This window comes from Pleurodeles waltl, chromosome 2_1 (genome assembly GCF_031143425.1).
Source record: "Pleurodeles waltl isolate 20211129_DDA chromosome 2_1, aPleWal1.hap1.20221129, whole genome shotgun sequence".
In the NCBI taxonomy this organism is placed as follows: Eukaryota; Metazoa; Chordata; class Amphibia; order Caudata; family Salamandridae; genus Pleurodeles; species Pleurodeles waltl.
The window spans coordinates 95,420,275-95,564,453 of NC_090438.1; the positions used below are offsets into that span (position 1 = coordinate 95,420,275).

The window sequence follows — 144,179 nt, forward strand, 5'->3', positions numbered from 1 at the left end:
AACGAAATATCCTGCCCCCCACTGGAGAAGCATGATCCTAGATGGATAGAAAACTAGGGCTGATGTTCCTGGGCGGCTCCACGTGTGCTAACCCTCCCCGCCTCTAAAACATCTGTAGAGAGGGTTAGCAGGTTGTTGAGTATTGGACTGTGGCCTTCCACAAAAAGGGGATCCACGGCCAAATCCCCTAAATCTCCAAAAGGATCTAAAGGGTGTGGATGCTGAAGCCTGTAGCCCCAAGGATCTTGCAGAAGCCCTGCTGTCACTAAAACGTTCCAAAGCAGAGTCAGCCTTGGACCCAAACAACTTTTCGCCATCAAACGGAAGGTCCAACAAAGTTGTTTGAACGTCCGTGGAAAAGCCAGAAGACCTAAGCCACGTATGCCCCCTGGTCGCCATCGAAGTGCCCATTGCCCTGGCCACTGAATCCACGGTATCCAGACCTGACTGGATAATCTGTTTGGCCGCCACTCGAATGTCCAAAAGGAGCTCATCAAACTGCCCCTGCACATCATGAGGCAAGCTCAGCACCACAGCTCTTGCCCTGTCCATCAGGGCATGAACATACCTCCCCAGCACACAGGTAGCATTGACCTATTTCAGGGCCACACTACACGAGGAGAAACTTTTCTTGGATGCTTGCTCCATTCTCTTAGACTCCCTGTCCGATGGAGTACCAGGAAATGAACCAGGTGCATATCGGGCAGAACAAGAATCTTGAACCGCCAAGCTCTCAGGAGTCGGATGTTGAGATAAAAATTGAGGATCCCTAGGAGCAACCCTGTACCTCCTAGCCACAGCCCTGTAAACCGCTGGAGTTGTGACAGGTTTTCTCCAAATGTCTAAAATGGGCATCATTAAAAGGGAGTAGGGGATCCGCAGAAGTAGAGGAAGGATGCAGCACCTCTGTCAAGATGTTAGTCTTCACTTCCGATGCTGATAATGGAAGGTCCAAGAATTCAGCAGCCTTCCTTATAACAATGTGATAGGATGCTGCCTCCTCTGAGAATTCACAAAGGGATGAAAGATCCCACTCAGGGGAGGTATCCAGTCTACTTGCAGAGTCCAGACCCTGAAACTCCCGCATAGGCTCAGGAATCTCTCCTTCCTCCAACAGCTGTTGCTGATATTCCTGCTCCTCCAAGAGCCTCAAGGCTCTCTTCCTTGATCTCAATCTGGCCTCCAATCTCTGCGTCGACAGAGAGTTAGCTGACGTCAACGATGCCAGTTTCAAGGCAGATGGACGTGGTGGAGGAGATGGTGTAGATACACTGCGTCCCAACCAGGATCCATCTGGCACCGGCATCAACTCCATCGGCACCGACAGTAACATCATCTGAGGCGATGACGTCATTGGCGCCAAACCAGCACTCTCAGCCGGATAGAAGGGTACAAACAGAGTCTGTTTGTATGGCGCTGGCGAACCCAAAGAGAACACTAATGGACTCGTGCACCAGCAGGGGCCATGCCGTGATGAAAATGCTAAACATAGCATTAAGGAAAGCCGCTGGGTCCACTCCCGGAGACAGGAAGGCAGGAAACCTCTGCCCATCTTGAGGCGCTTGCATCAGATCTGAAACTTGCGCCACCGGCTCCTGCACCAACACAGGTAAAAAGTGAGTCGGATGACTCACCGGGCACTCAACGACCTCAATCAGTGACAGCACCGGAGAAGCCTGTGGACTCTGAGGCTGGGGAGTGATCGTTGGACTGACCTCCTGCGTCGTACAGAGGTGGCTCAGAGGGGACCGAGACCGATCTCTGGAAGAACGGCATCGAGAATCGTGCCACAACCACTTCTTATGAGATCTCAAGGACTTGTGAGGAGAAGAGTCCCTCCCCTTAGATATTGATGACCCTTGTGTCCCCTCTTAGCTTTTGCTAAGAAGAGCTTAGCCTCTCTTTCTTTTAAGGCCTTCGGGTTCCTCCTCTGGCAGGACACGCACCCCTTCACATCGTGGTCCGAACTTAGGCACCACAGGCAGTCTGCATGAGGATCTGTGAGTGGCATTCGAGCCCCGCACTCATGACAAGGCTTAAAACCGGATTTCTTTGGCGGAGACATTGTAACTAGTACAACAAGACACCTTTGAAACGGTATCTGTTCAACAGCCAGGAAAAACTACTAGCGTCGAAGGCGCGGAAAAAAGGGAACTGACATCGGCACGCCCGCGAGGACTTCTTATTGCCATGATGACGGCAGATGGAGTTGCTTTCGGAGCCATGCAATTGCGACGTCCTCATCGACATGAAGATCTGGGAAGAAAATTTCAGTTGAATGCTGGCGCATTGGGAGAATTCATAAGGTGAGTAATCCACAGGTAGTTGTATCCATCAGAAATGTATTTTCAATGCATACCAATTGTGTTTAGCTTTTAGTCATTGAAGTGACAACAGTCCCACCCCAGTGTTATACAGGATGACTTCAGTAAAGTGCCCACTTTATATTGAATAAATCAAAATCATGTATTTTCGCACCTGTACGGAAAAATGATTGGGTGGACATCTACTGGAACTCCCACTTCAGCACTATTCGTTCAAGTACTTGGGTATCAATATATACAAACACCAGAATTTTGCATTTGCAGTTAATTTGAGCAAATAACTAACTTTTCCTAGGGTGAGGTTTTGGATGAGGCTACCCCTGACAGTGATGGGCAGAGTGTCACCTACTAAAATGGTTCTCATGCAGCGACTGCTATAACTCTTTCCTAACAAACCGATGATGTGAGTGAGAGAGGCAATTTTTTCCTGTTTGAACATCATCTTTGTCAAATTGCTATGAGGTTCAGTCAGATGAAGGGCTGCCCCGGAGAAACTCTAACTGCCGATCAGAGAGTACGGCCTTGTGGTGCCCAAGTGCTACTATCTAGGAACCCAACTCCAGTGGGTAGCAGTTTGTTTGGGTGAACCAGATGGGTGGCTCAGAACTTACCTACATACAGACAGAATTGGGAAATACCCATGTAACGAAATATTAACGTAGACAGAAAATTCCACATAAATCTGTTCAAATAATTTTGAAAGTAACCAATCATATCATCAGAGAATGGAACGATGATAGGATACTCCCCAGAGTTACCTATATGGTGCATCCACAAACTGAATTGAATAAGACACGCATATAACTGGCAGGCTTGGTCCAGAGTCGGAATAAGTCTTGTGGTCCAACTGTATAATTTGGGACCCTCAGTGCATTCACTGAACTCAGGTAGCAGTCTGTGATTCCTATTGGGCAGTTCCTGATGCACAGCACCATGTGTAAGATGGCTGAAAGGATTCAGGGCACATCAACTGAAAAGCCTGAGCCATATCAAGTACTGCAGCTAACCCTGGCATAGAGTTGACACCACCACTGCATAGTGGACTACACTGCAGTGCCCACTGAGGTGCTCTCACCCGAAACAGATATAGACTTTTGGCTTAACCCTGATGGGTATAATTAACTCTCCTATGCAGCCATAGTATATGATGCAAGTACTATACCCAAGACAAGAAAAGTTGAACATTACTTTTGGACTGCAACTCGTATTGTACCCTCCACTACTATGCCAAAGGGAACACTGTTTCAGGTTTACCATTGTAACCTGCCTACTTCATTTTAAACCTAAAGCATGAACTGTCAAAATAACTCTTATGACAGAGTAAAAAGCTTCCTTTGAAATTAACAAGTCAGCCCTATGTCATCCTGATAGCCCATATGGTAGGGTGCATGGTATTTAAAGATAAGACGTTGAAAAACTTTATATTGCCATGTCCACATAGTGACAAGCCCCCAACACAATTTTCACTGTAGAAGGCTCTGGCTACCCTATGGGGAAACTAGAGTACAGATACAAAACTTTACTCTGGTTTGGAAACAGCTAGAAAATTGATGCAACCAGTATTTTTAATATTTAGTTAAAGCCAGAGTCAATGGTGATGCTGGATTTTTAATAAATATTATAAAAAGTACCTTTAAGAAAGTTACATTTTCCCTTCCTGAAACTCCAGTAGGCTAATTTACATTAATTCTCCAGAACCAACCCAGCCAGTGCTTGACTTAAGCAAGATCTGAAACTGCTCATAAAGCATAGAAGATGTCCTGGGTGTGGGGAGGTATTTCCCTTCCCCTTGCAGGAGGTATAGTTAGGATGGACCCAGGAACTTAATTAATTTGGAAAGGTCTTGGCCTTTTGCAAGTAAATGTAAGGTGAGACCTGAAGAAGGCAAAGTTTTGTTCCAAAGCCAGGCTGCCTCCAAACCCAGTTTTGAGCGTCCATAGAGGAGGAAGACAGCTCTTTTCCCTGGCCACACCTCAGGGTGGGCATATAGGTGATGGAGCACCATTCAAAAACACAAACTAGGTTTTTCCTGGTCAAATATTTCACCTTCTGACTGTCACATAATTCCCACCTTTTCAGGGTTTTTGGTGCAGTTCCTCTGGTCACTGCTTTGGATCCCAGGACCTTAACTGCAACCCTTATATGGACCAGTACTCCTTCCAGCAGAGGCTACCAGCATGGTCCAATAGCTACTGGTCACCGGGGCACTCCAGGAAAAGGCCTCTTGCAGCTTACTGTTGCTCTGTCATCACACAAGAGATCAACAAACTGACATTATGAGTCCATTTCTTTTTTTCTGGGCACAACAGGGAGCAGGCCCAATCTTTCAGGGCTCCTCTCAGGTCACAGACAGCAGTTCCAGTCCTCTTCTGATTTTCTGCAGATCCAAAATGTGTTCTGAAATGGGTGCCTCGAGTTGCCACATTTATGCCTGGCACCAGCTACTGGGTGGGGGTGACTCGTGGGCGCTCCATAACCAATGTGGTTAAAGTGCTCTGGCCAACCATATGCACTTTTCGTTAGTTTCTGTTTGCCTTCCTGCAAATAGATCCAAAATAACATATGTCAGGAAAATTTCAAGATGACAAACGTCCATGGCCACACTAAACGTGGGCTCTGAGGGCCAAGGGTGTGGGTGAGAGCATCATGGGAAAAATTGTCTTCCCACATCTAACACTACAATCCAGTTTGCAGCAGGTACTGTACCTGCAACAAATGGAGTGACAGAAGTCTGATAGGAATAAAGTAGTGTCCTTTAGCAACCATGCAGGGGATACACAAGAATTGTCTTGGCATCATGCTATCTCCCTTTCAAGTGCACAACACGTGTTACATCTGGCTCAACAGACTGTTTCATTTGGAGGAGTCAACTCTGCCTACTCAGGTCAGCTTTTTGTTTGCTCCTGGGGGCATTTCACATCTCTTTCACATCTATTCTCAAGCTAAGTACAGGTCAGGAGTTGCAGAAGAGTTAATGTAAATTAACCCCTAGGAACTTCAGACAGGAAAAACATAGCTTTCTAAAATGTACTTTTCCTTAATATTTATTAAAATGTAACTCCATCATTGAATTGGATTTTTAACAACTTTGGTTCTATAAATTCAAAAACGAGTTGAGAGGTACACTAAGCAGCACTGTGTTGAGCGCTATAGTTGATTCCAATAACACCAAGGCACATGATTATATGACTCTAGCTTTAACAACATTCCAAGCCGAGCTGCTCTGCCCCCTATTTCTCACTCAAGACGCTTTCAACAGAGCCATCAATTCAGCAGCCAAGATGTTTTCCTCCCTTACTGATATAGTATTACTGTCAAAAAGATCGCATGCATGGATTACAATAGGCTCATATGACCTCCTCACAATACAGCCATAGTTAGGTGCACTGATTGGATTATGAACAAAGCTCAAGCTGCCAAACTATTGGGTGGGCTGCTTTACCACATTATGCAACTCCCCTGCTTGGCTGTGACAAACCACGTTGACCACATGCCACCTATGCCAATATGCAAACAAAGACATCTGCCACATTGGCTGTATTTGCCCAGCATTGAAGGCAGAGTGAAAGAGAATTCAGAAACATCACTTCCTGCAGAATGGAATCTGCACGCGCCAATTGGAAGTAATAGCCTTCTTACACTGAGAGGATCTGGAGCTCTGTAGGAAATTCTTAAAATGTATGTCACTGCAGGAAGAAGACTGGCTTAAGCAAGTCCTACAGTGACAGGATTAAACCTATTTTTGCTAAGACGCGGATTGCACTTTGCTTATCTGTGTCCATTTATCTTGTAACCTGTAAAAACAATTAGCACTTTACTGTATTGTTAATGCACTGACTGCACTTTGCTCTACTGACAGGGCATACATTTTTTTCGCTAATGCCCTGACTGCACTTCGCTCATCTTCACCCATCTACCATGCAGTCTGCAAAAGTAATCGGCCTACTTTTGCATCCTTTATCCCTAAACGTACTCATACCATTTTGTTCAACTTTAACTATTTATTGAGGCATCTGCAATTGCAATCAGCACTTTACCTAGTTCGCCTCTGATATTACGAGTGCAGTAATTTACTGTTAGTTGTTTGCACCCTGTCCATACTTACGCTCTTACCGTTGCGGTATCACACACCGGGCACTCTCATGCAACAAAAGTAAGAACAGTCGAAGATAAACGTTGTTGACAGGGACAAGGGCTCGACAACTTTACAGTTAGCTGTTGTTCCCCATCCTAATTTCATCCTCTTACTGTAGCTCGACACGCACTAGACACTTTCATGGAACAAAAGTAAGGACATCCGCTGGTGGGGGCATGGCAAGTTGCTTTTTTACTGTGGCTTTTTTTAACAACGTGATGAGTGTACGTTTTTTTAACATGTTTTAATTGAAGGTTTTAATTAACTGAACAATAAAGATATTCTTATATTAAAATAGCGGTTTAATTATGTTTTTAGCTCCTCCTTTTCCGGATCTAGAAGTACTGATAGGTTAATCTGCACTCTGGTTTTCTACATAGGACAGGTAGGCCTGCCACAGAGAAAATAGCTCTTTGGTCCTTGTCTCTGTATGGAGAGGGTAATAATAGTTTTCTATGTGCTCCATTGTATAATACAATTCGCTACCTAATTGGCTACAGGGCTTACAAAGGCGCCACTTACTAATACTTAAAAGGGAGATTTTCACCTGTCAAATATGGGTTGTTTTAATAAGCACTGCAGATCTTACACTTCGGTAGTCAAGCTACAAAGGCTAGGCCTCTAGCCTTGTTTCCACTGCCACTGGAATGGATGGCATAATAAGCGCTGTAGTTTACATGTGGTATTGTACTCCCAGGTCTTGGATGCACTTTCTATAGTATATATTAGAGGATTACAGACAAGTTAAATGTGCCAATTAGGAATAAGGCAACTTAATTATGTTTAAAAGGGTGAGCTAGGCTAGAAATGGTAAAATGCACAGAGTCCTAAGACTAGCACCAATATGGCCCAGAAGAAGGGGAAAAAGTGAGTGAGCATGCAGAAAAGGCAGATTTCTTACACCACCAAAACCAACAGCTTCAGCTGACCCTTGCCTCAGATACAGCCTGCAACTTTGCCCTGGTAGAGGATTTCAATTTTCATTTCTGAGATTAAGGGCCTGATTTAAATATTGGCGGGCGAGTTACCCTATCACAAAGTTGAGGAATATCCCATCTGCTGAAATCTAAATCCCATTATATTTTATAGCATTTAGATTTTGGGGGAAGGGATAACCATCACCATTGTGACAAAGTAACTTGTCTGCCAATATCTAAAACAGGCCCTAAGTCCCAAGGTAAAACCTCCAACAGGGATGAACCTACTTGTTTGAGCCAACCTGCATTCCATCGTGGTCAACCTGAAATCATATCTTCTTGCGAGTCTACCATTTTGATACAATATCATTGGCACTTAGTGGGTTTTGATGCGATTTTCACTTACTCTTTAAAAATGGATATATATAGAGTTCCCAATATTAGAGTTTTGCTGTCATTTTATTTATTACGTTTTACTTTATGTTTCTAAATTGGAGTGGGATTTTTATTGTGTTGTGTTATTGACTTTTTAACTGTTTTGGTGCTTCTAAATGCTTTGCACATTTTCTTTAAGTTAAACTTGTCTGCTCTGTGCCATAACTACCAGGGGTTGAGGATAGGTTTAAATTACTGAAACTGTCCGAACCTAACAGGTTAGTGGCTCTATTACTTGTGGTGGACTTTTCATCCATCCCAATTAATAATTCACTTTCTTACAGGGACCCACAGCTTGACGTCCTGGGGGGGAGGAGGGCTGAGAGTTAAGCGTGAATGCAACATTGGTGCAGATCTTATAATAAGAAAGAGACTGGAGGTACTGCAAAATCTCAAGAAATACAACATTTAAGTTCCAATTCTGTTATGTATATCACAGAAAGCAGTGTTTTCAGTGAAAGCACGTTTGAAAAAAATAACAATATAACTACAAATATATCACAAATACCTGACCCAAACCATAGTTAAACAGCATATTCTCCCAAACACAGCATGCATGTCCCAGGTGCAGTGAAGCAGACACCTTCTTTTGCCACATGACATGGCCCTGTCTGGTGTTACAAATATACTGGGTGTCGTCCCCAACCCGATTATCAAATGGACCGAGAAAAGGAACTTGCATAACCCTAACCACCTACCTACAGGGGCTTATGTCCATACCCTAGGCATGTAAATATAATGGTAAATGTGTTAGCCTGCCATAGCTACTTGCCAAAAAGGCAATATCACTTAATAGGAAAGCCCACAGTCTCTGGACATAGTCCATGGGGCGAAGATCGAGTTGGGTCGGGAAAAATTTGGTTATCTCAGACACCATGCTGTTAGAATTTCACTTCAAATCAGACAGTAAATCATCATAGACAAGTTGCACCCTTGAGCTCACTCCACAACCCAGCTGAACATAAGTGTACAACAGAACTGCTTGAAGTGGAGGGGACGCTCATTCTCCATGCATGTTGCTTCTGTGCTTAGCCAAACCAAAGTCCAATAATAAGTTTTACACTTGCTGTTTCGGCATAATGGCCCTCATTACAACCCTGGCGGTCGGTGGTAAAGTGGCGGTAACACCGCCAACAGGCCGGCGGTAAAAAAAATGGGATCACGACCACAGCGGAAACTGCCAACATAGACAGCCACTTTAAGACTCCGACCGCCAGGGCGGTAGCAACAAACACCGCGGTGGTCACCGCTAAACAGACAGGCGGAAGACAATGTACCACCCACTGTAATATGACAGGCCAATCTGCCACCTTTTCCGGGGCAGTACCAACTACATCAAAAGCACGGCGGAAACAGTACACTGAAGGAGAACTACTCACCTTTCGACACACAACGAAGAACCAGGACACCATGGTGCCCGAGCTGCAGGTCCTCCCCATGTTGGTGTATCTACTAATATATCAGGAAATAGAAAGAAGGCGACAACGGAGTACCGCACCTACCGCACAGGGGAGGGGGGAGGAAAAAGAGAGTGACACAAACATGCAACACCCCCACCCCCACCCTCACCCACACCACCATACACACTAACACATCCAACAACATTACAGATACACCCCGTTACCCCCTGAAAGAACGCAAGGACAAAAGGAATTGATTTCAATCAGTGATATTTTGGAACATGCAGATATAGCAAATGAATTCAAAGAAATCAGTATATACAAATAATTACATTATGTACAGAAGGGTGTACACTGTCCCTTGTAAATGTCCGTGGACCAGTGGGCCAAATCATCATGGGCCAAGCCCACACTTGACTCCTGCCTCAAAACGGAAAGAACACTGCAGGGGCATCAGGTCGAAAACACACAGGCACCTCAGGGTGAAGGGGAGGCGGGGCACCTCAGCCGGAAGATGGTACTACGCCACTGCTCCTCGAGGGAGCAACATGCCCACTGCTTGGTCCTGGGGAGTGTAAAGCCACAGTCTCTCAAGAGGGTGGTTTGCCCACTGCCTGGTCCTGGGGAATGCAAAGCCACAGTCTCTCAAGTGGGTGGTTTGCCCACTGCTTGGTCCTGGGGAGTGCAAAGCCACAGTCTTTCAAGTGGATGGCTTCTCCACTGGTTCTGGAGGTGGCTTTGTGCCCAGTGTGCTTCATCCTGCCAAGGAGTGGGTGAGTGGATGCAGTTCTCCACTGGTTCTGGAGGGGGCTTTGTGCCCAGTGTGTTTCATCCTGTCAAGAGGTGGGTGAGTGGATGCATCTCTCCACTGGCTCAGGAGAAGGGTTTGTGCCCAGTGTGCTTCATCCTGCCAAGGAGTGGGTGAGAGGATGCATCCCTCCACTGGTTCTGTAGGGGGCCTTGTGCCCAGAGATGTTGCACCTGGGGTGGGGCAGTTCCCATTCCCTCACCTGGCTGTCTGAGGCACAGGATGTGCAGGGAACAGGTAGCATGATACTCCATGGAGGCAGAGACACACTCCATCCTGCGGCGACTTAGGCTGCAAACTGCTGGTAGTGCTGGTGGTGGTGCCTCATGTGGTGTGTGCAGGGTCCAGGACATCTCCTGCAGCCTCGGACGGCTGCCCACTGGCGTTTCTACTGATGTCTGATGTAGTGGCACTGGCTGGGCACGTGGCAGTTCATATGGTGGTGCAGGTGGCGGTGGCTGTGGCGGCAGACAGGTTGCCGGTGCTGCCCGTGGTGCAGGCGTCTGCAGTAGTGGAGGGAGACACCAGGCCGTCTCCAGCAGCCTCGGACGGCTGAACACTGGGGAGGATGTTGGCGACTGTTGTTGTGGCAGTGGCAGTGCAGGGAGTGGTGCAGGTGACGGTGCAGATGGCGGTCGTTGTAGCGGTGCATACCGAGGTACAGGTCGCTGGCCTGTCAGGAGAAATGGTGGTCACCAGTCCCTCAACAGAAGGCTCCGTGCCCTGAGGTGACTTTCCCTTGTTTTTGTGTCCCTTCCCCACCTTGGTAGTCGCTGCTGGGACCTTGGCACTGTCCTCTTTGGTTCTGGATGAGGCCTTGCTGGGTGGGTGGTGCGTCTTTTCCCTGCTGCATGCCAGGCGAAATTGGGTGGTCCTTAGCATCGGTAGGTGGCACACTGGCAGCCTTGACGGGTGCCCCCTTCGATCCTCTCGGACTTGCAGTGCCCACAGCGGATGCAGTTTTTGTGGCTGAGTTGCTGGCCTGGGATCTAGGCATCCTGGCCCTAGGGGAAGGATGGCGGGGGGAGGTGTAGGGAAGAGGTCAACGTTAGCCAGGAAAGTTTTTTTGACACACTGGGATGGGAAGATGGAGGGGGTGTGGGAGTGGAGGAAGAGGTAGTGGTTGTAGGAGGTGTACGTCTGCTGAGTTTGGGTGAAGGTGCATGGGCTGAAGGCTGTTGTGATGTGGATGGCTGTTGAGTGGGTGTGTGCCTGCGTTTGTGTACTTTCACAGACACACTGGGAGAGGATACAGGGGACGTTTGCATGGTTGTGGGGGTAATGATTGCTCGTGAGGAGTGTGTTGTTATGGGCGTGCTGGTGATGGAGGCAGTGGCTGATGATGTAGTGCATGCAGGTGTGAGTGGAGATGCTACTGGGAGGGAGGTGGACGAAGAGAAGGAGGGGAACACGGTGGAGGAAGTGGATGTTGGTATGTGTGCATGGGTATGGTGCTTGTGTGAGTGCCTGTGTGACGATGTGTGGTGCTTATGTTTTCCTGAGCCACTTTTGTGTGTTGATGTGTGTGCATGTTGGTCTGAAGGTGTGCTTGGGATAGGCTGAGGTAGAGGGGATCGGGTCTGGGTAGTGGAAGTTGGAGGGGGGAGGCTGGACACAGGGACAATGGCTGCCATCAGTGCTGAGGCCAGAGCCTAAAATCTTCTCTGGTGGGCATCCACGCCAGAGTGAATGCCCTCCAGGTATGCATATGTTTGTTGCAAATGCCTCTCGACTCCCTGGATGGCCTTCTGAATGGCTGACTGCCCAACAGTGAGGGATCTCAGGAGGTCAATAGCCTCCTCACTGAGGGCAGCAGGGCTGTCCGGGGCAGGGCCTGAGGTGCCTGGGGTGAAGGAGATGCCCACCCTCCTGGGTGAGCGGGCATGGGAAACACGCTGAGGGGCTGCTGGGAGGGCGGTGCTGGTAGGGGGGGTGTCAGCTGTACCTGTTGTTGGGGTGGGCACAGAGGTGTCCGCCACCGCCAGGGAGCTTCTATTGGAGGAGGAGTCGCTGTCTGTAGTGTCCCCGTCATGGAGCTCCCCTCGCCCACCATCTCACTGGTGCCTTCACCCTCAGTGGATTCACCCTCATGGGCCATGTGGGATGCAGCTCCCTCCGTCACTGGTGCTCTGCTCCTCTGCCAGATGATGCTAATGCACACAAGGACAGGGTGACAAAACAAGAAGGGGGGGATAGACAGAGGATACACATGGACAATGCCAGAAACACCACTACTGTTGGCGTACACAACACACACTGAGCTGCCCAATGCACTAGGCCATGCCCAACCAGTCATTAAGGTAGTCACAAGCCCATGGGGTACAATGCCGAACACCAGCACCTGCATACCTGACACCCACAGGACCCTACCCAGTAGTAGTTGGCCACTCGTACCATTGGGGTAGGGGTGCTTCAGAGCCTGCAAACAAGGGACCTACCCTGGCATGATCGCCCTGGGCTAGGGTCACCCACAGTCCACATCCCCCACCCAACTAGTTCCTAAAGCGCGCAAAGTCAGGATTCAGAATCTGTACTCACCCCCTTGTGGCTGCTGTGATGCCCTCAAGCGCCCATCCAACTCTGGATATGCCACCGCCAGGATGCGGAACATCAGCGGGGGTCATGGTGCGACGGGCACCCCTTCCAAATTGGGAGGCCAGACCCAGCTGGGCCTCTGCTGTCTGCTTGGTCCAGCAGCGCAGGTCCTCCCATCTCTTGCAGCAGTGGGTGCTCTGCCTGTAATAGACCCCCAGGGTCTGCACCTCCCTGACGATAGCACGCCAAATACCCTTCTTCTGGTGGGCGCTGACCTAGAGGGATAAGACAGCGGAAAATGTAATTACTCACCCGTCCGGACCGTCATACTCATTGCCCACCAGTTCCCTCCCATACCCTGACGCACAGGAACTGACCACCTCTCACACAGCATGCAGGCCAGGATGCCTTAGCACCCCCCAACATGTGGCTTACATCCACACCACTCCAAACAGGCATTGCCCACGCATCATGCTCACCTTGTACTCACCTGTTTGTCTGGAGGACTGTAGAGTAACGTGTACTGGGGGAGGACCCCATCCAACAGTTTCTCCAACTCCTCCACAGTGAAGGCAGGGGCCGTTTCCCCTGACACTCTAGCCATTGTCGCTTCCAGACTCAGGTCACAGCAGCACTTGCCGAGTAGGTCCTCTCCTGCTGATGGTCAGGTAGCAAGTGAGTGAATAGGTAGAAAATGGCGGTGACGTCTGCGGCGGTGCGTACCGTCACCACCGGCGTACATCGCCATTGGCTCCTGGAACCCATAGGACCCAATGATAACCAATGCGGAGTTGCGCTCTAAACGCCTACCGCGATGCTGCCCAACGCCATCGCAGTTACCTAATTTCCCCTTGTCCCCCCTCACAGGTCATGCAGATGCCAATTCAGGGGGGCACATGGCATGGCACCTAACTGCGCCACAGTACATATTGGCACATATACTGACTCTAGATTACACACACACTGCTTCTGTGACATTAATGCAAACACAGTTGTGCTATCTATGTGGTAAATGAGCTTCTGCTCACCGTTGTACTTCATAGGCTACGACTGCTCAGGCAGCATGTGGGATGGCGGCATCCTCTGGTATACAGACCCCTGGTGGATCTGTCAACAATGGAGGACAGACACATTATAATCACATACAGATTTGATTGTGCCACAATCCAAGAACTGTGTTCCCAATTGGAGCCCGACCTGATGTCAACTATCCGCCAGCCCACAGGAATCCCCCCTCTAGTGCAGGCCCTGTCAGTGCTACATTTCCCTGCAAGTGGCTCCTTTCAAAGTACAGTGGCCATGGCATCAGGGATGTCTCAGCCAATGTTCTCTAACGTGTTGACCAGAGTGTTGTCTGCCCTGCTGAAACACACGCGCAGCTACATCATGTTCCCCCAGGTGGAGGATTTGGCCACAGTGAAAGCTGACTTCTATGCCTTGAGACAGAACCCCAACATCATTAGTGCCATTGATGGTACACATGTGGCATTTGTCCACCCCCGCAGAAATGAACAGGTGTACAGGAATAGAAAAAGCTATCATTTGATGAATGTGCAGATGGTGCGTTTGGCAGACCAGTACATCTCCCATGTGAATGTCAAATATCCTGGCTCTGAGCATGACACCTATATCTTGAGGAATAGCAGCATCCCTTATGTGATGGGCCAAATCCAGAGGCACTGGGTGTGGCTAATAGGTGAGCCCAAGGTCCCCACACAGTATATGTAGGTGTCTGGGTATGGGGTTGTCCCTAAGGCTTAGTGTGTGTCTCACAATTGTCCCTCGATATTTACAGGTGACTCTGGTTACCCCAACCTGTCATGGCTACTGACCCCAGGGAGGAATCCCAGGACAAGAGCAGAGGAACGTTACAATGAGGCACATGGGCGAACAAGGAGGATTATTGAAAGGACCTTCAGTCTCCCGAAGGCCAGGTTCTGGTGCCTCCATCTGACAGGTGGATCCCTGTACTACTCACCCAAGAAGGTGTGCCAGATCATCGTGGCATGCTGTATATTGCACAATTTGGCATTGAGATGCCAGGTGCCTTTCCCGCTGGAGGATGAGCCTGGAGATGGTCTTGTGGCAGCGGTGGCGCCTGTGGACAGTGAGGAAGAGGAGGCAGATGAAGATGTGGACAACAGAACAAACATTATACAGCAGTACTTCCAGTGACACACAGGTAAGAGACTGTAACTCCTCTTCACATTTCAGTATACTTTAGGACATTGTACATGGCAGACTCTTACCCTTTGTGTATGGCCACTGACTGTTCCCTTTGGGTTTCCTTTTCTCAGATCTGTGTACCCCATTCTGGCTTCTGCTATGTGTACTGCTGCCCACCAACTGTCATACATTGCTATTATTCAATGAACATGGACATTGCAATGCTTTGAGAATGTTGTAAGAATACATCTTTCGAATCATTACACTGACTCCAGTATGGTTTATATTTCAATGGTGTTTATTTTTGGTGCTAAATAGTATGGGGGTACGTGCAAGGGGCCAGGGTGATGGTAGAGGAAGGTCCATGGTAGAGTCCAGTCTCTTGGTATCACAGGTGCATTGTCCAATGGGGCATAGGAAGGGGAGTAACAGCAGTTGAAGGTGGACAGGATGACATAGTGGGACAGAAGGGTGACAATCAGGAGAGTCCTATTTCCTGGCGGGGTCTTGGCAATGTTCTATGGCTTCTGCCTGGACCGTTTGCGGGGTGGTACTCCTTCTGCAGGTGGTGGAGTGCTGGTGGCCTGTTGGTCCTGTAGCGGGGCCTCCTGTCCACTAGCGCCCATCGGTTTGGCTAGTGTCAGGGGCCTTTTGTTGTGCCACTGATTCCCTCATGGTCTTGCCCATGTCTGCCAGCACCCCTGCTATGGTGACCAGGATGGTGTAGATTTTTGTGAGGTCCTCACTGACCTCCACGTACTGTCACTCCTGCAGCCGCTGGGTCTCCTGCAACTTGGCCAGTACTGTGCCCATGGTCTCCTGGGAATGGTGGTATGCTCCCATGATGTTTGAAAGTGCATCGTGGAGGGTCGGTTCCCTTGGCCTGTCCTCCCCCTGTCGCACAGCAGTCCTCCCAGTTTCCCTGTTGTCCTGTGCTTCTGTCCCTTGAACCGTGTGCCCACTGCCACTGACCCTAGGTCCCTGATCGTCCTGTGTTTGTGAGGTTGCCTGGAGTCCCTGTAGTGGTGGACACACTGCTGATTGACGTGTCCTGGGGACAGTGGCATGGGCCCGCTGGGTGGGTGCTGTGCTGGTGTTTTCTGATGGGGGCGGCTCTGTGGTGGGTTGGGACTGTGGCAGGGTAACCAACTGTCCAGATGTCCCTGATGGGCCAGGTTGGTCATCGTGATCCAGACGTGCAGAGCTGCTGTCATCACTGTGGGCCTCTTCTGTGGGGGGACTGGATGTAGCTGGCACCTCCTCTCCGGTGACATTGGGTAGGGGTCCTGTTGGGATGCAAATGCCATCTTGTGCAATGGGTGTGTTTCCCTTATATAATAGTGGTTTCCCTGTCGCATTGGCCTTGTGTGATTGCTGATTGTGTGGGCTGGGTGAGTCTCTCTACTGGGCATGCTGTGGTGATGGGTGTCCATGCATTGTTGTTGCATGCAGGGCTTGGTATTGGGATGTGTGGGTTGTGATGGTGGGGTAGATGTGAGGTGATGGAGTGATGGGAGTGAGGGTACGGGTGGAGAAATGTGATGGCATGCAGGTAGGGTGGGGGATATAGTAGTAAAGATTTGACTTACCAGAGTCCTCCTGCTACTCCTGCGAGACCCTCAGGATGCATGATCGCCAAGACTTGCTCCTCCCATGTTGTTAGTTGTGGGGGAGGAGGTGGGGGTCCACCGCCAGTCCTCTGTACAGCAATCTGGTGTCTTGAAACCACAGAATGCACCTTCCCCCGTAGGTCGTTCCACCTCTTCCTGATTTCATCCCTGGTTCTTGGATGCTGTCCCATGGCATTGATCCAGTCCACAATTCTCCGCCATAGCTCCATCTCCCTTGCAATGGATGTCTGCTGCACCTGTGATCCGAATAACTGTGGCTCTACCCGGATGATTTCCTCCACCATGACCCTTAGCTCCTCCTCAGAAAACCTGGGGTGCCTTTGAGGTGCCATGGATGTGCTGTGAGTGATATGAGTGAGGTGATGTGTGTGGTGATGTGTTGGGTTGTATACTGTAATGTGCGTGGATGGTGTATGAGTGACGGTATTCTGTGCCTCTGTTGGGTGTGTACTGTTTGCTTATCTCTCTGTGCTTGGGCTTTTTTTTTCATTGAAAGGGTTGTGGGTAATGTTGGTGTGTGTTTTATATTGTTGTGATTATGTGGGTGTGGTGTGTGTATGTGTGTCAGGTGGGTGTAGTTTGAATTGTCCACTGTGATGTACTGTTGTAAGTGTGTGTGTATTTTGAGCGCGGCGGTGTGTACCGCCAATGGTTTACTGCGGTTGAAAGACCGCCGAGTTCATTCGTGGGTCGTGATGCTGTGGGTGTATTCCTGTTGGCGCGACGGTGTGGGTTTTGCTATCGCCAGTTTATCACTGACCTTTGGTGTGGCGGACTTGTGTGGGTGTCTGTATAGTGGCGGTATTCTCTGTGTGGGTCCTCTTACCCGTGGCGGATTACCACCGCGGCCACGGTATCTTGGCGGCCGCCAGCACGGCGGTAAACGGGATTTACCGCCAGTGTTGTAATGAGGGCCAATGTCTCCTTTAGTTTTCTGTTTTCTATTAATTTGTTCCTGATTTAACCCGCAACATCAGAAGAATATTAATTCAAGTAGGTCACCACTGCAAATACAGTGATTTGCTAAACATTTCATAAAGATATTTTTAAAAAGCAGCTGATTAGTGTTGTTAACTTTTCTTCATTCTTTGTCGAGCGTGGATTTTATGAACACGTGTGGTTTCTGTCACTTCTTTAGGTAGTACAAACAACATAGCAAATATATTTTTTCAATTTGAGTTAAAATATGGAGTTAGTTAAATACTTTTTAAATACGGTATGTTTTTTAAGATGGTGCCAAATTGCTCATTTGTAGTGGAAATTACAATCCTTATTGGCTGTTTCTCATTAACAAGATTGTCCTATAATATTCATTTTGCTAGTGTGAGTTCCTCTGGGGTAACATTTTTGATGCTGGGCTACTTATACTTTCACTTCTTTTTCTGAATATTCTTCTTTACAATTTTGAACAGGTGGTAATTGAGCTATAGAGCAGGCCTTGTTCCCCCGCAGGTGCCCAGCCTTTTTTGGCTATTTGGGGCAGTTTGCGCTTAGGCCCTCATAACGTTTTGTCTACATAAGCTACCCACGCCAAATTTGCGTCCCCTTTTTCCAACATCCTAGAGATTCTAAAGGTACACAGAGTTTGTGGGTTCCCCTTGAGGAGACCACGAAATTAGCCAAAATACAGCAAAAATTTTGTTTTTTAAAATCACATGTGGGAAAAGGGCTGCAGAAGAAAGCTTGTGGTTTTTCCCCTGAAAATGGCATCAACAAAGGGTTTGCGGTGCTAAAATCACCATCTTTCCAGCTTTCAGGAACAGGCAGACTTGAATCAGAAAACCACATTTTTGGCATTTTTCTGGGACATACCCCATTTGTACTATTTTTGTGCTTTTAGCCTCCTTCCAGTTAGTGACAGAAATGGGTGTAAAACAATTGCTGGATCCTAGACAGCTAAACATTTCAGAAAAGTAGACAAAATTCTGAATTCAGCAAGGGGTCATTTGTGAAGATCCTACAAGGTTTTCCTACAGAAAATAACAGCATAAATAAAACAAATATTGAAATTGAGGTAAAAAAACAGCCATTTCTCTCCACCTTTTATTCTGTAACTTTTTCCTGCGAAAACAGATTTACCGTTACGTCTGCTGGACTCTTCTGGTTGTGGGGATATATAGGCCTTGCAGGTTCTTCAAGACCCCTAGGTACCCAGAGCCAATAAAGGAGCTGCACCCTGCAATGGGTTTTCATTGTATACTGGGTATAGAGTAATTCATTTGGTGAAATATAAAGAGTGAAAAATAGGTATCAAGGAAACCGTTGTATTTCCAAAATGGGCACAAGATAAGGTGTTGAGAAGCAGTGGTTATTTGCACATCTCGGAATTTCGGGGTCTCCATACTAGCATGTGAATTACAGGGCATTTCTCAAATAGTCGTCTTTTTTTACACACTGTCTTATATTTGGAAGGGAAAAATGTAGAGAAGACAAGGGGCAATAACACTTGTTCTTCTAATCTGTATTCCCCCAAGTCTCCCGATAAAAATGGTACCTCACTTGCGTGGGTAGGCCTAATGCCTGCGTCAGGAAACGCAACGTGGACACATCACATTTTTACATTGAAATCTGACGTGTTTTTTTGGAAAGTGCCTAGCTGTGGATTTTGGCCTCTAGCTCAGCCAGCACCTAGGGAAACCTACCAAACCTGTGCATTTTTAAAAACTAGACACCTAGGGAAATCCAGGATGGGGTGACTTGTGGGGCGCTCACCAGGTTCTGTTACCCAGAATCCTTTGCAAACCTCACAGTTTGGCAAAAAAAACACTTTTTCCTCACATTTCGGTGACACAAAAGTTCTGGAATCTGAGAGGAGCCACATATTTCCTTCCACCCAGCATTCCCCCAAGTCTCCCAATAAAAATGGTACCTCGCTTTTGTGTGTAGGCTTAGTGCCCACGACAGGAAATGCCCCAAAACACAACGTGGACACATCACATTTTCCCAAAGAAAACAGAGCTGTTTTTTGCAAAGTGCCTAGCTGTGGATTTCGGCCTCTAGCTCAGCCGGCACCTAGGGAAACCTACCAAACCTGTGCATTTTTGAAAACTAGACAACTAGGGGAATCCAAGATGGGGTGACTTGTGGGGCTCTCACCAGGTTCTGTTACCCAGAATCCTTTGCAAACCTAAAACTTTGGCAAACCTAAAACTTTGGCTAAAATAACACTTTTTCCTCACATTTCGGGGACATTAGGTCCCGGAATCTAGAGGAGCCACAAATTTCCTTCCACCCAGCGTTCCCCCAAGTCTCCCAATAAAAATGGTACCTCACTTTTGTGGGTAGGCCTAGTGCCCGTGACAGGAAATGGCCCAAAACACTATGTGGACACATCAAAATTATCAAATACAAAACTGTTTTTGCGGGGGGCACCTGCGTTTTTGGTCTTGGGCTCAGCAGCCATATAGGGAAACCTACCAAAACCAAACTTTTCTGAAAACTAGACACCCGAGGGAGTCCAGGGAGGTGTGACTTACGTGGATCCCCCAGTGTTTTCTTACCCAGAATCCTTTGCAAACCTCCAAATTTGGCTAAAAAAACACTTTTTCTTCACATTTCGATGACAGAAAGTTCTGGAATCTGAGAGGAGCCACAAATTTCCTTCCACCCAGCGTTCCCCCAAGTCTCCCGATAAAACTGATACCTCACTTGTGTGGGTGGCCCAGGTGCATGCAACAGAAAAATGCCAATAACCTGCAGAGATTGAGGGGTTAGCACAGCGAGTTGATAAGCACATATTTTTCTTTTATACATCTTTTAGGCTGACTCTGCTTTGGGGACCCACACAAGTGAGGTATCATTTTACTTGGGAGACTGAGGGGGAATGCTGGGTGGTAAAAAGATTTGTGCCGGAGCGGTGACCCTACAAAGAAAATTGAGGAAAATATGCTTTTTTAAGCAAATTTTGAGGTTTGTAGAGGAGTCTGGGCAAGAAAATGTTGGGTGATCTAGGCAAGCCACACCTCCCTGGACTCCTTGGGGTATCTAGTTTTAAAACATGTCTAGGTTTGGTAGGTTTCCCTAGATGAAGGCCGCACCCGGGACCAAAAACATAGGTGCCCACCCCCCAAACACAGGTAGTTTTGCAATAGATCATTTTGATGTGTCCACGTACTTATGTGATGTTCCAAACACTCAAATTGTGAAAAGAAACGCACTTAGGTTATGTTAAAAAGATCCCTCACCCACCAACCAAGTTGGTGGCATGCTTCATCATCGGGGTCCCACCAGAGACACCTAGCGTGTCATGGGTGTGCTGCGACGCCTGATTACAGCGGAGCAGGTTTTGTTATTTTTACCACACATACTGCTTGGATTTGGCACGAGGGTGAATGATGGTTCAGTAGATCAAATTTTATTAACAAAAGATTTCACAAAAATTAAATGCACTTTTAATAACTGAAAGGCCAAAAAACGGAACCAATGACTCTCAGCTCGTGAGCTGTAAAGCCACAACAAGGCACCAACCGCTTTACAGTCCATTTACACACCTTTCATACATGACATACACAAGACCATTCATGCTGCCAGCCACGGGCCCAGCACATTACAACACTCGCATCGACAGACAGCGCCACTCAAGGGCTCATCACTTACATACGCCCTCATGCCTGATACAGCAATCACACCAGCTGATGGGACTGTGTGGACTGGAGTTTGCCTGGCAGTGTGTTGCAGTAGCCAACAGCAAGTCAATATTTACACTGCCAGCCAAGCGCCACCCCACGCACACTGTCAGCCAAGTGCCACCCCACTCACAGCGCCAGCCAAGCGCCACCCCACTCACACCGCCAGCCAAGAGCCATCCCACTTACACCCCCAGCCAAGCACCACCCCACGCACACCGCCAGCCAAGCGCCACCCTATGCACACCGCCAGCCAAGCGCCACCCCACTCACACTGCCAGCCAAGCACCACCTTATGCATACTGCCAGCCAAGCGCCACCCACGCACACCTCCAGCCAAGCGCCACCCCACACACACTGCAAGACAAGCGCCACCCTACACACACCGCCATCACTTTTTTAAATTGTTTTTAAACAACAAAGAAACCACTCCACAAGGCGGTGCACTGCGAACTGTACAAAAAACAGTATACAAAAGGACAAACCAGTGTATCGATGTAAAAAGACAATGGCGGTCATTCTGACCGCGGCGGGCGGCAGTAGCCGCCCGCCATGCGGTCACCGCCATTTGGCCGCTCCGCGGTCAAAAGACAGCGGAGGTCATTCTGGCTTTCCCGCTGGGCCGGCGGGCGCCCGCCAAAGGAGCACCCGCCGGCCCAGCGGGAAAGGCCCTGCAACATAAAAGCTGGCTCCGAATGGAGCCGGCGGTGTTGCAGGGGTGCGACGGGTGCAGTTGCACCCGTCGCGATTTTCACTGTCTGCTAAGCAGACAGTGAAAATCATGCTGGGGCCCTGTTAGGGGGCCCCTGCACTGCCCATGCCAGTGGCATGGGCAGTGCAGGGGCCCCCTTGGGCCCCACGACAGCCGTTCCCGCCATCCTGTTCCTGGCGGTAAAAACCGCCAGAAACAGGGTGGCGGGAAGGGGGTCGGAATCTCCATGGCGGCGCTGCTTGCAGCGCCGCCATGGAGATTCAGCCCAGACAGGGTTTCCCGCCGGATCCCCTTTTCTGACCGTGGCTTTACCGCCGCAGTCAGAATGGGCAGGGAAGCACCGCCAGCCTGTTGGCGGTGCTTCCGTGGTCATCCACCCTGGCGGTCGATGACCGCCAGGGTTGGAATGACCCCCAATGTTTCCTATTTAATATTTTGTTAACAGTCCAAAATTTTGATTTTACACAACCCTATGGGCAGTGTAAGTTGTGGCCACAAATAGTACAGAACAAAAAGCCTTATATCCTTGCAATCGTTGCAAATTCATAGACAAGTGATATATTCACGATGAATGGCCAACGCGTTTCGCCCAACATAGGGCTTCTTCAGGGCTGTAACATAACCAGAAACAACATATATATTCTATGCTATAATACAAGGAGTGTAAATAGATGTGTAAGTACAAAGGTGCCACAAACAAAAATAAAGATGAAGATAAGTGTAAAAGGAAAACATCCAATTGTGTACCAACACATTGGTAGTAGTGGCGAACCCGTGCGCAACATGTTCTTGATCATGCACTCGCATATTGTACAGCGTGTACCAGTAATAAAGCAGTGAATTAAAATATGTATATAGCAAAAGCAATCCCATTAGTATATGTGTAACAACTGGTAATAGGTGTAATAAGAGGTAAAATCACAGAAGGTGAAAAAGCGACTGAGTATCAGGTTGTGCAAGGGAAACAAAATCCAGAAAAAACGTACCCTGAACGGTATCCAGTCAGTTGTAATAACAAAAAATATATTAGTGTATCAATTACCTAAAAAACAAATTCCAGAATAGATGAGATAAATAAATTAAATGGAATGACCTAAGAGATATGAATCGGTAAAGTCTCATGGTCCAAAGACGTGTAGATAAGAAGAAGGGAAGGAAGCTTACCGCTGTATGGTCATTAAGAAAAGTTACTCCCCCCCCCAAAAAAGCGATCCAAATGATTGTGAAGTCACATGTGGCCAGCCCAATATATATCATGGGAAAAGAAAAAATACACCTAAGGGACAAAAACCAAAACTATAAAAAATACAGTATAGAAACATGTGAAGTAGCCCAAAAATCAGAAAATGAATAAAAAACGTGTAATATCCCAAAGGCTTACCGTCTGTTTAAAACAGCAGTGTGAGGAAGCTCCAAATTAAGTTCAAAACGCGGTCCGAACGACCGCCAGAAAACACGTGTGGCCAGCCAGTTGCAAAATAGCCGGCCGCGACGAGTAAATGCCAGAAGTCTGAATGCCGGTCCCGGAGAGCACCGCATATGTGCCCGGAACCCGGAAATGGGAGTGCCGACCTCCCTGAAGTAAAAATAAAAGTAGGACCAAAAGTGCCGCCATGTTGGGGCTGGTGACTACAGGAAATGAGTAAAAGGAAAATAAAATAAAATAAAAGAAGGACAAAAATAGAACAAGGGCACCCGCCATATTGAAATGAGTGTTTGAAACTGAAAGTAAGGAATAAAAAGGACATAAAGCTAAAGAAAGGCAAAAAACATTTTTTGTGGAAAAGGAAGATAAAGAATGTATTTATATTGGAAAATACAGACAATATTGTTATAACAGAAGAAATAAAGAGATAACTGACTGGTATACCAATGGAAGGCTGCGATGAGCTAGGAAAATTAAAAATATAAATATAAGACGTGATCAGTGACCAGTGAAAATTGACAGTGGGAGAAAATAAACAAAAATCTTAATAATAATAATAAAGAAGTGGATAATAAAGAAAGAAAGAGCGTAAGAGCAAGTGAGGAGTGGAGCGGTAGGAGGAACCCAAAATTGGTAATGTGTGCACACTTAGTCCATTTGGCCCGAAGGAGAACATGTACATTTCAATAATTAAAATATATAGACATTTGTGAAAAACATGATAGAAATAAATACAACCTATTAAAACATCGTATAGACCTAAACATCCACAGTAATACAACGTGAGCCACAATTTTGAAGCAATCAAAGTAAAATGCAACAAGGTAATTAGTGACCAATTCATAAAAAAATGCAGATAAATAACAATGGAAAAATGAAATTCTGAGAAGAGCAAATTTTAGAAAATAATGGAATTCGTGATCCATTTTGTGGCCAGGTCTACCGCTTGTAGGCGACAGATCCAGGTCGCCTCTTTCTGGCGCAGAGTCATTTCTCTATTACCCCCTCTAGGGTGAGCGGGAACATGTTTGATGCCATGAAACCGAATAGTTGGATCATTGGGGTGAACCAATATCATATGTGTAGCAAGTGGGTATGTAAAGTCATGTTTCTTTATAGCTCACAAGTGTTCCTGTATTCTGAGTTTCAAAGGGCGTATAGTACTGCCCACGTAAACCTTATTGCATGCACAACCCAAGATATAAACAACAAATTTGGTGTTACAATTGATGAATTGATGAATAGTGAATCTCCTCATGTTATGATAGCAAAAGTCCTTAATTTTGTCACGACCAAAAATACAGACATTACAAACATGACAAGTATAGAAACCCCTAGGTTTTACTGGAAGCCATGTGGCGGGACTGGAGGAAGCAATGTAGCTGGGACACAAGTAGTCTATAAGAGTTAGCCCTCTACAGTAGGTAATCCTAGGTTTGTTAGGTATCGTTCCTTTCAGGCCCGGGACATCAGTTAGTAAGGGCCAGTGGCGTTTGAGAATTTTAAAAATGCCCTGGCTGTGGGCCGTGTACCGAGTCACGAAGGATAAGAAGTCCTTTCTAGTCTTCCTGGTCCCCTGTGTTTTAGTAACCAACGTATCTTTCCTGGGAGTCTTCATAATGCGACAAACTGACTGTGTTAGGCTATGGGCATCATAGCCCCTGTTAATGAACCGATGTCGTGTGTGCTGAATTTGTGTCCAGAAAATGTCATTCGTACTGCAGTTTTGTCTAACGCGTACCATTTCCCCATAAGGGATGTTGTGGATGACCGAAGCAGGGTGGGCACTGGTAGCATGAAGGAGGCTGTTACATGCGGTAGATTTTCTAAAAAGTGCACTCTGTATGCTGTTATCTTGTATGAAAAATCTGATATCCAAGAAATCTATGGTATTTTTGTGATGCTGTAAACTGAGTTGTACATTATAAGGGTTGTTGATGAGGAAAGTGTGGTACTCATTGAGTTGATCTATAGTACCATTCCAGATAATAATGATATCATCAATGTAACGCCCCCAGAACACGATAGAGTCAGTCCAAGGCGATGCTAGTTTCCCCCAGGCGTGTATTTTTTCGTACCAGCCCATGAATAAACAGGCATATGATGGGGCAAATTTTGAACCCATCGCCGTCCCCTGTATCTGTTGATACCACTCATTATCATGCAAAAAGTAATTCCTTGACAGAATAATGTCAATCATCTGGAGGAGCATCTGATTATGTGCAAAACAGTCAGCGGTCCTGGTGTTAAGAAACATGGTGACTGCTTGGATCCCAAAGGGTTTACGTATACAAGTGTACAGACTGTGCACATCCATAGTTACAAAAATGAGATCTTCAGACCAGGTAAAGTGGTCAAATTTATTAAGGATATCTTTGCTAGCCTGTATGTAAGAAGGCAAATTGATAACAAATTTCTGTAAATAAAAATCGACATATTCAGCTATTTTGTCTGTGGGGGAGTCGATCACAGGATTGTGTGTGAGGTGTTTATAACAAGTAGTGTCAGCTAGTTGTCTATTGATTTCCTCCATATAGTCCCTATAGTTCATACCTACCACGTTACCCCCCTTGTCGGCCTCACGTATAACAATAGATTGATCATTTTTAAGGCTCCGAAGAGCTGCCCTTTCTGTAGTCGACAGGTTATACACATGATGCCAATTATTTATAGGGGTATTTAATGTGTGATATAAATCTGAAGTGACTCTTTTGACAAATAGCTCAATATTACTATGAGTGTTGGCCGGCTTGAATTTGGAACGTGGTTTGAATCTCGTGGTTTTTAAAAAAATTTCAGAGATCCCCAAGTCTGCCCGGATGTCTTCTATCGCCCTACTGTCATCTCCTAAGGACATAAGTAACTGTACATCATGAAGATCAGAGACCAACTGGATCGAAGAATCAGTGTCAGGGATAGAAGTCGCTACATCATCAGTCTCTGGTCGGAGTTTACCTCTGTCTCTGTCTGGCACAGATGAAAAATAATTTCTAAGTTTGAGAAAACTTGTAAATTTGAACAGATCAACAATCAAAATTCGATCAGATAAATTGATAATAGTCAAATCACCCTCAGTTGACTATTATCAATTTATTTGATCGAATTTTGAGTACTACTGAATGCAGGCTTTTGAGCAAGGGTCTAGGCTTTTGCCCTACCCAGACCAATGACCCCGTTGAAGTATTTGTTGATCTGTTCAAATTTACACGTTTTCTCAAACTTAGAAATTATTTTTCGTCTGTGCCAGACAGCTAGCTGACACTACTTGTTATAAACACCTCACACACAATCCCATTGGTGGTCTAATTGAATTTATCAATAATAAGTTGTGGGGTTGGCATGAATCAGGTCTACTCTCTGATGACAAATTTAAATACCTAAGTGTCTCAAACCCTAAATTCCCTTGCATCTACACACTTCCTAAGGTACATAAGGGTGGCAACTTTCCCCCCGGAAGCCCCATTATTTCTGGGATCAACTCCCCCACAGAAAAAATAGCTGAATATTTCGATTTTTATTTACAGAAATTTGTTATCAATTTGCCTTCTTACATACAGGATAGCAAAGATATCCTTAATAAATTTGACGACTTTACCTGGTCTGAAGATCTTATTTTTGTAACTATGGATGTGCACAGTCTGTACACTTGTATACGTAAACCCTTTGGGATTCAAGCAGTCACCATGTTTCTTAACACTAGTACTGCTGACTGTTTTGCACATAATCAGATGCTCCTCCAGATGATTGACATTATTCGGTCAAGGAATTACTTTTTGCATGATAATGAGTGGTATCAACAGATACAGGGGACGGAGATGGGTTCAAAATTTGCCCCATCATATGCCTGTTTATTCATGGGCTGGTATGAAAAAATACACGCCTGGGGGAAACTAGCATCGCCCTGGACTGACTCTATCGTTTTCTGGGGGCGTTACATTGATGATATCATTATTATCTGGAATGGTACTATAGATCAGCTCAATGAGTACCACGCTTTCCTCAACAACAACCCTTATAATGTACAACTCAGTTTACAGCATCACAAAAATACCATAGATTTCTTGGATATCAGATTTTTCATACAAGATAACAGCATACAGAGTGCACTTTTTAGAAAATCTACCGCATGTAACAGCCTCCTTCATGCTACCAGTGCCCACCCTGCTTCGGTCATCCACAACATCCCTTATGGGGAAATGGTACGCGTTAGACAAAACTGCAGTACTAACGACATTTTCTGGACACAAATTCAGCACACACGACATCGGTTCATTAACAGGGGCTATGATGCCCATAGCCTAACACAGTCAGTTCATCGCATTATGAAGACTCCCAGGAAAGATACGTTGGTTACTAAAACACAGGGGACCAGGAAGACTAGAAAGGAATTCTTATCCTTCGTGACTCGATACACGGCCCACAGCCAGGGCATTTTTAAAATTCTCAAATGCCACTGGCCCTTACTAACTGATGTCCCGGGCCTGAAAGGAACGATACCTAACAAACCTAGGATTACCTACCGTAGAGGGCTAACTCTTAGAGACTACTTGTGTCCCAGCTACATTGCTTCCTCCAGTCCCGCCACGTGGCTTCCAGTAAAACCTAGGGGTTTCTATACTTGTCATGTTTGTAATGTCTGTATTTTTGGTCGTGACAAAATTAAGGACTTTTGCTATCATAACATGAGGAGATTCACTATTCATCAATTCATCAATTGTAACACCAAATTTGTTGTTTATATCTTGGGTTGTGCATGCAATAAGGTTTACGTGGGCAGTACTATACGCCCTTTGAAACTCAGAATACAGGAACACTTGCGAGCTATAAAGAAACATGACTTTACATACCCACTTGCTACACATATGATATTGGTTCACCCCAATGATCCAACTATTTGGTTTCATGGCATCGAACATGTTCCCGCTCATCCTAGAGGGGGTAATAGAGTAATGACTCTGCACCAGAAAGAGGCAGCCTGGATCTGTCGCCTACAAGCGGTAGACCTGGGCCACAACACAGATCACGAATTCCATTATTTTCTATAATTTGTTTGCTCTTCTCAGAATTTCATTTTTCCATTGTTATTTATTTGCATTTATTTATGAATTGGTCACTACTTACCTTGTTGCATTTTACTTTGATTGCTTCAAAATTGTGGCTCACGTTGTATTACTGTGGATGTTTAGGTCTATACGATGTTTCAATAGGTTGTATTTAGTTCTATCATGTTTTTCACAAATGTCTATATATTTTATTTATTGAAATGTACATGTTCTCCTCCGGGCCAAATGGACTAAGTGTGCACACATTACCAATTTTGGGTTCCTCCTACCGCTCCACTCCTCACTTGCTCTTACGTTCTTTCTTTCTTTTTTATGCTCTTCTTTATTATTATTATTTTGATTTTTGTTTATTTTCTCCCACTGTCACTTTTCACTGGTCACTGATCACGTCTTATATTTATATTTTTAATTTTCCTGGCTCATCGCAGCCTTCCATTGGTATACCAGTCAGTTATCTCTTTATTTCTTCTGTTACAACAATATTGTCTGTATTTTCCAATATAAATACATTTTTTATCTTCCTTTTCCCCAAAATTTTTTTTTGCCTTTCTTTAGCTTTATGTCCTTTTTATTCCTTACTGTCAGTTTCAAACACTCATTTCAATATGGCGGGTTCCCTTGTTCTATTTTTGTCCTTCTTTTATTTTATTTTCCTTTTAATCATTTCCTGTAGTCACCAGCCCCAACATGGCGGCACTTTTGGTCCTACTTTTATTTTTACTTCAGGGAGGTCGGCACTCCCATTTCCGGGTTCCGGGCACATATGCTGTGCTCTCCGGGACCGGCATTCAGACTTCTGGTGTTTACGAGTCGCGGCCGGCTATTTTGCAACTGGCTGGCCACACGTGTTTTCTGGAGGTCGTTCGGACCGCGTTTTGAACTTAATTTGGAGCTTTCTCACACTGCTGTTTTAAACGGACTGTAAGCCTTTGGGATATTACACGTTTTTTATTCATTTTCCGATTTTCGGGCTACTTCACATGTTTCTATACTGTATTTTTTTATAGTGTTGGTTTTTTCCCTTAGGTGTATTTTTTCTTTTCTCGTGATATATATTGGGCTGGCCACATGTGACTCTTCACGATCATTTGGATCGCTTTTTTTGAGGGGGGGGAGTAACTTTTCTAAATGACCATACAGCGGTAAGCTTCATTCCCTTCACCTTATCTACACGTCTTTGGACCATGAGACTTTACCGATTCATATCTCTTAGGTCATTCCATTTAATTTATTTATCTCATCTATTCTGGAATTTGTTTTTTAGGTAATTGATACACTAATATATTTTTTGTTATTACAACTGACTGGATACCATTCAGGGTACGTTTTTTCTGGATTTTGTTTCCCTTGCACAACCTTTTTCACCTTCTGCGATTGTACCTCTTATTACACCTATTACCAGTTGTTACACATATACTAATGGGATTGCTTTTGCTATATACATATTTAAATTCACTGCTTTATTACTGGTACACGCTGTACAATATGCGAGTGCATGATCAAGAACATGTTGCGCACGGCTTCGCCACTACTACCAATGTGTTGGTACACAATTGGATTTTTTCCTTTTACACTTATCTTCATCTTTATTTTTGTTTGTGGCACCTTTGTACTTACACAGCTATTTACACTCCTTGTATTATAGCATAGAATATATATGTTGTTTCTGGTTATGTTACAGCCCTGAAGAAGCCCTATGTTGGGCGAAACGCGTTGGCCATTCATCGTGAATATATCACTTGTCCATGAATTTGCAACGATTGCAAGGATATAAGGCTTTTTGTTCTGTACTATTTGTGGCCACAACTTACACTGCCCACAGGGTTGTGTAAAATCAACATTTTGGACTGTTAACGAAATCTTAAATAGGAAACATTGTCTTTTTACATCGTTACACTGGTTTGTCCTTTTGTATACTGTTTTTGTACAGTTAGCAGTGCACTGCCTTTTGGAATATTTTTTCAGTGGAGCTGCTTTCAGCCCCGTTGAGTTCTTTATTGCAGTAGGAACTATGGTGTCGTTGCACGCTCTTTGTAACTTAATAATAGCTTTCGTGTTCTTTACTTATACTTGTGTACAAGGGGGTATCAATAGGGATAGTGCGTAGCTGATGAGCTTACTGCATATCTTTTGTATGACAACAAAGAAACCACTAATTATAAATAAGTACAAAATTACAAACACAAAATCTCTAACTGAATACATGACAGTAATGTCAGCTGTGAAACTGAACATATGGAAATATAAAACAGCAGTTTACGCTCACAGTATTTCCCAATAATTCTTCTGTGTGTGGTAGCTCCTGAAACAGCCACCCACACACAGCCCAGGCTTTGAATGACAATCAGGGCAGTACATCCTAGTCTCCTTCCTGATACCTCTTCAAGCACAGACTCTACATCTCTTAGCAGGAAAGTTTTTTTTGGCCGTGGGAAGAATGTGCTCAGCAAAGTGACGATCTTTCAATCTAGCCACATCCTCTACCACTGCTTCTCTAGGAACTCTTGCCTGTTCCAGCACAACAAGGCTCGCTATGATAGACTCCTGAAATTTTACAAATATCATCCTTGACTTTGGAGAACTATCCTTGAACACAACAAAAGCATTAAAAGTTGGCAAGTGGAACAGGTGAACCGCTAATTTCTTATACCAAACATAAGACTTACGAGCAGCAGTATAAGGTTCCAACCTCTGATCTACTCTATCAGCACCACCCATTTGCTTATTGTAGTCTAAAATGCACACAGGTTTGCGCACTTCAGCAACTTGACCCCAAACAGCCACAGGTGAAGTACTCTCATCATGGATGGGAGTTAGCTCGTCATTCCGCAAGGCACTGCACTGTCCCTTCTCAAGTTTTTTTTACAAACAAGCTCTCTTGGATAGCCTTTTCGATTAGAGCGGATTGTGCCACAAGCAACAGTGTCCACTCTGAACAACTCCTTGAACAACTGAACTCCAGTGTAGAAGTTATCTACATATAAATGGTGACTTTTGTTTAACAGTCGTCTACCACGTTCCCACACAATTTTCTCACTAACTCCAAAAGTGGGTGGACAGCCAGGGGAGTCAATAGTGGAATTCCTACCATTGTAGACCCGGAAATTATAAACATATTCTGTACTACTTTCAGACAGCATATACAATTTAATTCCATATCATGCCCTGTTGCTAGGAACGTACTGCCTAAAACCCAAAAGACCCTTGAACAGGACCAAAGACTCATCTACAGATATTTCTTTACCTGGAACATAGATCTCTGAAAACCAATCTACCAAATGATCAAGGACAGGTCTAATCTTAAAAAGACAGTCAGAATCAGGGTGATCTCGTGGCAAGGCTAAAGCATTATCTACAAAATGCAACATCTGAAAAAGAAGCTCACACCGGTTACGACTCATGGTTGCAGGAAATATAGAAGTTGTCATCAAAGGACTAGTAGACCAATATGAAGACAGTGATGGCTTCCTTATCAGCCCTATCAAAAAAGTTAAACCCAAGAACGTTTTAAACTCTTCCATAGTTGTGGGAATCCACCGGCTAGCTCTAGAATGTGGCCTAAATCTGGCAGAGTTGTCCCTCAAATACTGCTCTGCATACAAATGAGTCTGCTCAACAATCTCTTCTAAAAATATATCGTCCATACACAACTCGAAGAAGTTGACAGGCAAAACGTTTTCCGTATTAACTCAACACCTTGGGAAATCAGTAAACGCAGGTAACTGTGGCTGCTCCATGTTAGTTGCAACCCACGTGTCAGGTCTTCCCATGGGAAGCCTTTCAGCCACTGGCTGTTGCACCATTGGCACATCAGTGTCGTCTAAAACAGGCCCTTCATCAGCACTAAGAGTGGCTTCGTCATAAGATGATTCCTCTGTGACAGAAAATTCACTTCCAGAATCTTGCACTTCCTCTTCTGCCTCAGATGCATAGTCAGTCTCATAATCATGGTCAGAAGACGACTCAAAAAGCACCCCAACAACCTGCTGAGCAGTCATCCTACGGCTAGCCATGATCCTTCCTCCAAAAAGTAACTGGACAAATGCACCACCAACAACCAGCACTGTGTAAGATAAGTAATAAACAAAGTATAGCTTTATCACTAAGAGTTATAAACTCAAAAACTATACCGCTCACTTGCCTGAAAAAGCTTGACTCACCAGCAATTACTCTGCACAGCCACAGCGATCACCAATGATATCCCACTAAAAAGAAAAAAGAAAAAAGAAAATCAAATTAGACATAAGACAACACAATAATCACTGTGCATAAATCTAAGGACAATTTCACACGCAATCCTGCATTCAGTACACCACCTACAAACATATCATTCATGCATGGCAACAATACTCCTTTGGAGTAAATTTATTTACTTACCTAAAATATGCAACTACACAAACCGCAGGACAACCACTGTCAAAACTGCAACAAGCCACAGCAAAGGAAGCAAAAGCTTTGAAATAGAACAAAAAGGAGAAATAAAATGTTATCATAAATGCAAATACTTCGCCTGTTGACAAACACCCCAACACCAACCATTTTAAAATTTTCCCTGGTGTCTAGTGTTTTCTGCTTGGGGGCAGATGGGCCTAAAAAAACAAACAGGCCAATCTGCCCCCAAGAGGGGGAGAAATGCCATAGAATATATTGCCCCCTTTGGGGGGCGACCCTTGCCCAAGGGGCCACCACCCCACACAAAGCACACAAATGATCCCTGGCGCTAAGTGGGTTCTGCCCCCCTTTGGAGCAGATGGGCCTAAAAAATCAAATAGGGCGATACCCAAAACGTGATTTTTGCCCCTTGGGGGCGACCCTTGCCCAAGGGGGCACCCCACCAAACACAGAAAAAAACTGAAGAAAGAAAACAAAAAAAATCCCTGACGTCTTTATGATTTCTGCAGAAGGGCCTAAAAACAAAATAGGCCAATCTGGCCCCAAGGGGGGCAGAAATGGCCTAGAATATATTGCCTTCTTTGGGGGGCAACCCTTGCCCAAGGGGCCTCCCCCCCCCCACACAAAGCACACATACACACGATCCCTGGCGCTAAGTGGGGCAGATTGGCCTAAAAAGAAAAAGCCGATCTGCCCCCAAGGGGGGCAGACCTGCCCAATAGTGCTTTTTGCGCCTTGAGGGCGACCCTTGCCCAAGGCGGCACCTCCCCAAACACACAAAAAATACCTGGCGTCTTTATGGTTTCTCCCCCCTCCCCACCCGGGGGGGGGCAGAAGGGCCTAAAAAAATAGACCAATCTGCCCCCAAGGGGGGCAGAAATGGCATAGATTATATTGCCCCCTTTGGGGGGGCGACCCTTGCCCAAGGGGCCACCCCCTCACACAAAGCACACACATGATCCCTGGCGCTAAGTGGATTCTGCCCCCCTTGGGGGCAGATGGGCCTAAAAAAAATAGGCTGATTTGCCTAATAGTGCTTTTTGCCCCAAGGGGCCGCCACCAACACAAACAAATCTGCCACAAAAACAATCCCTGGTTTATAGTGGCTTTCTGCCTCCCTTGGGGGCAGATTGGCCTAAAAATAAAAGGTCGATCTGCCCCCAAAGGGAGCAGAAACGGCAATAAATATAATGCCCCCCAAAAAGGGAGAGACCCTTGCCCAAGGGGTCGCTCCCCCACACTGTACACACAAACACACACACACTAATTCCCTGGTGTCTAGTGGGCATTCCTGCTGCCCAATCACATTGCGATCGGGAAGCAGGAATGCTGAAAGAGACATCGAGGGAAAGGAAAATCCTTTCCTTTCCCCCGATGCCTCTCGGGTGATGCGCTGGAAGCAAATGGCTTCCAATGCGTCTTGCACCCTTTGATGATGTCAGCGCGCGATCGCACGCTGGTGTCATTAGGGGGGTGGCGGAGTCAGAGTTGGAAGGGGAAGTGATTCCCCTTCCAACCCTGACCTTGGGGGTGGGGGGCGGCCCTCGGGGGAGCGCTAGTGCTTCCCCCGAGGCCGCTACCTAGACGTAATGGTTACATCCGTGGCGCCTAAGAGGCTCAGCCATGGACATAACCATTACGTCCATGGCGATTAAGGGGTTAAGGTGTATATATATATATTTATATATATATATATATATATATATATATATATATATATATATATATAAATATATATATATATATATATATATGTTGGTGATTTATATAGTATTCTGTATTTTTTAAGATTTTTATTTATCAATAATTTCTCAATATTTGATTTTTCTTATTTCAGTATGTTTTGATTATTGCAGTAAGGATTTCAGTATTGTGTAGTTCCATACTTTATCTATTGATATTTTCTTAATGTCAATATTTACATATACATTATTACTGTATTCAATATTTGTGTCACCTTCATACTTCAATTCAAAGTTGATATTGTTTTTCTCTAAATGTTTGCTTTCATAATTGTATACCACAATGGGGGTCATTCCGACCACGGGAGCACCGCCAACAGGCTGGCGGTGCTTCCACGAGCATTCTGACCGCGGCGGTTCAGCCGCGGTCAGAAGCGGAAAGTCGGCGGTCCCCCGCCGACTTTCCGCTGCTCGGGGGAATCCTCCATGGCGGCGGAGCGCGGGGATTCTGACACCCCCTACCGCCATCCTGTTCATGGCGGGAAACCCGCTATGAACAGGATGGCGGTAGGGGGTGCCGCGGGGCCCCTGCAGTGCCCATGCCAATGGCATGGGCACTGCAGGGGCCCCCGTAAGAGGGCCCCGCAAAGTATTTCAGTGTCTGCTTTGCAGACACTGAAATACGCGACGGGTGCAACTGCACCCGTCGCACCCCTGCAACTACGCCGGCTCAATTCTGAGCCGGCGTCCTCGTTGCAGGGGCATTTCCTCTGGGCCGGCGGGCGCTCTTTTGGAGAGCGCCCGCCGGCCCAGAGGAAATGTTTGAATGGCCGCCGCGGTCTTCTGACCACGGTGCGGTCATTTGGCGGCGGTACCTTGGCGGACGGCCTCCGCCATCCGCCAAGGTCAGAATCAGGGCCAATATCCTTTTGATCAATATTCAGTAGTACCGTCCATTGTGAATAGGCCTAATGTTGTATTATTACAGGTATGTCTGTAATAAAAGGCTAAAAGATGTAGTTGTGCTAAAATTATAATATTAGTTCATTTATGAGATTTGTGTAACCTGAATTTTCTATGCTAACATATATATGTTTGTAAAAGGTAATTGTAGTGTTCCCTAATTTTAAACTATTTCATTTTATGCATATTGAGAGCTGTATAGCCATTGAAACCCACAATACTCTTTGATAGATCGGTTAACTTTAAAGGTCAAATTTATCATTTGCAAATGCTCTTTAATGTGCTCTTGACGTGTCTCAAGTTTTTCCTACAAGTGTTCTCGCCATTGGTTCAGCACCTTCTCCCTTGCTGTGGATAGTTGGTTTAGTCTTTCTTTTCTCATCTCTGGGGGTCTTTCATTCTTGGGGCTGCTTGAACGTTCAACCTTTTTCTCTAAAAAACGTTTTCACTGCAATCTTTTGTACTTTGAAAGTTTTCACTTTGAGCCAGTGTCACTTGCTTACACCTTTTTCTTCTGTTTTCTCACTTTCACCTTCTTCGGGGTTTATTAACATATTCCCTTTCTCAATCACTACCTCACCCTAGCTTTTTTCTTTTCCAGGTTTCTCATAACTCATGTCCTAAAGATCTTATATGGTATTTTCTCTCACTATGCCACAGGTATTACATGCATCTTTGTTTACATCTTTCTCTGTCGCTAATGAACCTACTTACATGTGATATGATCCTGAACACTGGTCTATATTCTGATTCTCTATTTCGTCCCATCAAACATTGGCAATTTAAACCCACCTGTTGTAAAGGGTGTTTATTAGTGTGGCCAAAGCCACAGTTTATCACAGTCTCAGTTTATGAGACCCCCCACCCAGGTAGTAAGACAATTTCAAGACTGAGTTGGGCTTCACTTTCTCCCCACAAACACAGTTCTTCGTTTTGGTTACCTTGTCTGTTCGCCCAGGAATACCGCCACTTTGCTGCTATAGACTTTTGGACTGGTGGCCCACTCAGACCTTTTCCTCTTGCTACCTGTGCAGTATCTGTGCTTAGGTTTCAATGTTACCGTTCCAATCCTCAACTCAAACTAGAATGGAACATTGTGTGTGCTAACCGCAGCTCAAGCGGTATTTAGAAATATGTTTTCACTGATGACATTGGAACTTTGTTTATCTAGCACCATTATTTGGCTCCCTGTAATGTATTAGTTATTGCATGATTATATATGGTTTCAATGTGTCCATTATTCTTGGTAAATGTAAATATTTTCATGTCTTAAAAAACAACATTGTAACTTATCGGCCTTATGGATTCGAAGTTAGATAATGTAATGCCCGCTTTTTCAATAAATCTCAGTCGCAGATGATCAAAACACATAAGAAGTTATTTAGACCCTGTTGGGTGGCTGCTGCTAGGTCCATGAAGCCTATGACCTACTCTCCTCTGGAAAGACTTCCCTACCCAGAGCAGCAATCTCTTTCCCTGAAGTGACACCACCAATGTGGAAGCTGCTCTGAAGGCATTCAAACTTTTCAAAACAAGCATTATGTTTTATGTGCCACTTGAAAATTGTTATTAATAATGGTCCTAATGTGTTAGAAATAAGCTATTAGTGAGAGGGGATTATTTTCTTTGTTTTCCTGTTTGGGGACTCGATCGTGTCTGTGGGAATTTCCAACATGAAAACTGTGTGTCCGAATGACCACGGTGTATAGGGTGGATCAAAATGTACTTACATGCATTGATCAAAAGCCCTTTCGGTGGATGGGCCAACATTCTGAAGTTTCAGCTGGTGGATTCATCTCAGGCACTGTAGGGGTAAACTTGAAGACCTACCCTAATCTAAACAGAGCAAGAGAAATGCACTTTTGTTGCAGTAGGGCGCTGTCAATTTACGATGGTTCTCACTCAACCAAAGACTAAAGGAAGCCCTTCACTGATATGTACTCAGCCTTCACTTCCTTGAGCTACATTTGGCACCGCCAAAGAGGCACTGAGGTGTTGTGGAGTGACTAAAGCTATCTGAAACATCTTTCATCAGAAGTCTAAGACTCAAGGTGACTGGGAGACACTTGCATCAATGATCACTGCACATATTTGAAGCTTTCCATCTTCTTTACAGCCGCAGCAAGTGGCTTCTATAATAAAATAAGTCAGATGCTTGCAAGGGTGAGTGAAGAGAATAGCATCAATTCTGGCCAGCTCACAGTAGTATCGACCCTGACTGCAGTTCCAGATTTTTTTCACACAAATAAAATGTATTTTATTAACACACCTACCACTGAGCTTATATTCATAACAGTATTGCGCAACCTTTTTTTTCTGTGCTGTTCCTGCAATTGTTGATCGTGCCAGTCCTAGTATGGACCCTGCTTTGCTAGGAAGCTCCCAGGATCTGGGGGTCATTATATTTTAGTTTTTCAGTAACAAATTCCCATTTAGGGAGTTTGTTTTTTGAAATGTTAAGTTTGGTGGATGGCCGTCAAAACCAACAATGGCCATCCAAAAAACATGTTCCTTGATGAGAGCTGCCATGATGGCAGCTTGTTTCAATGTACAGAGATGATCACCGAGCTGGCAGTCTTCTGAAACAGAGCCGACTACTGTCCATCGCAGCGGCGAACGTTAAGTCCCTGCTGGGTAGTAATCCATTCACCAGGGTCTAAATCTGGTCCTTAGTGTCCATGAAGGAAATTCATAAAACTATTGGAAATGTATTAATTTGCTTGAAACTATAACGATATATAAATAAGCAATACCTGTTGATTTGTGGAATGCTGTTCTCTCATTTTGTGGCAGTATGAAAACTTTAAAAGAAGTATGGGTGTAAAAAACATGAATCACATTGAATTATTTGTGCTTTATTCCTGATCTCTGTAATGCAGGCATCGTGAGAGGGGACACCCTAATCGATATCGGCACTGGTCCTACCATTTACCAACTACTTTCGGCTTGTGAGGTTTTCAAGGAGATCATTGTTACAGACTACTGTGAAGACAACCGACAGGAGTTTGGCAAATGGCTAACAAACGAACCAGGACATTTTGACTGGAGTCCAATTGTGAGATTTGTTTGTGAGCTTGAGGGGAAGAGGTAAGTATATTCTAGGAGTTTTGGGGGTACTATAGCAATTGGTGCATGGCATATTAGCATACACTGAATGCATCTAGGACTCAGTACTATTCATCCAGCTCTCACCTGATAAGGCCGACTGTGTAGTCAGTGCCAACAGCATTATCAGTCAGCATTCAACATGTGTTACACTCCTTAGCAAAGCCTCTTCTTAACATAGTCCGATCCTTTCCTTATTTACAATTCTATCTGATTTGTTTAGCATTAAATAAGACCACAATAACTACAAGTATATGAAAATACCACAACCTCTCTGATTTGTGAATTGCTGTGCTATTGACATAGCTCTGGTTCATTACGGGTATGGGTCAGTGGCCCTCCTGCAGAATGTGATGAGGGACCCTGACGTCTCCCAGGTTGCACATATATTCATTGGTCTTGGGCTCAATGGTTGACCCCCCACGCTGCAGGGGCCTGCTTGGGAAAGCAGAGAGGCTTTCCTAAGCATTTAACTATTTCTTATTCCATGCCGTTGCACACGCTTTGCAAGGCATCCAATGGCATGGCTTAGAGGGTTAGGGGGTCCCCTCCAAAACCACGGTAGCTGCAGGGGCCTCCGTTACCCCCCTGTGTGTGAATCATTGTTCTAAATGAATTTGTCCATCTTTTGCACCCTATCTTACCCTATCTGCCTATTGATTCACTTATTAAATATGCCTACTTTGAGGTGTTATTTTATATCTTAAAGTGATGTTGATAAACTTTTATAGCATACACATGTAACAACAGTATGTAAGATGTCAGTGGACGTTTTCCCAAAAGTCAGATCTGATTCTTATTTATAGATTTGCGAACTGTGCATTATTTCCTTTTATATAATTATGCAAAATTTCTGAATAATTATGCATACTTACGCGCAATTATGGCAAATGCATCTCTCCTGTCTTGCATTAGCAAAATGATGGCAAGAATGTATTTTGCACTACAGAATCAACACAAATGGACCCTTTCATTACACAAGCGCATGGCCATTTTGTTTAATACAGCCTACTCATGCCTAGCTATCCTCTTGAGTTTCTTGCACCCTAGGCCCCATGCAACCCAATACACCTTATCCCCCCTTTCACCTTTTGTGAACTCTATTTTCACTTGTTATTACTTTCCGACTCACCTGTGTTCATCGTTTATCCTAGTTAGTCTATTTTTTAACCCATCCCACCCAGATGTAGCAGAGGCAGACAGTGACACCGTCTGAGTCTCCCACTCTCCCTGTGGTCAGGCTGTCTGGGGCCTACAGTTTTTCATTCACATTAGAACCATGGACTGGCAGATCCTGGTATACTTGGTACTGCTGGCATGGGCACTAGGGTGTCAAGTACATTATCCATAAGGCAGGTGCCTAGTTGGCCACTGTGTAGCTGTGAGTAACTCACCAGGATCCATTTTTATTTATTCCTTTTTTAAATTTGTATTTATTAACAAATAGAAAAGGTTCATACTATAGATACAAATATTAATAATACTTCTACAATTCATATTCCCTTGTCATACAAAATATTTCCAATAAACACCACATAGGTAGAGTTGCAGTATTTCATATAGTGCAAAAGTTCAATAACGAGGCGTCCCTGGTTCCTCTACCATGATGATGTATGGTGTTACTCTTAGCAAGAAAACCTAGAATGCAATGAATTTGTTGCATCACAGCTCAGTCAAACCAGTCGTGCCAAATCTTCCCAAATTTTTTGAGGGCACCAACCCTTTGGGCGTATAGCTCTCCATAACGCCTAATCCGCTTTATCTTCACCTGCCATTGATTCACGGTAACTGCTTCGGAAGACCTCCACTTTTGTAGTATCAGTGATTTAGCTATCAACGTAGCAATAAAAATAATTTGTTTCTGCCACACAGTTAGTTAGATTGCCCCCAGAGTGTTGCAGGGAGTCTGCTTTTGCAGAAATGTGCAATGGGACAACAGAACATCAGAATGCAGGGGCTGCGCCACTTCTGCCAAATTAATATTGTCATACCAACATACCTGACTAGCTCCAAGTGCCTAACTTGCCCTCCTAAGCTTACAGAGTCACACATAGTTGTGGCAACCCAAAAGGCACAACACTCTAGCCCCCTCTCTCACAGAACAGTGGAAAACTGGTCAGTCCTTTTGATAAATTATCTCAGTCATACATATCCACAGCAAAAGTAAAAGAAAGGACACAATGAAAGTACACAATTTATTTATTGCAACTAACATAATCTATTATGAAGCACATTAGATGTGATTACAATACTGGCAATAATGATAAAAATCAGACTAGCAGTTAGAAAACTGTATAAGACAAATAGTGCCACCATAATGCAAATCTAGTGCCCTGAGCCTATCCTGTGATTGTATGCGCAGGTAGACTTATTTTTGTTAGTTATGATCTCTGGGAGTGCAGAACCCCATACCTCTGTTTGTGTAGTGAAGTGGTCCTCATAGGGAAGTATAAACCCAGTTTACACAGGCGGGGAGGGCATATGTTCCCCAGATGTGTCAGCTCTGCTGGAATCCTCCCCTCTAAAAATAAACACTACGGGACCTAATTTATAACGTTAGCTTGATAAAGTGAAGAGCTACTGTGTTATGTATATAGAAGCCTGAGAATGATTGATAAATTGACAGAAAATAACACGTGTCACTTGTTGTGCCCACTGAGCAGTCGGAGAATGTTCAGACGGAATCCAAGGAAAGTGTTTGCACAGCAAGTGAAAGTACAGTGTGTTTCATCACAATGTCACAAAAGAAAAAATTTGAATGCAAGGCAAAGACACTGTGATTTCTTAAGTACTAAAAATGGGAACATAGCGAGTTCATGCACAGGCCTCATGACAGGAGCTATGCCATATAGAACCCCATACAAGTCTGGTTCAATCTTAATTTGAAGTTTATCGCTGATGGAGCCATATATCTCTTCCCTGAGCTGCTGAGAGCGGGGCATGTCAAACAAATGTGTGGCCAATTGCCCTTCTCATGACCACATCTAAAGCATGCTGCAGAGATGGAAGGGAACATTTTTTGCAGTCTAGAGGGGGTAAGATAAAGCATTCATTTGGAGTAAAAAGCCATGTTTTTTAATTTCGCACCTCAGAAGGCTTTATGGGTTATTTGGCTATACCAAGCCATGTTCGCTAATTAAATGACAGTCTGTGAGTACCTGAACATTGGTCCAGTAAGCGGGAAACACGATCTAACATAGCTTCTGGGAAAGTAAAAGATACCAATTCCCCATCCCAGTAAGGCCAGTCACGAAACAGGCACAACTGGTATCTTCTGTAAGAGAGTTGTGATGTTGTTGATAACATGTTAGGAGATGGCTTATTTGCAAATAGGAAAATACGAGACAGGGGAATGGTTGCACTGGGATGAGCTGATCCCATGATATCAATGTCTCTAAAACCATAAAGTCATGAAGTCTAGAGAACTCCACCCTTTCCCATTCTCTTATGGCTACTGTTTCCAGTTTTAACCGTAGCCGGGGGCAGTCCCACAAACTAATAAGAGGATGAGTTAAAGGAAGTTGAAATTTGCCTTTAAGCTGTAGACACCACAATAAAGCGCAGCTTGTATCTTGTGCGTTTGGGTAGTCTTGGGATTTTTAAAAATACAAGAAGCCAGGAATCACCCTCACTTAACATCTGATGGTGGTAGAAATAATCTGACAGATTGGTGGTATTTGCCGCTCAAAATGATAGTTTTTCAAATACAGGAGATCCCCCGTCTTCGGACTTCAGCTGTAGAGTTGTCTTACACGCTTTCTTCCTCTGCCATAAAAAATGGCGAAGCATGGAGTCAATTTCACACAAATAAGAATGAGTGATTTTAGTAACAACATTTAAAAAAATAAAAATAAATAGTGGAAGAATTGACATTTTAATCAAGGCTACATTACCTAAAGGGGCAAAGAGTGCCACAGCTGGAGAAAGCCTTGTGCCTCGTTCACAGTGGTGGAGTAATTTAATTGATACAAATCTGCAAACTTTTGTGTAACATAAATACCTAGATATCTAATCGGGCGAGTACTGGAATACTGCAGACCCACAGTGACAGGCAGAACCAAGGATGAACTGTTGAAGAGAAGAGCTTCTGATCTGACACAATTTATTTTATAGCAGCCACGATTGGTAAATGCCTGAATTTTAGCAAGTGTGTTTGTTATATTTTGCTCCTCAGCAGCCAGATACAGAATCATATAATCTACAAATAGTTTTAGCCTAGGTGCTCCCTGCATAGGAGACCGAATCTGCAGGTCTTGCCTCAAAGCCACAGACAAAGGTAAATTTTTGCTTGGACCTTCTGATACAGCTTTTTAAATAGGTCAGCAACTTTAAGGAGAAAACCAAAGCTCAATAGGATAGCAAATTTAAGACTTTCAATTGCACTAAATCGAAAGGGTTTTCGGCGCCAAGCATTATAATCGCCGACTTTATGGAATTTTTAGAATAGTAGTTAATCACCTGCAGTAAAGCATTGGTATTAGATTAAATTAACCTGGCCACCAAGAATCCACTTTGGTGTAAATGAACAGCACTTGACGCTAAGGGTTCTAAACTTGTCTAATTATTTTAGCAAATATTTTATAATCACTATTCAGCAAGCTGAAAGGACGATAAGAGTCGGGGGTGGCTTGTTTTTCTTCAGAAAACTGATGATCACAGCTTCCGTAAATGAACTGGGAAGTTTGCATCCTTCTAGGATTTCGTTGAAGAAGATATATAAGACCGTTACTGCTTGGGCTTCAAACACCTTTTAGATTTTGGGCAATAGGCCGTTGCATCCATAAGCATTTGTATTGGGAGAGCACCTTATTGCATCTTGAACCCCAGCAATGGTGATGGGTACTAAAACGGAGGCTTGAACCTCATTGGACAAGGTTGTGGACAACACCGGCAAACAAATGGAGCGCAGGTATTCCTCAATATACACCAAGGGAGGACTCTCAGAAAGGGCATACCATGTTGTGTAGTGGTTGAGAAACACTCTAAGGATCTGCTCTGATTGGACAACCACTCTGCCTTCTAACTCATCAAAACTTACCTGATTTCTTTGTTCCTCTTTTTCTTGATTGACCATGCCAAAAAGCTACAAGTTCACTTTCTTCGTAAAGATTTTGAAAACGAGTACGCTGGTCAACGATTTCCTTAGACATAAAGAAATCTTTATGATTGTGACACCCTTGATGAAGTTTAATACTCGTGTACGGTGATTGGCCTGTGGAGTGTATAAATGTGGCCTGATCAAGTTCACGCTGCAGGGTCACTGTCTGGTCATCTTTAAGTTTACTAACTTCAGCTCCAAAGGAAATTGCATCACCCCGTGTAAATGTTTTAAAGGCCCCCCACCTTACGAAAGATGAGGGGGTACCTAGGTTTCTCTCCCAAAAATTGTCTATGGCAGAGAACACTTAGCTTCCGTCAGTCAGTCATGATCTATCCATGCTCCAAGGCGGCCTTTGGGGCCTTGGTTCCTTCAGTGACACTTCAATGAATGGAACAGATGCTCTGAGAAGGAAGTAGCACCTACACTCTTGATTGGGCCCTCAGTAGTATGACTGTCAAATAAGTAGTAAAGGGGAGACAAAGAAGGAGCACAAGTTAAGTTCATATGTTCAAGGACCTAGAACATCAACTCCTGGAAGTGCTTGAGAAGCCAAGGGAAAAGAGGTATTAAAGGAAGATTTCTTTGTAGTGTTTGATAAAGGTTTACTATTACCACACATTATTGTGTTTTTTATACATTCAGTTAATATATGCAAGAACGACTTTTTGTTAATTTCTTGTACCAAAATGTAAATCTGTGAATAAAGAAGGCAGACAAATTAATATAAAATGTGCATATGGGAACACTATTTTACTCTACATTAAAATTAGTTAACTCACAAATAGTTGTCTGTAGTATGAAGGAACTCAACCTTCAGCAGCCCTAAATGCATCCTGACAAACGCTGTTCTAGGATGGACCTGGAGGATTTCATTCATCAACCAAACCATCATTCATCGACATTAATGGTATGTCTTTTCTAATGCAAAACTGAACAGCGGGCAATAATTGTACATCTGCCTCTGGTGTATGTAGAAGTACCTCATCCGTTTTATGAATATCTCTAAATCTTCCTTTAAAAATGCCAAACGTTATGTCATTAATTGAGTTCATTTTTGTGCTAAGAACTTATTTTACCCGGCTGGCTATTAGCCAAGATTTGATGGCACTGCCACCGTCACCTTAGAAAATAAAAAATGTATTCCTTATTTATAATTATGTGGCAAATACAAAATAAAAAAAATTGTAAACTAATTTACCCTTGCTACTAGGATACCGTGCAACAATGCCTGTAATGACATTGCGCATTGGAGACAACCTGTATATAAAGGCTATTGTGATGTTTCCTAATTGTGCACGAAAAGTTTGTTGCAAAGGCTGAACAGATAAGTATGTATGTTCCATCTAAATGCCAGTTACATGGAAAAAATGTGCAACTTTGCATAAGTGCAGATTATGGCCAGTAAATCCTAAGAAATGTTTGGAAATGCATAGACTGTTTATTATACTCAACATAGCAAGTGCACTCAGTAGAGTACCACCTGCTGCTTATGCCATAGCTTCTATGCATTCTCTTCATAGCAATGGACCTAGCTTTTGCGTTACAACTAAAATACGGTGACTGCTAACCCTCTTCTTTTCAAAGATTTCTCCTTCTGTTGGGTAGAATAGCATTAGTCTAAGCCTAACTATGTTCTTCTATCTCTTTTTTCTCCTTAGCTGTGCAGCAAAATCCAACCATCCGATATATTATAATCACACAGACACCATGGCAGTTCCCTCGTCGGGGTCAGGCAATGGCGGTTGACCACAGCGGTCCACGGTCAGCAAAGTAACATTGGATGAATTCAGAAACAACACAGCTGACACACATTGGCCAAGTGAACACACCTGCAAAGCACACTATAAAACATCACTTCACAGACCACAATCCTTTTGCATTTCCACTGCAAGACAAGAAGCCCAATCATCTATTTTTTGTAGAACACACAGATGAGCCACCCCTTTTTTCACCATCCCATAGAACACCATGCACTTTTGTCCATTCACACCCTATTGCATCTCCCCTGTTAAGTAAATCCCTCCCACCCTTATTTCTGCTTTTCCACAATGTCATGTTCTAAAAATCCCTGTTTTTCAGAAAATGAGTTAAGAGTCATGGTGGATGAAATCACGAGAGTAGAGCCACAAATGTTTGAAGCACAAGTCCAGCACACTCCTGTCAGTAGGAAAATTGAAACGTGGGACAGGATCGTCGACAGAGTGAATGCTGTAGACACCACTGTGCGCACAAAGAAGTACATTAGAAGAGGTGGAACAACATCAGGATCAAAGTCCGTTTTATGGTCTCCAGGCACATGCTGCAGGCCAAGAAGACTGGTGGTGGCCCTCCCAGTGCCCCATTATAACTCTTTCCCTAGGAGGAGGTCTTAACCATCCTGCTTGACAGGAATACCTGGGGAGTGGAGTCTGGTAAGTTACAACACAAAACATGGCACAAAAATGCAATGTCAGGCATGCTCACAGCTCACCATTACCCACTGCCTTCTTCATGCACCTCACCAACAGTCAATACCCAGAGTATCAGGGTTTAAATACTGTCAACGTTCATCATTGGACCCAACATCACAGTTACTAAGGCCCATCACATGTCATGTTCAAATGGGGACTGGAAACTGCACAATAAGAAAAACATTCCAGGATTCATGGTATGCCCCAAAATGTAAATGTAAGCTCAAACCTAAATACAGCCTTCATACAGATATGAAATAGCAATAATTTGTGAAGTGTTGGGGAGTAGAGAGAGTAGCCTGACTGCAGCTCCGAGCAGGCCCTGTTTTTGTAACTCCAAGCACCACCCCAGTGGTAGCGTGCCCTAATACATCTGTGAGTGAACTCACAAATTACGTTTACTCACCTGGGGAGAAGAAGATTTGTCAAGTGTGTGTAGTAAACAGAGTGACCTCACTGCAACTCCCAGCAGGCCCTGTTTTGTAAATACAAGCACCAGCTCAGTGCTCACTTGCTCAAATGAACAAGTTACTTACCTTTGGTAACGTGTTATCATGTAGAGACTCTATCCAGCTGCAGATTCCTTATCTTTGAATTCCTTGGCGTCAGCTTCGAATCCATCCTTAGAGGGATGCAGTGGAGCAAAAAGGTGGGCAGTGTGATGATCTGACCCAGATGAAACAGAATCACCACCTTGGGGAGGAAAGAGGCACGAGTTCTGAGCACCACCTTGTCGGATAGATAGTGAGATATGGTGGCTTTGATGACAGAGCTTATATCTCACTCACCCTCCTGGCAGATGTTGTTGCCACAAAGAAGGCTGTCTTGATGGTGAGCAGCCGGAGGGGACAGTTGTGCAAAGGCTCGAAGGGAGCACACATTAGAAATGTGACGACCAGATTTGAGCCCCATTGGGGCACAACAAAGCGCGTAGGGAGAAACATATGTACAAGTCCTTTGAGGAATCTAGGTACAATGGGGGATTTAAACAGAGAAGGCTGATCAGGCAGTCAAAGAAATGCTGATAAGGCAGAAAGATAGCCCTTGAGATTCCCCAAGGCAGAACCCTGCTGGGCAAGGAAAAGTATGAAGCGAAGGATATCAGAAAGAGAAGGAGAAAGATGATCAATAGACCTTTCTGTAAAATAATATAAAAAGCGTTTCCAATGGCAGGCGTAAACCGTTTTAGTGGAGGGATGCCTGGCTGCCAAAATAACTTTACAGACTTCAGGAGGAAGGTCAAAAGCATGAAGGCGCAGAGTTGATAGGTTTGGGTGGAGAACCCTCCCTGGCTGCTGCGACAGAAGATTCTCCCGAAGGGGCAGCATGATCGGAGGACTGATGCTCATTTTGAGAAGCTAAGGATACCAGAGTCTCTGTGCCCAATCCAGAGCCATTAGGATGACTTGGGCCCTGTTGTTCTTGATCTTCTTGAGAACTCTGGGCAGAAGTGATATGGGCGGAAAAGCGTACAGGAGACCTGAACTCCACTCGTGACAAAAAGCATAGCCGAGCAATTGCCGCCTTGGAAACTCCAACACACAATACTGCTGACATTGCGCGTTCTCTGTGGAGGCGAACAGATCTAACCAAGGCTCTCCCCACTGCTGAAAGAGTCCTTGCACCACATCTGGATGGAGATACCATTCGTAATCCACTGGGCATCGATGGCTAAGTATGTCCGCCCTGGCGTTCAGCGAACCTGTCAGGTGTTGAACCACCAGGGTTATGTATGCCCTGTTGTTCCAGCCATGTCCATAGACGCAGAGCCTCTTGACAAAGGGTCCACGACCCCACACCGCCCTCCTTGTTGCAGTACCACATTGCAGTGGTGTTGTCCGTGAACACCTGCACTATCTTCCCTTTTAAACAGGAAGAAATGCTTTCAATGCCAGTCGGATCGCCCGGAGCTCCAGCAAGTTGATATGGAGTCCGGATTTCGCCAGAGACCAAAGGCCTCTGATCTCTGCCTCGCCCAGATGGCAGCCCAATCCCAGAAGAAAAACATCTGTCACTACTGTGAGATCTGGCTGGGGAAGGGAGAGGACTCTGCCTCTGACCCAATCGCAGTTCACTAACCACCACTGCAGGTCTTTTGCAGTTCCCTCTGATATCTGAACTGTGTCGGTAAGATCTCCCTGATGCTGTGCCCACTGGAATTTCAGGTCCCACTGCAGAGCGCTCATATGCCATCTGGCATGTTTGAATAACAGGATGCAGGAAGCCATGAGTTCCAACAGCCTCAGAGTCTGTCTCACCGAAATCCAGGATAGAGGCCGAAACATCGGTATCATAACCTGAATATCCTGGACTCGGCTCGGGAGGAACAACCCGGAACTGCACGGGTGTCCAGAACAGCCCCAATGAAAGGGAGCTTCAAGAGGGAGTCGGGTGTGATTTCTGCACGTTTATAGTGAACCTCAGCGAATGAAGGAGGTCCGCCGTAGTCTGAAGGTGGGTGACGAGAGCCTGGGGCATAGGAGCCTTCAACAGCCAGTCGTCGAGGTAGGGGAAGACTGAAATCCCTAACCTGCACAGATAAGCTGCTACCACCGCCATCACCTTGGTGAACACCCGAGGGGCACTGGTGAGTCCCAAGGGAAGCTTGTGGCCCTCACCTTGAACTGCAAGTAACGCCTGTGGATGGGCAGGATGGGGATGTGAAACTACGCATCCTGCAAGTCCAATGCTACCATCCAGTCTCCTTGGTCTGGGGCAGACAAGACCTGAGCATCTTGAATTTCTCCTTTTTGAGAAAGAGCTGGATGTCCCTAAAATCCAAGATAGGGCCAAGACCCTTGCTTTTTTTTGGAATCATAAAGTCGCGGGAATGACAACCACTGCCTACTTCTGACATCAGGACCCTTTCTATGACTCCTTTGGCCAAGAGAGCCGTACCTTCCTCGCGGAGTAAGATTAAATGATCCTCCATCAGCCGTTCTTTCAGTGGAGGGACGGAAAGCCTGGAAGGGGAGGGAATAGCCCTTCTGTATGATCTGCAAGATCCATTTGTCCGATGTTTTGGACCACCAGTGAGGGAGATGAAATCGAATCCTCCCTCCAAATGGATGAACATGGTATTGCAGAACCATACTAGGAGGGCTTGGGCATTGCGGAAGAGGGGGGCTGGGTGGTGGCTGACCTCTGGCTAGACCCTCTGGGTCTGAAGGTACCAAAACCTGGTCCTCGCACTGGATGCTGTGAAGATGGAGGATGGTGGCTGACCTGCGGGTGGCGAGGTACCCTGTCCCTTCTGAAGCCTCAAAAGTGGCGAAAGGCAGACTGCTGGCGAACGGGTGCCGAGAGGCACAAGGATCTGGCCGTAGCTCGAGATTCTTCAACCCGCTCAAGCGCTGCGTCTGCCTTTTCTCCCAAAAAGGCATGAGCCATCGAAGGGCATGTCCATCAGGTTTGCCTGGACATCACCCGAAAAGCCAGTGGTATGAAGCCAGGTGTGGCGACGAAGGGCCACTGTAGAAGAAATCACCCTGCCAAGCAAGTTGGTTGTGTCCAACCCACACTGAATTGTAAACCTGGCTGCATCTCTCCCATCCTTGACAGCCTGAGTGTGAGTGTCCTGTATGCCCTCCGGGACCTGGGGCAGCACCTGTGTCACTGTTTCCCATAAAGTATGGGAAAAATGGCCCAATAGGCATGGGATGTTTATGGACCTTAATGCCAGGCTGGAGAAGGAAAATTTCTTCTTCCCAAGTTGGTCCAGCCTCTTGGATTCCCTATCCGGTGAGCGGAACGGAAGGCACCATGGGAAGTGGAGGCTTGGATCACCAAGCTGTCTGGGGTAGGGTGTTAGGTGAGGCTATTAACAGGAGCCCCTGTGCTGGGTTTGAACCACGTCCCCAGCAGGACATCAGTAAGGGTCTCACTGAAAGGTAATATTGGCTCTGATGTAGAAACCCCGGCTGACACACCTGCCATAGGATGCTCCCTACTCTGTAGCCACAGAAGGAGGTGAGAGCATACCAGTATCCAGTCCACTGGCTTCCCCTAGCTCCTCATACCATTCCTGCTCTTCTAATCAATACTCTAAAGGGTCCTCAAACCCCTCCCATTCATCGCCTGTGCCGGGCTGTTCAAATAAGCCTCAGGCACTGATCTAGGCCGTGTCGGCACCGTCGAAGTCGGAATCGGCATTGTACAACGTCGTTCTGGCCCAGGATCATTTGGAATGAGGATGGGGCTTCCACCACTGGTGGGAGCCGGCGGTGGGGGGGCAGGGGAGCGTTGATGTCGGAATCAGCACTGGAGGAGGCCAACTGTGTGGTACTGTAACTGGTCCAGATCTGATATAGGATACCGGGGTCCTCAATGGCACCGAGGCCGAAGCTGCTGGCGCCAAACCTGATGGGGCCCCTGCCGACCCCGCTGGGTCGGAAGACCCACCCGCAGGGGCAGCCCGCTCAAAAAACAAGGGTCATGGCTTTATAGAAGTCTTTTTTGAGCGGGGGTCGCTCTGGCTCCTGGATAAGGGGGGAAAGACGCAAAATCGTCCCTGGCATTGGCTCCTCGGAACTGTGCTCGGAACGTCAACATTCCTGTGACGCCTCATCAGTTGACGGGCGTGGCAAAGTCAAAGTCCACTTGGATCTTCTCCTCCTTCTGCCTCTTCCCTGAGTGCTTTGAGGACCTCGAGTGCGAAGAAGAGTACTTGGGGCACCTGGAGCGGTCCTGCATCTCCTCGAGTGGGACCGTGACCGCTTAGGAGTCGCGCCAACTGAAGTCGAATGCCGGGCCGCCATGAGCTTCAGAGACCGCTCTCTCAAAGCTTCGAGTCGTGGTCTCTGTCGAGGCACCAGAGACATACCTGGTGTGATGGCAGGCATCACACGGCTTAAACCCCATCTTCCTTGCACAGACCCAAAAAGAATTCTGATAAAACGATGAAAAAGGCCTGCCAAAAAAGGCAGAGGGTAGCTTGATCCCAGACCTGAGCTTAACCGGCGCAGAAGGAAAAGAACTAATGTACACGTGCCGGGGTGGTACCTTTGTAGGTGACCGTGACTTCACAGATGGCACGCAGAGCCGTACCACGCACGTGGATCCGAACAATGCACCCGACGGCGAGCACAGGGTATTGCTCAGCAAAAAGATTCTGGATTCGAAGCTGACGTCAGGGAATTCAAAGGTAAGGAATCTGCAGCTAGAAGTCTCTATTAGATACCCCAGTTTGTCAACTCGCAAATGATGTCTAGTCACCTGGGGGATACTATTTGTCAAGTGTGTGTAGTGAAAAGAGTGACCTGACTGCAACTCCCAGCAGGCCGTTTTTGTAACTCCAAGCACCAGCCCAGTGGTCACATGCCCCAACACATCTGTAAGTGAACTCACAAATGAAGTTTACTCACCTGGGGGGAGAACATTTGTCAAGAGGTTGTAATAAAGAGAATGATCTGAAGCAACTCCTAGCAGGCCCTGTTTTAGTAACTCCAAGCACCAACTCAAAGTTTACTTGTCCAAATACCCCTGTTTGTCAACTCACAAATTATGTTTACTCACCTGGGAGAATACCATTTGTCAAATGTGTGTGTAGTAAAGAAAGTGACCTGACTGCAGCTCCAAGAAGGCCCTGTTTCCGTAACTCCAACCATCATCCCAGTGGTCGCATGCCCCAATACACCTCTAAGTGAAATCACAAATGAAGTTTACTTACCTGGAAGTGATCATGCACAGATCATGCTCAAATCAGAACTGTGTCTGTGTACCTAGCTCCATGTTAACTTGCTATGCCAAGATGAAACTATTAAGGACAGGAGGGACACTTTACCCAGTGCGTACAAAAAGTGTGTACAACAAGTATTCAAAGACCTCAAGATGCATCACCAGACTGGCAGCAGCAGACACACTGACAAAGCACTCTGTATATGATGACTCCGGTCACATATACAAGAAAGTCCTGGGTCTGCCTGAATCCCACTCAACTAGGCCTCAAAATGGTCAAAGCCATACCTTGACTCTCCACTGTGTTGGCTGCACTGGTGGCAAGATATCATTTTCAGGCCATCCTCAAAGTGCAATTGATCTGCATAGCTCAGCAGCTGCTTGAGTCAAATTGGGCTGGTACACTTCAAACGTCATGTCAAATCAGCCAATACCATGGCTACTTGCCACAATGGGATTAACTACAACTTAAATTTGTCCAAGGTCTCTGCTTACTGCATACCTAAACCATTGGAGGCAGCTATCACTATACAACCAGTAACAGTGTATGTTTTACATCAACATGTGGATCTGCCGCTGGGCACACAGAGGCCATGGAACAGACTGTCACTACCCCCCTGGATGAAGCCCTCAGTGATGATGACACTCCTGGATGTGGAGCATGGTTCCGGCCCATCTGTGCAACCTTGTCAGATGGCAACAGTGAGACACACTGTGCCCACAACATCACCTCCCAGCTCTGTTGCCTCAACATCACAGGCAACCAATCGCCCCCTCAAACTGTGTCCCTAGCACAGTGTCCACCATCTTGTGCACCCTCCAGTCCTGGATCCGGAGTCGCAGCGCCACACTTCGGACAAGGAAGGTCCAGGACCCAGTTGGAGAGGGCACCCTGTGGCAAGGGCACAGGCCCGTGGGTGTAGGGTGTGTGAGAGGAATGCTGTGGGCCAGGGGGGTGAACACCTGGGGCTGCTCTTGGCCAGGACACCATAAGTCACACGCTGGGGGTCTAGCAGGAGTCCCAAGATGCAATGGTGTTGCCTGAACTCGGGAAATCAAGCAGCTACAGATGGGCTCCACAGTGACATGTGGGAACAGATGGAGGCCCGCAATACCAACATGGCCTCCCTAACAGGGGTGTTGAGGGACATAAACATCACCTTAAGCAGGGCTTTTCAAAACCAGCCTATCCCTTCCTTTGGCTCAGTAACAGCAGGCCCATCAACACCGGTGCCAGCCACTGGAAGGGTAGTCCTGCCAGAGGAACAACAAGCCATAGACATCCCTGCCTCCTTTGTGTGTTACACAGTCACTCTGGACTGATCCTTAACCACCTACCATTTCCAATGGGAGGAGTACTCTGGACTTGGGTATCTCAGTGGTGTGGTCTCAACTCCAGTGATTTAATTCACCATGACTGACACCTTCACATTTGAAGTTTTTGTTGAGTCATGTCAGATATATATTCTGTAAGCCATATCTGCACAATAAAATCACCTTTCGCTTACTCATTGTCTGCTGATTTTGATTTCATATTTAGCTACGTAGGTATGTCAGACTATGTGAACCATACAATGATGATCCAAGGTACTTGTTCAAGACGAGATTTGTTGCATGTACAGTGTCCAGCTCAGGATTACAACCCTCCCACACTACCAATACATACAATCGTCTGCTCTAACTAAACATTTTATTACAGTGTTCAGCACATAGGCTGTCAATATGTACTATTGGAAATCATGTATGTTTGACTCAAGCACACATATTGACAGGTACAGATCCCCAGACCACGGAAGGAAGGAAGGGATTTGTCAGACATTGTCTTGGAGAAAAGGCAAACACTGATGTGGTTGATGTTATCACCTAGAGCTTTATCACATAACACACCAAAGTAATCCAACATCACATAATCCAAGATACAGATAGATGGCAGGACAACAGTCCCTGATCACAGATCCATTATAATCCAATGTCCATGCATCTGGTGGTATGATACTGCGGCTTACAATGACAAGACACATCTACAGCTACATAGAGGGTATACAAAAACAGTGTTTAGCCAATGTGAAGGGAAAATGACTTGTTCGTAAGCTAGGACTACATATTTTATGACCACATGATGACACAAATGATGCATCAGGCCCACCACATCACACAAAACAAGTCCAATGGGCACTTCTGACCTTCCACCCAAACACTGTGCAAGTTGCCTTGGCACAGGTCTCATACACCCACGCCTTCTGACCTACATTACATGGAACAATCCATGTCCACTTTGTATGTCCGAATAGCATCACATACCTGCCAACGTCACAACTCTGAAATGCCCACATGAAGATGTCATGGAAAAGGTACCTGTACAAAGGACAAAACAAGGAGTATAGACTTGAAACCATACATACAACACAAGTTGCATAGCAAGCATCTGGTAAACAAAGTACATTGCAAGGAAACTGGCACAAAGAAAGCAACATCATCAAGGTGGGGATGTGTCAAAAGCTATCTTAACAAGCAGCCTTTGTCTGATTAGTGCAGAGTATCAGCTCTCTAGCTGTATCCAAAACACTCAACTCCACACATTCTCACAACTACAGTTCATTGTAGTCTCAGTTATGACATCATATGACATACAATCATGAAAAGAAGTTGTGAATGAGATCTTGCAAGTCAGCTCCTGCCTCTTCACCACTGTCATCCTCAGTAGGCATTTCCAGATTCTCACCCATTCCCTGGGATGTACAGAATATTCCTCTGCAGGGAGATGTTGTGAAGCATGCAGCATGCCACAGTGATCTGACACACTTTCCCGGGTGAGTAGAGGAGGGCTTCACCAGTCCTGTCAAGACAGCAAAATCTGGCCTTCAGGAGCCCGAAATCCCGCTCCACTAGCCTCTGTGTACTTCCATGGGCCTCACTGAAATGGATTTTCCCTGGTGTAGTTAGATTCCTCAGTGGCATCAATAACAAACAACGGTTTGGATATGCTGAATCTCCTGTTAAGGAATGGGACGGAAGTGTTACAATGAGTCACTCACTTCATGATTGTAGCACCTGACATTGCTTACACACAATCAGGATAGATGTGACTTACCAACCAGCCAGGCCCTCTTTGGCTGCAGTTGTGACATCAGCTGGGGTATAGTGCTGTTCCGCATTATGAAAGAATCAAGGGGCTGATCCAGGATAACAGGCACACACATGTGAGATGTAGAGATCTGCCAAACACACACCTTGCATGTTAATGGAACGGAAGTTGGTTCTGTTCCAGAAGACTTGCTCAGTAGACTAGACTGCTGTGGCACCAAGCCAACATGTGTGCCAGCAACAGCCCGACATGGGAGGCACGCAAAACCATAAAAGTCCCCCTTCACATTGGCCAAATCCTCACATCGGGGGAACCTGATATAGCTGTCAAAGTGTTTCAACATTGCTTAGAGGAAATCCTTCAATACCAGACTGAACATAGGTTGGAACATACCAGCAGATAGGACCACTGTATTTTGGAAGAACCCTGTGGTTAGGAAGTACAATGGGTGGTATGCAGTATGGCTTACTGTTAGCTGGCATAAGATCTGGCTCCAACTGATGGCATAAGTCCACTACTGTTTGCCTATCTGGGCAGTATAACCGGATTATATGGCATTCCTCCATGGTCTGAAGGTCTGGCAATAGATGGAAGACAGGAGATTGTCGCATCCTCCCTCTCCCTGGGTAGTTATGTGTGACAAGACATGATTTGTAACATAAGTCAGTGTGTCCACAGCAAAATACATGATGCATGCCAACATCTCATGTGACAATGCATTTCTGACTGGACAGACATGACACACAGTACACATCCCAGTTGGCAAGTACATAAGGGTCACATGTGACTCCCATGGTTGTGAACATGTGTGTCCACAACATGGATTTGGGCAAAACCAAATTATCTTCTACACAATCCCACCTCGAAATGTGACTGTATTTTCAAACCGCCAAAAATACCATCCGCGGTGGTGGACCATGCATGGCGGTCATATGTCATCTGTGCCTTGCAACACACTACACTGGTGGTTGTGTAGTAGGACCTACATAACGGGACAGAATAAGAATTTTTGTGATGATCCAACACATATATTGTAGGTGTGACACAGTTTACGAAGCTATACACAGTATTTCAGACAGCCAAAATGGCAGATGCCTGACCTACTCCACTGGACATTAGGGACTGCCCGCAACCACTGGTGGAAGTCATCTGCGCGGTAGGCGGTTACAACCGCAGCAACCACAGCCCTAGGCTAATGCTGTTGCCTGTAGCGGTCACTGCCCAATGGCTGTGCCCATCGGTGGTGATGACCACATCTGAGACAGACATGACCGCCATGTTGTGCAAAATCAATCACTTGACTCCTGACAATGCTGCCAGCAACACCTCCACTACCTGAGCTGCTGTGTGCCGCCTCTGGGAGCAATCATGCCACATCCAGCAGGTAAAAGGGCCCCTGCCTTCTCTGAAGAGGAGCTGGAGATGCTTGTGGATAAAATCCTTCCCTTGTTTGGACCGCTCTATGGCTCACCAGCTGATCAGGTAAGTACCTTCATGTGCATAATTGACTGTTCAACACCATCCTTTCCCTCCTCACAGGCTACAGTGTGTCCCTGTGTGCCAGTAAGACTTCTTGTGCCTGTTGGTGCAGTCTGTGTGGCATCAATGGGATGTGCATGGTGCAGGTATTGGTGGGCAGTACTACAGTGGTCATTACAACGCTGGCGGTCGGTGTTAAAGCGGCGGTAAAACCACCAACAGGCCGGCGGAAAAAAAATTGAATTACGACAGTGGCGGAAACCGCCAACATAGACAGCCACTTTAACACTCCGACCGCCAAGGGGGTAAAAAAAACACTGCGGCGGAAACCGCCAACAGACAGGCGGAGGACAATGTACCGCCCACACTATTACAAGCCACCAATTCGCCACCTTTTCTGGGGCGGATTCACCGCAAACAAAAACACAGCAGAAACAGGACTTGGAAGGGAAAACGCTCACCTCTACACATCCCACGAGAACCAGGACGCCATGGAACCGGAACTTCTGATTCTTCCAGCCCTTATCTTCCTGCTCCTCTACCAGGAGCACGAACGCCAGCAGCGAAGACCACGGTGAGTACTGCACCTACGACACAGGGGAGGGAAAAAGCAGTGACACCCCCACGCAACATGCAACACCCCCACCCCCACCCTCACCCACGACAACACACACACCAATACATCATGATACATCACAGTTACACCCCCCAACCCCCACGGAAGAATGCAAGGACAAAAGGAAATGAGTCGAATGACTGTAATATATACGAAGACAGTAATCAAAAATATAGACGTATATTAAGATATTCACACTATAAACAAATATATCCACCAAGAATACAAGTCCAAGGTATTCTACTATCATAGTTCGTGGACCACAGGGCCCAAAAGGCATGGGCGAGGCCCACACTCAATACCCGAACAAGACGGAGAGAACACTCCTGGGGCATCAGATAGAAATAAAACAGGCACCTCAGGGGGAAGGGAAGTGGGGGCACCTCAGCCGGATGACTGCACGACGCCAGATCCACAAGGGGGCTCCATGCCCATTGATGTATCCTGGGGAGTGCAAAGCCACAGTCTCTCAAGTCTCTCCAGTGGGTGGTTTTCCCACTGCTTTATCTTGGGGAGTGCAAAGCAACAGTCTCTCAAGTCTCTCCAGTGGGTGGTTTGCCCACAGCTATATCCTGGGGAGTGCAAAGCAACAGTCTCTCAAGTCTCTCCAGTGGGTGGTTAGCCCACTGCTATATCCTGGGGAGTGCAAAGCCACAGTCTCTCAAGTCTCTCCAGTGGGTGGGTTGCCCACTGCATATCCTGGGGAGTGCAAAGCCACAGTCTCCAAAGTCTCTCCAGTGGGTGGTTTGCCCACTGCTATATCCTGGGGAGTGCAAAGCCACAGTCTCTCAAGTCTCTCCAGTGGGTGGTTTGCCCACTGCTTTATCCTGGGGAGTACAAAGCCACAGTCTCTCAAGTCTCTCCAGTGGGTGGTTTGCCCACTGCTATATCCTGGGGAGTGCAAAGCCACAGTCTCTCAAGTCTCTCCAGTGGGTGGTTTGCCGACTGCTATATCCTGGGGAGTGCAAAGCCACAGTCTCTCAAGTGGATAACATTCTCCACTGGTTTCTGGAGGGGGCTTTGTGCCCAGAGTGCTTCATCCTGCCAAGGACTGAGGTAGTGGATGTCTTTCTCCACTGGTTCTGGAGGGGGCTTTGTGCCCAGAGTGCTTCATCCTGCCGAGGACTGAGGTAGTGGATGTCTTTCTCCACTGGTTCTGGAGGGGGCTTTGTGCCCAGAGTGCTTCATCCTGCCAAGGACTGAGGTAGTGGATGTGATACTCCACTGGTTCTGGAGGGGGCTTTGTGCCCAGAGTGCTTCATCCTGCCGAGGACTGAGGTAGTGGATGTCTTTCTCCACTGGTTCTGGAGGGGGCTTTGTGCCCAGAGTGCTTCATCCTGCCAAGGACTGAGGTAGTGGATGTCTTTCTCCACTGGTTCTGGAGGGGGCTTTGTGCCCAGAGTGCTTCATCCTGCCAAGGACTGAGGTTTTGGATGTCTTTCTCCACTGGTTCTGGAGGGGGCTTTGTGCCCAGAGTGCTTCATCCTGCCTGTGGCAGCCTCAGTAGCGTCGGAATCACTGGCACTCACTGGCCTGCGGTGCTACTGGCGGCGGTGTCTTGAGCAACGGGGCTGCTGGCGGTGGTGTCCTTGGCAGCGGTGCTGCTGTGTCCTTGGCAGCAGTGCTGCTGGCGGTGGGGTCTTGGGCAGCGGGGCTGGTGGTGGCGGTGTTCTTGGCAGCAGGACTGGTGGCGGCGGTGTCCTGGGCAGCGGGGCTGCTGGCGGCGGTGTCCCTGGCAGCGGTGCTGCTGGCGGTGGTGTCCTTGGCAGCGGAGCTGGTGGCGGCAGTGTCCTTGGCAGCGGTGCTGCTGGCGACGGTGTCTTGGGCAGCGGGGCTGGTGGCGGCAGTGTCCTGGGCAGCAGGGATGGTGGCGGTCTTGTCCGCCGTGCAGATCTTCCCAGACTTGCCGGTTTTACTGTGCCCCTTCCCCACCTTGGATGGTGGCGCAGCTGTCTCCACAACCCCAACTGTACCCCTGGGAGCGGCTTTGGTGGCTGATTTCTTTCCCCTCTCCCGCCGGGCACTGGCCAACTTTTTATGCTTTACAGGTGGGGGACTGTCCGTGCTCTGGCTCCTTGCCACACTGGCTGCCCTGCTGCCTGGCGCACTCCGGAACCCGGTTACTACTGGCACCACTGGTCCCGCAGATGTTGTGGCTGAGGTGCTGGGTTGGGACCTGGAGAGTCGGGCCCTAGGAGACTGAAGGGGTGGGGGAGGTGAGGGGAAGAGGTCAAGGACGGGCAGATGGAGGGGGTTTGGGAGTGAAGGAAGAGGTAGTGGTTGTAAGAGGTGTACGTTTGCTGACTTTGGGTGAAGGTGCATGGGCTGGAGGCTGTTGTGAGGTGGATGGCTGTTGGGTGGGTGTGTGGCTGCGTTTGTGTGCCTTGGGAGGTGGCCTCACAGACACACTGGGAGAGGACACAGGGGACGTGTGAATGGTAGTGGGGGTGGTGACAGCACGTGAGTGGGGTGTGGTGGTGAGTGTGCTGGTGATGGACGTAGTGGCTGAGGATGTAGTGCATGCAGGTGTGAGTGGAGACGAAACTGGGAGGGAGGAGGGAGACGAGGAGGAGGGGGACACGGTGGAGGTCCCCCTCAGTGGAGGTGGATGTTGGTGTGCCTGCATGTGTGTGATGCTTGCGTGAGTGCCTGTGGGATGTGTGGTGCTTATGTTTGCCAGAGGTTCCCTTGTGTCTTGAGGTGTGTGCATGCTGGTCTGATGGTGTGCTTGGGATAGGCTGAGGTACAGGGGTTTGGGTCTGGGTGGAGGAAGTTGGAGGGGGGAGGCTAGACACAGAGACAATGGCTGCCATCAGTGCTGAGGCCAGAGTCTGAAATGCTCTCTGTTGGGCTGCCTGACCAGAGTGAATGCACTCCAGGTATGCATTGGTTTGTTGCAATCGCCTCTCTACACCCTGGATGGCATTCAAAATGGTAGACTGCCCAACAGTGAGGGACCTTAGGAGGTTAATGGCCTCCTCACGGAGGGCAGCAGGGCTGACAGGGGCAGGGGCTGAGGTGCCTGGGGTGAAGGAGATGCCCACCCTCCTGGATGAGCAGGCATGGGGCAAACGCTGAGGGGCTGCTGGGAGGGCGGTGCTGGTAGGGGGGGTGGCGGCTGTACCTGTAGATGCGGGGGGCACAGATGGTCCCACCACCGCAAGGGAGCTCCCATCAGAGGAGGAGTCCGTATCGCTGGTCCTCAGCTCCTGTCCCCGCCGTGGAGCTCCCCTCGCCCTCCGTCCCACTGGTAAATTCCGACTCCGGAGTGTCGCCTTCCGGGGCCATGTGGGATGCAGCTCCCTCCTGCTCCGGTGCCACTGCTCCTCCGCCTGATGATGCTAATGCACACAAGAACAGGGAGACCACAAAAAGGAGGGGGGGACAGAAGAAAAACATGTTGAGTGCATGCAATACCACTACCTTTGGCAGACAATACAGACACAGAAGCCCCCTGCACTACGCCGTGCACTTGGAGTTCCCTATTCAATCCCAGGGACATGGGATACAAGGCTATGCCAGATTGCTGCACACATGGATGTCACAGGAGCCTGACTAGGTGTAGTTGGCACTGTACACAGGTGGGGTGGGGTGCCACAGGGCTTGCCTTAAGAAGGGTCCTTGCCTACTAAACTCGCCCTGGCCTAGGGGAACCCACAGTCCACCTCCCCCATCCAGACACCTACAATGCGCGCTGAATCAGCAGAATGAGAGTGTACTCACCCCCTTGTGGCTGCTGTGATGCCCTCAAGCGCCCATCCAACTCCGGGTACACCACCGCCAGGATCCTGAACATCAGGGGGGGTCATGGTGCGACAGGCACCCCTCCCACATTGGGAGGCCATCCCCAGCTGGGCCTCCGCCGTCTTCTTGATCCAGCGGCGAATGTCCTCCCATCTTTTCTGGCAGTGGGTGCTCCGTCTGTGGTAGACCACCAGGGTCCGGACTTCCTTGGCGATGGCACGCCAAATGTCCTTCTTCTGGTGGGCGCTGACCTACAGGAATAGTACAGGGGAAAAAGATAAGTTCTTACCGTCCGCACCGTCACAGTCATTAGCCTGCATTCTTACCCTTGGCATGACGCACATGCGCACACCGTCGTTTCATGCACACCTCATTTTCACCCCCCCCTCTATCCTTCATCCACACCACTCCACACAGGCATTGCCCATACAGCATGCTCACAGTGTACTTACCTGTTTGTCTGGAGGACCGTAGAGTAGCGTGTACTGGGGGAGGACCCCATCCATGAGTTTCTCCAACTCCTCCGTGCTGAAGGCAGAGGCCCTTTCCCCAGACACACGAGCCATTGTCTCTTCCAGACTGAGGTCACAGCAGCACTTTCAGTAAAGGTCCTCTCCTGTCGAATATCAGGTATCAAGTGATTGAACAGAGAAAAAATGGCGGTCATGTCCGCGGCGGTGCGTACCGTCACCGCCGGCGTACATCGTCATTGGCTCCTGGGACCCATAGGGTCCAATGTTAACCAACGTAGGATTGCGCCGCGGTCTTCGACCGCCTACCGCGACGGTGTACAACGCCAGCGCAGTTACCTCATATCCCATTGTCCCACTTTACAGGTCAGGCAGCCGCCATTTCATGGGCCCACATGGCATTATTTTGGACTGCGTCACACATATCTAGGCCTTGCCTAAACACTCAAACAGGCATATGTCGATTTGCTAATATTTCAGAGTATGCTGTGTTTACGTACCTCATAGTTGGTTGACTCTCTGCTCGCTGTTCTCCTCGATAGGCACCGTCCGCTGGGGCATGTGAGGAGATGGCGCCATCCTCCGGTGTACAAACCGCTGGTGGACCTGTCGACAATGGAGGAGCGACATGTGATCATCACCTACAGACTTGATCGTTCCACAATCTAGGAACTGTGTGCCCAGTTGGAGCCAGACCTGATGTCAGCTATCCACCATCCCACAGGAATCCCCCTCAAGTGCAGGTGCTGTCAGTATCCATTTCCTAGCAAGTGGGTCATTTCAAACAACAGTGGCCATAGCATCAGGGATGTCCCAGCCTATGTTTTCCAACGTGTTGTCCAGAGTGTTGTCTGCCCTGCTGAAACACATGCGGAGCTACATCGTTTTCCCTCAGGTGGAGGATTTGCCTATAGTGAAAGGTGATTTCTATGCCCTGGGACATATCCCCCACATCATAGGTGCCATTGATGGGACACATGTGGCCTTGGTCCTCTCCCCGCAGCAGTGAACAGGTTTACAGAAACCGGAAGAGTTACCATTCAATGAATGTGCAGATGGTGTGTTTGGCTGACCAGTACATCTCCCATGTGAACGCCAAGTTTCCTGGCTCAGTGCATGACGCTTACATTCTGCCGAATAGCAGCATACCTTATGTGATGGGGCAACTCCAGAGGCACCGTGTGTGGCTATTAGGTGAGGACATAGACCCTATACAGTGTGGATAGTTGTCTGAGTCTGGGGTTGTCCTTAAGGGTTAGTGTGTGTCTAACAGTTGTCCCTCGACATTTGCAGGTGACTCTGGCTAACCCAACCTGTCATGGCTACTGACCCCAGTGAGGAATCCCAGGACAAGGGCAGAGGAACGGTACAATGAGGCCCATGGGCGAACTAGGAGGGTTATAGAGAGGACCTTCGGCCTCCTGAAGGCCAGGTTCCGGTGCCTCCATATGACAGGTGGTTCCCTATTCCACTCACCAAAGAAGGTATGCCAGATCATCGTGGCCTGCTGTATGCTTCACAACTTGGCTTTGCGACAACAGGTGCCTTTTTTGTAGGAGGATGGTCCAGATGGAGGTGTTGTGGCAGCTGTGGAGCCTGTGGACAGTGAAGACGAGGAAGCTGAAGAAGAGGACATAGACAACAGGAATACGGTGATCCTGCAATACTTCCAGTGAGACACAGGTAAGAAGACAACACAGCCTGCTACATGTGATTTAATTCTACTACCTCTCATCTGTCTGTCATTTTCACCCAGTGTATGGTCACTGAGTTGTCACTTTCCCTTACGATTTCACAGATGTGGGTCCCAGTGTGTGACATCTGCTTTGTTTCTGCATGGACTAGTGCTGTGTGACATAGGTATGTTGACATTACAGTTGATATAGCATTTTGCCACTGTTATTGCAAATACACATTTTCGAAAGCACACACTGACTCCAGATTGTTTTTTGATTTAAGGGTGTTTATTTAAGTGCTCAATAGTGGAGGGGGTTGTAAAATGGTCAGGGCTGATGGTAGAGGAATGTCCATGGCAGAGTCCAGTCTATTAGTCTCACAGGTGCATTGTCCAAAGGGGCATAGGAAGTGGAGCTGGGGCAGTTTAAGTATGGACAGGGTAAAAAAGTGGGACAGAAGGATGACAATCAGGGTGGTCTCATTTCTTGGCGGGGGTCTTGGCATTGTTCTCTGTCTTTGTCCTGGATCTTAGGGACCGCTTGCGGGGTGGTTCTCCACCTGCAGGGGGGGGGTGCTGGTGTGGTGGTCCTGTGGCGGTGCCTCCTGTCCACTAGCGCCGGCGGAGGTGGTGGGCAGTTCATCTTCCAGGCTAGTGTCAGGGGCCCCTTGTTGTGCCACAGTGTCCCTACAATGGTGCCCAGGGTGGAATTGATGGATTTGAGTTCCTCCCTGAAGCCCAAATACTGTTCATCCTGCAGCTGCTGGGTCTCCTGAAACTTGGCCAGTACCGTTGCCATCGTCTCCTGGGAATGGTGGTAGGCTCCCATGATGTTGGAGAGGGCCTCGTGGAGAGTGGGTTCCCTGGGCCTGTCCTCCCCCTGTCGCACAGCAGCCCTCCCAGTTCCCCTGTGTTCCTGGGTCTCTGTCCTCTGAACTGTGTGCCCACTACCACTGCCCCCAGGTCTCTGGTGTTGTTGGGGTGGTGGGTTAGCCTGGGTTCCCTGTAGTGGTGGACACACTGCTGATTGACCTGTCCTGGGGACAGAGGTATGGGCCCAATGTGTGGGTGCTGCGCTGGTGTTTCAATAGGGGGCAAGCTCTGTAGTGGCCTTTACCAGTGTGAAGGGAACCAACTGTCCCGAGGTCCCAAATGGGCCAGGCTGGTCATCTAGATCCAGTTGGACAGAGCTGCTGTCATCACTGTGGGCCTCTTCTGTGGGGGAGTGGACATATCTGGACCCTCCTGTCCGGTGACGTTGGGTAGGGGTCCTGCAGGGGTGTAAAGGCATGATTATTGCATCTGTGTGTGCCATGGTGTGCAATGGGTGGGTGACAGTGTACCCCAGTGCTTGCACTCCTGTGTAGGACCTTGTGTGATGATGGTTTAGGGGCGTGTATGGGTATGTGTAGTGGCCATGCATTGATGATGGGTGTCCACGCTTTGGTGTTACATGCAGGGCTTGGGTTTGGGATGTGTGGTTTGTGATATTGGGACATCTGTGAGGAGTTGGGAGTGATGGGGGTGAGGGCGAGGGTGGGGGTATGTGATGGCATGCAGGTAGGGGGGGTGAAAGTAGTGAAGAGTGACTTACCAGAGTCCATTCCTCCAGCTACTCCTGAAAGGCCCTCAGGATGCAGTATAGCCAAGACCTGCTCCTCCCATGTTGTTAGTTCTGGGGGAGAAGGTGAGGGTCCGCTGCCAGTCCTCTGTACCGCGATGTGGTGTCTTGAGACCACGGAACGCACCTTCCCCCGTAGGTCGTTCCACCTCTTCCTGATGTCATCCCTAGTTCTTGGGTGCTGTCCCACTGCGTTGACCCTGTCCACGATTCTTCGCCATAGCTCCATTTTCCTAGCTATGGTGGTGTGCTGCACCTGTGATCCGAATAGCTGTGGCTCTACCTGGATAATTTCCTCCACCATGACCCTGAGCTCCTCCTCAGACAACCTGGGGTGTCTTTGCGGTGCCATGGGGTGGTGTGGGTGATGTGTGGACTGGTGTGTGTTGTGATGTGTGGGGTGATATTTAGAGGAGTGTTGTGTGAGGTGCGTGGATGTTGTGTGAGTGATGGTGTGGAGTACCTGTGGATGCTAGTTTGTAGATGTCTCTCTCTGGCCTTCAGTCGCAATTGTGGTCGTAAGGGTTTGTGGGTGATGTGGGTGTGTGTTTTATATTGTATTGGATGTGTGGGAGTGGAGTGTGTATGTGTATCAGGTGTGTGTATTTGGAATTGCCCAATGTGGTAGTGTTTTGTAAATGTGTGTGTATTTTGAGCGCAGCGGTGTGTACCGCCAATGGAATACCGCGGTTGAAAGACCGCCGCGTGGATTCGTGGGTCGTGATAGTGTGAGCGTATTTCTGTTGGCGTGACGGTGGAGGTTTTGTTATCGCCAGTTTATCACTGACCTTTTGTGTGGTGGACTTGTGTGGGTGTCTGGATTTTGGCGGATTCCGAGCTGTGGGTCATAATGACCGTGGCGGAATTCCGCGGCGGTGTGTTGGCGGTCTTCTGCACGGCGGTAAGCGGCTTTTACCGCCAATGTTGTAATGACCCCCTATATGTTGTGTTCATTTACATTGTGCTGTGTGATGTTATGTGTTGGATGCACATAACCAGGCAAGGAGATTTTACTGCCATCCAATGTCATTTCTTCATTTATGATGGTTCTAAATGTCAGACAACATGTACGCGCATGTCAGAATGAGCTGTGTATGCATCTTGTCAGAGTGATTTGAGGATCTTGTAAGCAATGTGTATAGTGCCTCAGATCTTTTAACCCACATTTAGCCTTGCCAAACTGTTGTCTGGAAGGCATATCATGACTCACATTGCCCTTCAGGCCACATTGATAATGGCCACATGATGTACTGTCATGCATGGAAGTGATGGAAATGTGAGTGACATGTAGGTTCCATATGCCCATCCTGCATTGACCAGAGCCTGTCAAATATAGCCCCCACTATGGGACATAGTCCAGGCTGTGAGAGAGTCACTGTGGCTATGCAACTGTGGCACTGTGCTAAATCCTTGCACACCAGAAGATCCTGTCATGTGACCACTATGAGGCTCTAGTTGCAACACTTGCCCTGAATGCCTCAGTCCATTGACTAGAAGAGAAATGGGTACTAAGGTAAATCCCAGAATTAGTACATATGTGCATTTTGCATCATTGTCAATGTGTGTCTTTGACTTATGGCAGGTCCCTTACTCCCACAGCTAGCTCTCTTGTCACCTTCACAGAAGTCATTTTTTGTCCTGTATAGACTTATTACACACCTTACAGACCCACAGTGCAGACAGTGTGTAGATTCCTGGGAGGCCATGACATGTAACTCAGTAGCTTGGTTACAAAGAAGAAAATGGACAATACACACCTTTTTATGTTGGATGCCATCTCTCTAGTTTAGACATTCGTCCAAAGGAGTGTACTGTGGTGCAGGTACATACTACAGCAAGCCCCACTAAAGTGACATGAGTCTGCATTTGGTAGGCCACATGTTCACACATGCACAGGGAAGGCACTTTTGGTAGCCACCATGCCAGCCCCTTCATTGTCACTCAAGCGTAAGGGTGAAGTCTTTTACTATGGAAGTTGCCTGTAGGGACTGTATGCAGTGAGTCAATCTTTCAGAGTGTAAATGTGTCTGTCCAGTCAGGCCCAAGGAGTTCACCCTTCAGAAGCCACATTAATGTGTAGTGTTTGATTGTGGCTCTCATCAAAGTACATGGTGCTGGAGCATGGGCTATATGATGTCAGTAGGCTTGGTTAGTCATTGTAGGCCATGAGCAGGGTAGTGGTTCAGTCTGCAGATGAATGCAAAAGTGTGTAGGCATGTCCTTGTACTTATTGGCATGTGTACTTTATACTTGTGGTGTGTTGACAAATTGACCATTTTGTGCTTGTTTTTTCGACGTGTGTGACCCAACCATGTGAGCAAAAACTTGTGTGTGTAATCGCTTGAATTGTCTCTTACATCCATACAGGTGAACGTCCATCTAAAGAAGGAGATATGGAAAGCCATCACTCAGAATGTGCGGACCCTGGGGGTCCATAGCTGGCGGAGTGCCCACTGTCGCAAAAGGTAGGAGGACCTGAATTGGTGGGACTGTAAGACAGCGGAGGTCAAGCTGGGGCTATCCTCCCAACGTGGACGGGGTGCCCATCAGACCATGACCCTCCTAGTGGCCAGCATCCTGGCGGTGGTGTACCCAGACCTTGATGGGCGTTTGACGGGAACACAGCAGCCACAAGGGGGTGAGTATAAGGCATATTCCTACCAGTCACATTGCAAGTGTTAGGTTCAGACATCTCCCCCTGATGATTAGGGATGAGCCATGTCTGACATAATAGATGAGTAGCTATTCGTGTAGATATGTCATGTGGTGCATACTGATGTGCCTTGCCTATTGGCCCAGGGACCTAGGACACAACTGTGTACAATTCACAAACAATTGGCTCTCCAGGGCCTACACATGGCTGTGTACACTGAACAATCAAGTAATGTTTGCTGTCGTGGTGGGTGTAAATTGTAGGCTACATACTACTACTCCTCAGTGTTACAGGCCAAAGAAAAAAAAATTATGGATTACTGTCCTCAGCTATGTGTCTGATCAAACTACCATCTACCAACCAGAGGCAATACTGTCTGTATTGTGAAGATGGCCATCATACACGTGAATAAGCATACGCTGTTGTTTGGGTCAGCTACAGATCAAAACTTTCCCTTGGTAAGTAAGGAATGTCTATTTACACGATTTAGGTGCCATCACTGTTGCCAACATTCCTTGTGCCAACATGTTAGCATGTGTACCTTTCTCTTTTGACAAAATGCATACATTGCGGTTTCATGCATGGTCTATGTGTTCATGGAATGATTTCTGTATTCCCTCATATAAATGTGCACAACAATGTGTTTGAACTAGGTCATTTGCAATGAGGCTACAATTCATGTGGTGCCACAGACAGGAGTGTGTCACCATTGAATGATGGCTCACTCATAGCATCACACCTCATTTGGCATGTACAACTGCAGTTGCAATGCTGGACATGACGGGTGGGACTAGAGCTATTACATGCAGTGTGCATTTCCATGCCACTGATGTGGCATCATGTGGAAAAGTGCACTTCACATGTGTAATGAGGAAGGTTTGTTACCTGACTGTTGGCATGCATCATGGAGTGACTTGCAGTTATGTTGGACTCGTATGTGGTTGTGCACAACCATTCATCCACAGACATCTGGGTTTGCAAGATGAAAATGGAGAGAGTGATGTAGCTTCCCATCGGGCAACATGTTGAGGGCCTTATACAAGTACTTGCAAATCTCTGGGCCTTCCAAACATACAAAGGACTACTGGTGTCTACTGATGCAATCAGAGTATGTCATTGTAATGGGTGCCACCGTTAGTGCTGATTTCCTTGGGGCTTGCTGATTTACTGTGCTGTGGAGTTTAGTGACATGTCTCCCTGACAAATTTAACATTTTGTCTACAGTGTACATCTGTAGGAAAATGGCCCTTGTTGCAGTTACCTCCCACTTTTTGCCTGATATTGATGATGACTTGACTGAGAGTGTGCTGGGACCCTGCTAACCAGGCCCCAGCACCAGTGTTCTTTCACTAAAAATGTACCATTGTTTCCACAACTGGCACACCCCTGGCACACTAAGGGGGTCATTCCAACCCTGGCGGTCGGTGATAAAGCGGCGGCCAACCCGCCAACAGGCAGGCGGTCAAAAAAATGGAATTCTGACCCTGGCGGGAACCGCCAACACAGGCCGCCACTTTAACACTCCGACCGCCACGGCGGGACAGACAAACAGCGCGGCGGTCACCGCCAACAGGCAGGCGGCAGACAATGTACCGCCCACCCTATCACAACTCACCAATCCGCCACCTTTTCCGGGGCGGGAGCCCCGCCGATAAAAACACGGCGGAAACAGACTACGAACGGGAAAACGCTCTCCTCTACACACTCCACGTGGAATCTGGACAGCATGGAACCCGAATTAAACATCCTACCAGCTATTGTCTACCTGCTCATCTACCAGGAGTACGAACGCCGGCGCAGACGACAACGGTGAGTACTGCACCTACAACACAGGGGAGGGGGGAGGAGGAAAGCTTACGGGCACACACATATGCCATACACCCACTCCCCCACCCCAAATACCTACACCCCAATGCAGAGCAACAAGTCAGAGTGACACCCCCCAAACCCACCGGAATAATGCAAAGACACAATTAAAATGATCTTTAAAATATATGTATAATATAGCTCCATTGAAATTATGGGAAATATGCAATATGAAAGATACAAAATAAGGAATGAACATAGTTAAAAATATATACATAGGCAATAAGTCCTGCCCATTCTGTCAAAGTTCCATAGTCTGTGGGCCAATATGCACAAACACATGGGCAAAGCCCACACAGGAGACCAGATACCATTGGAGAGAACACTGCTGGGGCATCAGATGATAAAACTACAGGCACCTCAGGGGGAAGGGAAGGGGGGGCACCTCAGCCACATGAGTCCACGACGCCAGATCCACGAGGGGCCTCCATGCCCACTGTGCCATCCTGGGGAGTGCAAAGCCACAGTCTCACAAGTCTCTACAGTGGGTGTCTTGCCCACTGTTCCATCCTGGGAAGTGGCAAGCCACAGTCCATCAGATGGATTACCGACTCCACTGTTAATGGAGGAGGCATGGTGCCCAGAGTGCTTCGTGAAGCCCTGCTCGACACAGAACCGGAACTGTCAATGGGCCAGCGGTGCTTGAGACGGCGTTGCCCAGCGGAGCGGTGCTTGACAGGAAGGGCCCAGCGGAGCGGTGCTTGAGATGAAGGGCCCAGCGGAGCGGTGCATGAGATGAAGGGCCCAGCGGAGCGGTGCATGAGATGAAGGGCCCAGCGGAGCGGTGCTTGACAGGAAGGGCCCAGCGGAGCGGTGCTTGACAGGAAGGGCCCAGCGGAGCGGTGCTTGAGATGAAGGGCCCAGCGGAGCGGTGCTTGAGATGAAGGGCCCAGCGGAGCGGTGCTTGAGACGGCGGTGGCCAGCGGAGCGGTGCTTGACAGGAAGGGCCCAGCGGAGCGGTGCTTGACAGGAAGGGCCCAGCGGAGCGGTGCTTGAGATGAAGGGCCCAGCGGAGCGGTGCTTGAGAGGAAGGGCCCAGCGGAGCGGTGCTTGAGAGGAAGGGCCCAGCGGAGCGGTGCTTGACAGGAAGGGCCCAGCGGAGTGGTGCTTGAGATGAAGGGCCCAGCGGAGCGGTGCTTGACAGGAAGGGCCCAGCAGAGCGGTGCTTGAGATGAAGGGCCCAGCGGAGCGGTGCTTGACAGGAAGGGCCCAGCGGAGCGGTGCTTGAGATGAAGGGCCCAGCGGAGCGGTGCTTGAGATGAAGGGCCCAGCGGAGTGGTGCTTGACAGGAAGGGCCCAGCGGAGCGGTGCTTGACAGGAAGGGCCCAGCAGAGCGGTGCTTGAGATGAAGGGCCCAGCGGAGCGGTGCTTGAGATGAAGGGCCCAGCGGAGCGTTGCTTGAGACGGCGGTGGCCAGCGGAGCGGTGCTTGAGATGAAGGGCCCAGCGGAGCGGTGCTTGACTGGAAGGGCCCAGCGGAGCGGTGCTTGACAGGAAGGGCCCAGCGGAGCGGTGCTTGAGATGAAGGGCCCAGCGGAGCGGTGCTTGAGACGGCGGTGGCCAGCGGAGCGGTGCTTGACAGGAAGGGCCCAGTGGAGCGGTGCTTGACAGGAAGGGCCCAGCGGAGCGGTGCTTGAGATGAAGGGCCCAGCGGAGCGGGGGCCCTGTTCAGCAGTGCTTCTCACGGCGGGGCCCTGTTCAGCAGTTCTTCTCACGGCGGGGCCCTGTTCAGCGGTGCTTCTCACGGCGGGGCCCTGTTCAGCGGTTCTTGTCACGGCGGGCCCTGTTCAGCTGTGCTTCTCACGGCGGGCCCTGTTCAGCGGTTCTTGTCACGGCGGGGCCCTGTTCAGCGGTTCTTGTCACGGCGGGGCCCTGTTCAGCTGTGCTTCTCACGGCGGGGCCCTGTTCAGCGGTTCTTGTCACGGCGGGGCCCTGTTCAGCGGTTCTTGTCACGGCGGGGCCCTGTTCAGCTGTGCTTCTCACGGCGGGGCCCTGTTCAGCGGTTCTTGTCACGGCGGGGCCCTGTTCAGCTGTGCTTCTCACGGCGGGCCCTGTTCAGCTGTGCTTCTCACGGCGGGGCCCTGTTCAGCGGTGCTTCTCACGGCGGGGCCCTGTTCAGCGGTGCTTCTCACGGCGGGGCCCTGTTTAGCGGTTCTTGTCACGGCGGGGCCCTGTTCAGCGGTTCTTGTCACGGCGGGGCCCTGTTCAGCGGTGCTTCTCACGGCGGGGCCCTGTTCAGCGGTGCTTCTCACAGCGGGGCCCTGTTCAGCGGTTCTTGTCACAGCGGGGCCCTGTTCAGCGGTTCTTGTCACGGCGGGGCCCTGTTCAGCGGTTCTTGTCACGGCGGGGCCCTGTTCAGCGGTGTTCTCACGCGGGGCCCTGTTCAGCGGTGCTTCTCACGGCGGGGTCCTGTTCAGCAGTTCTTGTCACGGCGGGCCCTGTTCAGCTGTGCTTGTCCTGTGTTTCTAGGGAGCCAGACCTGGCCAAGACTTCCCGCTCAGTCGCCATCCGACCTTGCGGTCGCGGGGCCCTCCTGTGATGGAGTCCTGGGCCCGTGGGTGTCGTCCGTCACAACCAGAATGGGGCTGGTGGGGCCCTCCTGGGCAGCTCGCCTGCTGCCTGACTTCTCCGCCCTGCTGCCCTTGCCCTACTTCGCTGAAGCTCTGTGGCCCTTGCCTCCCTTTGATGATGTGGCAGGTGACGGGGCAAGGCTACTGTCCTTGGTGGCAGCCGTCTCCGGCTTGTCGCGCCGGCCCTTAGTTTTTTTTGTCCTCTTCCCAGGGGGTGGGCTGGCTGTCCCCTTGCTGCTGGCCGATGTTCCTGCTCTAGGAGCTGGTGGACTCCAATAGCCCTGCACTATGGTCACAGTAGATGCAGGGCTGGTGGTGGCTGAGGTGCTTTTTTGACTCTTACCAGATGGAGGGGGTGGGTCAGTGGTTGGAACAAGGTCAAGGTTGGAAAGGAAAAGCACTTTGGAAGGACAGGGACAGGTAGGTGTAGTGGGTATGGGAGTGGAGGAAGAGGATGTGGTTGTAGGAGAGTCAAGTGTGCTGTCTTTGGGTGCAGGTGCTTGTGACGGAGGCTGTCGTGAGGTGGATGGCTGTTGGGTGGGTGGCTGCCTGCGTTTGTGTGGTTTGGAAGAGGGGGTGACAGACACACTGGGAGAGGACACAGGGGACGTGTAAATGGCAGTGGGGGTGGTGACTGCATGTGTGCGGACTGTAATGGAGGGTGTGCTGGTGATGGAAGTACTGGCTGATGGTGGTGTGCATGCAGGTGTGAGTGGAGACGTCACAGGGAGGGAGGAGGGAGATGAGGAGGTGGGGGACACAGAGGTGGTAGTGACTGTTGGCATGTCTGCATCTGGATGTTGCTTGGGTGAATGCTTGTGGGATCTGTGGTGCTTATGTCTGGATGAGCTGCCCTTGGGTGTAGAGGTGTGTGCAGGCTGGTCTGATGGTGTGGATGGGATAGGCAGAGGAACAGGAGACTGGGACTGGGTGGAGGGAGTCAGAAGAGGGAGGCTGGAGACAGGGACAATGGCTGCCGTCAGTGCTGAGGCCAGAGCGTTGAACGATCGCTGATGGGCAGCCTGACCCGAATGAATGCCCTCCAGGTATGCATTGCTCCGATGCACCTCCCTTTCTACACCCTGGATGGCATTCAAAAGGGTAGACTGCCCAACAATGATGGTCCTGAGGAGGTCAATGACCTCCTCACTGAGGGCAGCAGGGGTAACTGGTGCAGGGCCTGAGGTGCCTGGGGCGAAGGAGATGCCCGCCTTCCTGGGCGAGCGGGCACGGAGCGAAGGCTGAGGGGCTGCTGGGAGGGCGGGGCTGGTGCGCTGGGTGGCGGCTGTACCTGTGGTGGCGGTGGGCACGGATGTTGCCGCCACCGCAAGGGAGCTCCCTTCCGAGGACGTGTCGGTGTCGCTGACGTCTCCACGGGTCCCCGTTGTGGAGCTCCACTCGCCCTCCGTCTCACTGGTGTACTCGGAGTCTGTTGCATGGCCCTCCGGGGCCATGTGAGATGCAGCTCCCTTGTGCGCCGATGCCACTTCTCCTCCGCCTGATGATGCTAATGCACACATGAACAGGAAGACAAAGAAAATGGGGGGGGGGAGAAATGAAGACAGGTTGAGTGCATGCATTGGCAACACCATTGTCGGAGAGGACAGACACAGAAGCCCCCTGCACTAGGCCGCGCAATCGGGGTACACTACTCAGTTATTGTGACTAGGCCTACAGGTCTATGGACGACAAATGCACACATGGGTGAGGCCGGACCATGGATAGCTGTATTTGGCACCCTACAGAGGTGGGGGGCGGGGGCACAGGGCCATGCCTAACGGAGGGGCCTAGCCTACAGAATGCGCCCTGGCCTAGAGATAGCCACAGCCCTCCTCCCCCACCCAGACACCTTCACTGCGCGGAAAGATAGCAGAATGTGCTGATACTCACCCCCTTGTGTCTGCTGTCATGTCCTCACGCGCCCATCCAAATCGGGGTAGGCCACCGCCAGGATCCGGGACATCAGGGGGGTCAATTGGCGGCTGGCACCCCTCCTACGTTGGGAGGCCATCCCCAGCAGAGACTCGGCGGTCTTTCTGGTCCCGCGGCGGATGTCCTCCCACCTCTTTCGGCAGTCGGTGCCCCGTCTGTTGTGGACCCCCAGGGCCCGGACGTCCTTGGCGATGGCACACCAAATGTCGATCTTCTGATGGGCGCTGACCTATGTGACATGTACAGGGTGGTAAAGGAAATCTCATCACTTTTCTGCCTGGTCAATGTGAGTGGCCCCCCCCTCCCCAACCTTGCCATGTGGCACATGCTCTCATCTTTCGTGCGTTGCACTCCTCATTCGCTCCCCTCCCCACCATCTTACATACACCCCACTCAACACAGGCATAGCCCATTCAACGTGCACCCTGTGTACTAACCTGTTGGTCTGGAGGACCGTAGAGTAGCGCATACTGGGGGAGGACCCCATCAACAAGTTTCTCCAATTCTTCAGAGGTGAAGGCAGGGGCCCTTTCCCCAGTCGCAGCAGCCATTGTATCTCCCAGACCGAGGTCATAGCAGCACTTGCAGTATCGGTCCTCTCCTGTGGATGATCAGGTCTCGAGTGATTAATCAGATAGAAAATGGCGGTCACGCCCGCGGCGGTGCGTACCGCGACCGCAGGCACCCATCCTCATTGGCTACTGAAACCCATAGGGTGCAATGTTAACCAATGCGGCTTAGCACCGCGGTCTTCGACCGCCTACTGCCACGGTGTGCCACGCCAGAGCATTGACCTCACATCCCACTGTCACACTTCACAGGTCAGGCAGCCGCCATTTCAAGGGCCCACATGGCATAATTTCTACTGCGTCACACAGGCCTAGGCCTTGCATTGCCACTCATACAAGCCTTTCAATGCATAGCGATTCGTGTACTGTGCAAGCTGTGTGAACGAACCTGTGGGTTGCTTGACTCTGTGCTCCATGTTGTCCTTCCTAGGCACCGTCCGCTGGGACTTGCGAGGAGAAGGATGAATCATCCCGTGTACCGACCGCTGGTGGACCTGTCGACAATGGAAGAACGACATATCATACTTACATACAGGCTTGACAGAGCAACTATACATGAACTATGTGCCCAGCTGGAGCCAGACCTGATGTCCCCCATCCGCCAACCCACAGGGATTCCCCCTCTGGTGCAGGTTCTGTCAGTACTCCATTTTTTGGCAAGTGGGTCTTTTCAGACAACAGTGGCCATATCATCTGGGATGTCTCAGCCTATGTTTTCTAAGGTTTTGTCCAGAGTGTTGTCTGCCCTGATGAAATACATGCGGAGCTACATTATTTTCCCTGAGGTGGGCGATTTGGCTACAGTGAAGGGTGATTTCTATGCCCTTGGACATATCCCCAACATCATTGGTGCCATTGATGGGACCCATGTGGCTTTGGTTCCCCCCAAAGAAAGTGAGCAGGTGTACAGAAACAGAAAAAGTTATCATTCGATGAATGTCCAGGTGGTCTGTTTGGCTGACCAGTACATCTCCCATGTAAATGTCAAGTTCCCTGGGTCAGTGCATGACGCGTATGTCATGCGAAATAGCAGCATCCCTTATGTGATGGAACAGCTACAGAGACACTGTGTGTGGCTAATTGGTGACTCTGGTTACCCCAACCTGTCGTGGCTACTGACCCCAGTGAGGAATCCCCGGACCAGGGCAGAGGAACGGTACAATGAGGCCCATGGGCGAACTAGGAGGATCATAGAAAGGACCTTTGGGGTCCTCAAGGCCAGGTTTAGGTGCCTGCATATGACAGGGGAATCCCTAATGTACTCACCAAAGAAGGTGTGCCATGTCATCGTGGCCTGCTGTATGCTTCACAATCTTGCTTTGCGACGCCAGGTGCCTTTTCTGCAGGAGGATGGTCCAGATGGTGGTGTTGTAGCAGCTGTGGAGCCTGTGGAGAGTGAAGAGGAGGAAGACGACGGGGACGACACGGACAACAGGGATACAGTCATACAACAATATTTTCAGCAGCACACAGGTAAGAATCACCCACGCCATTTTACATTTACTTAAGGCCTCATGCGTCTCTACTGTCTGTGTTTCCCCCCAGTTCCTGTTAACTGATTTGTGACTTTCCCTTCCCTTTTCAGAGCTGTATGACCCACTGCGTGACTTCTGCTTTGTTTGCCCATGGACTAAAGCTTATTGAAATTGGTATGTTGTCATCACATAGTAACTGGACATTATTGCACCGTTATGTGTAATACATTTGTTAAGAATACAAGCAGACTCCTGTTATTTTAAGTGCAATAAGTGATTTATTTTAAGTGCTACATATAGGTACATGATTGTAAAACGGTGATGGGTGGGGGTGGAGTAATGTCCATGGCAGAGTCCAGTTCTCAGTCTCACAGGTGCATTGTCCATATGCCTGGGGAAGGATGGAGCAGGGGCAGTTAAAGGTTGGACAGGGTGACAATGTGGGACAGTGGGATGACATTAGGGGGTATCTTATGCTGGCGGGGGTCTTGCAATCCTACTCTGTCTTCTTGTGAGATCTCAGGTTCCGCTTGCGGGGTGGTTCTTCTTCTGCAGGAGGTGGGGTTCTGGTGGCCTGTCGTTGTGTGGGGGCCTCCTGTCCACTAGCGCCGGCGGAGGTGGTAGGCTGTTCCTGGCCTGGGCTAGTGACAGGGGCCCTTTGGGGTGCCACATGGTCCCGCAATGTGGTGACTATCTGGTTAAGGGCCACGACGATGGTCCCCATTGCGGAACCGATGTTCCTCAGTTCCTCTCTGAACCCCATGTACCGTTCCTCCTGCAGTGCCTGGATCTCCTGGAACCTGGCCAGTACCGTCGCCATCGTCTCCTTGGAGTGGAGGTAAGCTCCCATGATGGAGGAGAGGGCCTCTTGGAGAGTCGGTTCCCTGGGCCTGTCCCCCCCCTGTCGCACAGCAGCCCTCCCAGTTCCCCTGTGTTCCTGGGCCTCTGTCCCCTGGACGGTGTGCCCACTACCACTGCCCCCAGGTCCCTGTTGTTGTTGGGGTGGTGGGTCAACCTGGGTGCCCTGCAGTGGTGGACACACCGCTGATTGACGTGTCCTGGAGACAGAGGCATGGGCCCGCTGGGTGGGAGCTGTGCTGGTGTTCCCAGAGGGGGTTGGGTCTGGTGTAGCCTGTGGCTGTCTGTGGGGAACCGACTGTCCAGAGGTCCCCGATGGGCCGGGCTGGTCATCTGGGTCCAGGGAGACAGAGCTGCTGTCATCCCTGGGGGCCTCTTCTGGGGGTGGGATGGACATCTCTGTACCCTCCGTGGCGGTGTGGTGGCGTTCGGGTCCTGCAGGGGTATAAAGGTATGGTTATTGCTTCTGTGTGTGACATTTCGTGTGATGGGTGGGTGTCCGTGTACCCAAGTGCAGGCATTCCCTTGTGGGGGCTTTTGTGAGGGTGGCTTGTGGGGGTGATGTGTGTGTGCAGTGGGCATGCTTTGGTGATGGGTGTCCATGCTTTGTGGTCGCATGCAGGGCTTGGTGTTGGGATGGGTGGGTTGTGATGGTGAGCCATTTGCAAGGAGTTGGTGTGATGGGGGTGGGGGTGAGGGTGGGGTATGTGCTGGCATGCAGGTGGGGTAGGGGTGGGAAGCAGTAGTGAAGATTTGACTTACCAGAGTCCATTCCTCTGCCTACTCCTGCGAGGCCCTCAGGATGCAGGATGTGCAAGACTTCCTCCTCCCATGCTGTAAATTCTGGGGGAGTAGGTGGTGGTCCGCCGCCAGTTTTCTGCACCGCAATGTTGTGCCTTGATACCATGGAACGCACCTTCCCCCGTAGGTCGTTCCAGCGCTTCCTTATGTCATCCCGATTGCGTGGATGCTGTCCCACCGCGTTGACCCTGTCCACTATCCTTTGCCATAGCTCCATCTTCCTGGCAATTGTGGTGTGCTGCACCTGTGCCCCGAAGAGCTGGGGCTCTACACGGACTATTTCCTCCACCATGACCCTGAGTTCTGCGTCAGTGAACCTGGGGTGTCTTTGGGGTGCCATGGGGTGGTGTGGATGAGGTGTGGGGTGGCGTTTGTGGTGATGAGTGTGGTGCGTGTGGTGGTGTGTGGTGTTTGGTGCGTGGATTCTGTGTGGGTGATGGTGTTGTGTGCCTCTGTGTTGTGGGATTGTCTATTCTGTGCTCTCTCTCTAGCCTTAGTCAATAATTTCGGTCGTAGGGGTTTGTGGGTGATGTGGGTGTGTGTTTTATATTGTGTTGGGTGTGTGGGAGTGGTGTTAGTATGTGTATCAGATGTGTGTGTTTCAAAATGACCAATGTGGCGGAGTTTTCTATGTGTGTGTGTATTTTGACCGCGGCGGTGTGTACCGCCAATGGAATACCGCGTTTGAAAGACCGCCGCGTGGATTCGTGTGTCGTGATAGTGTGGGCGTATTTCTGTTGGCGTGACGGTGGAGGTTTGGTCATCGCCATTTTTTCGCTGACCTTTGGTGTGGCGGACTTTTGTGGATGTCGGGTTTTTGGCGGTTTGCAAGTTGCGGGTCAGAATGACCGTGGCGGTTTACCGCGGCCGCAGCGGTGTTATGGCGGTCTTCTGACCGGCGGTAAGCGCCTTTTACCGCCGAGGTCAGAATGACCCCCTAAGTCCCTTGTAAAAGGTACTAGTGGTACCAAGGGCCCTTGTGACCAGGGAAAGTCCCTAAGGGCTGCAACATGTGTTGTGCCACCCTAAGGGACCCCTCACCTAACAGATGCACAGTGCCATTGCAGATTGTGTGTGTTATTGGGGAGAAAAAGGCAAAGTCGACATGGCATCCCCCTCAGGGTGCCATGCACACATAACATTGCCTGTGGCATAGGTAAGTCATCCCTCTAGCAGTCCTTGAAACCCTAAGGCAGGGTGCTCTATACAACAGGTCCATTCTTAGACACTGTAAGTACAGTGTGGCCATATTAAGTATAGGTCTGGGAGTTTGTCAAAACAAACTCCACAGCTCCATATTGGCTACACTGAATACTGGGAAATATGGTATCAAACTTCTCAGAATAATAAACCCACACTGATGCCAGTGTTGGATTTATTAAAAACGTTTGGCGGCAAGTCCAGAGGGATAATTAGGAAAAATAGGGAGGAGTCACCAACTCAGCCAGCACCACCCCTAAGGTGTCCAGAGCTGAAGTGACCCCCTCCTTGCAGAATCCTCCATCTTGGTTTGGAGGATCAGGGTCAATAGGGATAGGAATGTGCCCCCCTCCCCAAAGGGAGTGCGCACAAGAAGGGTGTAGCCACCCTCAGGGACAGTAGCCATTGGCTACTGCCCTCTGACCCCTAAAACACCCCTAAATCTTGAAGTTAAGGGCTCCCTGAACCAAGTTAGTCAGTCCTGATGACCTCAGAAGAAGAAGGGTTGCTTAGCTGAAACCGTAGCAGAGAAGGAAAGGAGACAACAACTGACTTGGCCCCAGCCCTACCAGCCTGTCTCCCACTTCAAAGAACCTGCAGAAGAAAGGCGACGTGTCCTGCAGGTCCAGCAACCTCTGAAAAACCTCCAGAGGACTGATTGCATCACAGAGGATCAAAAACTCCGTGGACAGCCGCCCTGTCCAAAGAAGAAAAGAAGAAACCTCTTCTAAAGGACTCCCTCCTCACTCCTGAAGCGCGGGTCCTAACCACTCTGCACCCGACTCCCACGGCCCAAGTCCAGGTGGCCCAACCAACCAGAGAGGAACACCAGGCGACGGCGACCAAGTACCCACCCTACACTGACCTCTCCAGCCCTCTACGACAACGCCCGCAGAGGGGTGCCCGAGGACCCCCCGACGGCTACTGCCCTGGACGAAAGTAACCGACACCCCGCACCCGAGGCCCCTAGCCTTAGAGAAATCGATGCCCAGTGCAGTGACGATCAACAGGCGATCTTACCTGTCCAACCGGTGGTGTGCCCGAGGCACCTCCCGGACCTAGTCTGCAGTGCCTGAGTGACCCCTGGGTCCCCTCATAGAGTTTCATTGGAAACCAGACACCATGTTTGCACCCTGCACCCGGCCGCCCCAATGCCGCTGAGGGTGTGGGATTGTGCCTACTTGTGGCCCCTCCAGTGCTCCTCTAATCCTCCATGGTCTGCCCTCCGAGCCTCTGGTACTTACCTGCTGGCAGACCTGAATTCCGAGTACCCCGTCTCCATAGGAGCCCACGTTAAAATTGCTCAACTTTGACCTCTGCACCCAGCCCATCCAGTGTTGATGGTGGTGGGTGTTTGGGGTTGACTTGAACCCCCAGCGGTGGACTACCTATAACCCGGAAACTGGTACTGTAAGTCGTGTACTTACCTCTAAAACTGTAATTTATTTTCTTCCCCCAGGAACTGTTCTGAAAATGCAGTGTCCTTTTTTAAACTAGATATTCTGTTTTCTTAACCCCTTCGCTGCCAGACCTTTTCCCCCTCAGGTGCCAAGCCTTTTTTTGGCTATTTGGGGCAGTTCGCGCTTAGGCCCTCATAACTTTTTGTCCACATAAGCTACCCACGCCAAATTTGCATCCTTTTTTCCAACATCCTAGGGATTCTATAGGTACCCTGACTTTGTGAGTTCCCCCGAAGGAGACCAAGAAAATAGCGAAATACAGCGAAAATGTTGTGTTTTTTAAAAACCAAATGGGGAAAAAGGGCTGCAGAAGAAGGCAGGTGTTTTTTTTCCCTGAAAAGGGCATCAACAAAGGGTTTGCGGTGCTAAAATCACCATCTTCCCAGCTTTCAGGAACAGGCAGACATGAATCAGAAAACCAAGTTTTTCAACACAATTTTGGCATTTTACTGGGAAATACCCCATTTTTACTATTTTCTTGTGCTTTCAGCCTCCTTCCAGTAAGTGACAGAAATGGGTGTGAAACCAGTGCTGGATCCCAGAAAGCTAAACATTTCTGAAAAGTAGACTCAATTCAGAATTCAACAAGGGGTAATTTGTGTAGATCCTACAAGTGTTTCCTACAGAACATAACAGCTGAAATAAAACAAATATTGAAATTGAGGTGAAAAAAACAGCCATTTTTCTCCACGTTTTACTCTGTAACTTTTTCCTGCGATGTCAGATCTTTTAAAGCAATATACCGTTACGTCTGCTGGACTCTTTTGGTTGCAGGGATATATAGGCCTTGTAGGTTCTTGAAGAACCCTAGGTACCCAGAGCCAATAAATGAGCTGCACCTTGCAATGGGTTTTCATTCTATACCAGGTATACAGCAATTCATTTGCTGAAATATAAAAAGTAAAAAATAGGTATCAAGAAAACCTTTGTATTTCCAAAATGAGCACAAGATAAGGTGATGAGAAGCAGTGGTTATTTGCACATATCTGAATTCCGGGGTGCCCATACTAGCATGTGAATTACAGGGCATTTCTCAAATAGACTTATTTTTTTACACACTGTCTTGCACTTGGAAGGAAAAAATGTAGAGAAAGGCAAGGGGCAATAACACTTGTTTTGCTATTCTGTGCTCCCCTAAGTCTCCCGATAAAAATTGTACCTCACTTGCGTGGTTAGGCCTAATGCTCGCGACAGGAAACATAACATGGACACATCACATTTTTACATTGAAATCTGACATGTTTTTTGCAAAGTGCCTAGCTGTAGCTTTTGGCCTTTAGCTCAGCCAGCACCTAGGGAAACCTACCAAACCTCCGCATTTTTTAAAACTAGACATCTAGGGGAATCCAAGATGGGGTGACTTGTGGGGCTCTCACCAGGTTCTGTTACCCGGAATCCTTTGCAAACCTCAAAATTTGGCCAAAAAAACACTTTTTCCTCTCACTTCGGTGACAGAAAGTTCTGGAATTTGAGAGGAGCCACAAATTTCCTTCCACCCAGCGTTCCCCCAAGTCTCCCGATAAAAATGATACCTCACTTGTGTGGGTAGGCCTAGCGCCCGTGACAGGAAATGCCACAAAACACAATGTGGACACATCACATTTTCCCAAAGAAAACAGAGCTGTTTTTCGCAAAGTGCCTAACTATGGATATTGGCCTCTAGCTCAGCCCGCACCTAGAGAAACCTACCAAACCTGTGCATTTTTTTAAACTAGACACCTAGGAGAATCCAAGATTGAGAGACTTGTGGGGCTCTCACCAGGTTCTGTTACCCAGAATCCTTTGCAAACCTCAAAATTTGGCCAAAAAAACACTTTTTCCTCTCATTTCGGTGACAGAAAGTTCTGGAATCTGAGAGGAGCCACAAATTTCCTTCCACCCAGCATTCCCTCAAGTCTCCCGATAAAAATGGTACCTCACTTGTGTGGGTAGGCCTAGCGCCTGCGACAGGAAATGCCCCAAAACACAACGTGAACACATCACATTTTCCCAAAGAAAACAGAGCTGTTTTTTGCAAAGTGCCTAGCTTCGGATTTTGACCTCTAGCTCAGCCGGCACCTAGGGAAACCTACCAAACCTGCACATTTTTTAAAACTAGACACCTAAGGGAATCCAAGATGGGGTGACTTGTGGGGCTCTGACCAGGTTCTGTTACCTAGAATTATGTGCAAACTTCAAACTTTGGCCAAAAAACACTTTTTCCTCTCATTTTGATGACAGAAAGTTATGGAATCTGAGAGGAGTCACAAATTTCCTTCCACCTAGCGTTCCCACAAGTCTCCCGATAAAAATAGTACCTCACCTGTGCTTAGTGCACGTGAAAGAAATGCCCCAAAACACTATCTGGACACATGAAAATTATCAAATGGCTCAGCAGCAATCTAGGGAAACCTACCAAACCCAGACATTTCTGAAAACTAGACACCCAAGGGAGTCCAGGGAGGTGTGACTTGTGTTGATCCCCCAGTGTTTTTTTACCCAGAATCCTCGGCAAAACTCAAGTTTAGCTAAAAAAACAACAAATTTTTCCCACATCTCTGTGTGGGATCACCGCACCGGGACACATTTCCTACCACACAACGTTCCCCTCAGTCTCCTGGTAAAAATGATACCTCGCTTGTGTAGGGGGGCCAAGTGCCTGTGACAGGGAAGAGTCAAAAACATGTCAAAATTGAGGGGGAACCAAAGCAGGTCCAAGAGGACAGTTTGGAGAAAAAAACCTTTTAGGCTGACAAGTGCAGCAGAATGTTTATTGGTATAGATGAGACAATGTTGAGTGGTAGGAATTGTGTGGATTCCTGCAGATTCCGGAAGGTTCCATCACAAAGATGTGGGAAAAATTTGTGATTTCCAGCAAAGTTGGAGGTTTGCAGGGCATTGTGGGTAAGAAAATGGTGCAGGGTGCATGTGAAGCACACCACCCTGGAATCAACAAGATGTTAAGTTTTCAGATGTGTCTAGGTCTTGTGGATTTTTCTACATGGCAGCATCCCAAAGTCAAAAAAGTGCAGCCCTCACCATTCCAAGTGGGACGATTTGGAGAGTTACCAAGCTCTCATGGCCCAAATGTAAAACCAAAACTCAAAATAATCAAATGTCCTCTTGCTTGCCGTGGGATAAGATGTTTAGTGTGCGGTGGGAGAGCTAAAAGACTGTTACCCCCTTCATTTGGGGTGGGGGCATAACCAGGCCCATACTGGTTGGTAGCCACCACCCCACTATTTTTTTTGTTTTTGTTTTTTTTATTCCATGGCATCTAGTAGACTTTCTGACCCCCCCCATTGGGTGTGGATCGGGGGTAATTGAACAACTTTGGCCCCATTTATCTGGGGTCGAGGTATGGCCATACCCCCACCCTCTTATTTTGAAAAAAAATCTTCCCTGGTCTCTAGTGGGCTTTCTGCCCCCCTCCCCCTTGGGGACAGATGGGCCTGCCAAATATAGGATGATCTGCCCCCAAGGGGGGCAGATATGGCCAACAGTAATGCGCCCCCATGGGGAGCGACCCTTGCCGAAGGGGCTGCCACCCCAAACAAAACACACACATACACACACACCAATCCCTGGTGTCTAGTGGTTTCTGCCGCCCTTGGGGGCAGATTGGCCTAACAAAAATAGGCCGATCTGCCCCCAAGGGGGGGCAGAAATGGCATAAATACAATTTTCCCCCCAGAGGAGCGACCCTTGCCTACGGGGTCACTCCCCATGCATAAAAACATAAATATATACATATATCCCTGGTGTCTTGAGGTTTCTCTCCCCTCCGGGGCCAGAAAAGGCCTAAAAATATTTTGCCCCTCCTGGGGAGCTGCCCTTGCCCAAGAAGCCGCTCCCCGAATGCGTTAGTATAAAAAATCCCTGGTGTCTAGTGGCTTCTGCCCCCCCTGCGGGGAGATCGGCCTAATTATCTGCCTCCGGGGTGGCAAAAATGGCCTAAAAGAAATTTGGCCCCCCGGGGAGCGACCCTTGCATAAGGGGTCGCCCCCACATATATATATATATTATCCCTGGTGTTTAGTGGTCCCCCCCCCGGGGGCAGATCGGCCTAATTATATTAGGCTGATTTGCACCCGGGAGGGGGGGTAGAAATGGCCTAAAAATAATTTGCTCTCCCCCCCCCCCACCTGGGGAGCGGCCCTTGCCCAAGGGGCCGCTCCCCTTAAGCGTAAGAATAATTTAAAAAATATATTCCCTGGTGCCTAGTGGTTTCTGCCCCCACTGGGGGCAGATCGGGCTAATTATATTAGGTCTTTCTGCCCCCAGGGGGGCAAAAATGGCCTAAAAACAAAAATGGCCTAAAAACAATTCCCCCCCCCCCCCGGGAACGACCCTTGCCTAAGGGGTCGCTTCCCCACACATAAAAAAAAAAAAAAAGTATCCCTGGTGTCTAGGGTTTTCTGCCCCCCTGGGGACAGATGGGCCGAATTATATTACGCTGATCTGCCCCGGGGGGGGGAGGCAGAAATGGCCTAAAAGTTATTTGGCCCCCTGGGGAGTGGCCCTTGCCCAAGGGGCCGCTCCCCTCATTCAACAACAACAAAAACAAAAATCCCTGGTTCCCTGGTGTCTAGTGGGTATTTCAGCAGAAATGCTGAGAAAGACATGAAAGGAGAGGAAAGGCCCCAAAAGCATTTATTTTCCGATCTGTGCTGGAAGGTCAGCTTCCAGCACGGAGGGGAAGGCCTCTAATGAGGTCAGCACGCAATCGCGCACGCTGACGACATCAGACGCTGGTGAGGGTTGGGAGAGGGGGTCGGGTGGAAGGGGAAGCAATTCCCCTTCCAAACCTGACCTGGGAGGGCGGCCCTTGGGGGGAGCGCTAGCGCTTCCCCTGAGGGCCGGTACACAGATGTAATGGTCCGCATGAGAGGCGGCGCCATGGACGTAACCATTACGTCTGTGGCGTACAAAGGGTTAAAAATGTTTACTTGACTAAAGTGAAATAAAGTTACATTGATGTCTATGCTAAGTACTTACCTGCAACAGTATTTACTTCTAAACTGAGTCTTGTGGTTCTAGTAATAAAGTAACAAAAATACATTTTTCTATATAGAATCCTATTGACCTGGAGTTAAATCATTGAGTGTGAGTTTCTTCGATTGCTTTTGTGTGTAAAACAAATGCTTAACACTACCCTCTGATAAGCCTAACTGCTCGACCAAACTACCACAGAGCATTAGTATTATCTATTATTGCCTCTGTCAAGCCTCTTGGGGAACCCCTGGACTCTGTGCACACTATATCTCATTTTGATATAGCATGCAGAGCCAGCTTCCTACATTGGTGGATCAGGGGTTGGGTCTACGACTTTGCATCTGCTGGACTACTCAGCCAATAGCTGATCACATGACTAAGGCGGTCATTCTGACCGCGGCGGGCGGCGGTCGCCGCCCGCCATGCGGTCACCGCCAAATGGCCGCTCCGCGGTCAGGAGACCGCGGATGCCATTCTGGCTTTCCCGCAGGGCCGGCGGGCGACCGCCAAAAGGCCGCCCGCCGGCCCAGCGGGAAAGCCCCTGCAACATAGAAGCCGGCTCCGAATGGAGCCGGCGGTGTTGTAGGGGTGCGACGGGTGCAGTAGCACCCGTCGCAATTTTCACTGTCTGCAAAGCAGACAGTGAAAATCTTCATGGGCCCTGTTAGGGGGCCCCACGACACCCGTTCCCGCCATCCTGGTTCTGGCGGTGTAAACCGCCAGAAACAGGCTGGCGGGAAGGGGGTCGGAATCCCCATGGCGGCGCTGCAAGCAGCGCCGCCATGGAGGATTCCCTGGGCCAGGGGAAAACCGTCGGGAAACGGCCGGTTCCCCTTTTCTGACCGCGGCGGTCAGAATGGCCCTGGAAGCACCGCCAGCCTGTTGGCGGTGCTTCCGTGGTCGCCAGGGTCGGAATGACCCCCTAAATTCCAAAATTGCCATTAGGAAAAATATTTTTTGAATTTGACTATTTTTCTAAATGTTTCAAAAGTCCTGATAGGGCCTTGGTTAAGTCGCCTTAGCATTTCTTTTTAGATTTAAAAGTTGTGAGAAAGTAGACTCTTTCTAGCCTTGTTACCCCCACTTTTGGCCTGTTTGTGAGTATATGTCAGGGTGTTTTCACTGTCTCACTGGGATCCTGCTAGCCAGGGCCCAGTGCTCATAGTGAAAACCCTATGTTGTCAGTATGTTTGTTATGTGTCACTGGGACCCTGCTAGCCAGGATCCCAGTGCTAATAAGTTTGTGGCCTATATGTGTTCCCTGTGTGATGCCTAACTGTCTCACTGAGGCTCTGCTAACCAGAACCTCAGTGGTTATGCTCTCTCTTTACTTTAAAATTTGTCACTAACAGGTTAGTGACTAAATTTACTAATTCACATTGGCATACTGGTACACCCATATAATTCCCTAGTATATGGTATTGGGGTTCCAGGAGATCCCTATGGGCTGCAGCATTTCTTTTGCCACCCATAGGGAGCTCGGACAATTCTTACACAGGCCTGCCACTGCAGCCTGCGTGAAATAACGTCCACGTTATTTCGCAGCCATTTACCACTGCACTTAAGTAACTTATAAGTCACCTATATGTCTAACCTTCACCTGGTGAAGGTTGGGTGCAAAGTTACTTAGTGTGTGGGTACCCTGGCGCTAGCCAAGGTGCCCCCACATCGTTCAGGGCAAATTCCCCGGACTTTGTGAGTGCGGGGACACCATTACACGCGTGCACTATACATAGGTCACTACCTATGTATAGCGTCACAATGGTAACTCCGAACATGGCCATGTAACATGTCTAAGATCATGGAATTGTCCCCCCAATGCCATTCAGGCATTGGGGTGACAATTCCATGATTCCCCGGGTCTCTAGCTTGGTACCCGGGTACAGCCAAACTACCTTTCCGGGGTCTCCACTGCAGCTGCTGCCAACCCCTCAGACAGGTTTCTGCCCTCCTGGGGTCCAGGCAGCCCTGGCCCAGGAAGGCAGAACAAAGGATTTCCTCTGAGCGAGGGTGTAACACCCTCTCCCTTTGGAAATAGGTGTCAGGGCTGGGGAGGAATAGCCTCCCCCAGCCTCTGGAAATGCTTTGATGAGCACAGATGGTGTCCATCTCTGCATAAGCCAGTCTACACCGGTTTAGGGATCCCCCAGCCCTGCTCTGGCGTGAAACTGGACAAAGGAAAGGGGAGTGACCACTCCCCTGACCTGCACCTCCCAGGGGAGGTGCCCAGAGCTCCTCCAGTGTGTCCTAGACCTCTGCCATCTTGGAAACAGAGGTGTTTGTGGCACACTGGACTGCTCTGAGTAGCCAGTGCCAGCAGGTGACGTCAGAGGCTCCTTCTGATAGGCTCTTACCTCTCTTGGTAGCCAATCCTCCTTCCTTGGTAGCAAACCTCCTTTTCTGGCTATTTAGGGTCTCTGCTTTGGGGCATTCTTCAGATAACGAATGCAAGAGCTCACCAGAGTTCCTCTGCATCTCCCTCTTCACCTTCTGCCAAAGGATCGACCGCTGACTGCTCAGGACGCCTGCAAAACTGCAAGACAGTAGCAAGACGACTACTAGCAACCTTGTATCGCCTCATCCTGCCGGCTTTATCGACTGTTTCCAGGTGGTGCATGCTCTGGGGGTAGCCTGCCTCCTCTCTGCACCAGGAGCTCTGAAGAAATCTCCCGTGGGTCGACTGAATCTTCACCCTGCAACCGCAGGCACCAAAAGACTGCATCACTGGTCCTCTGGGTCCCCTCTCAGCACGACGAGCGTGGTCCCTGGAACTCAGCAACTCTGTCCAAGTGACTCCCAAAGTCCAGTGACTCTTCAGTCCAAGTTTGGTGGAGGTAAGTCCTTGCCTCCCCATGATAGACTGCATTGTTGGGTACCGCGTGATTTGCAGCTGCTCCGGTTCCTGTGCACTCTTCCAGGATTTTCTTTGTGCACAGCCAAGCCTGGGTCCCCGACAATCTATCCTGCAGTGCACAACCTTCTGAGTTGTCCTCCGGCGTCGTGGGACTCCCTTTTGTGACTTTGCGTGGACTCCGGTTCACTTCACTTCCAAGTGCCTGTTCAGGTACTTCTGCGGGTGCTGCCTGCTGCTGTGAGGGCTCCCTGAGTTGCTGGGTGCCCCCTCTGTCTCCTCCTCCAAGTGGCGACATCCTGGTCCCTCCTGGGCCACAGCAGCACCCAAAAACCTCTACTGCGACCCTTGCAGCTAGCAAGGCTTGTTTGCGGTCTTTCTGCGTGGGAACACATCTGCAAGCTTCATCGCGACGTGGGACATCCGTCTTCCAGAGGAGAAGTCCCTAGCTCTCTTCTTTCTTGCAGAACTCCAAGCTTCTTCCATCTGGTGGCAGCTTCCTTGCACCCTCAGAAGGCATTTCCTGGGCTCCTGCCCACTCTCGACACTGTCGCGACTATTGGACTTGGTCCCCTTGTCTTACAGGTACTAAGGTCCGGAAATCCACTGTTGTTGCATTGCTTGTGTTTGTTATTCCTGCAGAATCCCCCTATCACGACTTCTGTGCTCTCTGGGGGTAGTAGGTGCACTTTACACCTACCTTTCAGGGTCTTGGGGTTGGCTATTTTTCTAACCCTCACTGTTTTCTTACAGTCCCAGCGACCCTCTACAAGCTCACATAGGTTTGGGGTCCATTCGTGGTTCACATTCCACTTTTGGAGTATATGGTTTGTGTTGCCCCTATACCTACGTGCTCCTATTGCAATCTACTGTAATTCTACACCGCTTGCATTACTTTTCTTGCTATTACCTGCATAATTTTGGTTTGTGTACATATATCTTGTGTATATAACTTATCCTCATACTGAGGGTACTCACTGAGATACTTTTGGCATATTGTCATAAAAATAAAGTACCTTTATTTTTAGTACTTCTGTGTATTGTGTTTTCTTATGATATTGTGCATATGACACCAGTGGTATAGTAGGAGCTTTACATGTCTCCTAGTTCAGCCTAAGCTGCTTTGCCATAGCTACCTTCTATCAGCCTAAGCTGCTAGAAACACCTCTTCTACACTAATAAGGGATAACTGGACCTGGCACGAGGTGTAAGTACCTCTGGTACCCACTACAAGCCAGGCCAGCCTCCTACATTGGTTGTGCAGCGGTAAGATAAGTACTTGTAACTACTTACCACTTTGTCATTGTGTACTTTTCATAAGAGAATAATATACAAAACAGTTCAGTGTATGTACACCTAACCAAAAAGTTTTGCTTTTCTCCTCTTAAACTTTTTACAAAGTTCTGAAAAGTATTCTAAAACTTCTAAAAGTTTCTAAAAAGTTAGAAAAAGTTTTTTTCTCTGTTCTTTAAAAAGTTCTGAAACTTTTTCTTCCTTCTCTCTATTTCTAAACCTTCTACTATCATGTCTGAAGTAGAGCCAGCTCTTAAAATGGTCAATACAACCTATGTCAATTTGAATTACAAGAGCCTAAGGAGTCTCTGCTTAGAGAGAGGTTTAGTGATAGGAAAGAACCCTACCAAAGAATTTCTATTTAACATGCTTATTGTGAATGATGAGTCCCAAGCAGGCACTTCAAATGAGAGGTTAATAGAAGGTTCCCAATCTGACTCAGGGGATCTCCTTGAGGGAGGTAGGGAGGGTTCTGATCAGGATTTGCCCTCTAACAAGACACCCAGTAATGTTGGTAGTAATGGAGGTTCCCATCACAGTAGGGAAGTCTTTATTCCTAGAGGCCAAGTTGCTAGGGTTCAGTCAGTTAGGGACAGATCCCCCTCTGTTGTTTCCAATTTATCCTCTGTGTCCATCCACGCATTCCCAACCCACCCACCCTGAAGATAACATGTTAGAAAGGGAACTCAAAAAGTTGAGAGTTGAGGAGACCAGACTGAAGCTTAAACAGCAACAGCTGACCTTAGATAGGGAATCCTTAGACCTGGAGAAGGAGAGACAGAGATTGGGGTTTGGACCCCATGGTGGCAGCAGCAGTATTCCTGATAGTAATCCTGTTAGAGAGCATGATTCCAGGAATCTGCACAAGATAGTCCCCCCTTACAAGGAGGGGGATGATATCAACAAGTGATTTGCTGCACTTGAGAGGGCCTGTATGGTACAGGGGGTCCCTCAAAGGCAGTGGGCTGCTATATTGTGGCTATCTTTCAATGGAAAGGGTAGGGATAGGCTCCTTGCTGTTAGAGAAAGTGATGCTAACAATTTTGCAGTTTTGAAGGATGCACTCTTGGATGGATTTGGCTTAACTACTGAACAATACAGGATTAAGTTCAGAGACACCAGAAAAGAGTCCTTACAAGACTGGACAGACTTTGTAGACTGTTTAGTAAAGGCCTTGGAGGGGTGATTACATGACAGTAAAGTATCTGACTACGAAAGCCTGTATAATCTTATTCTGAGAGAGCACATACTGAATAACAGTGTGTCTGACTTGTTACACCAATATCTAGTGGACTCAGATCTGACCTCTCCCCAAGAATTGGGAAAGAAGGCAGACAAATGGGTCAGAACAAGAGTGAACAGAAAAGTTCATAAAGGGGGTGACAAGGATGGCAAGAAGAAAGATGGTGAGAAATATCAGGATAAGCATGGGGGTAAGGGTAAAACCAAAGATCCTTCTTCAAATCCTAAACACTCTTCAGGGGGTGGGGATAAATCAAATTCTTCCTCTTCTTCACAACATACACACATTAAAAAGCCTTGGTGCTATGTGTGTAAAAATAAAGGCCATTGGCAAGGGGATAAGTCCTGTCCAGGTAAACCCCCTGAGCCAACCACCACTAATACATCAAACTCTAGTGCCCCTAGCAGTAGTGGCAATAGTGGTGGGACTGCTGGCAACAGTCAAGGTAAGGGTGTAGTTGGGTTCACTTATGGGTCCATCATAGAAACTGGGGTAGTCAGTCCCAAGACAGTTTCTGTCACACCTAGTGGCATTGGCCTTGCCACACTGGCTGCTTGTCCCCTTACAATGGACACGTACAGGCAGACAGTTTCAATAAATGGTGTTGAGGCCCAGGCCTACAGGGACACAGGTGCCATTATCACTTTAGTGACTGAAAACCTAGTGCCTCCTGAACAACACATCATTGGACAACAGTACAAGATTATTGATGTCCATAACTCCACTAAGTTTCTTCCCTTAGCTATAGTTCAGCTTAGTTGGAGTGAAGTTACTGGCCCTAAGCAGGTGGTGGTGTCACCTAGCTTACTTGTAGACTGTCTCTTAGGTAATGACTTAGAGACCTCAGGTTGGGCTGAGGTAGAGTTTTATACCCATGCAGCCATGCTGGGTATCCCTGAGGAATTGCTTCCTCTCATTTCTACTGAAATGAAAAAGCAAAGGAAAGGAACAGGCCTGAAAACTCAAGATCCTTCTCCAACAGGTAAAAAGGGCATCACAGTATACCCTACCCACCCTGCCATTCAAGATACCATTCCTGTGGTAGGAGAAACCTCTTCTGGGATGGCACCTGTACCAAGGGAACCATCAGCTGGCACAGCTGTACTCCCTGAGGTGGAAGTACCTCTCTGTGGGATAACTAATATTGGTGAGAAAAACTCCACCATTGTAGTTAACATGGAGCATCCCTCCAACCCTCCCAGAGAAACTTTAGTGCAGCAACCCTGCACTGCCTCAAACACGTAGGACAGCAGCCCTGCCCTAGTGAGGAGCTCATAGGACAGCATCCCTGCACTGCTCCAAAACAAGAGAAACAGCATCCCTGTTCTCTCTTACAGCCATATGGACAAAGTTTTTGCCCAGCTATGGCTTTACCGAGACAGCATCCCTGTCTGACATTCTCATCACTAGAAATAGCTCCAGTGGACAATTCCCACTGTTCTAAACTAAAACTTACTGATAGGAACTCTGAAAATATATCTTCATATTGTTGGTCAGCTAAAAAACTTCAAACAAGTGGTTTACATCCCCACAGGGAAGTAACCATATAGTGGATGTTAAAGGGAGTGACCAGTCTATTGCAGAGCTACTCTCCACTTATCACCACTTAGACAATAAAGACTCAAATGGCCAAGGTTAGCCTTATTGTCCTTCATTTGGGGGGGGGGGTTGTGTGAGAAAGTAGCCTCTTTCTACCCTTGTTACCCCCACTTTTGGCCTGTTTGTGAGTATATGTCAGGGTGTTTTCACTGTCTCACTGGGATCCTGCTAGCCAGGGCCCAGTGCTCATAGTGAAAACCCTATGTTGTCAGTATGTTTGATATGTGTCACTGGGACCCTGCTAGCCAGGATCCCAGTGCTCATAAGTGTGTGGCCTATATGTGTTCCCTGTGTGATGCCTAACTGTCTCACTGAGGCTCTGCTAACCATAACCTCAGTGGTTATGCTCTCTCTTTACTTAAAAATGTGTCACTAACAGGTTAGTGACTAAATTTACTAATTCACATTGGCATACTGGTACACCCATATAATTCCCTAGTATATGGTACTGAGGTACCCAGGGTATTGGGGTTCCAGGAGATCCCTATGGGCTGCAGCATTTCTTTTGCCAACCATAGGGAGCTCTGACAATTCTTACACAGGCCTGCCACTGCAGCCTGCATGAAATAACGTCCACGTTATTTCACAGCCATTTACCACTGCACTTAAGTAACTTATAAGTCACCTATATGTCTAACCTTCACCTGGTGAAGGTTGGGTGCAAAGTTACTTAGTGTGTGGGCACCCTGGCACTAGCCAAGGTGCCCCCACATCGTTCAGGGCAAATTCCCCGGACTTTGTAAGTGCGGGGACACCATTACACGCGTGCACTATACATAGGTCACTACCTATGTATAGCGTCACAATGGTAACTCCGAACATAGTACCCGGGTACTGCCAAACTGCCTTTCCGGGGTCTCCACTGCAGCGGCTGCCAACCCCTCAGACAGGTTTCTGCCCTCCTGGGGTCCAGGCAGCCCTGGCCCAGGAAGGCAGAACAAAGGATTTCCTCTGAGAGAGGGTGTAACACCCTCTCCCTTTGGAAATAGGTGTCAGGGCTGGGGAGGAATAGCCTCCCCCAGCCTCTGGAAACGCTTTGATGGGCACAGATGGTGCCCATCTCTGCATAAGCCAGTCTATACCGGTTTAGGGATCCCCCAGCCCTGCTCTGGCGCAAAACTGGACAAAGGAAAGGGGAGTGACCACTCCCCTGACCTGCACCTCCCAGGGGAGGTGCCCAGAGCTCCTCCAGTGTGTCCCAGACCTCTGCCATCTTGGAAACAGAGGTGTTTGTGGCACACTGGACTGCTCTGAGTAGCCAGTGCCAGCAGGTGACGTCAGAGGCTCCTTATGATAGGCTCTTACCTCTCTTGGTAGCCAATCCTCCTTTTCTGGCTATTTAGGGTCTCTGCTTTGGGGAATTCTTCAGATAATGAATGCCAGAGCTCACCAGAGTTCCTCTGCATTTCCCTCTTCACCTTCTACCAAAGGATCAACCGCTGACTGTTCAGGACGCCTGCAAAACTGCAACAAAATAGCAAGACGACTACTAGCAACCTTGTATCGCCTCATCCTGCCAGCTTTCTCGACTGTTTCCAGGTGGTGCATGTTCTGGGGGTAGCCTGCCTCCTCTCTGCACCAGGAGCTCTGAAGAAATCTCCCGTGGGTCGACGGAATCTTCCCCCTGCAACCGCAGGCACCAAAAGACTGCATCACTGGTCCTCTGGGTCCCCTCTCAGCACGACGAGCGTGGTCCCTGGAACTCAGCAACTCTGTCCAAGTGACTCCCACAGTCCAGTGACTCTTCAGTCCAAGTTTGGTGGAGGTAAGTCCTTGCCTCCCCACGCTAGACTGCATTGCTGGGTACTGCGTGATTTGCAGCTGCTCCGGCTCCTGTGCACTCTTCCAGGATTTCCTTTGTGCACAGCCAAGCCTGGGTCCCCGACACTCTATCCTGCAGTGCACAACCTTCTGAGTTGTCCTCTGGCGTCGTGGGACTCCCTTTTGTGACTTCACGTGGACTCCGGTTCACTTCACTTCCAAGTGCCTGTTCAGGTACTTCTGTGGGTGCTGCCTGCTGCTGTGAGGGCTCCTTGAGTTGCTAGGCGCCCCCTCTGTCTCCTCCTCCAAGTGGCGACATCCTGGTCCCTCCTGGGCCACAGCAGCACCTAAAAACCTCTACTGCGACCCTTGCAGCTAGCAAGGCTTGTTTGCAGTCTTTCTGCGTGGAAGCACCTCTGCAAGCTTCATCGCCACGTGGGACATCCGTCTTCCAAAGGAGAAGTCCCTAGCTCTCTTCTTTCTTGCAGAACTCCAAGCTTCTTCCATCCGGTGGCAGCTTCCTTGCACCCTCAGCTGGCATTTCCTGGGCTCCTGCCCACTCTCGACACTGTCGCGACTATTGGACTTGGTCCCCTTGTCTTGCAGGTACTAAGGTCCGGAAATCCACTGTTGTTGCATTGCTGGTGTTTGTTCTTCCTGCAGAATCCCCCTATCACGACTTCTGTGCTTTCTGGGGGTAGTAGGTGCACTTTACACCTACCTTTCAGGGTCTTGGGGTGGGCTATTTTTCTAACCCTCACTGTTTTCTTACAGTCCCAGCGACCCTCTACAAGCTCACATAGGTTTGGGGTCCATTCGTGGTTCGCATTCCACTTTTGGAGTATATGGTTTGTGTTGCCCCTATACCTATGTGCTCCTATTGCAATCTATTGTAATTCTACACTGCTTGCATTACTTTTCTTGCTATAATCTGCATAATTTTGGTTCGTGTACATATATCTTGTGTATATAACTTATCCTCATACTGAGGGTACTCACTGAGATACTTTTGGAATATAGTCATAAAAATAAAGTACCTTTATTTTTAGTACTTCTGTGTATTGTGTTTTCTTATGATATTGTGCATATGACACCAGTGGTATAGTAGGAGCTTTACATGTCTCTTAGTTCAGCCTAAGCTGCTTTGCCATAGCTACCTTCTATCAGCCTAAGCTGCTAGAAACACCTCTTCTACACTAATAAGGGATAACTGGACCTGGCACAAGGTGTAAGTACCTCTGGTACCCACTATAAGCCAGGCCAGCCTCCTACAAAAGTAATTGTAAATTAGTGATTAGTCACTAGAAGTAGTTTTAGTTCCTAAACGTAATCCCCAACTTTAGAAACAAAATTAGTAGCTCAGAGGACATGGTGATGAACTCAACCTAACCCCTTACCTCCATCTTGGGAATGAGAGAGTTAAGGATTCTCTGCAGCCTCAGAAGAATCAAAACAGGTTCCAACCCTACCAAGGTCAAGCTCCAGGAGCTCTTGGCAGATTATGCAAGGGACCACCCTACTGAGGAGGAAGACCTCCCCTCAGAAGGGGAATAAGTTAGGTATCAGGAGGTAGAACTCCCCCCTCCTAACCTAACTAAGAAGAGCAGGGTTCCAAGATCCCTGTCTCCAAAGATTGTACTCACAGGATCTGGATCTTCCACAGGGGAGTCCAGCTCCTATGAGAACACTGAGGGCAGTCTCAATGAAGAGGACATCCTTTTTAGCAAGGATGGCCAAAAGATTAGCTTTGGAGAAACAGTTCCTGGCTATAGAAAGGGAGAGAAATGAAATGGGTTTAGAACCCATAAATGGTGGCAGCAACAAAATAACTAGTGACAGAGAATATTCTGACACCCCTAAATCCCTAAAGAGATTGCCCCCAAATATGAGGGTGGTGATGACATCACCAAGTGGTTCATAGCCTTTGAGAGGGCCTGTGGAACCAAAAGATTAAAAAAGTCTCATTGGGGAGCTCTCCTTTGGGAACTGTTTACTGATAAGTGTAGGGGCAGGCTCCTCACACTCACTGGTGCAGATGCTCAATCCTATAACCTCATGAAGGCTCACCCTGATTGAGGGCTTTGGATTCACCACTGAGGAGTACAGACTTAGGTTCAGGGGGGCTCACCAAACCTCGAGCCAGTCCTGGGTTGATTTTGTCGACTACTCAGTGAAAACACTGGATGGTTGGTTAACTGGAAATGAAGTGCATGACTATGGTGGGCTTTATAATTTGTTTATGAAAGAACACATTTTAAGTAACTGCTTCAATAAAAAGTTGCATCAATATCTGGTAGACCTAGGTAAAATTTCTCCCCAAGAATTGGGAAAGAAGGCAGACCACTGGGTCAAGACTAGGGTAACCAAGACTTCCTCTGGGGGTAACCAAAAGAAAGGGGTTACAAATCCTCCCCAGGAGAAAGTGTGTGACACTACTAGAAATAAAGAAAAAGAGTCCTCTGTAGGCCACCAAAAACCTGTCCAGGTGGGTGGGCCCCAAGACACCCCCCCCTCCAAAACAAAAGTGGATACCAGGGTAAGAACTAGGATGCCAGTATGGCATGGTGCCACAACTGTAGACAGACAGGGCACCACACCAAGGACCCTTGTTGTCCCAAAACCAAACCCCCTAGCAAAACCCCAGGGGTGATCAGTGTAGCCATTGGGGATGACTCCTCAGATGAGGAGGTCCTCATAGCCTTCAACTGGAAAATGGACCCAACCGGTGAGTTGGAGATTACAGAGGGAAGTAGACACTTCCACCACCTACTGATGAATGGAATCCCAGCCACTGCCCTGAGAGACACTTGTGCCAGTGACACTATTGTGCATGACAGGCTGGTGCTCTCAAACCAGTACATCCCACATGAGACTGCCAGAGTAAGGGTTTGACCAGAAAAGGTCACTAATAGGCCTGTGGCTTTAGTGGCCCTAGAAGTGGGTGGGTCTTTTAGCTGGAGAAGGGTGGTAGTCAGTATAGACCTCCCCTTGATTGTCTCCTTGGAAATTACTACCCAGACATTAGTCAGAGCCCAAAAGAGAAACTGGCCCAGTACCAGCCTTCTCCCAAGGATTTTGGAGGTACTGCCCTGCAGTGTCTAAAGGTGGGCCCCAGAAGAGAAAAAAGAGGAAACAGTGCAGGAAAGGTGGATAACTTTTAGCCAAGGTTCCAGCAAGCCCAGGAGATTCTGCTCCAGTAGGGGAGAACTCCAAAAGTGGCACTGGTAAAGTCCAACCTGACCCACAAGAAGTGCTGACTAGTCAGGCACCTGTCAAGCATGAGTGGGTGGCTCCTCAGCTAACAGAAGAAAGAGTGGAAGAAGGGCGTTTACTACAGGAAGTAGCAACCCCACACTCTACCACAGCAGACAGGCACCCTGAACCAAAAGAAGCCTGTAACTTAGACACTTCCCTTGTTGGTGAAGAGCTGGGCCTGGGCACTAACAGCTGTCAGTGGCCTCTGCTGGGTGTTAGCCTTTATAGCTGCACTGTCCTTGGCATGGTGGTCTGACCCCAAGCCAAATAGCAAGTTAGGCCCCCTGACCCTGTTGGTCATGGTGGGGTTACTCCAGCTGTGGGTAACCTTTCTGGGTAAGCAAGTGGTGACCCTGGCTAAGATAAGATTAGCAGAGGTGGATACCTCTAACCCCAAAATAAAAAGAATAGGTGAAGACACAAAAAACACAGACAAGAGGCAATTCAGATTGGGTCCTATCACTGTTGAGGTAGGTCCATTCCCAAGAGGGAATGACCAAAACAGGAGGATGTAAGGCAGAGTAGGTCCTGCAACAAAACAGCCTGTTTCCCTGGTCTTCCTCGCCTGACAGACTGGGAAGACTCGCCCAGGTTTGGCTGAGTCTCCTGGCCTGTGGGCTGGGGGGGCTTGTGTAGGAAAATGGCCTTTGTTGCAGTTACCCCCGCTCCACTTTTTGCCTGATATTGATGCTGACTTGACAGAGTGTGCTGACACCCTGCTAACCAGGCCCCAGCACCAGTGTTCTTTCACTAAAAATTTACCATTGTTTCCACAATTGGCACACCCCTGGCACACAGATAAGTCCCTTGTAAAATGTACCAGTGGTACCAAGGGCCCTGTGACCTGGGAAGGTTCCCAAGGGCTGCATCATGTGTTGTGCCACCCTAAGGGGCCCCTCACCTAATACATGCACACTGCCTTTGCAGATTGTGTGTGTTGTTGGGGAGAGAAAGGCAAAGTTGACATGGCATCCCCCTCAGGGTGCCATGCACACAAAACACTGCCTGTGGCATAGGTAAGTCATCCCTCTAGCAGGCCTTAAAACCCTAAGGCAGGGTGCACTATACCACAGGTCCATTCTTAGACACTGTAAGTACAGTGTGGCCATTTTAAGTATATGGTCTGGGAGTTTGTCAAAGCAAACTCGACAGCTCCATATTGGCTACACTGAATACTGGGAAATTTGGTATCAAACTTCTCAGAATAATAAACCCACACTGATGCCAGTGTTGGATTTATTTTAAAAAATGCACACAGAGGACATCTTTGAGATGCCCCCTGTATTTTACGCAATCCTTCAGTGCAGGACTGACTGGTCTGTGCCAGCCTGCCACTGAGAGACAAGTTTCTGACCCCCTGGGGTGAAAGCCTTTGTGCTCTCTGGGGCCAGAAACAAAGCCTGCACTGGGTGGAGGTGCTTCACACCTCCCCCTTGCAGTAACTGTAAAACCTAGCGGTGAGCCTCAAAGGCTCAGGCTCCGTGTTACAATGCCCCAGGGCACTCCAGCTAGTGGATATGTCCAGTCCCCTGAGAAAGCCCCCACTTTTGGCAGCAAGTCCAGAGGGATAATTAGGAAAAACAAGGAGGAGTCATCACCTCAGCCATGACCACCCCTAAGGTGTCTAGTGCAGAAGTGACCCCCTCCTTGCAGAATCCTCCCTCTTGGTTTGGAGGGTAAGGGCCAATAGGGATAGGAATGTGCCCCCATCCCCAAAGGGAGTGAGCACAAGGAGGGTGTAGCCACCCTCAGGCATAGTAGCCAGTGGCTATTGTCCTCTGACCCCTAAATTGCCCCTAAATCTTGTAATTAAGGGCTCCCTGAACCAAGTAAGTCAGATTCCAGATGACCTCACAAGAAGAAGGACTGCTTAGCTGAAACCCCAGCAGAGAAGGAAAGAAGACAACAACCGACTTGTCCCTAGCCGTACCGGCCTGTCTCCTGCTTCAAAGAACCTGCAGAAGAAAGGCGACGCGCCCTGCAGGTCCAGTAACCTCTGAAAAACATCCAGAGGACTGCCTGCATCATCAAGAACTCCTGTAAACAGCAGCCCTGTCCAAAGAAGAAAAGGTGTAGGATTGGTGCCTACTTGGGGCCCCACCAGTGCTCCTCTAATCCCCCCTGGTCCGCCCTCCGAGCCGCGGGTACTTACCTGCTGGCAGACCCGCATTCCGAGTAACCCGTCTCCATAGAAGCCCACATTAAAATTGCTCAACTTTGACCTCTGCACCCGGCCGGCCCAGTGTGCTGGTGGCGGGTGTTTGGGGTTGACTGGGACCCCCAACGGTGGACTACCTATAACCCGGAGACTGGATCTGTAAGTCGTGTACTTACCTCTAAAACTGTACTTTATTTTCTTCCCCCAGGAACTGTTCTGAAAATGCAGTGCCCACTTTTAAAATAGATATTCTCTGTTTTCTTAAAAACTGTTTACTTGACTTGAGTGAAACAACGTTACATTGATGTCTATGGTAAGTACTTACCTGCAAGAGTATTTACTTCAGAACCGAGTCTTGTGGTTCTAGTAATTAAGGGCCAGATGTACAAAGCGTTTTGCATGGCGCAAACTGCAAAATTCGCAGTTTGCGCCATGCAAAACGCGCATCGCGATGCACATTCCCATTTTGCGAGTCGGTACCAACTCACAAAATGGGAATGCAACTTGCAAATAGGAAGGGGTGTTCCCCTTCCTATTTGCGATTTGCACCGCGATGCAGAATTGCTTTGTGACCGCGAACGCGGTCGCAAAGCAATTCGCAGTTAGCACCCATGTGAAGTGGGTGCTAACTCATTCGCAAAAGGGAAGGGGTCCCCAGGAGACCCCTTCCCCTTTGTGAATTGCGTCAAAAATATTTTTTCAGAGCAGGCAGTGGTCCAATGGACCACTGCCTGCTCTGAAAAAATGAAACCAAATGGTTTCATTTTCTCGAGGGTATTGCAACTCGTTTTCCTTTAAGGAAAACGGGCTGCAATACAAAAAAAAAAAACTGCTTTATTAAAAAAGCAGTCACAGACATGGTGGTCTGCTGTCTCCAGCAGGCCACCATCCCTGTGAGTGCAGGGAATCACAAGGGGGTCGCAAATTGCGACCCACCTCATTAATATTAATGAGATGGGTCTTTGCGACCCCCTTGCGATACGCAGATGGTGTCAGGGACACCATTCTGCATACGGTTTTACGACTCGCAATTTGCGAGTCGCAAAACCATTTCTACCTACATCTGGCCCAAAGTAACAACAATTTATTTTTCTATATAAAATCCTATTGGTCTGGAGTTAAGTCATTGAGTGTGTGTTTGTTCTGTTGCTTGTGTGTGTACAACAAATTCTTAACACTACCCTCTGATAAGCCTAACTGCTCTACCACACTACCACAAATACAGCATTAGTATTATCTATTATTGCCTCTGTCAAGCCTCTTGGAGAACCCCTGGACTCTGTGCACACTATATTTCATTTTGATATAGTATATACAGAGCCAGCTTCATACAACATTTCCATGCCAAATGGGTAGCATACCTGAGCAACATTAGTATTACCTCCATGACTCCATTAGGGCAAATTACACATGGTGAAGTGTGCATTGTTGATATGTTTCCTGTGTGACATGAGTATTTATTTCCATATCAGCTTCTAGGAGCATCATTTCCTATTAGTGTGTTATTGTGTATGTGACAAATAGATGTCTACATGACCTTGTGTGGAATCTGTGGGAATGAACTAGGCACTGGCCTACTATTGTATGTAAACAGGTAACTGAGGTCTGCTCCATGAGGCAAAGCACTGAAGGTGATGTGATCTACTTGTTCATTGGTTACTGTGATTGCATAATTTCAGCCTTGCAATTGTAGTAGTCTGAGATCCTGATTTTCCTTTTGGCAAATGTTGACAGTTGAGATGGCATGCATGTACATGGTATGGTACATTAAGAGGGCACTTTGATTTAGTTTTTTGCTGGGGCCTGCTTGACATCATAGTAATGTTTGCTAATCACAGCTGTTGTTCAAGTGTGATCATGAACATGTAGTGACTCTTTTCCGCTTTGTATTTGCAGCATCATCCCAGGCAAACAAAGGAGACAGGGCACCACCAAGTAGGGAAGCATCTGGCCATGGTGCCTCCAGTCATGACACCACCAACACGGAGAGACTCAGAGGCCCGGAGGGTGAGGGGAGTGCCACGGAGGAGACAGGATCAATGTTGTTATCATCGGATTCTTCCTCCTGTGGCCACTCCTGTAGTGGTTGCGGACCCATCAGGAACTGCTCCTGTACCATCTTTTTCCACCACCCTCAGTTCTATTGCCACCCTCCCAGTTGCTCCCCACCCAGTTGGCTGTGCCCGCTCACCCAAGGATGGGCGTCTCCTTTGCCACAGGCACCTCACCCGCAGCCTCTGTTGCCCCTACTGTCATGAGTGAGGAGGCTATTGACCTCTTGAGGAGTATCTCTGTAGGGCAGACTCCCATTGTGAATGCCATCCAGGAGTTGGCCTGCCAGCTTCAGCAGACCAATGCTTTCCTGGAAGGCATTCAGGACAGCTCCCACCGAGCAAAAGTAAACAAAGTATGCTTTCTGCAAGAGAGAGCTGTCAAACAGCTCTCACTTGCAGAAAGCGGAGTTTTCATCTGTCTTCCCAGTACACAAATATGCATGCAGGGAAAACAGATAAAAACATTGCTCTCGCTATTAAAAGCAGCTCCCTGCTTGGGGCAGTAATTCTGGCTCCCACAGGACGTGGGGAGCCAGGTAGGACCGCAGGGCTTTCAGGCTCCCCCGGTGGTCCTGCCACTTTCTTTCTCTCTCTCTCTTTTTCATCCCACAGTGGGATGGAAGACAGAGCAAGCGAGAGAGAGAGAGATTGTCATTGTAATGGTATCTCCATGCAATGACTTCAAAGAGTTAAAGTAGCAAAATGTTTGGGACGAATGTTATAGTTACGTTTGGATGCAGAGCGGAACAGAGACACTTTGAGCCTAATGGTCAAAGTCTTGTGTTGTCACTCAGGAGCTGAAGGCGCAAATCCTAGTATCCCTTGGGAGTGTGTTTGATTAGTTACTGCTGGTTTGACTGTTAAACCTTCCTGGTGATAGAACATTCATGTTTCTTTCCAATCATATGCGTGGGTTGACTGTCGTAGGTATGTCTGGAAGCATCACAGTAAGGAGCTACCAATGGCCTAAAGGTTAAGGTCACTGACGCTCACAGTGAAAGTTGAGGATTCTACTCCAGGTGTGCCTGTGGTTGTTTTCCTTCTTTAATTTACTTTAAACTTCAAAAGTTTAAGGTTTTTTCTGAATAATGATCTCACTCTTTTAATTGACAAATATATTTTTCTTTTCAATTTGTCCAGCAATATCTCCTTCTAAGTATATCATTCAACAAAGCCTAAAAAACTCTACATTTCTCACCCTCAACCTCTCTTTCTCTTAAATCTCTTTCTCCCACTCACACACCCCCTCAGACCCTTATGCATCCACTCAGACACTAACGTACTCACTCAGACCACCTCAGACCCTCGTGCACCCACTCACAGACCCACTCAGACACTCACACATCCACTCAGACACTCATGCACCCACTCACAAACCCACTGAAACCCTCACTCACCCATTCAGACACTGATTCACCCACCCTCACACCCAGATACTCTCACAGTCTCTCACCCCCACATACACCCTCTCACACCTATTCTCACACCCAGAGAGACAGGCCGTGGCTAACTCCCATCGTGTGCAGTAAGGGAGTGGGTGGTTGGGCGGGCTGGCCGCAGGGTCTGGCCGCAGCCCTGGCCTTGCAGTCAACCCCTACCATGCACGGGCAAAGGCTGGGTGCTTACAGGGAGTTGGCCTTTAGGGCCTGGTCAAAGGCTAGGCCCTGTGGCCAACTGCCACTGCGTACCGCCAAAGGCTGTTCATGGAGGTGGCTAGATTAAAGTATAGTACTGAAAATTACTATACATTAAAAAAACATAGCCCTCACATTGCACTGCTAATTACCCCACAAATTACGGCACTCATGACACCTTTGATAACATCATTGAAAATATCAATGTAATATTTGCAGTAAAATTTGATGAAAAAACTGTGCATGGTGCGGGAGCGAGATATAGTTACCTTAGGGCACCAGTTATAGGTACTTGAGATAACTTTAACTGTAACAGGTGAATTTCTATGGTTTTTTGCGTTTAAAATGAGAGCCTAGCTATAACGCCCCTGTAACCTTTGGCTTTTTAAGTGAATTTCTATGTTTAAAAAAAATTCCATTTCCTATCTATAACGTCCCTGTAATATTTGTTTTTTTCAATGTATACATATCTTACTGCACACATGTTGTCAGTTTCATCCAAGGCTGAGCGCAGCAGCCAGAGCAGAGCTCCAGCAGCCCTATAAATCCCAACAACTTGTCTCTCCATGCCAAAGAAAACAGCTCAGACAGTCCTCAAATGTGCACACCACTGTTTATTCATAGCTTCTCCCAACGTGTTTCGGCCCGACGGGGCCTTTCTCACGAGTAACGGCAATTCAGCACCTTACTGTTATATTTACATATGGAACAAGTTGAATTTTGTGATCTATTAAGGTTTTTGCACACTGATGCTGTTCTATTGTAATACATTCTTGCAACTGATATATATAGGCCACATTGGGGCTAAGATTAGGTGGCCGACCAATATGGCACTCATGCTTGCCTTATAAATGCATCCGTACTGGGCTACTCCTTTCACTATGTTGTTTGTTAACTTATTTCACTGTGAGGAGCTGAACTCCAGTTACCCATGAGAAAGTTCCTGTCAGTCTGAAACGCATCAGAAAAAGCAGCAAATAAACAGTGGTGTGTACATTCGAGAAGTGTCTGAGCTATATTATTATTATATATATATATATATATATATATATATATATATATATATATATATATATATATATATATATATATATACACATTTATATAGAGTTACCAAAGTAAATTCGCAGCACTCCAAAAGACTCCATATCCATATTTATTAATCCTTAGAACAAACTACCAGCATCACCAACGCATTTCGATTATCACAGTCTTGATCACGGTAAGTGAGTGCATCCTTTATGTTGCCTCCATATACATGCTCCCAGATTATGCAGTTAAGCAGCATTCTGGGAGATGTAGTGCAAATCATGCCTCGTGCAACCGCAAGCATGTAAAAATCACCACTATAGAGCCTAATGCATTCTAAAAGACATTTCTTGCATCTCCAAATTATTAGAGATTCATATGTGCAAAGCTATATTCTGCATTTCTCTGGGTCTAAGTGCCATCTCTCCATATGATTGTAGCTCATGTTGCGAACTCCCTGACGTTCAACCATGATGTTATACCCTTGTTTCAAGACTCTATTCTATCTTTACCCACTGTTCTGTTTTCATGTGGGTATCTGGTGCCTTCCAACCAGATTCCAACAGTTTTCCATAATGGGTACGGTTGGGGTCTACATTATATTTTAATTGTAATGGTAAAATGATAATAATACTAAATTCCCCAAATCGTTTGACGGATCTTATCTCACTCAAATCCCTATCGCAGATCTTTGTGTGTCCTATCTCCCAGCATGTCTCTTTTTATATTTTTATATGTATACGTTTCCATATTCCCTGGATATAGTATCCCCGTCCTCCCCAATGGTTTGTTTATAGGAGGGGTCGTTGTCTGCCAGGAGGCTCTTCACCCCCCTGCGCCCCGTGCTGCTCCATGACCCGGAGGCACAGCACTTCGGAGTGAGGTGCCACTGGCATAAATAGGCACAAACAAAAACTAACCATAGAAGATCCCCTCCCCCCTCCTCTCTAGTCGGCGCAAATGCCCCGCTGCTGAAAGGAGTAAATTTGCTGGACAATCAGCCTGTTGGAGGCAGCAGCACCATTATATATAGTCAAATAGCGGCAAAACAATAGGCCATGGAAATAGCAGTGGGGCGAAAATGGCTACCTGTATCAGGCACTAGGATGCCCCAGGTGGCGTAATAACACCACGGAGGACCTGGCCGATCCGTCAGTCTCTCCGGCTCCACGACTGGTCGCCATCACCCTACCCGGCGGCGACTCCTGGTATCCACGCTGCCCTGCCTACGGTGACTGTGGCCACTCCAAAGTAATTGGTCTCGTGCTGTATGGATTCTGAGCAGATCGTACGTGCCGATCCCCGGTCGCAGTTTGGAGCGTGGTACACGCACTGGATGAACAATTTACGACATAGAGGTGCGAACCTGCCCTGCTGACATGGCGGGGAAATCTAAGGCGTCCAAAGCCCAAGAGCATCCTGTCCCCGCGGTTATCTCGAGTGGGCCCCAGGCGGTGCCTAGTCTGAGGTCCCTGGAAACTACATTACAATCCCACTCGGCCCAATTTGAAAAAATCCTACAGGTGATCATGGACACTAAATCATCACTTGAAAACAGAATTGACACAGTATCTCAGGACCTCAATTTGCTTAGGGTGGACCATCGTAATCTGGCAGAGAGTCGGGACAGTAGAGTCCACGCTGGGCGCCATGGACCCACTGGTCTCAGAGAACCAGAAACAAATTCAACGCTTGGACTCTGAGGTGAAAGCCCTTTGGAGACGTGCTGAGGAAGCAGAGGGCAGGTCGCGCCGCAACAATGTCCGCTTTCTGGGATTTCCCGAATGATCGGAAGGGCAAAACTCTGAGTTGTTCCTGGAGCAGTGGCTGATCAAGGAGGTGTGTCCCATCAAAGTTCTTCTCAGTGGAAAGGGCACATAGAGTTCCGGGGAGACCACCGGCTCGGGACTGCCGCCTTGACCGATGATTGCCCGATTCCTTAACAATAGAGATCGAGATGTGATACTTCAATACTTTCGCAGTAAAGGCCCAATCCACTATGAGGGAACTTCTATCACTGCCTACCCGGACTTCACCCAAGAAGTACAGCGGCAACGTCACTGTTACATGAAAATTAAACAACGTCTCCGTGAACATAACATCAAGTATGCCCTGATGTTTCCTGCTAAACTGAGGGTGGTTTCGGATGATCAAACTCACATTTTCACCACCCCGGCGGATGCCTGGACATGGATGCCCGCCAAGGGCTTAGCACAGACCCAAGAAGAGGCAGGAGACGGTGATGCATGGCTCACATCGCCGGCACGGAGGAGACTCAGGAAGCGGTCAAAGGCGCAACCCACGGAAACACAAGCTGCGGCCGAGAGAGCAAGAGTGCTGAAAGAAACAACTCTGCATACACAAAACTCTTTCGGAGTGCTACAGACCACTCTGAGTGAACGTACGGATTCGGACTCCGGTAGCTCCGACTCAACTAATATGGAGGCGCTAAAGGGCCCGGCGTTCACACCCCGATCTGCAGATGTGCTGTGATTACCGCAGGGGAGTGGGGGGTTGTTTTTCATGGCCCTGCATTGGAAACTCGAGGACACAGGGTTGAGTAATTTTGGAATGGCATTGCCTTTACATACATGCACCAGCCTGATATCCTTTTCCTTTCCATTTGCAGCATATTGACTCGGGAACTGGGGGATAATGTGGTTATGAACCTTGGGAGCGCCAATACGTTTACTCTTTGCTTAAATGTTGGGGGCCCTTTATAAGGGCCACCTCCTATTGCTACCATGGCTCCCCAGATGGTATCCACATGGATACAGTTCTTTGATGTAAGGAGTGTGCTGTGTTTTTTGCTAATATGGATGGCAGTTAGAAAAATGCAAATAAGCCACTGTTTTTGGGGGTTTAAAGGGGTGTTGGGGGGTGGGAGGGATTTTGTTTATGTTTATCAGGTCTATCTGGATTGCAAAGTATATTCTCACAGCTGTTAGTTCACAGTAATTTTCAAAAATGTAGTAGTGCAACTTTCAATGGAGTTGAGAACCGAAGCACAACACACACAGACAAACATTGTATACTACGACATGGTTCACCGTGCATTCCGCATTATGTACGAGTATAACATAATTACGTGGAATGTGCGAGGCATGGCCGCACAGGGCATGAGGCATCAAATTTATACCTACCTCAAATGTCAGAGAATACACATTGCTATCCTGCAGGAAACACATCTATTGGAAGCTGATTTGCAGGCACTAATGGGGTGCTGGGGGGCCAGATCTTAGGCACATCATTTTCGGCCTACGCGGGGGGTACTAGTGTGGATAGCACAAGGGGTGCCATATCTCCAACACACACATAAGATAGATCAAGGGGGCAGATATGTGGTGACAGAGGGACAGCTTGATGGCAAACAACTCACAATATTAGGGATCTACGCCCCTAACAGCGCGTTGACCGAATTCCTCTGTATAATGTCCCCAGCGCTGCTGATGAACCCTGCAGCGCCTGCCATCTGGGGTGGCGATTTTAATAGCACTCCAGATGCATTGCTGGAACGTTCGACACCGCCTCCATCGGGGATGACATGTAGACGCAGCGCTAGTCCACTGGTGGCCTGGGCAGGGGATATGGGATTGCACGACATTTAGCACATTGGCCACCCGGCACACAGGGAATACTTATTCTACTCCGCGCCCCACAAGGTACACACTAGGATAGATATTCTGTGGGGGACCCCAGATATATGCTCTTTAGTCATAGATTCTAGCTACATGGCCAGGACACTCTCTGATCACTCCCCGCTGATGATGACAATGCGGTAGGGCAGGAGACGCCCGCAGTCCCTGCTTGGCGATTACAGGGGGAGGCCCTCCTGGATCAGTTATTCAAGGAAGAATTGAATACAACAATAAAGCAAAACTGGGAACTAAACAGTGGTTCTACAGCAACGAGAGCGATGGAGTGGGATGCACATAAGGTTGTCGTACGGGGTCACTGCCTCTCAGCTTCTTGGGGAGTGCGTCGCACACTCCACGCGGAAGTCGTTACGCTGGAAAAAGAAATGAGAGTCTTGGAGGTAGCGGTAGCTTAAAACGAGGCACCATTTACGGCGCTTCGGGCTCAGCGGATGAAGTATGAGGAGGCGGATCTACGGCTCCGCCGGCATGACTATAACTACCACCTTGTGTGCTTACAAACGGAAGGTGATAGATCGGGGAGACTGCTTGCATGGCTTCGAGAGGACCGCCAGCAGACTCCTATAGGAGCTATACGCTCGGATGATGGAACTGTTGCCACCACACAGGAAGCGATTAATAAAGCGTTTAAAGAATATTATACGGGTTTGTACAAGGGGAAACCGACATGTAATACTCAGCAACTTAGGACCTTCCTTGAGGGGACGTCTCTGTCACGGCTGTCACCGTTAGACAGGGCAACCTTGGAGGCTCCCCTTACAGTAAAGGAACTGGAGGTGACCATGGCACAGATGTCCCGTAATAAAGCACCAGGTGTGGATGGCTTGCCAATAGAGTACTACATCACTTACTCACAACACTTGAAAAGCCACTTGTTGGCGGTGTTCGAGGAGGCGTGGGCCCGCAGTCTGCTTCCACCATCGCAAAGAGAGGCGCTGATAGTGGTCCTTCCTAAACAGGGCCGGGGTGTTACAGACGTAAGGTCGTATAGACCGCTCTCTCTACTCAACCTAGACTGCAAAATCTTGGGTAAAGTACTGGCAAATAGACTTGCCCCCATGATACACACTGTAATCCATGAAGACCGGAACAGCTTTATTCCAAAACGCAATACGTTCCTAAATATTCGTAGATTGCTTAGTGTTATTGGGGATACTCCACCTGAGGCGTATGACAATGTGGCGATGTCATTAGACATCGAGAAGGCGTTCAACACACTGGGCTGGGACTTCCTGTTTCCCACCATGCATGATATGGGGTTTGGCCCCAGCTTTGTACGCTGGGTACAGCCCCTATACGCCGAACCCAGGGCTAAGGTGAAAACGGGAGGCATCATATCGGATAGCTTCCCCATCAGCAGAGGAACCAGGCAGGGCTGCCCACTGTCTCCCTTGTTGCAGATGACGCATTGATATATTTGGAAAGGGGGAGCGAGGTGATGCCTTCGGTGATATCCCTGTTAGACGAATATGGGGGTATGTCGGGGTTGGTGGTCAACTGGGATAAGTCTTGCTTGTTCCCCTTGACAATTTTGCCTCTGAGCGCGAGGGAGGATGCTCCTGCGGGACGTCTGAAATGGTGCTTTGATACATTTAAATACCTGGGAGTCCATATCTATCATAAATCGGAGGACCTGAGGGATGGCAATTTGGGTCGAACGCTGAACTCCATGAAGGGTTTTTGTGTTTTTGGAGCTCGCTCCCCTTGTCGCCGCTGGGCAGGGTAGCGGTTGCGAATATGCTACTACTTCCCCGACTACTTAGCGGCACTGCCGGTCGCGGTACCCAAGAGCTTTTTTCCCGAATTAAATAAACTATTACTGGGACTCATATGGGGAAAGGGCAGGACACGAGTTGCACTTGCCACCCTACACCGTCCATTAAGTGAGGGCAGGTTAGGCGCCCCCAATTTTGAACTTTATTTTGCTGCTGCGCAACTGCAATGGGTACTGAACTGGATACACAGACCTGAATCGGCGGAGGCTGCATGGGTCAATACGCAGTGACATGGAGTACCGTTGGTCACATGGCTGTCGAATAGCATGGTGAAAGGTGTCATTGGTAATCCCTTAATGACAGCTGCACATGACTGTTGGAAACAGTATATACAAAAAGGCCGCACGAGGTCCCCATTCTCTCCTCTCATCCCCTTGGGGCAGTTACCGGGAAGTGTCAATTCGAATAGAGCGTACTCCGTGGCCGCTTGGGCAGAGGTAGGAGTATTAACTGCAGGGGATTGTTTTGAGGATGGCGCTTTGATGACATTTGAGGCTGTAAAAGATCTCACGTCGGTGGGGTCAGGTCAATTTATAGCTTACTACTCTATATGCCACTTAATAAAGAGGGCATGGACGTCAGGTGACCAGGAGCCGGCCATCTCCCCCGCACTACACCATATGTTATCGTACTACGGTCAAACTAAAGTCATAACAAATCTTTACAAAGTCTTGAACAGATCTCCCGAAAATGGATTGGAAAATGCTAGGGGGCGGTGGAACGCTGTTCTCCCGAACCCGTTATCTCCGGAGGAATGGTCTCATGCTCTTGGTCACACCCGGCAGGTGTCACGGAATCCTAGGTTTCTTTACACCCAATTTAATTTCATACATCAGACGTACCTCTCGCCATCCCGTTTGAGGCGCATGTTTCCTGCGTCCGATCCTCTATGCCCCCGTTGTGGCTCCCAGTCGGCCCACTTATATCATATGACTACATATAAAAGAGGGTGAATGAAGAGTAATAAGCGCTCCTGCCCTCAAATCAAATGACCCATATTATAATACACTACACAGTGCAAAACACTAGGGTTTCACCCTCCAAACACCCCACACGATAACACAGATGGTTATCCAAAAATTGACAATGAGTAATTTCACACGTGTACAAATTGCAATAAAACAGTACATCAAACACCAAATATTGATTCAAAAAATAATATGATTGTATCCAAAATAATGTCCTTTCTTGAATTCAGAAACACAATTTATTCCAAAAGAAATTTAACAGTCCAAAGATCCATACGTGTATCCTCGTGAAAGTAAAGTCCCAATTCAAACAATCTCTAATCCCAAAATTTCAAATCATATCAAGTTCCACTTGGTGATCCGAACATATTCCCAATTATCCAAAATTATTCCATTCAAAAGTTTTTGTCCACTTGCTTGTCCGTCAACACGTGTTTCATCCGGGGAGTGCCCCTGGATTTCTTCAGGACCTCCTAAAACAATATTCCCATGAATAATATGTCAATATACAGCTTATTAATTACATTCCTGATCTCATTATTATTGATATACATACATCTCCGTGACAGACAATGGGAACCGTGCCAAATATTTTTCCATAGCACTCAGTGATGTCGTAACATGTGAAAATCATTTTACTAGTAATTGAAATAAAAATTTATATAAAAATGTATGCTGTGTGTCAAGCATGCTCAGCCAAAGAGAACATGTTCGGATCACCAAGTGGAACTTGATATGATTTGAAATTTTTGGATTAGACATTGTTTGAATTGGGACTTTACTTTCACGAGGATACACGTATGGATCTTTGGACTGTTAAATTTCATTTGGAATAAATTGTGTTTCTGAATTCAAGAAAGGACATTATTTTGGATACAATCATATTATTTTTTTAATCATTTCTATCATATGGTATGGGAGTGCGGTCCCCTGGAAGAGTCTTGGTGGGAAGTGGTAGCTGATATATCTGATATAACGGACCATTTGTTCTTGCCAGAACCTAGATCTTGTTTACTGGGTATTAGAACTAGAAACAAACAACACATATACATTCACAGATTTGCAGATCTAGCACTCATAATGTACAAAAGACTGATTGCAATGAACTGGAAGGCCCCCAGGGCGCCAGAGCTTAAGTCGTGGCGTGCCATGACACTACGCTGGGCGCGGACGGAGAATCGAGTATTACGCAGGTTGCGAGACAGGGGCCAGGCCCGCACAGGATATGACGCCTGGGAAGCATTTGTTACTAGACTAGAGGTTAAGAATGACGAGCGCCCTCCGTGAATCTGATAGTACGGAGCACACATGTTGTGGAGGGGGTATCTCGGCTGCGTTGCCTGCCCCCACCACCTGCACCATTTTCTCTCTTCCTCCATAGTACGACACACTGCATAGGGGGCCAGGAGAAGGGGGGCCCGATCACCGCTGCATGAATACACTGAGATAACCACACATAATACACCCAGAAAGAGCACATAGGGAGACCGTTGCTCAATCAGATCAAATCATGGGCTGAATGACAAAGTCGCGATAGAGATGTCGGTCACCAGAAAATAACACAGGGTTATGTAATCATAATAACAGATATGATAGGCGACAAGTCAAAAACTCGCACATTCCACGAAAACAAACATCCGGGATGCATACTACATCACATGTTACTGCACTACAATCCACCAGTACACTGTTGTTGGAAAGTGGGGTAGTTGGCTCCACCTAAAAGATAAGACTGCAGAAACACCAGCAATTTTTGGTGCAGTTGTTTATTGATGAATGTAAATCCTACTATTCGGATCTAGACCTAGGGGGTCATTCTGACCCCGGCGGGCGGCGGGAGCCGCCCGCCTGGAGGGAACCGCCAGAAGACCGTACCGCGGTCAAAAGACCGCGGCGGTCATTCTGGGGTTCCCACTGGGCTGGCGGGCGACCGCCAAAAGGCCGCCCGCCAGCCCAGCGGGAAACAGCCCTCCATGAGGATGCCGGCTCCGAATGGAGCCGGCGGAGTGGAGGATGTGCGACGGGTGCAGTGGCACCTGTCGCGTATTTCAGTGTCTGCAATGCAGACACTGAAATACAAAGTGGGGCCCTCTTACGGGGGCCCCTGCAGTGCCCATGCCATTGGCATGGGCACTGCAGGGGCCCCCAGGTGCCCCAGGACACCCCTCACCGCCATCCTGTTCCTGGCGGGCGGAACCGCCAGGAACAGGATGGCGGTGAGGGAGTCGGAATCCCGCATGGCAGCGCAGCAAGCTGCGCCGCCATGGGGGATTCCCAGGGCAGCGGAAAACCGGCGGGAGACCGCCGGTTTTCCTCTTCTGACCGCGGCCGAACCGCCGCGGTCAGAATGCCCAAGGGAGCACCGCCAGCCTGTTGGCGGTGCTCCCGCGTTCCCCGGCCCTGGCGGTATTTACCGCCAGGGTCGGAATGACCCCCCTAGTTTTTTATTTTCCTATTATGTTATCATATAACGGCTGTCATCCTGATGTTCTATTAATTGTGTTCATTGCTAAATGCTTGTGCTGAAAACAATAAAATAGATGTTTAAAAAAAAAAGAAAAACTAGTCAGAAGGACTGGAACTCACCAAAAGCCATGAAAAGATAATATGTTATAATCACTCTCCATGGGGCAATTATGACAGAATACCTAGGGGGCAAACATCTGTCTCAATAGGCTAGTAGTGTCTAATGTGTGGCATGGAAGTGCACCAGAGACTGGGGGATTTTGATTATCAACGTGGCTAAGCATCTAGCAGACGCCTTGATAATCAGGATCAGCATAGCGGAGGGGGCCTTAAAAACAGGTATCTTGATCATGCCTTATAACACCAGATTGGCTGAAAATTAATGAAATCAGTCAAAACAAAAACCACCTGATGAAACACAAGATAGCCAAACTCCAGAAGGATATAAACAAATTTGACAAGGAAAGATCTATCCTTATATGAAGGAAGACGACCCAACTACAGCAGCTGACACATCATCAGATGAGAGCCATACTTCATGAAGAAAAAGATCTATCCTTATATGAAGGAGGACTACCCAACTACAGCAGCTGACACATCATCAGATGAGAGCCAGACTTCATGCAAAAGGAATACTTCCTCTAATAGTAACTCCAGTTCTGACAGATGGGGCAGTAAAGATAGTAGAGGGAGCTTTCCTCCCCAAGTGTTTGGCTACAATACTGCCCCCTTTGAGGGCCCACCAATATGGCAGTACCCGATGTTTACTCAAGACCCCCTACAAGCCTTTCCATAACCTTTCAACCCCACTTTTTTAGGACAGAGGTTGGGGCCGAGGTGAGGAAAAAGAAGAAGAGGTCATTATAAAAGAGTGCAATGGCAGGAACCACTTCCGCCACTGTCACAGATGCAACTCAGGAGCAATTCAGGGAGAAAACTGTTTACAAATCTATCAGCAAGAGAACTGACTGAGACAAAGACCAGGGTTTTACAAAAGAGTTTTGGTTTTGTACTGACTCCCAAGACAGGCAGTTTTAAACGAATTGTGAGTTACACAATTTTTTCCAGATAATATGCCCAAAGGCTTTTTTCCATGACAAACCTATCCGGCAACAAAATGACTCCAGCTTACGTAACCCATCCAAAATGTACACCACCGTCTAGTTTGGTACCAAATGAACTGCTGACCTTTGACAAGGCGGTTCTCAAGAATGTGGAAAGGGTCTCCAACGGAGCTAGTTTCCATAACGTCCAAAATTGAACTGGAAGCTGTGAGATCCCTGGCTAACGACACCCAAATCACAATCAAACAGGCAGACAAAGGAAGGGCGATAGTGATTATGTCAACTTCAGACTATGATGTAGAATGTCTCTGCGGACCATTAATACTATACTCCCATCAGCCAGAACCCTACTGGTCTCCATAATACACAGATCATGTCCATCATATCCACTGTGGAAACACATGGGTGGGTCAGTAAGAACAAAGCATATTTCTTAGTGAACACACAGCCCAAAATTCTCTACTTTTACACACTCACTAAAATTCACAAAGAGGTGTAACCCCCACCTGGAAGGCCAATAGTCAGGTATTGGTTCACTCTTGGAACCATTATCTAAATTCTGTGACCATTTCTCACAACCTTTGGTTAAGAAAACACATTTATTTGTACATGACACTAGGGATGTTTTTAATCTGATTGAGGAAATTAATGATACACAACATATATACTTATTGGTTACCCTCAACGTAGAAGCCTTCTACACTAATATCCTTCAGGATGCTACCTTGAAGGTGATTGAGAGGATCCTACTGTCGGAGGAATGGACATCTCCTACTCCAGTTAGTTTCATCATGGAATGCACATCCTTAGCCTTGACAGAGATTTTTTTTCCAATATGGCAATCAATTGTGCCATTAAACCCAAGGGAATTCAATGGAGAGTACCTTCGCCCCATGCTTGGCATGTCTTTATATGACAAATTTTGAGAGGTAAGAGATCTTCTGTTCCCCCAACCTGTATCATGCCAACATCCTGCTGTGGTGCCAATATATAGATGATATTCTGCTCTTCTGGAAAGGGGAGAGGGGGACCTGTGATGATTTCTGTGATTTGGTGAATACTCTGAATCCTTTCCTGTGACCCACCAAAAACATTCCAGACAAGAGCCTTCCTTTCCTGGATCGGATGATCTACTATACTGATGACAAACTACACACAACCACATACAAGAAACCTACAAACAGCAATAGTCTTACTGTATGGTAGTCACCATCCTAAATCACTCAGGGATAATCTCCCCTATGGGCAGTTGTTGCAACTGCGTCCAACCTGTAGTACAACACAAGACTTTGAGATACATGCACAGCACCTGGCTGAGAATTTAGAGGCACAATAATATCCACCACACTGTGTGAGAACAGCACATAAACATGCCAGGAATAACAAAACGGCAGCCAAACTAGAACCACTCATTAGATCAAATGCTGATGCACATACATGTGTCACTACTTTTACACCAAACTCCAACACCTTATGTGAAAGTGCACTCGATGAGAAAGAGAAATAATTAGTGTCTCTGGATGACGTGACTAGAGATATGGATGTGCACTGAACTTTCCATCTTAAGTTAGTGTTCACACTGTTAGAGTTACAGCAGATTCCTTTACACTTGGAGAGGATCAGACCAACCAGACCCCTTTGCCCTTGCAGTGCATAGCTTTATGCTAATACTGTGTTCTTTATTTCTGAAGACTTCTACTAGAGTCTTTGGGATGATGACACCTACCTTACTCAGTCCCTGGGACACATGAGACCTTATCCCATTTAGTTCAGAACCTAGCCAGATGTCCTTAATCCTGTGTCTGTTGAGGAGGATCAATATCAATTCTTATTTCTAAGTTTATGAATTGATGTGACTGCAATCCTTTTATGCCGATTTTGTACCTTTACAATTTGATTCTTCTATGCAACTATATTGGATTGATTACTAATTTGTAATAACCCTACTAACCTTCAATACTGATTCCTGGTTTTCTTTGTCTAGCCCAATGGGCTTAGTGAAATTATAAATTGTGGATCTGTTGTTAACTCCCTTGCCTCCCAGTAAACTGCAAGATCCTTGAAGGAGACTGACCAAGCGTTCTTGCACATTATTGTTGCTTGCTTTGAATTTTATTTTAATAAACCTACTATTTATTTGTCATGGTTTATGTCTATGTAGCTTATTATTACTTGTTCTTTAATGTCCGTAAGTTCCATTATAATTGTCTGTGTACCCTCCATTTTCAATTAACTTGCTTTCTGAGCCTAAAACTTAATAATTAGGATGTATGATCAGTACAAAACATTCCATAATAATAACTTAACAGACTCAGACCCTCCCTATGTATTTTTGGGTAATACGGAGTGGGTTGCTTCTACCCAAATCAGGGAAATTAGTGTTGCTTTATTGCCTCATATGGTAACATTGCAACAGTAATATCCATCATATTTTGCCAGTTAGAACCTGGTCTAGTGTGCACGGGGACAAACACTCAGAATGTGAGGAAAACAAGTGGGAATTGTTGCACAAGCGCTTACTTCTGTGATGATTCCCCATTTCAAGTACAAAAACTATAATGAAAAAGTCATTCTGCTGCGTACTTTTATTTCTTGGAGAATAAATGCGCACTGTAGTTGATACCAGGAGTGGTATTACCTCATCATTTTGACAGTAGCTTTGTAACAAGAGCTTCAATGGTTAAACCCTTGCTTACCAGTTCACCTTTTTGTATTATGTTTATGCTCTAAACATGTACTCTTTAAATTACTTTCAGCTTTATTAAAAATTGGAAACCAACATTGCTTTTCTACTGTTTATTTGTAGAGACAAATCTACTGAGAAGGAAGAGAAGCTGAGACAAAAAGTCAAGCAAGTCCTGAAATGTGATGTCACTAAAGGATACCCTCTGGAGCCTTTGGTACTGCCCACTGCTGACTGTCTGCTATCAGCACTGTGTTTGGAAGGTGCCTGCAAGGACCAGGAGACCTTCAGGGATGCTTTAAAAAATATCTCATCCCTATTAAAAATAGGAGGGCATCTGGTAATGATGGGGGTTCTTGAAGAAACATTTTACATGGTTGGCCATTACAAGTTTTCTTGTCTGTTTCTGGATGTCGAGTTTGTAAGAAATGCCGTCATTGATGCTGGTTATACCATTACTGATTTTCAGACAAGTCCTAGACCTGAAAATGCAAATCACTCACTTTCAGATTATAAAGGATATTTCTTTGTTGTTGCACACAAAGTAAAGGATGTTTGACCACCTTATTTGCAAAATGTGTCATAATCAAAGATTATATAAACAATGTCAAAAATCTGAAATAATTAAACGCCTGAATCCCTGAACACGGATTGATGAATGGCCATCCCTTAAGGCAAAAACAAAGAACTAGCCTTTAACACAGATTTGCTGAAGTTATAACTTTTGAGAGAGGGGTGATGATGTGGGTGTCCCCACAAAAGAGCCTTTAGTATAGCCACACGGTATTCACAGCCTTTCTCAAAGGATTGAAAGGTTAGATGTTTACACTTAATTTCAGTACCAAATGGGCAGAGAATCTTTGAAGATAGAGGGTTTGATTCACAAATGTAAACTTACCCTTTTGCGTATGTTTACACTTTTTTGGTATTCACAAACTACGATTTATGAGTAACTTTATAAATACAAAGACTCAGCAGTCGGGCGGGTATCTCCGCACATAAAACAATAGGCCTGGCCTATTACCGTGTGAATCTGGTCCTGCATGTAAAGAAAAAAAAAACACCACCATATATTCAGAGGACTAAATTAAAGCTAGTGTGGTGTGTGAACTCCTACATCAGCAGTGAAAAAGCCCAATTTCACTGGAATTGATTTTTTAGAGAAGTTTGAACTAGTTATTAATACAGGTCAGAGATTTTGGGATGCGTGGTACTGCTAAGTGTATTAACCAACATCATGAAACTTATGCTAAAGTTACTCTGTTGTTGACCTTTTTGTGTTTGTACATAGGACTCTGATGATTGACCTCAATAACAACTGCATGCTCAATAAAAATAAATTTCAAAAATGGCTTAACATTTTGTACAATGCAGAGTCTTACTTTAAAAAATAAAATAGCCAGCTATGTAAAATGGAATGAGGAAGAGCAATGTTATGGTGATGAGTACACTGCTGAAAATAAACAAATTGTCCTTAGATTAGTTTGGAAGATAAAGCATTCTATAAATATATAAATATTTCAAGAGATCATCAAAGATATCCAACAATAAAAAATGGTTTTCAGAGTAATTGAATATATTAGATATTAGAGCAACGCAATTCAGCAAGACACCTTGCTACTCCGCCTGCGTGAAAAGGAGAGGCCAAGAATGCACCACATCTTTCAAGCTATGGTACATTCCATACCTCTCCTTGTGCTGACACACTTTTGGCTGCCTAGCGCCAACACAGGCACCCTTGCACCATGGTTCCACACACCAATCTCTTCAAGAACCTTTGCGTTAAATGAAATATTAGTGTATTCCTACATAGTGATTATTTACCTTGCTATTATCAGACACAAAGTACAACACTCCTGGACTTTTATTACACAGCACACCCCAGCTTCACATGAACAATATCTAAAGTAAGCCTGGTCTGTATAATTACAGGACACATAGCAACAATCTCTTCATTTAATTTTCAACCCACCAAATGTAATCTAGTCCTAGGATGACCAGATTTTGAGATGGGAAAATTGGGACAGGCTAGACATATATGTAGGGCTGAAGCTGAGGGCGTGGCCAAGATGGTGACCTGAGTGGCACAGCCGTGCTGTTGTACCTAGTGCTTCAACCCTGCGGCCAGAGGGCTGACGGACACGCCCTGACATCGTGGAGAGTTGGAGGCGAGAGAGCCTGATGGGTCTGGATCACAGGTCCCAGTAACTGGACCGGGCCCTGGGGACTGGCTGAGTGAGACCCCCAGACAGGGCTACAGCAGAGAGGCGACGAGTGGCAACACCACCTCCGTGCCTCCCCAACTGAGATATTGCATCGCGTTTGAGATACGCCACATTTTGTTTGTACTAGAGTTCAAGAGACACAAGATATCACAGGCGAACACCACGCCGGGAAGCACGGGCTTCAGTAAGCCCTATATAGTAGTGTGCATCGACGGGGACAGGAGCCCTCCTTGTGATCCGCGGCTTCCTTGGGGGTTGATCGCCGCCACTCACCTAGTAGGCACCGATCGCAGCACGCTGGCCGACGCACCAGGGCAACCCGCTAGGGACTGCCCCAACAATTAGTGTCTGAATGAGCAAGCCTAAAGCTACTTAGACACCAGCTGCGACAATGGCCACACCAGACGCCCCACCTGTGGGCCCGGATGTCACCTCCCAGGCCCTACAGCAAATGGATGCCACACTACACATTCATATATCGCAATTCGAAAAGGTACTACAGGCCATATTGGATACCAAAAACATCCTTGGGGCGAAGATCGACACAGTGACATTGGATGTTAATTTACTACGTGCAGACCATCACACATTATCTGAGAGAGTCACGGAAACAGAGAAGGAAGTGGCTGAGTTGCACCCCACCATGAACGAGCTTCAAGAGAAGATGTGCCACTTGTCTACGGAGTTTGACACTCTGAAGCGCAGAGCGGAGGATGCTGAGAGGAGGTTGCGGCGTAACAACATTCGCCTGGTGGGATTCCCGGAGCGTGCAGAGGGCTCCAACGCTGAACTGTTCTTGGAGCAGTGTCTTGTTGACACAGTCCTGCAGAACAAAATACTGAAATTCTTCTTGGTGGAACAAGCACACAGAGTGCCCCTGCCACAGGGCCGCCACCGCCCCCCCTAGCCATTATTAGCCTGCTTGCTCAATTACCTGGACAGGGATCTGGTGCTTCAGCTTTTTTTAAAAGACGGTCCGCGTAAATTTGAGAATGCACTCATAACTGCCTATCCAGACTTCACCGCTGAAGTCCAAAAGAAACGCAGCTCCTTCTATCAGGTGATGCAACGCCTTCGGGAGCACAACATCAAGTATGCCCTCCTGTATCCTGCGAAGCTACTTGTACAGGATGGCTCCAAAATACACATTTTTGCCTCCTCGAACGATGCCTGGACCTGGCTCCATGCCAAAGGACTTGCCCACCCTACGCATCCGGAAGAATCCCGGGGGCAATGGTCGACCCCGAAAGGGAAGCGTAAACGTTGTATACAGATGATAGCCAAGCCCATGCCGGCCCAGGCGGTTGAGGAACGATCTTGTGCACTGCTTGAGGCCACGCAGTTTGTGACTAATCCAATCTCGGGGAGACCGATCTGACTCTGAGGATTCTGCTTGCGGCCCACTGCTCACCCCACGGTCTGCGGATGATATCTGAGATAGGCTCCTTACATCAGAGGAACCCATGACCCGGCAGATCCCCTTGTTAACCTCCTGGTCGGAAATGGGTCGCATTAGATGGGCCCACAGAGGAGCAACGTCAAGACTTTGTGTCGGTCCCCAGACCTCTTGGCGGTTCTATGGGGCAGCAGGACCCGGGTTGCTTTCCGGATGGCTGGGAGCACAGGTCCTATTGCCTGGCTTACACCGCCCGTGCCTTATCCCATATGGAACAGTTGATCCCCATGCCTGCTCCCAGGCTATATTATGTTTTTGAATGTGTGTTGCTAGTGAAACACAATTTTGGTCTCCTGTTAGACTCGCACAGGTTTTTCCTTCATCTTTGGACTGTTTTGTTATTGCCACTAATCATTATTAGAGAGAAGGGAAGGGGGCGCGATTACAGACTCAAGTGTAGTGTTATAGCCTCAGAGTGGACACAGACAGGCCTTGCTGGGATAGGTCTGGGTCTGACTTCCGGGGATCTTGCACAGACTCGCACTATTACACAGACATGGCTACACAGACACAAGCGCATGCACCACGCTACAATGTGATCACATGGACCGTAAGGGGCATGGCCACACCACGTAAGAGACAGCGTATCCACGCATACCTGAGGCGCCACCTAGCGCATATAGCCATGCTGCAGGTAACACATTTGTCGGATTACACCCTCGGGAGGCTACGCTCTAGCTGGAAAGGCCAAACATTTGGAACCACCTCCTCATCATTCGCTCGCGGTGTGGCAATTTGGATTGCCCCCTGGAGAACCCTATGAGGTTGACTGCACACAAGTGGACCCCAATGGCAGATACGTAGTGACCGAGGGCTATCTTGACAGTGGCACCACTGTACCTTGTGGCACTATGCGCACACAACACTAACCAGATGGTTCTTGAATACAACAACTTCTGGTCTGCTTCGGGACCCTGCTAGGGAGAGCCTATGGGGGGGAGATTTCAACTGTGCTCCTGACGTTAACCTTGCCCGCTCCTTCCCCCCGCTACCGAATACACCAAGTAGACACATTTCCCACGAGTTCAAGGCCTGGAGGGTGGAGAATGGATTATGCGACTTATGGCGAATGGGACATCCAACAGAGCGTGAATACTCCTTTTACTCCCCCGTTCATGACCTTCACACTAGAATAGATCTGATTCTGGCACCATCAACAATGGTTCATAGGGTGCACGGCTCTGGTTACCTTGCACGCACTGAGTCAGACCACTGCCCCTTAAGGGTAGTCTTAGGGTGGGGCCACCCGAACACACGGATACCTATGTCCAGCCTGCAGGTAGAAACGTTGTCTGACCCCCCCCTTTCGTGAAGAACTTGCCACATGCCTATCCACCTACTTTTTATGTAATAATTTTATGTAATAACAACACAACAGCACATCGAGCGGCAGAATGGGACGCACATAAAGTAGTGGTAGGGGGGGTACGACGTGTATTGACTCAGGAGCTGGCCGTATTAGCGTCTAAAATGTGGACAGTAGAGGTCGCTGTAGCCAAAGGCGAGATGCGCACCGAGGAGCTTGCGGGCCAGTCATAGTGAGACTGACGCCAGACTGGGCAAACATGATTACAGACACTACATGATATTGCAATATGCGGAGGGCGACAGATCGGGCCGCTTATTGGCTTGGCTAGTTCGAGATGCCTCACAAGGTTCACCCATAGGGGCTATCAAAATGGAATCAGGCGTGATAGTTAACACCCAAGTGGTTATCAATGAAGCTTTTTATTAATACTATCAAATGCTATACGTGCTCCCCGCCCCTCCATCCTGGCGAGCACCCACCTTCTTGGATTCTCTCCCCCTGCAGCGCTTGCAGCCAGAGCAAGCGGCTGCACTCAACGGTCCCATTTGCATGGAAGAGATACGTCTCGCACTAACCCAAATGGCCCGTAACAAGGCACGGCTGGCTTGACGATAGAGTATTACGTGACACAGGCGAGCCACCTCTTGCAGTCCATGCCATGCTCACTATGTTTAATGAAGTGCACGACAGGGGGCAACTACCGGGATCTCTATGTGAGGCCCTTATAGCGGTGCTCCCGAAGACTGGCCAGGATCCTCTGGATGTCAGGTCATACTGCCCGCTTTCTCTGCTGAACAGATTGTAAGGTCCTGGGAAAAATACTGTCTAACAGACTCCTCCCATTCATCCCGCAACTGATCCATGAAGAACAATCCGGATTTATTCCGGGCAGAAACATATTCCTGAACATGAAGCGACTATTTTGCATATTGCACAATAATTCAGGGACGTACTGTCGAGGAGTAGCCATATCGTTAGACATTGAGAAGGTGTTCGATACACTGATCTGGGACTTCCTCATCAATACTTTGGGTGCAATGGGATTTGGCAAAGGGTATATAAAATGGATCACTACATTATACTCTAGCCCATCAGCTCGTGTTAAGACAGGGCAAATCATTTCAGACCCATTCCCCATATACAGGGGCACAAGACAGGGATGTCCGCTCTCTCCACTTCTGTTTGCCATAGTTATAGAGCCCCTGGCCATCAAACTTCGCAAACACGCACACCAATAGGGCACCCTGGAATTCCACATGCACCACATTATATCCCTATATGCAGACAACGCCTTGATCTACTTGCGAGATCACGTGGTCTCCATGCCGGGGGTAATGGACACACCAGATACCTTTGCTGAAATTTCTGGACTGCGAGTAAATTGGTCTAAATTTTGCTTATTCCCCTTAATACCTGTCCCCCTGGATCTCCAGCCAGACCTACCAGTGTACCACTTACCTTGGTGTCATACCGCCTTTAAGTATTTAGTGATTCAAGTATATCACTCGATGGATGACAGAGAGGGCAAAATAGACAGGACTATTCGTTCCATACGGGGATTGCTCCCATTCTAGGGATCTCTCCCACTATCGCCCATGGGCAGAGCAGCTATAGCCAAAATGCTCATCATTCCTAGACTATTATACCATTTTGCAGCACTGCCGGTTGTTCTCCCCTGCAGAGTATACCAACTGATTTATTATGGGGAAAGGACAGACGTCGCGTGGCACTGACCATGACACAATACACGCAGGATAATGGGGGCCTAGGTATGTGTAATTCCGAATTGTACTACGTGGGCGCCCAGCTACAGTGGCCCATTAGCTGGAAAGGGGAACACCACACGGCAGAGCAGAAAGTAATGATGGATACACTCGCCCCGACACCATTGTATGCCTGGTTATCGGTAAGGGCATGCTCCACACATCGCGGTAACATCATACTAGATACTGCTAAAAAATGTTGGCTGCGCTACGTTCACGGTAGGGGTCCTAATATGCCATACTCACCAATGATTCTACTGTTACACTTGCTTAGAGCCCGCGACCTGCTAGCGCAGCACAACATGACTCCATGGCGGGAAGCGGGCCTTGAGCGAGTGGGTGATTTCTACTCAGAAACTACACTGCTAACGTTTAACGAACTAGTAGAAACTACAGGGATACATGCAGGTGCATTCCTGACACACTGCACAATATGACATTTAGTGCAAATCACGTGGGACGCGGGAGACGACGAACCCCAGACGTCACATATTCTCATGCTGACCCTGTCCATCAGGGACACCAAAAAAGTGATATCATGGCTATACACTATGCTATTGTCGGAGGCCTGCCCGAGTCTAGAGCTCACGCGGTCTCGCTGGGACGCAGTGCTCCCTTCCCTCCTGTCGCAGAAAGCTTGGAAGGCAACGCTTTCCTCCATTAAATGTGTCTCATGTAACCCTAGGCTCCGCTACACCCAATGTAACTACCTACACCACACCTACCTGGCCCCTTCCCGCATAAAACACATGTTCTCAACATCGGCCCCCGCATGCCCCCGCTGCGCGAAACCAGTTGCAGACTTTTATCATATGGTTTGGGATTGCCCACCACTAGCGACAGCATGGCGACACATTACAGAAACAACTGCGGAAATTACGGAAATAAGCTAAAAATGACACACGCCCACCCTGAAAACTCCGAGGCCCCCACCACATCTTCTAGATAGGCACACTGCTTCTAGGCTTTAAGGATCAGATCACGCTGCTATTGAGACTCCATTTGCTTCCTTGTGGGGTACCCCACCGTTGCCCGCGCTCACACATATATGATGCCACCTAGATACCCTCATTGGCTCCAGTCGCATGGGGTGTGCCCCACCCCGCTCCACAAGCATTGTCACATGGCACTGACGAGACCATCTAGAGGCGAAGGAAACACGCGCTGATCTACTATAGCGCAACTGATCTTATAATCAAATTATGGTCCCCCTCCTTTGTAAATGATACTGGAATACTAACTCTTGATATGTGGCACAGTTTGATGTTGTATTCTTATTTGTTCTCTTTTAGATAAGAATATTCTTTATCTGTGTGACTCTATTTCCTATTTGTTGCGGTATATGGCTATCCCGTCATGCTTGACTGTGTTAAAACCAATAGAGATACAGGGAAAAAAAGTAGGGCTGAAGCCTACTTTATCTGTCCAGTACTGATTTTTGCGGTGCGGGGTGTGTATATGTACAAGCGCACATGCATTTACAAGGCTTACATAACATTAGCTAAGTATGGCAAGTTCTCTACCCTGAATCCACCCGCCCTCCTTTCCAACTCTGTCTCTCATCTGCTGCAGCTGACCTCCTCCTTTGGTGCCTGAAAGAAACTGATAAGTTGCTTAAGGAGGGTATTCCTTTCAGTTCTTCTTTGTTTTTAAATACATGTCCTGGTTTTTGGGGTAAAGGTCAGGTCAGCCTGCAAGAGAACTTTGCAAAATGAACTGACTTTTGTTCCAAAAAACCTGACATGTATTTAAAACTAAGGAAAGCATTGGAACACCTGGACAGCCCTCTGAAAACCGGGACTGTCCAGGGAAATCTGGAACGTCTGGTCACCCTATCTATTCCCAAAACATACTATGTTTAAAAACCTTAATGTAACTCTTAGACCATTTATACACAATCAAATAATGATTGTAAGGGTTAGTATTTTATGCATCATACATTCACACAAACTATTCACCATCCTTCATAATTCCCATTCCATATGACATATAGCAACCATCTCTTCATTTAGTTTTGTTAGTGCGCTAGCAGTATTTGTTGCTTAACGATCAACCAAAGTAGACAACTTTCTAAATTCAAAGCAGCACCAATAGGAGAAATCAACACACTAAAATATCCATAAGCACTTGTCTAAATCCATGTTTCACTCTTCTTAATCCAGATTCACCAATTTCATACACACGATACTCTCTAGGGAAAACTATAGCTAAATAAAGTTGCCCGCCCAATTGCGTGACATATTAAAATAATCTGACTTTCCTCAAGCATAATACATTCCTCCATATATTGGCTCTTCACCCTTCATATTGTATATTCATCATCATCCATGAAAGTATAACTTCGTTCTCCTTCTCCAATCATTTCAAATCATTTAAAATGTTTTTTGATTTTTAGATTTCTCATGTATCATGCACACCACACCTTTTTTCTCCTGTTTAATTCTTATTCTAGGATTTATCTTTGAATCTTCTGAAGTTCTTTCAGCTGAATCAATTTTGCTTCAGCCAATTTTCTACTAATTTTCACTCTTCTATTGTTGCATTCTTTAGTAAAATGTTGTTCTATATCAGTCAAGCTGCACACGCTCTTTTCCCTAATAATGTTATTCTTTGTTATGTTTAATTGATCTAATGTGCTTTATGATAGAATATAACATGCCAATGTTAGGCTGATCCTCGAATGGAAGATCAATATTTACATTGTTTAGCTCCAGGAAATCTTGATCATAAAGAACTAAAATGAAGACACTACATGTCAACCCATAATAAAGGGTAAGTGATTGTAGGTCACCCCACTGAAACAGAAATTGGCAGATACATACAGACAGCAGTTGGTTACATTCATCATAATAAGATATTCATTTACCAAACAATTATAGGTATTTTCTTCAAAATTACCCTTTGTGATATCTCCATAATCTACCCTTTCATCCCTAGAAGCATTGTTATTAATATGATATTTAGTTTCAGATATAGGAGAAGTATGCCCAACTGAGGTGCGAAGGCTAACATGGATACTATCAAAATTATTTAATATTAAAACTATAAAAAATATTCTTGATGCTAAACAATAGTTCTGTTTAAATCTGGCACCATTACTTATTTTAGAAATCTAAACTAGAAGATGTTGTACAAAAAAAAAATTCAAAGCTTTAAAACTTTAATATGTTGTTAATAATAGGTTCAGTTCAAAACACACTATCTTCTACAGGATATTCTAACTAAGAAAATATTATCGGCAGTTTTAAATTAAAAAAAATGTAAGTTCAATTTTAGAATTCTGTCCTAAATTATTCAATGTTGTTTACTCCAGCTTCTTTCACTAAAGGTTCTTAGAGGTTCTTAAAAAACAAACTGATGATCTTTCAAGTTAATGTTTTTTTGCTCTGGTTTAATCTATGTTAGATACGACCCTTCAGGAGTTACATACTTCTTGTTTGGTACTCTTATTCTTGCAGATCTTATGACCATTGGTTGCAATGACTCTCTGTCACCCAAATCTGTTTCCACTTGTTCTGGCCCTTCTTGAATATCTTTCTAGTCTGTGGTCTAATACTGCTGTAGCATTTATTTTCTACTCGGAAGGCCTAACGGAGTGCTGGCCTTTGGATTGAAGGCATCACACTTCCCAGACCTCTGAAGTGTTGGTAGTCAGATGCCTTTTTTCTGTTGGTCCTTGCCAGGAGAAACCTGGCGATGGCAAATAGAAAATGTTTTAAAATGACCTCTTCACCCACTGAAAAAATCCTGTGGGCATCATGAGTTAATTGTTTTTCACTTTTGGAATTTGTTTTTGAAAAATCTTGACGAGTGGTTGTCAAAAACTTAGGTGCACAATTAATACACTTTTGATACCTTTAAAGGAAGTGCTGGGCTGGAGGGTTCTATCAAGGTATAGAAATCATGGCTGGGCCAAGCTATAAATCAGGACCAAAGTCCTAAGGTGAAACTTTGATCACATCCAGTGCCACAGATACGGAGTCTGCCACTAGACAAAACTTCTATCTCTCTTCAGCAGGTACATTAATAAATCAGCAGAGTTAACTTGACACTTTTATTGTTGCTCCAAAAATGCTGAATATACAAGGAAGTTTGCAGTGCTCTCACACTAACTGCCCCACGGCCCGCCTAAGGTCTGACCGTCTGACTCAGTCAGAGAGAGACAATTAAGTAAAGCAAGCCACTCACTGCTGGGCGGGACTGGGAGTCTTTTCTCGAAATTGTGTTGAAGTCAGTCACTCACTTGAGAGACCAGAGACACACAGCACCCACGCCATGCAGCAAGCACAAGGCCAACTCCGAGGCTGCACTGCGTGTCACACGTTCTTTGCAGCAGGCATTTTAACCCTCTGCGCTACCTTAGATAAGTGAAAACTGCCACTAGTCAAAACTCCCCTCTCTAGCAGGTACATTAATAAATCACCAGAGTTAACTTGACACTTCTATTGTTGCCAAAAAACTGCTCAATATACTAGGAACTTTGCACTGCTACAAAACTATCCCCACTAACAAAACTTGCACCCCATACTTTCAACCTCCTGGGGAAATGCCTGCCTGTCCTCCAATGCCTGGTATGGCCACTCCGGCCTTGGTTGTGTTCAAAATAGACAATGCCGATCAGCGTGTGCATGCTGTGGCTACACAGGTGCAGTGTTCGATATAAAACAATGGCAATTAATATGTTATTCACATTATGTACACAATGGCTAGACCGCTAAAAGGGTTAAACCTGAAATGTGCGCTCTTTGGCAATCATTTCCGAAGTTTTGCAGGGTGTTTGAGAACCTTGTGTCAACTCCAAAAATAAATAATACGATCTTACTTTATTTGTTGCTTCTGTTAAGAGTTTTACTCAGGGCCCACAGCTCACAAGAGTCAGAACAACTGGCACCACCACCACAAGGGGAGTCAGAGTTGAGACTCTAGTTGAGTTGATATGATGACTCAGTCAGTCCTACTCTCACACAACCTCACCTGCCCGAGGTCTGACCATCTAGTGACAATCAAGTGAAGAAAGTCACTCACGGCCCAGTCCAGAATTTGCGTTGATTCTAGTCCATCATCTAGTCTTGACATCCAGCACCCCCACAGCAGACGCAAGTCTGACTCGACTCCGAACCAGAGGCTGCGCCGTGTCGGCGTGGCTTTTACTGCTGCGCGGGAGCTGGCAATAATTTTTGCCAGGGCCATCATCATCGGCAGCGCTTTTGCGAGCTACCAGATTGGCTGCCCCGGTTGGCAGTCCCAAACACGGTGATACACATACCGCACTGGGCACCACGTCCTCAGCTAGGGTTGGATGCAGCAGGTACGTGCTTGCACTTACATACACAAGGTGCTAGCTGCAGCACGTGTACTTACTCACTATCCAATCATGTCTAACCATGCTCCACGCGCTGCGTGCAAATTTGCGCTCAGCTTCCAGGCCCAGGCCTGCAGCAGATACATACAATGTATCAAATTAAGGACGGCGCTGGCCGGCCCTGGGTCACCACAGCAGCGAGTGAGGTTAGTTCTTTCCCCCACTCAGGCCCAGCTTGCAGCCATCATGTTGTCTCAGCAGGCAGACCTTCAGCACACCAGTGCAATCAAGTCACACTGCAGCTGATTTTATGCCACCAAAGCGCTTGCCAAGGCTGACAAACAGCCGGGGGTCTCAGGCAGGGTGCCAGTGGTCGCAACGGGTGGCTTAGAGGTCGCAGTTGCGACCACTGGTGACCGCTAGTTGACGTCCACTTATCAGTTTCTTTCAGGCACCACAGGAGGAGGTCTGCTGCAGCAGATGAGAGACAGAGTGGGAAAGGAGGGCGGGGGGTCAGGGTAGAGAACTTGCCATACATAGCTAATGTTAGGTAAGCCTTGTAAATGCATGTGCGCTTGTACACCCACACACACCATTTCTATCTCTATAAAACTATTTTTCTTACTGTCACTTGACTTTATATCTCTCTCAATTTTTCCTCTGTATTCATAATCATTTCCAAAACTGTGCATGAAGCTTCGAAATATCTGTAAATTGCTACGCGTCTGTTCTTGTTTGTAGCCGTTTCATTTCTCCAACCAAATTTTAGAAGTGTCAATAAGAGATGCTGTGAGATATGTTGTAGCCATGCTCCAACCCTTCCTGAAAGTGCACGTTTTGTGATAAGGGCACTTGAAGCTCAAAAATGTGAATTGTGCACTGTTATTGCAGTTTGTGTTTAATCATCAGTTGTGAAAAACGGACCGGCCCTACATTTGCCCTGAAGTGCAAGGGGGAGCTGAGAGCAGTTTTTGCAGATAGAACTTCTCAAGCTTTGACTGTCCTTACAGATCATAGTAGAAATTTTGTAATCACAAAGAGTCCAAACCTTGGCAAACAGCACTGCATGGGCCACTTGGTAGACACCGTTTTTTAACTCGAAGAGCCCAGTAAACACCGGTCTCTGGCCATAAAGGTTTATTATGGACTCTGGTAGAAACCAGACTCTAATGGGAAGAAGGCTGGAAATGCAACCAGGACAACACATTATATATTAATTTGTTTTCGAACTACACAATTTTAGTTTTTTTTGTGAGCTCTATTTACAATTGGAGGTAGAGTGACATAAATAGATTAGCCATGAATAAAAATATTTTTTATCAATGGTTTAAATATTAATTTAAGCCTATAACCGAGGTCCTAAGAGTTAGTACTTGGTCAAAGTTTATTGTCTGATTAATTAAAATCTCCACAATATATTCACAGTATATTCAGATTAAAAATATTTCATGAACAACTTTGATAAAATATTTGTGAACATGCAAACAATTTGGTTTGTTAAAACATAATGACATCTCTGTGTTTATCTATGATAAGGTGCATTCAAAAATGCTTAAATCATATGTGCCACCATGATAGGATAAATATCCGCAGCTTTATCTTAACCTTGGCCTCATAAGTGCAAATCAGCATTGTTACAAATTGGGTCTCTAGTTGGCAGAGGTATGCACCCTGTCCACGTAGGGATCACAATCATAGTCCGGGTAAGTCACAACACAACCTAAACTATCCAGTGCTCACCCCCAGGTAGCTCAGCGCAGAACATGCAGGCTTAACTTAGAAGGCAACATGTAAAGTAGTGAAAACAAAAGGTACTCCACACCAGTTTAGGAAAATAGATAATATTTATCTGAATAAAATAAGACCAAAATGACAAGAATCCAATATTCACAAGTCAAGATTTCACTTTTTCGAGGTCTAGGTAAGTCTTAATCCATAAGCTTCAACAGATGTATAATTTTAGCACAAAGTACATGGGAAAATAATGATGCAGAGGAGGTGATTCAATTTGAAAGTAAAGCGATGCGTCGGTTTTTCCAGAGCTGCTGAGGTGACGCATCGATTCTTTCCTTGTGGGCATGGTGATGCGTCAATTTCTGGGTACGTAGCCTTGGCTCCTTACTGTGGTGCAGGGATAATTTGACGCCAAGGGACGATGCGTGGGAAATTCAGACGCATTGCGATGAAGAAACAGACACTGCAGTCCTTCCAGAAAAGCAATCCAGATGAGTCCTTTGTGCAGCATGGCAGTCCTTCTGACAAAGTCCAGTTGTTGGTCCAGAAGTGTCTGATATAAGGGGTCACAGACCCATTCAATATACACACACCTAAATGTGCCTTTAAAGTGGGGGAAACTCCAAAGAATGGTTTTGAAGTGCACCAGTTCCCCTTTCAACCCAGTCCTGTCATCCAGGAGATCTGTGGGGGTCATCAGTCCTTTGGGTGGGATCAGACCACTAGCCTTTGAAGTGTAAGTGAAAGTCCCTCCACCCTTCCTGCCCAGGAAGACCCATCAGTATGCAGAAAAATGCAGATGCAGCTGAGTGTCCTGTGTTTATGACTCTCTGGGTGCAATGCACAAGGGTAGCTGTAACCAGTACAGATGTGGATTGGAGACAGGATGTAAGGCACAGAGAACAGTAAGTGCAGAGAAATGCCTATTTTCTTAAAGTGCCATTTCTAAAATAGTAATTGCAGGAAGCTGGCTCTGCATATACTATATCAAAATGAGATATAGTGTGCACAGAGTCCAGGGGTTCCCTAGAGGCTAAACAGAGGCTAAAGTGGATAATACAAATGCTCTCTTTTGTGGTAGTGTGGTCAAGCAGTTAGGCTTATCTGAGGGTAGTGCAAAGCATTTGTTGTACACACACAGGCAATAAATGAAGCACACACTCAACGAATAACTCCAGTCCAGTGTTTTTTATATAGCAAAAATATATTTTGGTACTTTATTTCTAGAACCACAAGATTCAAGTTGCAGGTAAGTACATTTGCAAGTAAGTATCCAACATCTGTATCAATACCACTTTGTTTTGATTTGGTAAGTTAAACGATTTTCATATAAATAGCAATAATCTGTTTTAAAAGTTGACAGTTCCAGTCTCCGGGAGTTAGGATGTCCACATGGTCAAGTTAACCCCAAACACCAGCAACACGGGGCCGGATGGGTGAAAAGATCAAAGTTGAGGTCCTTTTACCATGGGCTCCTATGGAGACTGGGGGCACTCGGAATCAGGCCTGCTTCTTAGGAGGGCATACCTGGGGGGTTTAGAGGAGCACCAAACACGCCCTCAGCAGGCCGGGGATGACCAGGTGCAGGGTGCAAACCCAGCTTCTGCTCCCAATGTTTTCCAATAGGGGGATCTGGGGATCACAAAGATGCTGCAGGTGAAGTCCAGGAGGTTGGTACTGGGAAACCACAGGCTGGACAAGGAGGAGGGCCGCCTGCTGGACTTTGCTGCACCAAAGGTCGGATTCCCCAAGGCCAGGGGAAGGCAGGTGCAGGGGTACCTTTTGGCATCTGGAATCTTTGTCCGGTTCTATCACGATGTGAGTGGGGTGGAGAGGGGGTTCCTTTGGATTTAGGCTGCAGGCGTCATGTTAGACAGGAGGGGTCAACTCAGGGTGGACACTAGGTCGGAGTAGCCAGGGGACCAGCTCTCATCGGTTGGGCCACCTGGACACGGGCTGTGGGTGCAGAGTGGGCAGGACTCGTTCTTCTCAAGTTTCACGCCAAACTTGCAGCCAAAAAGTGGGGCTTTTTCCCAGGGGCGGCCAACTCCACTAGCTGGAGTGCCCTGGGGCATTGTGACAGGAGGCCTGAGCCTTTGAAGCTCACAGCCAAGTGTTACAGTTCCTGCAGGGGGGAGATGTGAGGCACCTCTACCCAGTGCAGGCTCTGTTTCTGGCCTCAGAGAGCACAATGGCTCTCGCCCCCGGCGGTCAGAATCTTGTCTCTTAGTGGCAGGCTGGCACAGACTAGTCAGTCCTGCACTAAAGAATTGAGTAAAATACAGGGGGAATCTCTAAGATGCCCACTGGGTGCAGTTTTCAATAAATCCAACACAGGCATCAGTGTGGGTTTATTGTGCTGAAAAGTTTGACACCAAACTTCCCAGACTTAAGTGAAGTCATTATGGAGCTGCGGAGTTCGTAATGACAAACTCCTTACCCATGTACTCAGTATGGCCACACTGCGCTTACAATGTCTAAGAATGGACTTAGACACTGTAGGGGCATATTGCTCATGCAACTATGCCCTCACCTGTGGGATAGTGCACCCTGCCTTAGGGCTGTAAGGCCTGCTAGAGGGGTAACTTACCTATGCCACAGGCAGTGGTTTTTGTGTATGGCACCCTGAGGGGGATGCCATGTTGACTTTACCTTTTATTTCCCACCAGCACAAACAAGCTGCATTGGCAGTGTTCATGTGTTTGGTGAGGGGTCCCTTGGGGTGGCACAATATTTATGCTGCCGCCCTTAGGTACACTTCCTCATCACAGGACCACTGGTACCTTTTACAAGGGAATTAGCTGTGGGCCAGCGGTGTGCCAACTGTGGAACAATGATACAGTTTTAGGGAAAGAACACAGGTGATGGGCCCTGGTTAGCAGGATACCAGCACACACTTGGTCAAGTTGGCATCAGATATCAGGCAAAAAGTGGGGTACTGCAAACAAAGGGCCAGTTTCCTACAGTAATGTTAAATCCAACTTCACCAGTAAACAGGATTTCTCACTACCATTCCAAACCATACCAAACATGACAATGACACTCCTTTCAGGTCAGAAATGACCACTTAAGGGTATAAAAGGGAATTGCCAATGCTGGCCTATGAGATGGGCAGGCTTCACAATAGTGAAAAACACCTTTGGGTGTTTTTCACTACTAGGACATGTCCTGTCTTTTACTTACATAGCACCCTGCCCTATATCCTAGCTAGAGCCTACCTTAAGGGTGACTTATATGTAATAAAAGGGGAGTTTAAGGCTTGGCAGGTAGTTTTAAATGCCAAGTCAAAGTGACAGTGAAACTGCACACACAGGTGATGCAATGGCAGGCCGGAGGCATGGCTAACGGGCAACTTATGTGGGTAGCTCAATCAGTGCTGCAGGCCCACTAGAAGCATTCAATTTACAGGCCCTGGGCATCTCTAGTGCACTTTACTAAGGACTTATAGGTAAATTAAATATGCCAATTGGGTTGGAACCAATGTTACCATGTTTAAGGGAGAGAGCACAAGCACTTTAGCACTGGTCAGCACTTGGGGGAACCCACCGTAAGGCTGTCATGTCTAACAAGCAGTGTTTAAGACATTAAAACCAATCATGATAATGTGCAATCAGAGGTATAATAGCTATCTGTGCAAACTTAATGGTAGGGCTTTTAGCAACTTCTTTTTTTTCTGGTCTAACCTCCTGCTATTGACAAACTTGGTTACATCATCTATGCACTAACCTTGCTGAGAAAAATTACTACATTGAGGCTTAATAAAGAAAACATTCCAGTTAAAAATTAATTCAAGTGGTTTTTTTCCCTTTGTATGCGATCCTACCATGGGCAGAGTTGATGGGTACAGTATAGCAATATTTCCATTCATTAAATCCACACAGGCAAAAGTACATTAAAAAAGTTAGGAAGTAACAGTTTTAGCAACATCAACTTTGGCCTAGCATCACAGATGATGATGAACAATACTTGTTTAATGGAAGCCATATAGGGCCTGATTCTAATGTTCGCCAAGCGGGAACCGCCAGAAGACCGTACCGCGGTCGAAAGACCGCGGCGGTCATTCTGGGTTTCCCACTGGGCTGGCGGGCGACCGCCAAAAGGCCACCCGCCAGCCCAGTGGGAAACAGCCTTCCCACGAGGACGCCGGCTCCGAATGGAGCCGGCGGAGTGGGAAGGTGCGACGGGTGCAGTGGCACCCGTCGCGTATTTCAGTGTCTGCATAGCAGACACTGAAATACATAGTGGGGCCCTCTTACGGGGGCCCCTGCAGTGCCCATGCCATTGGCATGGGCACTGCAGGGGCCCCCAGGGGCCCCGCGGCACCCACTACCGCCATCCTGTTCCTGGCGGGAGACCCGCCAGGAACAGGATGGCGGTAGGGGGTGTCAGAATCCCCATGGCGGCGGAGTGGAGGATTCTCAAGGGCAGCGGAAAGTCGGCGGTACACCGCCGACTTTCCGTTTCTGGCCGCGGCTGAACCGCCGCGGTCAGAATGCCCAGCGGTGCACCGCCAGCCTGTTGGCGGTGCTACCGCGGTCATTCGCCCTGGCGGTTTTTACCGCCAGGGTTAGAATGACCACCATAGTCTATAATGTCTTCATAGAGGTATCAGGCAGTGTCAGCAGCTTTGCCTTAACCGTGGCATCATAAGTGAAACATTAATATTAAAACCGCTAAAGAGCATTATTAAAAAATTATATACGATGGTGCCTCAGTTTCTCTCTTATTGTGGCATAAAAATTCTAAATTCTTGCTAAGTCCATTGGATCGTGCATGTGTAGACATGGTAAACTGCCTCCTTACACTTTCGAATGCTTTGCTGCAAAGGTATTTGCCTTATAAAGAGGCGCCTTTGCAGCAGCAGTTCAGTGAAGCAGCATAGAAGATGAATTACTGATTACGTGGACTTAGGCCCTCATTATGAGACTGGCAGTCCATGGACCGCGAGACTCACGGTGGCGGGCGGACCATCGCGGTATTGGCGGTCTGCCTGCCATATTATGACTGTGGCGGAGCCACCACGGTCGAAACGCTGCCAACACCAGGCTGCCTGGCGTTGTCGGGGTTTCAAATCCGCCAGGGCAGCGCTGCAAGCAGGGCTGCCTTGGGGTTATGAGTCCCATTACTTCAGACTTTCCATGGCAGTTAACACTGCCATGGAAAGGCTGCAGAATGGGGGACTCGGGGAACCCTGGGGGCCCCTGCACTGCCCATGCACTCGGCATGGGCAGTGGAGGGGGCCCCTATGCACAGCCCAGTCGCGCATTACACTGCCCGAATTACAGGTAGTGAAATGCGCAACAGGTGCTACTGCATCTGCAGCACCACCACACTGGCGCCAATTCCCTTAGGAGCCGGTGTCAGTGTAATGGCCCTGTTTGCCGCTGGGCCAGCAGAAACACTGTTTTCGCCCGCCAGCCCAGTGAGAAACTCAAAATAGGGTTGCCAGGGACTTGACCGCACTGGCGGTCAAATGGCAGCAATGAGTCTGAACTCATAATGACCCCCGTAGTATGCAATCTACACTGCTGTGGGACTGACAATGGAGTTTCCCAAAGTATTCAACCTCTGAATTGGTAAAGTCAGGAGTCTTGTATTCATGGTGTTCGTAAAGGCCTGCCTCCTGAGGGCAGCTTTCAAGTATGGCTGACAGGCTATATCTACTAGCGAATTGTAAAGTCCTGGGCCTCCTGGGATCTGCCTAGTTTTGCAGAGGTCTAGCTCTTTTGAAAGGACCCTTCCTTGCTTCATTAAAAAGCACTTTAGAATTGGCAGGGAAAGGACCTGTTGCGATATATTTTCTGAGATGAGATTTACTGTTGTAACGGGGCTGTGGAAGCGATGTGCCCAGGGGCTCTAAGAGTCATTAAAGATTGCCTTAAGTGCATATTTCATTCGCCCTGCATCAGCCCTAGTTGCTTGGTGGTAATGCTTTATGATGTCTGTTTTGCATTCTATGTCCATTTTGGCAGGCCAAATTCTAGCCATAATAATCTGCACCTAGGAAGCCTAAAGATCCTTCTGTAAGTGTCTATGTGGCAATATTCCACAATGTCTGTGAGTTTTCTGGGATAGGCAAGATGGCCATAGCTTGTTGTGGGCAAGAATTTGGCTCGAGTTGCTGTGCGCATCCCATCTGCTGTTGGACAATGTAGCTTCTGATGTAATTTGGCTATAGGGAATGTGAGTTTGGATGATTTTTCCTCTATTGCACTAGCTTGAAGATAAGGTTTGCCAGAGGCTGGCAACCAGACCCCAAGATAATTATACATTTATTGGTCGTAGCGATGTTCAAGGACCCGATGTTCCATGTCAGCTGCAGTTTTTTGATGCATTGGCCAAAGATTAGTACTTTTGTTTTGAGGCGTTATCCGTTAATGTGTTTGCAGTATTATAGTTATGCAAAATGCACAGCGCCCTCCTCATCACGAGCTGTTCTAAGATTACCAAGTCATCTGCAAACTGTATGATGGGAAGCTTAAAAGTTCCAAGGCTAGGGGGATACAAGTTGACCCTTTCCTAAGAGTCCAAAGGAGACCATTTAGATGAAGAATCAAGTTTCTTTCCCTAACCCCTTCGCTGCCAGGCCTTTTTCCCCTCAGGTGCCAGGCCTTTTTTTGGCTATTTGGGGCAGATCGCACTTAGGCCCTCATAACTTTTTGTCCACATAAGCTACCCATGCCAAATTTGCATCCTTTTTTTCCAACATCCTAGGGATTCTAGAGGTAACCAGAGTTTGTGGATTCCCCTGAAGAGGACAAGAAATTTGCGAAAATACAGCACATTTTTTAATAGGAAAAAAAAGCTTGTGTTTTTTTCCTGAAAATGGCATCAACAAAGTGTTTGCGGTCCTAAAATCTCCATCTTCCTCATCTTTCAGAAACAGGGAGACTTAAATCAGAAAAACACTGTTTTTTAACACAATTTTGGAATTTTACTGAGACATACCCCATTTTTACTATTTTTTGTGCTTCAAGGCTCCTTCCATTTAGTGACAGAAATGGGTGCGAAACCAATGCTAGATGCCGGACAGCTAAACATTTCTGAAAAGTAGTCAAAATTCTGAATTCAGCAAGGGGTCATTTGTGTAGATCCTTCAAGGTTTTCCTACAGAAAATGACAGGTGAAAATTGAGGTGAAAAAAAACAACCATTTCTCTCCACGTTTTACTCTGTAACTTTTTCCTGCGATGTCAGATTTTTCAAGAGCAAGATACTATTACGTCTGCTGGTTGCGAGGATATATAGGGTTTCTAGGTTCATCAACAACCCTAAGTACTCACAGCCAATAAAAGAGCTGCACCTTGCAATGGGTTTTCATTGTATACAGCAATTCATTTCCTGAAATACAAAGAGAGAAAAATAGGTATCAAGGAAACCTTTGTATTTCCAAAATGGGCACAAGATAAAGTGTTGAGAAGCAGTGGTTATTTGCACATCTCTGCATTCTGGGGTCCCCATACTAGCATGTGAATTACAGGGCATTTCTCAGGTCTTTTTAACACACTGTCTTACATTTGAAAGGTAAAAGGAAAAAATGTAGAGAAAGACATCGGGCAATAACACTTGTTCATCTATTCTGTGTTCCCCCCAGTCTCCCGATAAAAATGGGACCTCACTTGCGTGGGTAGGCCTAATGCCCATGCAAGAAACGCAAATATGGACACATCACATTTTTACATTGAAATCTGGCATGTTTTTTGGAAAGTGCCTAGCTGTGGATTTCAGCCTCTAGCTCAGCCGGCACCTAGGGAAACCTACCAAATTCGAGCATTTTTGAAAACTAGACACCAAGGGGAACCCGGGATGGGGTGACTTGTGGGGCTCTCAGCAGGTTCTGTTACCCAGAATCCTTTGCAAACCTCAAAATTTGACCAAAAAAACAACAACAAAAAACACTTTTCCCTCACATGTCGGTGACAGAAAGTTTTACAATCTGAGAGGAGACACAAATGTTCTTCCACCCAGATTTCCCCCAAGTCTCCCGATAAAACTGGTACCTCACTTGTGTGGGTAGGCCTAGTGTACGCGACAGGAAATGCCCCAAAACACAATGTGGACCCATCAAGTTTTTTACATTCACAACTGACATGTTTTTTTGTAAAGTGCCTAGCTGTGGATTTTGACCTCTAGCTAGGAAAACCTAGCAAACCTGGACGTTTCTGAAAACTAGACACTTATGGGAACCCCGGATAGGGAAACTTGTGGCGCTCTCACCAGGTTCTGTTACCCAGAATCCTTAGCAAACCTCAAAATTTGACCAAAACAAATCACTTTTTCCTCACATTTCAGTGCTGCAAAGTTCTGGGATCTAAGGGAAGCCACAAACTTCCTTCTACCCGGCGTTCTCCCAGGTCTCCCGATAAAAATGGTACCTCACTTGTGTGGGTAGGCTTAGTGCCCATGACAGGATATGCCCCAAAACACTGTGGTGGTCATTACAACCCTGGCGGTCGGTGTTAAAGCGGCGGTAAAACGGCCAACAGGCCGACGGTTAAAAAAATTGAATCACGACCGTGCGGAAACTGCCAACATAGACAGCCACTTTAACACTCTGACCGCCACGGCGGTACAAACAAACACCGCTGCGGTAACTGCCAACAGACGGGGGAGGATAATGTTCCGCCCACAGTATTTCAACAGGCCAATTCGCCACCTTTTCCAGGGAGGATTCACTGCGAACAAAAACACGGTGGAAACAGGACTTGGAAGGGAAAATGCTCACCTCTGCACACCCCACGAGGAACCAGGACGCCATGGACCCGGAACTCCAGATTCTCCCTGCCTTTGTCTTCCTGCTCCTCTATCAGGAGCACGAATGCCAGCAGCGATGACCATGGTGAGTACTGCACCTACGACACAGGGGAGGGGGGAGGGAAAAGAGAGTGACACACACACACAACACCCCCACCAACACCTCCACCCTCCACCCTCACCCACTACAACACACACACTAATACATATTGATACATTACAGTTACACCCCCAACCCCCTCCCCCTGGAAGAATGTAAAGACAAAGGGAAATGATTTGAACGTTTGTAATCTATTAAAATCCAGTACTCAAAAATATATATATACACACTACAAACAAATATATACACCAAGAATACAAGAAGTCCAGGTATTGCACCATTAAAGTCCGTGGACCACTGGGCCCAAAATGCATGGGCAAGGCCCACACAAGATACCCAATCAAAACGGAGAGAACACTGCAGGGGCATAAGATAGAAATACAACAGGCACCTCAGGGGGAAGGGAAGGGAAGGGTGGGCACCTCAGCAGGATTAGTGCACAATGCCAGATCCACGAGGGGGCCCACTGCTGTATCCTGGGGAGTGCAGAGCCACAGTCTCACGTCTTTTCAGTAGGTGGGTTGCCCACTGCCTTATCCTGGGGAGTGCAAAACCACTGTCTCACAAGTCTTTACAGTGGGTGGGTTGCCCACTGCTTTATCCTGGGGAGTGCAAAGCCACAGTCTCACAAGTCTTTACAGTGGGTGGTTTGTCCACTGCTGTATCCTGGGGAGTGCAAAGCCACAGTCTCACAAGTCTTTTCAGTGGGTGGGCTGCCCACTGCTTTATCCTGGGAAGTGCAAAGCCACAGTCTCTCAAGTGGATAACAGTCTCCACTGGTTCTGGAGGGGGCTTTGTGCCCAGAGTGCTTCATCCTGCCAAGGACAGAGGTAATGAATGTCTTTCTCCACTGGTTCTGGAGGGGGCTTTGTGCCCAGAGTGCTTCATCCTGCCTAGGACAGAGGTAGTGGATGTCTTTCTCCACTGGTTCTGGAGGGGGCTTTGTGCCCAGAGTGCTACAACCTGCTTGTGGCAGACTCAGTAGCGTCAGATCTTTCTGCGCTCATTGGCCTGCTGTGCTGGTGGCGGCGGTGTCCTGTGAAGCAGTGCTGGTGGCGGCTGTGTCCTTGGCAACGGTGCTGGTGGCGGCGGTGTCCTTGGCAACGGTGCTGGTGGCAGCGATGTCCTGTGAAGCGGTGCTGGTGGCGGCGGTGTCCTGTGAAGCGGTGCTGGTGGCCGCGGTGTCCTTGGCAGCGGTGCTGGTGGCGGTCTTGTCCGCCGTGCAGGTTTGCGGCGACTTGCCTTTCTTTCTGTGCCCCTTCCCCACCTTGGATGGTGGCGCAGCTGTCTTCCCACTCCCAACTGTACTCCTGGGAGAGCCTTTGGTGCCAGATGTGTTGCCTTTCTCCCGCCGGGCAGCATTTTATGCTTCTGAGGACTGTCTGTGGTCTGGCTCCTTGGCACACTGGCTGCCCTGCTGCTTGGCGCACTCCAGAAGCCGGTTACTGCTGGCACCACTGTTCCCGGTTATGTGTTGGCTGAGGTGCTGGTTTGGGACCTGGAAATGCGGGCCCCAGGGGACTGAAGGGGTGGGGGAGGTGAGGGGAAGAGGTCAAGGTTGGACAGGAAAAAAAAATTGGACACACTGGGATGGGTAGATGGAGGGGGTTTGGGAGTGGAGAAAGAGGTAGTGGATGTAGGAGGTGTACGTTTGCTGACTTTGGGTGAAGGTTCATGGGCTGGAGGCGTGAGGTGGATGGCTGTTGGGTGGGTGTGTGCCTGCGTTTGTGTACCTTCGGAGGTGGGCTCACAGACACACTGGGAGAGGACACAGGATGTGTGGATGGTAGTGGGGGTGGTGAGTGCACGTGAGTGGGGTGTGGTGATGGGTGTGCTGGTGAAGGATGTAGTGGCTGAAGATGTAGTGCATGCAGGTGTGAGTGGAGATGAGACAGGAAGGGAGGAGGGACACGAGGAGGAGGGGGACACAGTGGAGGCAGTGGATGTTGGTATGTGTGCATGGGTCTGATGCTTGTGTGAGTGCCTGTGGGATGTGTGGTGCTTATGTTTGCCAGAGCTTCCCTTGTGTGTTGATGTGTGTGCATGCTGGTCTGATGGTGTGCTTGGGATAGGCTGAGGTACAGGGGATTGGGGCTGGGAGGAGGAAGTTGGAGAGGGGAGGCTGGACACAGGGACAATAGCTGCCATCAGTGCTGAGGCCAGAGTCTGAAAAGCTCACTGTTGGGCTGCCTCACCAGAATGAATGCCCTCCAGGTATGCATTGGTCTGTTGCAACTGCCTCTCTACACCCTTGATGGCATTCAAAATGGTAGACTGCCCAACAGTGAGGGATCTCAGGAGGTCAATGGCCTCCTCACTGAGGGCAGCAGGGCTGACAGGGGCAGGGGCTGAGGTGCCTGGTGCGAAGGAGATGCCCACCCTCCTGGGTGAGCAGCCATGGGGCACACGCTGAGGGGCTGCTGGGAGGGCGGTGCTGGTAGGGAGGGTGGCGGCTGTACCTGTGGATGCAGTGGGCACAGAGGGGCCCGCCACCGCAAGGGAGCTCCCATCAGAGGAGGAGTGCGTGTCGTTGGTCTCAGCTCCCGTCCCCGCCGTGGAGTTCCCCTCGCCCTCCGTCCCACTGGTGGCTTCAGATTCCGTTGTGTCACCCTCCAGGGCCATGTGGGATGCAGCTCCCTCCTGCTCCGGTGGCACAGCTCCTCTGCCTGATGATGCTAATTCACACAAGAACAGGGAGACCACAAAAAGGGTGGGGGGGGGGAGAAAGAAGAAAGACATGTTCAGTGCATGCAATACTGCTACCGTCGGCGGACACTACAGACACAGAAGCCTCCTGCACTACGCCGTGCACTTTGAGTACCCTAATTAATCACCAGGACATGGGTTACAAGGCCAATGCCAGATTGCTGCACACATGGAAGTCACAGGAGCCTGACTAGGTGTAGTTGCCTCTGAACACGGGTGGGGGGGGGGCACATGGCCTGCCTTACGAAGGGACCTTGCCTACTAAACACGCCCTTGCCTAGGGGAACCCAGAGCCCACCTCCCCCACCCAGACACCTCCAATGCGCGCTGAATCAGCTGAATGAGAGTGTACTCACCCCCTTGTGGCTGCTGTGATGCCCTCAAGCGCCCATCCAACTCCAGATATACCACCACCAGGATCTGGTACATCAGGGGGGGTCATGGTGCGACGAGCACCCCTCCCACGTTGGGAGGCCATCCCCAGCTGGGCCTCCGCCGTCTTCTTGCTCCAGCGGCGAATGTCCTTCCATCTTTTACGGCAGTGGGTGCTCCGTCTGTGGTGGACCCCAAGGGTCCGGACTTCCTTGGCGATGGAATATCCTTCTGGTGGGTGCTGACCTACAGGAATAGTACAAGGGAAAAGAAGAAGATATAACCGTCCGCACCATCACAGTCATTGGCCCGCATCCCTACCCTTGCCATGACGCATATTCACTCACCGTCGTTTCATGCACGCCTCATTCTCCCCCCTCCCTATCTTCCCTCCACACCACTCCACACAGGCATTGACCATACAGCATGCTCGCAGTGTACTTACCTGTTTGTCTGGAGGACCGTAGAGTAGCGTGTACTGGGGTAGGACCCCATCCACTAGTTTCTCCAACTCCTCTGTGCTGAAGGCCGGGGCCCTTTCCCCAGACACATGAGCCATTGTCTCTTCCAGACTGAGGTCACAGCAGCACTTGCAGTGTAGGTCCTCTCCTGTCGAAGATCAGGTATCAAGTGAGTGAACAGAGAGAAAATGGAGGTCACATCGGCGGCGGTACGTACCGCCACCACCGGCGTACATCGTCATTGGCTCCTGGGACCCATAGGGTCCAATGTTAACCAATGCAGGATTGCGCAGCGGTCTTCGACCGCCTACAGCGACGGTGTAGAATGCCAGCGCAGTTACCTCATATCCCCTTGTCCCACATTACAGGTCAGGCAGCCGCCATTTCAGGGGGCCACATGGCATTAAATTTAAATGCGTCACACATATCTAGGCCTTGCATAAACACTAAGAAAGGCACAGAGAGGATTTAAAAATTTGTGGAATAAAGTTGTGTTTTCGTACCTCAGTGTTGGCTGACTCTCTGCTTGCTGTTCTCCTCCATAGAGCACGTCCGCTGGGGCAGGTGAGGAGACTCTGGTGTACAGACCGCTGGTGGACCTGTCGACAATGGAAGAGCGACATGTAATTGTCACCTACAGACTGGACCGTGCCACAATCTAGGAACTTTGTGCCCAGTTGGACCCAGACCTGATGTCAGCTATCCGCCATCCCACAGGAATCCCCCCTCTAGTGCAGGTCCTGTCAGTACTCCATTTCCTGGCAAGTGGCTCTTTTCAGACGACAGTGGCCATAGCATCAGGGATGTCCCAGCCTATGTTCTCCAACGTGTTGTCCGAAGTGTTGTCTGCCCTGCTGAAACACATGCGCAGCTACATCGTTTTCCCTCAGGTGGAGGATTTGCCTACAGTGAAAGGTGATTTCTATGCCCTGGGACATATCCCCAACATCATTGGTGCCATTGATGGGACACATGTAGCCTTGGTTCCCCTCACCCCCACCGCAAGAGTGAACAGGCGTACAGAAACCGGAAGAGTTACCATTCGATGAATGTGCAGATGGTGTGTTTGGCCGACCAGTACATCTCCCATGTGAATGCCAAGTTTCCTGGCTCAGTGCATGACGCTTACATTCTGAGGAATAGCAGCATCCCTTATGTGATGGAGCAACTCCAGAGGCACAGTGTGTGGCTATTAGGTGAGGACATGGCCCCTATACAGTGTGACAAGGTGTCTGGGTCTGGGGATATCCCTAAGAGTTAGTGTGTGTCTAACAGATTTCCCTCGACATTTGCAGGTGACTCTGGTTACCCCAACCTGTCATGGATACTGACCCCAAGTGAGGAATCCCAGGACAAGGGCAGAGGAAAGCTACAATGAGGCCCATGGGCCAACTAGGAGGGTTATAGAAAGGACCTTCGGCCTCCTGAAGGCCAGGTTCAGGTGCCTCCATCTGAAAGGTGGTTCCCTATTCTACTCACCAAAGAAGGTGTGCCAGATCATCGTGGCCTGCTGTATGCTTCACAACTTGGCTTTGCGACGAAAGGTGCCTTTTCTGCAGGAGGATGGTCCAGATGGAGGTCTTGTGGCAGCTGTGGAGCCTGTGGACAGTGAAGACGAGGAAGCAGAAGAGGATATCGACAACAGAAACACGGTGATTCATCAATACTTCCAGTGAGACACAGGTAAGAAGACATCACTGCCTGCTAAATCTGATACACTTGTTCTACCTCTCATCTGTCTGTCACTTTCACCCAGTGTATGGACCTTGAGTTGTCACTTTCCCTTTCGATTTCACAGATGTGGGTCCCACTGTGTGACATCTGCTTTGTTTCCTCATGGACTAGAGCTGTGTGACATAGGTATGTTGACAATTCAATGGATATAGCAGTCTTCCACAGTTATTGCAAATACACAT

At 47.9% G+C, this 144,179-nt stretch overlaps 1 pseudogene; it reads left to right on the forward strand.

The window, feature by feature from the left end:
- Nucleotides 1-2,193: 2,193 nt before the first annotated feature.
- Nucleotides 2,194-117,439, forward strand: LOC138259387 (nicotinamide N-methyltransferase pseudogene; annotated as a pseudogene).
- The last annotated feature ends 26,740 nt before the right edge of the window (nucleotides 117,440-144,179 follow it).